Raw genomic sequence first — 125,617 nt, forward strand, 5'->3', positions numbered from 1 at the left:
TGCCCGCTTCCATCGCTGCAACACCTGTTGGTTTGACCTGATAACTGCTCTCATATCTGGCAAACCGAGGGGCGTAAAACCGCCTACCGTCTCTGGTCCAAACAAATCCAGAGCATTCAGGACCAAAATCTAAAGTTAGGAGGAGGACATACTGGCTGCTGCATTGTTGTCAGAGAAGTCAGCACTTCAACATAGCATGTTTCCTTAATGTCTGATCATATAGTAAGCTCACTTTATCATTTCACTCACTACACATCTCACTGATTGGACCTTTAAAGGTGGAAACAGCTGGACATTTATTCCACCACCAGGGGGCTACAATAATATCTGTAATGTTATTGATGTGTTTTTTTTGAACAAGAGTTTACAAAGTTTTGTGCTGGCTAGCCCTGATGTTTTGTTTGATTCAGTGTTGTGAAAAGGAACGTTTTATTTAAAATGGTTAGGGTTCGCAATCATCAAAATGACTTATTTCAAGTTAAATGATGAAAAAATAATATTGCCTACTGCAGCTTTAACAATTAAAACATTTAGAAGTTGATATTATTTTTGACCTCATAAAAGATAAAGAGTAAATGAGGTTAGATTTGGATCCTAGACCTATTTGATATATGTTTCTGTTATTGGGTTTAAAGACCTATGTCGTGTTCAGACTGTTTGTGCACAGATGAGGAGGCTGTGATGGATCTGTTTGTCTCACGCCACATCCTATGTTTCACTCTTTGACCTGTAATATCCCCACCCCAAAAATGTGAAATCCAATAAAGGATTTGTTCAGTTCATCTGAATGTGTCGGCTTTGTTTGGTCTCTCAAAAAGTAATTCTTTGGCCTTATTTTACTGGAGTATCCGCAAGAAATACTGAAGTGTGAGATACTTTAGTTAATGCATTCACACTGTTCTACTTTCATATTTTCAGTTCAGTTACATTAAGAAGAGTTTGGCTGTTTTTACTTAATTTAAATGTTTTTGATTAGTTGTACTTATCAAACAGGAACAAAGAAAGCAGCAAAGAAAACCTGAGAGAAGCTGCCTCTTCAGGACCAGAGGGCTAAAACGCTAACATATAAGGATATGATTTGAGGCGGGACTTAAAAGAGTCAACAGAGGGGGCAGACCTGGTGGAAGGGGGGAGGCTGTTCCCCAGTTCAGAGGCACGACCACCTTTGAGCTCGAGCCGGGAGCGCCAGGAGGTCCATGTCTGATAATCAAAAGCCCTGTTTCCACCAAGCGGTCCGGTTCAGTTCAGTTCGGTATGGTACCCATTTATTGGCGTTTCCAGCGTCAAAAGTTGGGAATGGTACCTAAATAAGGGAACTGTACCGTCCTACTTTTTTGGACAGAGGGGCTCCTTTCACACAGGGATTCAAACCAGGAATGTCTTTACTATGAGGCAGATGATAACAAACATTAAATGTTAATATAGTAATGTTAAAAAAAAAAGATTGACAAATACATACTAAATACTCCAAAATTATGAAATGATGATGAGGTAATACAATGGGATAACAGTTTGATAATTATGATAAATAAATATAATAGTAAATATCATAACTGAACTGACTCTCCCTCTATTGCAGTACATCAGACTGGTCGATAGGGGGTCGATGTCGGCTATATATTTTAGAAGCAGGTCATTACTTCTGACTGAACGACAGTTTAATTGTTTTTTATTTCGTTAACAATATTAATTTCTCCCAGTTTGTAAGAGTTATCTACTAACCTATTCTCTTTTTTGATACAAACTCTTAAGGACCCCACTTGAAGGCGGCTCCTTTGAAGGCTTATCGTTTTACGTGTTTCCTCACATGTCTGGCAACCCAGACCCAAAGGCTGAACCAGCTGATCTCCGTAAACAGCTCCTGACGGGCTGCTGTGGCTGTTTCAGACTGCCATGCCCGAAGCCTGGATGACCTGAGGCACTCACTGATAACAGGTAATGCCCCTAATGTTACCACTCATCGCTTCTGTGTACTGGTTTTGATGGTGGGGGTAACTGGTTGACGAGTTAACCCACTATCGGTTATTTCCTCACAGTCGTTGAGGGCTAATGCTAGTTAGCTCTCAGGTGCTCCCTTTATTGTTGTTAGCTGCTTTAAAGGAGGGTGTTGTTTGTAGCTTCGAGGCTCATTTTAATAACTTCCGCTCCTCTTCTCTGAGGGTCCAAAACCTGGACAACTAATTTATAAAACAGTTAGAGTTCGTTAGCAGTTAATTTATCAAAAATAAAATAGCCCTAAATCTTTTCTGAAGCATGTGATGTTAGAAAGCTGCTAAAGCCATACCATCATCTACACAGCTAATCCCCAAAACCTTTGAGTCAAACGCCTTTTAAAAAATGTGACATTTAATTTAATGTCCTTACTTTTTTAGGGCATGATAAAGACTTAACAGGTCCTCAAATATCTATCAGACATCTGGATCTACACAAACATCTGTTTCCCCTTTACTTCCAGTTTAATAAATACAGGACTTGAGATGTTTTAAAGTAGAATCAGATTGTATTATTTTTTACCTCTAAATTTGAAGAATCATTTGTGGGACGAATCAATAAGAAGACCTTAAAGATTCATGAAACGTCCTCTTGTTGATTGTACCTGTGTCTATAACAAGTGCAGCACTAAAGTGACAGTTTTTTGAATGAGAAGAATATTTTCTACAAAAGACAGCTGCTGCTCTGCGTATTTAGTCTGCAGAGATTAAACCTGGAAGCTTGTTCAGTGTCTTTTATATGCAGCATGTACTTCCGTGGTTTGTATCATAATAATAAATACACAATGACATCTTTTAGTGTGGCATGAAGCTCGAGCAGAATACTTTTTACTAAAGAAAATGCAAAAAGGCACCTGGTTCTTCAACCACGTCCAGTTGCATTTTGGAGGCAAGTTTCACATTTTTTTATCCTGGCTATGTATTGTGGGCTCATGTTTTTTGTATGGGTGGGATATGTATGCATATATATATTGTCTTGTGTGTATGTATGTATGTATGCTGGCTGCTGGAACACCTAAATTTCCCTGCTGGGATGAACAAAGTATATCTTATCTTATCTTTATCTTAAATTGACCATAAATCAGGTTTTCTTGACGGGCTTGTTTGGTCTCAAAGATCAGAAGTTTCATTGATTAAAGTGTTGCATTGTGCTTGATTGAAAGCCTCATAGGTTTTTATGTTGACCTTTAAAGGTTAACTGTGGGTTGTTTACTTCTTGGTTTCTTGTTTCCTTTGTGTAATCAGTCCTGAGGAGAGGTCTGGAGGTACAAGTGTGTGTCTGTGTGAGTGTGTGAGAGTTTTTGTGTTCACCCTGCATCATGTGTTCAGCCCTGAGGAGAACGATGTGATGGTCACGTTCAGGCTGTGAAACCTCTTTGTGTGGGTTTTAGCTCTTTCAGCTCCTGAATATTTGTATTGATCCAGAAAAAGGAAGGAAGTGTTTCCTTTGATTCCATATGCTCGCTGTGTCGTTGCATTTTTAGAAACAGTAGAAACTGATCCATTCATACACATTTATACGCAGACATGTAGCTGGGGATCGAACCCCCAACCTTCCGGTTAAGAGATGAGTGACTCTACCACTGAGCCACAGCCGCCCTAGTTAAAAAACACAACTTCTTTACTCATCCTCTAGGCAAACGCAATCCCATTCATACACTGCTAAAGCAGTGGGAGCAACTTGGGGTTAAGTGTCTTTCCCGCAAGGACACATTGGACATGTTGCCGCAGGAGCTGGGGATCGAACCCCTGTCCTTTGGGTTGAGAAACAATTGACTCTACCACTGAGCCACAGCCGCCCCACAAACAGAAGGTCACTTGTGTGTTTTGGCCCTAAACCATTCAGCACTTTATAAACCAGCAGCAGTATTTTAAAATCTGTTCTCTGACAGACTGGGAGCCAGTAAAGACCTCAGAACTGGACTGATATGATCCACTTTCTTGGTCTTGGTGAGAAGTCTAGCAGCAGCGTTCTGGATCAGCTGCAGGTGTCTGTCTGATGTTTTAGGCAGACCTGTAAAGACACTGTTACAGTAATCGAGTCGACTGAAGATAAATGCATGGAGGGGTTTGTCCAGGTCCTGCTGGGACATAAATCCTCTGATTCTTGATATATTCTTCAGGTGAAGGTAAGTCGACATTATAAAATCCAGAGTCCATCACTACAGATTTCTGTCTTGGCCAAACTGTAACGAATGAAACTGCACGCTAACTCATCCATTAGAAGTCAATCCATGATGATCAATATGAATCTTCATCACAACAATTAGATGATACTCCTCCTAGTAAGGTTGTCATGTGACCAGAATTTAAAACTTCATGGGAGTTCCCCCCCTCCGATGAAAACGAACTCCGTCCACACCGTAGTCAAGACGATTGGGCGAAAACGACCTGAGGAAAACCGATAAAAACTCTCATTAAAGGAGTTTGACATGTTATATCGGTGTGTCTCTAGCACTGGGTTTGTCTGTCCGTTTGGATAAGTAAAAATCAAACTGTTGATAGTCTCAGTCTACCTCGAGGGGATCATATCTGACCTTTGCTCTGTCTGCCTGCTGAAGTTTTTCTCCCGCTCACACACTCTTTACACCTGGAGTGACGTGAGTGAACTAACAGCGTGGTGGGCCGGAGGAGGCGGAAATTCCTCCGCCTTGCTGAATACCCTGTTAGCATCAAGCTTGTAAGGTCACGAGGACCACCAGGGTCAGCTGACTCATTCCTGAGTTTCATCCCCGCTAAGCAGCCTGACAGGAGGCCTCCCGGGTGGAGGAGTGTGTTTGTGCTCTGCTGGACTGGTTCCCAGTCTGCACCCGAGCTGAGCGAGGATGAAGCTGGTAACAAAGCAGAGGGATGAGGTGAGTTTTAGGATTTTAAACCTGCAGAGGATAGATTCTGGTCTAGGATTGTGGACTGACAGAGGAGCAGAAAGGTGGAATTGATCAATGGAGAGTGAAGTTGTGCAGCTGTTTGTAGCTGCTTAATGGACATAATAAGAGTTCAGATCTTTTTCATGGTGCTCTATAAGCAGAAATAATTTACCTGTGCCATTAAAGTCATGTGTGGTGCTGTTGTTTGTAAGCAGGATTATGGATAAACTACTGAGCTGATTTTGTTTTAGCTTGGTTGAAGAGTGTAAATATCTGACTACGCTCCGGCTCTGGGGACTTTTTCATTGAATCGCTACTCTGCTGTTTAAGAAGCTGCAAAGTCTGAAAACAGTGTGTGAGATGTAAAGACTCAGAGGAGAGGAGAGCTGTCACTTTAGTGCACTACTGTCAGTGTTTAAGATGGTTATGTGCATATAAATGTTCTTTCTCTGTGAACCCAAAAATAGTGACGATTTTAAGACGTGGACCGGCCAGTTTTGTTCATACCTGCATGTTTTTTATCTGTCTATCAGATATCCGACTTATCGCTTTTACTCAAGGCATAAACCAAGAGTTTTATCACAAGAAGGACTCAGCAAAGAAAACAGTAAGAAGAAAGGCTTGGGAGGACGTTTCTGCTCAATGGATGACAGACAGAGACTAAAGTTTCTTGTTTTGGCATTGGAGACAAAGAGATTGACTCTGGAGGTGGTAGCAGAGGAGTTACAAGGGCGAGATGGGATTGGCTGAGCTCAGCGATGTGTGTGTGCTAGTCTGACTGTGTGTGTATGTGGAGCTCCCACTGTGCTGTGCTCTCTTGTACTCCTGCAACGCCATAACACAATGTGAATTCACAGACTGAGACCCTAATGTCACGCGTTGCAGAATCAATATGAATATCTTCAGGGGTAATGACGGCAGAGCTTTGTTACGGTGGTTTTGCGGAATGACACTCTGAAAATAGCTAGTGATTCCCAATCCCAACCTTTTATTCCTTGGAAAAGTTGTACAATGCTGTCAAATGGTGACAGTTGCCCCTGTGATCTTTGACGCCATCCCTAGGGGGTCCTGGACCCCAGGTTGGAGACCAATGTTCTAAGTCATCTGGTCATTAAGTCTTTGTGCATAAAAAATGGCTGAAGACAATTCTTTGCCCTGGAATCTGATCTGGAATAAAACCTTGAAAAACAAAATAGCCCTTTCTTAATCTGAAAGAGTCTTGTTGTGTCCTAGCATCTATTTATCTGATGATTCAAACAAAGTAGTTTATAGAATTAACTTGAATATTATTCGGCATGTAGTTGGACGTTTGTTTAATGGCTTAATCTGAGAACATGGAGGACTCATGACATTTGTTTTTGAGTTCTGTTTTCTTCTCAACAAAACATGAATAATGGGTTATATTGGGTCAATTTCTGTCAAATATCAAGGCACATAACTCTGATTTGAACTAAGCAGATTTGGCCATAATTAATCTATTACCGTTTATTTATAGTTAGAAATGTTTGTGTTGGTGCTATTAGGCTCGGCCCTGGTCCACCAGACTTTAATAGTCTGTAAATTTTTGGATTGTGCGCCATGAAATTAGATGTCTGTGTCGGTTCTCTCAGTCATCCAGGTCATTGTACACTCAAAGCTTAAAGTCAACCAAGTCCAGTTTCCTTTAGCTCAAGCTTCGAATTTACAATGAACAGAATATGAATGTTTGAAGCCTGAGTGACGTCACCCGTCTGTTCCTGCAGGGGGCGCTGGAGTTCCATCAATGGCGGTCTCCATGCTGGAAATGCTGTCTCAGTCTAACTTTCAGTCAACCTAACGAAAGGCTGAGAGCTGGAGCTGAGGCGGGTTTTAAACCTCCTGACAAACCGTTACACCGCGCCCACCTGTCAATCAGGTCAGCTACACGCCTTATTGTGAATAACTCTTATTCTTCATCAAATCAAAACTGATGAGTCATCAAAACATTCACCCCCCGTACAGTGTGTGTCGATCGAGACATGAGCTAATCAGACCTATTTGTTTTATTGAACCAGGCTGTAAACATGTTAATCTCTGCTGTAAAAACAGGCTTTTTAGAATGGGTGTGTATGTGACTTTCTGTGCTTCTGCAGCCAGCCTCTAGTGGACACTTGAGGAACTGCAGGATTTTTACACTTCCACATAGGCTTCGTTATTCTGGAGGTTGCTGCTTGGTTTGGTATAAATGTGTGCGGATGAGGGTTTGCCTAGGTTGTGGTACCTCAACATCGCAGCGCGTACATGATGTCGTACCCAACACCAGAGATCCATGTTGCACAGTGGCTGCAATAACGTACAGTGTTTCCCCTACCATTATATTGGGGGGGGGGGGGGGGGGGGGGGTCCTGAAGGTCAAGTAAAAAAAAAGAAAGAATTCTTCTTCTTTTTTTCTTTTTCTTTTTAAGATTTATTTTTGGGCTTTTTGTGCCTTTATTGTAGGGATATGATAGTGGATAGAGTCAGAAATCAAGGAAAGAAGTAATTTAAGGATACCTTTCTGACAGAAAAGGACAGCTGTCATTAAAAGTAACACATGAACACCAAGATTCCTTCAAGTGTTTATGTCGGCATGTCGGCTTGTCCCCACCCACCCAACACTGTAAACCTGGGGAAAACACTGACGTATAATAATGCAAAGATTGGGATTCTGTTTGCTTCTATAACATTCAAATTTGTTTTATTTTTTTTCATATTCTCAGTACATTCTGTGCATCCTCTGATCGGGTCAAGTTTTGTTTCATCACTTCTTTCCATCATCTCTCCCTCTCTCTCTCCAGGATCCAGACCTGCAGCTCCTTATGGCTGTGTATGATGAGAACATCCTGAAGAACCCATTCTACGTGGCCTTAGAGAAGCAGAGACCCGACCTCTGCAGCCGAGTGGCAGAGTTCCACGGCATCGTGAGTCACACCTGAGCTCCCCTTTGAGTGTTTAGAACGTGTGTGACGCTCTTACCTGGGGCTGGTTCAGGGCTGGTTCAACATGCAAACTGTCTGAGAACCAGTTTACTTTTCCACAGGCAAGGCCACAAAACAGCCAGGTCAATACGTCACTGAATGCTTCTCTGATTTCCTGGCCACACTTGTCTTCTGTCTTCAATCACGGCAACAACAATGGAGGACTACAGCATCTCGTTATTAGTATAGGTCTTTCTCTTATTTTTAGGGTTGAGCTTCATTTTAAACCACTTCCTAACTTCAAAGCAGGTCAGGGTGTCACACAAACACATTTTCTTTTTGTGGTATTCGCACCACCTCAGCCCACACTTTCCTCCAAAATTCATCTTTCAAGTTTCTGTTCACTTGTTGAAGGAGACAAAACATTTCTTTGCATTTCTTTACTAATTTAAGTCAGCGTTTTATAACACGATTAGATCGATACGTTTTCTCACTCAGTGAGATGAATCTCTAAAAGCCCAGCCTGCCACAGAATGCATCATCTGAGAGAGTCGACAGGTATTAAATGACTGGATAAAAACATGTCTGAGCTCTTCAAGACGCCTGAGAGATGAGCAGACGAGGATCAAATGTTTGAATGCAGATAAGCAGCAGATCTGTCAAATCGTCAGCAGAAAGCAGCAAAAATGCATCTTACTGGATTACAGCGTCTGATACTGATTACACAGCAGGCTGAAAACCTCTTATACAATACACAACATAAAAGACAGTACACATGCACGACTGATAGTACCATACTTCCTGATGTAAAGATTTAAAGGTCACATATTCTGTAAAATCCACATACTAAAATCCTAATATGGGCTGCACGACTGCCTTCGGCTCTAAAAGGAAATTAATAGAAAGGGAACGAGTTGAGCCGGACAGTAACCTGTAACAACCCTAACCCCCCTAACAAAGTTACAAAGTGCTTCCCAAATAACAAAGTAGACCCTGCAGAGAGTTTTCCATTAAACTCTTTTTGTCCCCTGTCTCTGCAGGTTCTGGTGCCTTGTTGTGGAAGTCTGAACGTCAGCAGCTACGCAGACTCTCATTTTGACAGCTATGTGCTGCAGCCTGCGGAGGACGGATACCAGACGGCAGATGGAAAGGTTCGTCTTCTCCCACAAAGAGCTTCTCTTCATAAACACATCAGCTTCATAGCTGGAAACTCTGAGTCCCAGAAAAAAAAACTTCTGGCATAACACGAGACAACAAAGCATTGCAAACACATTTGTATTTTTCTGAGAAGAGAAGACAAAATGTTGCCTTGGCTTACAAGAGTTTTTTTTCTTATACTTTGGCTTCGACTTTGCTGTTTGCATCTTCAGCTATGTAATTAAAGCAAATGAATGATTTAAAGCCCCTTTAAGGAAGTTTTAATTTGTGTAGATTCTTGTTTTAAAGTCAAACATATCACTCTTTATGAATCTTTATCATGAAAAATATAAACAAAGGCTGTTTAGGCAGCATTCACAAATCTTCCCCCGACCTCATGGCAGCAGTTTCTGACGGTATCATGAGTTTTTTATCTTATGAACATGCATAAAGGGTTCAATCTGGTTGATAACCCTTAATAAGTGGTGGTATTTGCTGTGAATCTGAAGGACTAAACTCTGTGCACCTGTTCAGCTGTGGGGTTTATGTTTTGTACTTCAGGAGGTCAGGATCCAGGACAGGCAGGTCCTGCTGGGATCCGGCTTCCCAGCCCTGTTGTCGGTCCCCATCCTGTTCGAGGAAACCTTCTACAATGACCAGGAGCAGAGCTACAGCATCCTGTGCATCTCCAGGCCCGTGGAGGTGAACCCGAGCCCGTCCGAGCTCAGCCCGCCGCCCCCCTACTGCCTGAAGAGCCTGGAGGACGTCAGGGAGTTTCTGGGCCGCCACGCCCAGAAACTGGACAAGTTCATCATCGGCTTCTGTCTGTCCTTCAAGGAGCAGGAGAGGAAAGGACTCCGACATCACATAGTACGACACATTGCTCTTTCTCATCCTTTGCTTTTTTTGTCTTCTTGTCAACAAGTCGTCTTCCCTCCTTCCTCCCCTTCTGCTCCTCCTTCTTGTTTTAAGATTTATTTTGGGGTTTTTAAGCCTCTGTTACTATCTCTGAAGACGGTACAGAGGGGGGATCACTTTGTCCCCACAATACACCTCTGCAACATTCAACATTCAGACTAAAGGCGGAAATAAATGCTTAAAACGGCAGTCTGAAATGGCAGTCTGAACAGGACTCAGCTTTGTGCCTTTCTTCAGATCTGACCTCCCTCTTGTCTTCTCTCCTCTCAGGACTCGGTGAACGGTCTTTACACTAAATGTCTTCAGTGTCTGCTCAGAGACTCTCGCCTGGTGAGTACAACCTGACCTACAAGATAAGATATGACTTTAATACAGTGGAGCTTAAAGGAGCAATCAGTAAGATGTGTAGTGAGTGAAATGATAAAGTGAGCTTACTATATGATCAGACATTAAGGAAACATGCGATGTTGAAGTGCTGGCTCCTCTGACAACACAGGTCATCTGTCAGTTGTCCATCACAAGCTGCAGTTTCCCAACATGCCTTATTGTGTGTGAGGATTTAAACATTTCCCACTTGACCACAGATACTTTGTTACATATTGAGAGACGACCTGGGCATATTAGACCATCCAGGAATACATGTGTCATTGTTTCTGATCTTGTTTCAGACGCTGTTCATAATCTCTTACGGAACGATCTGACTTCTGAACTCAAACACAAACATGTCGCTCGGTAACATAATGAAAGGAGGACGCCTGTTTGTCTCTTTGCAGTCTAATTGAATCACATCTAATCTAATCTGAGTCAGAGCTGTTTTCACGCAGGCCCTGCCTCCTCATCACTGTATCAGGAGGAATCGTATCACTTCATGTGCACTGATTGATGCATTGTTCTGCACTGGCTGCTCTGATGAACCTGGAAACTAACTTTGTTTGTTTTCCTGCAGAAACTTCTGGCAAAGCAGGATCTGCAGATGACTCTCCTCAAACAGGCGGTGGAGGTAACCTCTCTTTGTTCACATGTTCACCTTCTCCTTGAAATCAGTCAGAATTAAGATTCAGGATCAGTCATTGTAATGCTTTCAACTGTGCAGAACTCGGTAGCAGTGCTACTCATCAAAGGTCGTCAAAATGTCCGATACTTTGATATGTTTTAGTTGCCATGTGTTTAAAACAAGACAATCTCTGTATTATTATATATTTTTTGATTTATTTCTGGGCCTTTTTTCATTGGATAGAGTCAGATATCAAACTTCAAAACTTTGACCCCAGGTCGTCCAAAAGGACCTAAAAGGCCTCTAATAAACTAAAACGTTTGTGTTTTTCTTTGCAGATGTATGTCCATCATGGTATCCATGATTTAATTTTTAACTTTGTGGGAACGCTTGAAGCCAGCCAGGTACGTCTGACTCTGCCACACATTCTGTAGTCTTGATGATAAACAATGTTCTCTACTGGAACGACAGATTGATTATTTCAAACATGTTTTTTGTTTTTGTTTTATTTTATTCTTTTGAGGCCGTTTTCACATCAGGCACGATTGTTTCGAACCTTGCTCGACCACGATATCTCCCCCCTCCCCCTCCCCCTCGCTGGTCTGCGTTTACATCAGTAACATCGCTCTATACCCGAGTATTCATGTGTATGTACTCAGTCTGATCCAGGAGGTGGCGATATGCACACAGTTGGTTTGCAAATCTGTTAAGACAGAGAAAGAAGGAGTAACCGTGGCAACCACTCTCAAGTCAATCCTGGTAACTGTGGATGTTTTTGTTATTTCTGAGACGCCAAGAACGACCCTCTTCCTACCTCCACATCTACCGTGCAGCTCAGAGGATGAAACGTTCTTGTGCTGCACAGATACGACGGCTTATGAAGCCACAGGAGCCGTTTAGAATGACGTCATATAGAGGTCCACTTCCTTGTTTGAGCACGGTTACCTTCACATCTCCCACGGACCGTACTCGAGTACACATGAATCGTGCCTGAGACCTCCTCTTCAAGAGGACTCGGGCACGGTACCCGACTACAGTACGTTTGTGTTCACACTGATCAAACGATCCAGACTTTTGAGGTCAAGCGTTCTTAGATCCGTACCCGGGTCCTTAATGTGAAGTCACCTTAAGTGGTTGGGTCCTTGTGTTGCCGGGGCTCTTGTGATGTTTTGGTTAATTATGTTGGTCGTGTTTTTGAAGAGGTTCTTGCGTTGTCTCGTCTGCAGGATGCTGCCTTCAACAAAACCAGCCGCAGTCTTCAGGAGCTGCAGCAGAAAGACCTCGGAGTCAAGCCGGAGTTCAGGTCAGTTCAGCCACACATTGTCATCTTATTGAGCTGCGTGGGATCACAGCAGCTGATTGATATCATGATGATATGCTTTAATTGTTATCATGCGTTAAAGTATGGAATCAGCCCTTGTGGTAAGATGTTTATCAAACTGACATGATCATCCTCTGGATCATTCAGTGACATATCTTTACTTCTCTTTGTTTATTTCTCTGCTGACTGTAAGAACTTCTTTAAATTCATCCTCAACCTAAAGCCTTCTTATGGGTTTTTTATTTCTTGTCTCTCTGCAGTATAAACTTGTCTCGGGCAAAGAGAGAGCTGAGTCAGCTCAACCAGCAGACCTCCCCCCTCCTCAAACTGCTATGCCTCCGCAGAGTCGCCCTGACCGCCACCCAGACCCCCAGACGCACCGGTAAACACGCCCACAGTGAATGTCTCAGAATAACAACCGACAGGCGGTGTATGACGATCAGTGCAGCTCTGAGAGCAGGATTTCAGTCTTTGTTTAGTCAAAGGAGCCAATCAGGATCATTTTAAAGATTTATTTCTGGGTCTGTTTGCATTCAGTTTGAAAGGACAGTGAATAGAATTTGAAATCAGGAGAGAGAGTCGTCCCTGACACTCAGCTCTGAAAGCATTACAGAGAGGATTCCTACAGAGAGAGAGCTTTCTGTTAAAGAGGAAAACAGCTTGTTCTCTTTAAAGCCACCAGACTCCTTTGAGAAAAACATGAATTGTTCCTTGCAGGAGACAAACTGCTGGTTTACCATGAGCTAAGTCAGTACGGTTTCTTTGTGTCATTTGTGATTTAAATGGTTAGATCAGATCCAAAAGAATATTTTTGTACAATGCTCTGAAACAAAAAATAAAGCAATCACGGCAGCAAAAGACAAGACTCACGATTGTTTTGTAAGGTCAAATTTTCATAGGTAGGTTTGATAAGGATAGCGATGTAAAAGCTGTTTCTGGGGGGGTTTTTTAACATATTTTTGTGGGGGGTTTAATGCATTTAGTTTACTGGATTCAAACTAACCATCAAAAATACCAAAGTCAACAGAAACAAACAACGGACCAGCTGAGGCATAAGTGGACCAGCAGCTTTCTGCAAGAAGAATCTGTTTGTCTTTGAAGAGAGAGCGATGTAAGATCTGTTCCTGGTTAAACAAAATAATTTTCCTCTGTAACAATAAGGTTTACATCTGTAGGGATCCTTTCTGTGATGTCGTCAGACACTTAGAATAACAATCCCAGCCTGTCAGGGACAAAAACAACAACTTGTAGTGGTCTTGCTTTCTTTTTGCTTCCTTTAAATCGGTCTGATTGCTGTGAATTAAAGAAATCTTTAGTTATTGAGTCAGTTAGGGACAAGGAATACGGCCCAGGTGTAATTAATAAAAGAGTTCTTCTGGATTCTCCTCATCAGAGAGGAAGTGTGGCTAATACTTGATGTAAGTGAGACGGTAACCTCTGTGGACGAGCAGCCTGAGCTCTACACGATCTCTGAGCGTCCTCTCAATGTGTGTAATCAGATCAGCCCACAGGACAATACGCGCTCTGTCAGCCTCTAATGTGTTTGTCCTGTTTGCTTTGGAAATCTAAACTTATCGGGCCACAACATCCAGCTAACAGTCCTCTGAGTGGTACGATCCGTTCCTGATTACTGTTTGTCAAGCAGCCAGTTGAGTCATTTGGTTCGGACACAGGGAGAGTGTTTTGTGTTTCACCTAACTGTGTGTGTGTGTGTGTGTGTGTGTGTGTGTGTGTGTGTGTGTGTGTGTGTGTGTGTGTGTGTGTGTGTGTGTGTGTGTGTGTGTGTGTGTGTGTGTGTGTGTGTGTGTGTGTGTGTGTGTGTGTGTGTGTGTGTGTGTGTGTGTGTGTGTGTGTGTGTGTGTGTGTGTGTGTGTGTGTGTGTGTGTGTGTGTGTGTGTGTGTGTGTGTGTGTGTGTGTGTGTGTGTGTGTGTGTGTCTTCTTCTGCAGTCAGTATAGAGGCGGTGTGTGCGGACGACCTGCTGTCTGTCATCCTCTATCTGCTGGTGAAGACTGAAATCCCAAACTGGTGAGCTGGGAGGGGGGTTCACTGTGACGTTTGACCCCATGCCTTCTCAAAGGAAACACAAGAAAAAGCTGATCTGTCGTTCTTTTGGAGCCTGCGAAGAGAAGTGTTGTCAGAACTGACCGTATTTAGATGAGAAGGTCAGCACCAAAGAGGTCAGGTCAAGTGTCTGAGTTAACTGATGTGACAGCTAGCTGCTCCCAGCTGTCACTCAAAGAGGCCACACCCCTAATTATACATCACTTTAACCTTTAGAGCAGCTTTACATGATCTGCAGCTCAAAAACCCTCCCTCCCAAGTGCCCACTTTCTTCTGATTGGCCAGCTCTCTGGAAGCCCACCGAGGGGCAGAATGCTGCAGGGCTGCCAGGGCTTTACTTAATTACTGGAATTACTCAAACATACGTTTACCTCATGATCTGAGACTTCACCCACTTTTAGTTTGGACGTCCAGCATTCTAACACTGTGAGATTTTGATCTTAAATTACTTTAATATAACTTAATAATGTGAGTTGTAAAGACTTAAAATATCTTCCAATGAATCAAGCAAATTTAACTGTCTTTTTGTAGGCTCTTTGATGGAGCACGTTGTCTTTCAAGGATTCAGTTGAAGCCATTATAGCCTCTTCAGCGTCTGTTGGATAAGGCTGTCCACTGTAGAGAATTTAAAAAACAAATGTGAACTTTTTAGACATTAAAACTACAAAATATGAGAAATAGGACCCTGATTTTAAAACCGAGGAGTTCCCTTTAGCCTCCATGTGGCCTGTATCGGTCAGTTTAATTTAAAGGAATAATAATATTAGAGGAAATGTTTTCTCTCTGTGTTAATCTCTGATTCATATGCTCTTAATCTTCAGGATGGCCAACCTGAGCTACATCAGGAACTTCTGCTTCAGCCACTCCAGCAAAGACGAGCTCAGTTATTGTCTGAGCACGTTCGAGGCAGCCGTGGAGTACATCAACCTGGGGAAGCTGCAGGACACACACCATGTGAGTCACGGGAGGAAAACTTTGATTCTGCTTCTTCAGAGTTTCATAGTGTTGAGTGTCATCCATGTTTTTATGTGTCCGTCCCCTCAGGGCTCAGGTGAGCTGAATGATAAGGCCATGTTCAAGGAGAGGATGAGTCTGCTGTCTCAGAGCTCTGCCACACCCATCCACTGTCTGTTTGAGGTGAGCTCATTTTAACAAACTGGGGACACTTTCTGATATGTTTCAGACCCTAATTTCTACTGTGGGTGTGTGTGTGTGTGTTGTAGCACATAGCAAATGGGAACGAATCTGAGGTGGAACGTCTGCTGAGTGAGGGAGAGAGCAACGAGGAGGCCAGGATGTGTCATCCCCTCTGCTCCTGTGACCTCTGTGACCTCCAGCTGTCCGGGTCAGCATCAATACACACAAAAACACACATAACATTTTGAGCAGTATACAAATACTCTTTTTTGGGGGGAACTCTGACTTCTAGTTTCATTTCCACTAAAACTCAATTCCCCTTTTTCTCCAGTGTTCAAGTCAGGTAAAAAACAATGTGTGCTCTTTCACTTCCTGCTTTAAGGCCAGCTTGTTCTTCTCTTTCATGGCTGTAAGCGTTTGAAAATAATCTACGCTGGCTCACATGGGACAAAGGAGAATCATGCATTTGAATATGTCGTCATTCTGAGAAAGCTGCTATCAACATGTGACACAGCTCTGCTAATCAAAGAGGATTTATGATGTTTGGTTTTATTCCCCCTCTCATTACTGCAGCAGACTAAAGTGTTTATTTGTGTTTGCTCTGCGCTGCAGGCGGTTAAACGACCCGTCCATCGTCACTCCGTTCTCCAGAGACGACCGCGGTTACACTCCACTGCACGTCGCTGCCATCTGTGGTGAGCGGCTGGTATCACACACACAATGAAATACATAATTCTTGAATAACTAGGCACCTAACATGGTGTGTGCGTGTGCGTGTGCGTGTGTGTGTGGCAGGTCAGTCCCAGCTGATCGACCTGCTGGTGTGTAAAGGAGCGCCGGTAAACGCCACGGACTACCATGCGCTCACGCCGCTGCACCTGGCCTGCCAACGAGGATACCAGGGAGTCACGGTTAATAGAACACACACACACACTTTACAGAAAAATAATTTTAGGCAGCTTAAATATATAAAATCCCGATGCAAAGTCAGCATTGCCTGAGAGTGGTATGGACAAGAACTTTTAGTGGACGTTCTTTGATCGGGCCTATTTGTCTCCAAGGTTACATCGCAGCTTTTACAGCCGGTTACTAATCTTTTACAGCTTTTTAAGCTTGTACACCTGCACAAAACTGCTGAAGTTTTCACGGTGAGCTGCAAGAGCCAAATATTTCTCTCAGTCTTCACCCGGAGTTTCTCCTCCAGCCTCCTCGTATTTCTTCTGCAGAAAGTCAGAGTGAGCTGATGTGAAAACGCAGCAGGATATAATCAGGAGAATTCAGGGGGTGGTGACGTTTATTCTCTGTGATCGCTGCACGCCACCTCTACCATCTCTGTGCTCTAATGGACCTGCTGCACTATGTTTCCTGTTCTCCAGTATGAATGATAAATGAGTTTTTCCGTCCTCTAGCTGCTGCTGCTGCACTACAAGGCGAACACAGAGGCTCAGGACAACAACGGGAACACCCCGCTGCACCTCGCCTGCATGTACGGCCACGAGGACGTACGTCAAACTCTCACTTTGTCTTTATCAAAACCACTTATCCATCACAGATCCTTTAGTATAACAATGATGACCTTTAATAAGAAAGTTTGTTCACAAGTTTTCTGTGCTAAAAACAAAACAAAAGGAACATATTTAAAGATTCACACGAGTTTACCGACCCCATGAAATCATGGAACGGTTTAGAGAGGTGTGAAAATCCCCATGATGTTTGAAAAACTCCACTTTTATCAGATTTCTAAATTAATAAATCAGTTGGAGTAACAGATCAGCAGCAGACTTGAAGCTTCTCCAGATTGGTTTGTTGTGATTCTTCCATGAATCGCTAAGGGAATAAAACTCTCAGGAGAAGATTTTTTTTAGAAGCTGCTGGGCTCTGATGTTGGTCATGCTCCGTGTTGTGTGTCAGTGTGTGAAGGCCTTGGTGTACTACGACCTCCAAACGTGCCGCCTGGACCTGCAGAACGATAAAGGCGACACAGCTCTGCACATGGCGGCGCGCTGGGGCTACGAGGGAATCATCCAGGTGCTGCTGGAGAACGGAGCGAGCACCGACATCCTCAACAAGAACAAAGACTCGCCGCTGCAGTGTGCGCTCAACTCCAAGGTCAGAAAATGTTCTGTGGGTCTCACAAGATCAAACTGTCTCAGAATGTTTGAGACTCAGAAAGAAGTCATGTTCTGATCCTTTCCTGATTGTACCCATCCTAAAAAGCCTCTGCATGTTTCTAATAAGCTCCACGAGCAGAAACGTGCTCAAACTAGGATCAATATTGGAGATGCTTTCGAAAAATGGAGAGAGGTTAGAACGCAGAAAGGTTTACAGACCGATGCAGAGCTGGCTAAACACTGAAGCTTCAGTGTCCACCACATAGTGACCTGCGTGAGCATCAACTTTAGAGAGGAGGGGGCGGGGGGAGACAGCTCTCTACGATGTTTAGAATTTGGACTGCAGTACCCATTTTAAACACTAGGTGTCAGAACAATTTGCTGCAAGCGAATGAGTGAGAGAGCACAGTCCAAGTTGCTCAAATATGTCAGTAATGTTTCAGATTTTACTTTCACTTTGTTGGTAATTGAAAAAAAAAAATATTGGTTATCTGGGATTTCTTTTGCTGTTTCGATGAGAAATCCACAATGTTTGATTTTTAGATTGAAGATTTAAAAATTTGGCATTCTGACAACCATCCGTCAGATCATCAGAAATAATCTGATCCATGTCTTCAACATCTTCCAGAATCCCCCTGCTGTGTGTGTTTTAATATATTTGATGTTTTATTATTTTGCAGATCCTCATGTTGTTGAGGTCGACTCAGAACGGATGTGAGCGCAGCGGCAGCGGACTCGATGTGAGTTTGATCTACTCTCCTGTCTCTACGAAGCAAACTGTAAAAATGAAGCATCAGCGAGAAAGAGAAGTCGAGCCTGCACACTCAGTTAATCACAGAATAGTTTAATAAACGTCAACAAAAAGCCACAGAGGCAGAATTCATATTAGTTCACCTCTCCGTTCTTCAGGAATAAACAGATTATGGATTTTGCAAATCTAGCATGTATAGAAAGACTTGTTGATTTTATGTGTGGAGCCCCTGAGGAAAAAGATCCTGATGCATTTCTCTCTTCCTCCTCTCCTCTCAGTCTCCCTCTCGCTCCCCTCAGGCATCCGACTGCAGCAGCCGCCGCTCCTCCATCTCCAGCACCTCCTCTCTGAGCTCCGAGGTCAAACCAGAGGCAGAGCGTGTCCGACACAGAGAGGTGAAGAAGAAACAGTTCCTAAAAACCTCTACATTCCTCCTCACCTAGTAGCTCAGTGTTGGTATAGTAACAGAAATACCTGAAGAAGTAATCTCCCTAAATGTAGATGTAATTTAAACTGAAGTACAGACCTCCAGAAGAGGCCCCTAAAATAGTTCTTCAGCTTTGATGCAGAAGCAGCTGCTGCTGCCATCCACTGACTGTGTGTGTGTGTGTGTGTGTGTGTGTGTGTGTGTGTGTGTGTGTGTGTGTGTGTGTGTGTGTGTGTGTGTGTGTGTGTGTGTGTGTGTGTGTGTGTGTGTGTGTGTGTGTGTGTGTGTGTGTGTGTGTGTGTGTGTGTGTGTGTGTGTGTGTGTCTCAGGTGGAGAAGCTGCTGCGTGCTGTGGCAGACGGCGACGTGGAGATGGTGAGCACAAAGTCACATTTTCTCTCCATCTAAACAATAAACTGTACTCTGAAGAAGAAGATGTCATTATTTAAACCTGCGATCTACCTCATGGCCAGCAGGGGGCGATTTGAAAAACAACAGATAAAAGTGATGATAAAATGATCCCGCTTATAATTTGATTAGTTCCCTCAGTAAACATTTTCCCAAAGACTTTATGCTCTCAATCTCTAGTGTGAAGTTGTCTTCAAGACAGCATGAAGCTCATTTAGTGAATTATGGCGGTCCGGTGTGGTACTTAATAAGCGGAGTGTAATGGCTGCAGCTGCGTCAGCTACATAACAGCGCGACACAGTGTAGCCCGCAAATAAATTCAACCAAGAAGAAGAACGCAACACAGTCTATAAAGGGCACCAATGGAGAACGTCCAGCACCTCCGAGGTCGTCCATGGGGCGGTGCTACACGCTGACAGCCTTGAAATCACTCTCGAGAAATCCACAAGATTGATCCCAGCTTTTGAAAGTTGAAACGCCAATAAATGCATAGCCTACCAAACCGAGCTGAACCGGACTGCTTGGTGGAAACGGGGCTCAAGAGACCAGAAAGAAAAGGGGTGGGGTTTAGGGCGGGGCTTCCTATGAGTGACAATTCTCTATCCCAGGTCTTTGAGTTAGCTGACCTCTCCAGCTGCACTTCTTGCCCTGCAGACTGAATCGTCCCTGTTTGTTTGTTTTGCTTCAGGTGCGTTACCTGTTGGAGTGGATGGATGAGGAGGAGGAAGACGAAGGAGAGCTGCGGTCCGAGGTTCTTCTCTGCCATCCTCTGTGTCAGTGTCCGAACTGCGCTCCCACTCAGCAGGTCTGTCTCACTGAATTTGGAAAAAGGAAATATTTGATCTTTTAATCTCGATTGCTAACGATAAACTATACCGATAAAACTTTCAAAAGCAGCGATGTATAATCTGTTTCTGTTCTCCGTGCGTGTGTGTTGCAGCTGTGCGTCCTGCAGGCCGGGGCGCTCAGTGTCAACAGCTCTAACGTCGACGGTTTCACGCCGCTCCACGTCGCCACTCTGCACGGCCACGCTGGGCTCACCGGTCTGCTGATCCGACACGGAGCCAACGTCAACGCACGCACCAACCAGAGCGCCACCCCGCTGCACCTGGCCACGCAGAACAGCCACATCCAGGTAGGAGGGGAGCGGCGTGGGCAGGGAATGTGTTTAAGCTTCTCACTACCACCATCTTGTGGCAGAAACACAACAGTGCAGAAAAATGACACCAACCACGACCCTCTGCCTACTTAAACATCTGAACCGTGCAGCTCAGAGGATGAAGCCGCCCCGTGCTGCACGGATACGACGCTTTTGAAGCAACAGGGCTCGTTTAGAATTACGTCATAAAGACGTCCACTCACCAAGCAATTGGCGAGCGGTCTGTACAGTTATTTTTTCAATATGAATCAATTAGTGAAACTCTGCGAGCCCCAGGAAGGTTGTGAGATGGATTTACTCTTTTGGTTTGAGACTTGGGAATTAATGTTCTTGAAGTTTTTGGTGAAAACTTAAAACCTGTCCTGCAGTCGAGAACGTTCTCTGCCTCAGTGATTCATTTTGTGTGTTATTGTGCTTGACTGTGTGTAATCTGGTTCTGTTAAGGTCGTGAGGATTCTGCTGGAGTGTAACGCCAAACTGAACAAGAAGGATCACTATGGCAACACTCCTCTGATACACGCCTGTCTCTGTGGGAACGTGGAGTCGGCCACCATCCTGCTGCAGGTAAAACGCTGCAGGTCATGTTCATCTGAAGCGCCTCGAGCCTGAACAAATGATTCAACACCCTTTAAGTTAAGGGGCCTGGGTTCTTTCTTCACATTCTTTGTGCTGTAGGAGATATTTCATCTTGTTTTTAGTTGTCTTTGTAAACACCAGGGAGCAATAAGCACCTGATGAAGCACTGGGGGGAACCATTTAGAGGTTACAGGTGTGTCACTGTGAGATCACACATCAGGAAGGGGACACCAGGTTTTTTACCAGATCAATGAGATGCAGCATGAAATGTTTGTACGTTTGGATGATCTGAATTAAATGAAGAAAAGTCATTCTCAACTGGACGTCTTTTTGACTTGTTTTGTGGCTTTTATGCCTTTATTTTAAAGACAGGACAGTGGATAGAGTCAGAAATCAGGGACAGAGAGAGTGGTGAATGACGTGCAGGAAAAGAGCCACGGGTCCAATTTGGGGCGTCCTAACCACTTGGCAACTGGAACCCCACATTGAACTTCTTCTTGCCTGTTTTTGTTAACCATAAGATTTCTTTGTTTGCTTGTTTTTGACAAATAGCCAACTCGTGGCATTCAAAAAGTTTGGAAGTTGAGGCTGCAACATTATACCTGCTGGTGAAATCAAAGGACTTCCTCTCAGATTGTTATTTTAGTGCCCGACAACATCACAGAAAGTTTCAGTATCATCACATGTGGAGATGCATGTTTCTTCTCTTAACAGTCTGAGGGTAAAATCTGTCCTCAGTAAAGTAAACGCCGGCTGGTAGACGGATGGTGAGGAGGACAAAGCAGAGTACTGAAGTGTTGTGAAGGAAATCAGGAAGTTACATAAAATAAAAAACGTACTGTGTTTTTGTCCTTTCTGTGCAGAGTAATGCGTTGGTGAACGTGGTGAACCTTCAGGGGAACACAGCCCTCCATGAGGCGGTGCGCGGCGGACACCAGGCACTGGTGGAGCTGCTGCTGAGGGGCGGAGCCTCCCCCAGCATCAGGAACAAGAGACAGAGGACGCCGCTGGACTGTGCCTACGAACTGGGCGGGAAGGTAGAACTCACCGCTCGCCACTCTGACATTCTCACATCTCACAAACCTTCACAAAGCTGTTGAGCCTAACCTGTGATCACACTCAAAAATGACTTTTTGGAGGATGAGGATGCTGAAACTGTGTGACGTGTCAGCAGTGCAGAGCAAGGAGACACATTCTGCTTCATGCAAGAACTCATCCCAAAGGATTTGTCCTTAAAAATATCACTGCAACAACATCCATATGGCTGAAACAAAAAGACGATTGTTTCTGCACTGCAAAATAATTTGCAAATCTGGCTCCAAAAACTCGTGTGAACAAACCTCAAAGGCAGAATTCTGACCGATTTATAAGATAACAATAATAAAGAAATGTTCTTGCATGAAGTTGAGTGTTTGGGGTTTAAATCGAGCTTGAATCTTTGTAAAAACTTCACTTCAGTTTTGGTTAAAGAACACGATATGCTGCGAGTAAGTTAGATTTGTTTGGACACTATTAACCCTTTTCATCATCTGTACAGTATATGTACTTGAGATAGAAAAGAGCTAAAGAAGAAATAAAGAGGATGTGCCGGATGGCCTAGCGGTAATGTTGCGAGCCCCACGTGCAGAGGCAGTGGTCATAGTCGCGGCGACCGTGGGTTTAAATCCAAACGTGGCCCCCATTGCTGCATGTCATCCCCCCACTCTCTCCTCCCAACGTTTCCCGCCTTTCTTCAGCTGTCCTCTCCAATGGAGGCAAAAATGAGCCCAAAAAGATCAGCAGCCGCCATACGAGGAATCCACTCAACCTCTGAACTCTTCTTCTCCTGCAGAACACGGAGATCCTGAGAGCGCTGCAGAAAGCATCCGGACTTTCTCCCGACGCTGAGCCCATCAAACTCCTCTCTGTGCCCAAAGGAGCTCTGGGTAACTATCTGTCCATGTGTCCCAAACTTTCAAACTTTCAAAGTTTTCTCCATTTTTTTTTTTTTTAGCTTTGTTTGAATCCCGTCTCTCATGTTGTCTCTACAGCTCATTCGTTCGTCCAGCGTCTGCGGCTGCAGGATCACGCTAACGGCAGGAGACAGAAGCTGGCTCAGTCCATCAGCAGGTGTCCTCTCAGCCAGCTCCAACTGTCCAAAACGTCAGATATAAGAAGTTGTTTTTTGTTTAAATGATTTGTATTGACTGTGTTTGCTGTGATTCAGGATGCAGCAGATGAAGAAAGGTTCCTCTGGTACTCCTCCCAGGTCTTCCACAAACACAAACCAGGTACAGTTTGTCTGTTCGGGGTAAATGTAGCAGACTTATTGCAAATTGTTGTTGACTATATTTGACTTTTTAATTCTTGAGTCTGCAGTTTGTTACCTGATGTTGATTCTCTTTCTTCTTTAGGTGAATCCAGAGAGGAGGAGGCTGAGGCGAGGGGAGACGGTGGAGGTCAGCAGCCCCTCTGTGAACCTCACTGCAGGACCTCCTCTGAGTCACCTGGGTCGCTGGCACACCCTGGACTCAGGTGAACACGCAGCGGAGCAGAATCGGCCCAAACACCCCCTCAAAACATCCGGAGTACCAACGTACAGACCTAAAAAACAGCCCGACAACGGCGACGCACACTCCTCTGACTCTAACTGCAGCGAGACCTCACCCTCTGCGTCCTCCAACGCTCCGTCACACTCGCCTGAATCCTTCCCCACACACACCTCCGCCAACCACTCCGAGTCCAACGACCCCACAGAGCCGCCTGACACCTACGGCCCGGGTCTGAACGGGAAGTTGGAGTTACCCAAAGACCAGACGGGCACAGAAAACGAGGCGTTTCAGTCGGAGAGCGAGGACGGGGACTCCAGCTCCACGATCCAGACGGACGAAGGCCACCAGAGAGACACCAACCAAACCGGAGAGACGAACTACGGAGGATCCACTGAGATGGAAATGTTGTGAGACGAGAACGGATTATTAATCTGAACTAGTAAAACAAAATGTAGATGTCACCGTCCCTCAGTGTTAGACGTCACTCAAACATCTGAAGAGTTCTGGTGGTAGAGAGAAATAGAAAATGGGGAAAGACTTTTTCATTTTGCATTTCAAGGAGGAAGTGAAACTTTGAGGTCAAAAAATAAATCCAAGACAGCATTTTTTGAAAGTTTACACTTCCCGATATTCAAACATAACTTTTGATAATTTCATCGCTTTTATTTCAGGACATCTCCTAATCCAGACATTTTGACTTTTCTTTTATGATTCTTACTTCATTCTTAATTAATCAAATGTATTAATAAATATTTATTTACATTTCATTCTCCACATTTCCAATTTATTTTCCACTTTATGAACAACATTTTGACTTCCGTTTCAACATTTCAACCAAATTCATAGTTTTCTCTATTTTTCTTCTTAAAGGAGCAGTATGTAACTCTGACACCTAGTGTTTAAAATGGGTACCGCAGTCTGAACTCTAAACATTGTAGAGAGCTGTCTCCCCCCCGCATTGGTCTGTAAACCTTTCTGTGTTCTAACCTCTCTCCATTTTTCAAAAGCATCTCCAATATTGATCCTAGTTTGAGCACGTTTCTGCTCGTGGAGCTTATTAGAAACATGCAGAGGCTTTTTAGGTCGAGTACAATCACTTCTATCTGAACCAGTTCTCTTGCCCGCTTCCATTGCTGGCGGTGGGAGATGGTGCTCTCCAATGTTTTGAATTTGGACTCCAGTAACCATCCTTTAGTTTTTCCCTCCTTCTTGATATCTGGACTCATTTAGATTTGATTTTTGACACATTCTTTCCAACATTTCAGCTTTCGTCTGAACATTTCTACTTTATTCCTGAAATGCAAAATCAAAACCAACCCTTCCCCTCTTGTTAGCTCTTTGTACTTGTCTCAAACACATTTCTGTAAATTCCAGATATGTTCCTGTTGTAGAAAAAAAAGCACACACACGTTTAGATCAGCTCTCTGATGTAGCACTCCAGCTGCAAGTACCGAGCTGATAAACACTGAAGCTACATCTCTGGGAGAAAATACACCTAAAGGTCACAATCACTGGGACTGACGAATCGATTTTAACATTTCAACGACTTCAAACACAAGAAGGCAGGTTCAGAAGCTTGTGAGCGATTCTTTTCTCTTTAAGTAAAACCCACCACCTCAAATTCTACAATCAACACCATCAGTTGAGAGGACGTTGACTCCACTTACAATTGTTCACTCGAGTCGCGTACTTTTAATTTCTAGGTCCATCGTCACACACTGAGATGCAGAAACAGGAGAGTCAGAGCAGACAGATTCAGTGATAGAGACAGATAAAACAGCTGTACGTTAAAAGTCGGTGTTTCCTCACTGATCTTTGGTCGAAACGAGACGTCAGGAGGAGCTGCTGCTAGCTCTTGTTTAGATTCAGCGTCCCTCAGCTTCCTCCATTTCTATAAAACAAAACCATCGTTAAAATCTGTTATATAATTAAAGGAGCAGTATGTAACTCTGACCCCTAGTGTTTAAAATGGGTACTGCAGTCCAAATGCTAAACATTATAGAGAGCTGTCCCCCCCCCCTCTCTAGAGTCCATGCTCATGCAGGTTGTCATGTGGTGGACACTGACGCTTCATTCTTACTGTATCTCACTGATTGGACCTTTAAGGAGGATTGTTTTTAATTTTAGTCTCTCGGAGGGTAGAAGGCTGACCTTTAGCTAACTCTTTCTCCCTGAAGCTGACTTAAATGTTCCCTTTAGATCCTTTTTTTTAAATCAAACAAACAAAATCTGACGGCTGGAAATGTTATGAATGTCTGGCTGATGGAAAGAATCCGATAAAGTGAATCTTTAAAACTTGAGATACACTAAGGCTGTGTCCGAAATCACTCACTCATTCCCTACTCCCTATTCACTATATAGAGAGTTTAATGCAGTGGACTATACAGTGCACTCACTCAGCAAAATTAAAAAACATTTCGGACACTACTCGCTCACTCGCCGGCCGCTGACAGTGACGTCATTGTTGTCACGCAACTGAAACGCGCAGCTTAACAACGGCCGAGGATCAATAACAACGGTAAATAACAGCATGAATTTCCGTGATAACTCATATTATACTGAGTGTATTTTCATGAAACATTTACAAATAATAAGTACTTATATATTGAATAAAAATATAGAATTTTACATAATGAGACATATTTTTGGACCAAAACTAAATTATTTATGCTCACAGACTCTGGTTTCTCGTCTGTCGTCATCATTAGGACAAACTAACATCACTGAAGTTGACGATCTCTTAATCTTTATTAAAACTGATCATAGATTTCAGTAAAACGCTCTGAATATGAAATTTATTGAGTTTCTGTGTTCATGCTGGTCGCTCCTCTCGTCCGTTTGAGAGCAGCCGAGTCAAACGCCACTCTCCGCTCGTAAAAATCTTTTGAACCGCAGTGCATGATGGTATATATTGCTTGCATAGTGACCATCGCTCATACACTACTTTTCAAAATGCATTGTGGGATACATTGAGTGGACTGTATAGGGTATGACCATGCTTACTCAGAATTCGGACAGCACTACAAAATGGCGTGTCCACTATATAGTGGATAGGGAGTGATTTCAGACACAGCCCAAGGCTTTTATTTGGTGCTAAACTGAAAAATGAAGAATGAATTGCTGATGAATTTAAGCAAAACCAAACAGAAACGTCCTTTCGGCTGCTTTGAACCGCTGCAGGGACAAAAGGAAATAAACGTAGATGTTGCAGAAGACCTGCAGAAATATTTAAAATGATTGTCAACTCTATAATTTTGAAGAGCTCTCTGTCCAAACGACAGAAGAGACAGCTTCTGAAGAAGGTGAAATGTGTGACAGCTAGAAGTGAAGATGTGCAGCGGAGCGCTCGAGTCCTTTCATTAAAATGTTCTGATGTCCTTCACACCCCTTTTTTAAAATCAGTCTGAATGCCAAGAAGAAACAAATGTTTGAACCAGCAGTCTGAGAAGTGTCCTCGTCCTGTCGCCTGAGTTTAAAGCACTTTCTTCTTCACAGCTTCACAAGAACAAAAAAGGGATTCAAACTGTTGACCTTTGAGTGAAATGCTGCATGAATGTTTTTGTTTTAAGCTACTAGACTGTAGCTTTGATTTTCAGTTTCTTCTTTGTTTTACTTGAATACTAGAAGTTCATTTTGTGTGTTAAAATATGATTGACACATCTGTTAACATAGATCTGTCAAGCACGGATGATTTTATTTTATTAATGACGGAGGTGATGCCGGTGTGTTGTGTGTTCTCAGAGTTGCAAGAAAGCCTGAGACACCCAAGCCCTTCCAGAGAGGGGCGTGGTCAGACACAGCTCATTTACATTTAAAGGTACAGACACAGAAACAGCCTGTTCTGAGCAGGGCTGAAATAGAGGGGTTTATAGGCATGATCAAATACAGGATCAGAGTGGATTTAGAACAAGAAACTTCACACACATGTTTTGAGGAGCTCTGAGACTTATTTAAACTTGTTGAAGAGGAGGAGGATATGTCAACTTTAATGTCATGTTGAAAACAGATCGAGCCGCTATCACAGGTTTGAAGTCAGGTTGATTTCCTCCTCGTTTGTCTGCAGGTGCATCGATCTATAAACAGTTAGTGTGTTTTTTCAACTTGTCAGCAGTGATGTCAAACAAGAAATGATTTTATGTTCACAAGATAGCAAGCGCAGTCATTTTCGCAATAGAAGACAGTCAGTGTAAACTTAATGAAACAGCTGCAGTACTCATGTCCACACCACTTTCTGTGTGTTTGACTGAAGACAACCTTTCGGTTCCTTTTCTGTGTTTCTGTGAGTTTTGGTCTCTGTCTTAATGTCCGTTTGTTTCTGAACTCCTTTGATTCACGTCGGCGCACAAACACACTCGCGTAGTTTTTAGGAGAGCAGCCTCTTTGTGTCTCAGTGTCTAATTTAAAGCCGATAGAGAAAGATGTCAAACCCCTGATCAGAAGTCTTAATTATTTTTGTACCACTGTTTTTATTTTAGGTTGAATGTGTAACGATGATGTGAATGTGCCTTATTTAATTCTCACCTAAATAACCAATAATAAACCTGTCATTGAGACTAATTCTGAGTCTTCACTGTGCTTCTTTTTTTACACTAAAGAAGCTTCAAAAACATTAATTTGGTTATTTGTGCAGCGCTACGGAAGCCCTAAGAGGACATGCATCCATAGGAAACGCTGCAAGTGCCCTCTTGAATGCTGTTATTTTGTGACTCCTTAAATAAGAGATGAAGACATTTTTTTTTACTTTATTTATACTGACAAGTCATTACATCCAAATACAGAGACAGAAATGACGTAACATGAGTGGCTTCGAACAGGAATCAGGAAAAAAATCAACATCTGTATACAGACAAGCATCAACACATTAAATACAGTTTATAAACAAATACAATTCACAAGAAAGAACAGGTGGAGAGAGAAGAGAGAATAATGTAAAGAGGAGAAGAGACATGGAAAAAAAGAAAATCTACATTTTTTTTAAATGTCAATTTGAGTGCACATTTATCTACTAGATTGGAAAATGTTATACCATTCTTCTTCTTCAGAAAGTGAAGTGTTCTTTAATAGTAAAAATAAAGACTAACTGCTCTGATTTATAAACATTAGTTGCTTATCTTCCTCTCTGTTAGAGATTTTGCCCACAGTTGCTCCCAAAAACTTCCGGACTGATCTCCCACCTGATTGGATGAGACTGAAACACAACACAGGAAATATACCGGAGGAATTTATGATAAAATATCGCATATGGGAATTATTCGTGGTTGTTTTCCATGAGGTGAGTTGAGGAGGTTAAAATACTTAACAAATGCTTTGGGAAAATAAATCGTCAATAGTTCAGCGTTTAAAAATGCTAGGCTATATTTCTGTTTTGTTGCTTTAACGCAGTTTTTTAGATTCTGTTTGTATTAAAAGGGCACGTACAACGTGTGTCGTGTAGCAGCAGTAAACACGAGCATTGTTTACGTATTATTTTCTAAATGTGCACATTAAAATAATTAAAAACATAAGCTGAAGACATGACATTAAATGCTAACCGGTGTACCAGTTTAACGAGTTACCGTGTCAACTGGTGACTTCCGGTGTTGTGCCGATAAACGCATGCCTGCCGAGAATTGCATGCACCTCTCGGAACAGTGTTAAAACCTTCGTATTTCGGGGGGCATGTGATGAATTTAAAGGTATCTAAAGTGAATACTTAGTAAGCGTTAAGTGTCCTTATTGAGCCTCAAGTAGAGGAGGCGTTTACATTGTTCCTGCGTAAATATGAGCTGCAAACAGTGTTTGACTGTGAAGTGTCTGTAGATGAACTTTAAGGGTGGAACATAGATTGTAAATATTTATGGGTAAAAGCAAAATTCAGCAGAGATATTGTGTGTTCCATAATTTGCATTGTCCTGCTAGGTGCATGTAATTTCTCGGAAGGCGTTTATCGACATAACACCGACTGAATGCGTCTGTGGATGACTGAAAATAATCCTCGCCAACGCATCTTTGTTTAGTTTATTAAAAATAATAAAAAATAATAAAAAATAATGTCAAAATATAATGATACGATATGTCTGTAATGAAAAACAAAACTAAGAGAAATTCGCTAAGGCTTCTCCGTTTTTAACGGCTGTTGTTACTACGACAACCACACAGGCGGACTCGCCCGGAAGTCGCCAGGTAACACGGTCACTCTTTAATCCGATACACCTATCCAAGTTAGCTTAGTATGGCTAACTTCAAATGACAAGCTTTATCAACTGAATTGTGTCATTCTATTGTACTTCTTACGTTGTGCCGTCGTTATATATGGAATCATACTTAATTTTAGTTTGAGAAATAGTCTGAAGGGGAAAGCAGTAAAAGCTTTACGTAGGCGTAGTGGGGGCTAGGTTTGTTATGCTAATTTATAGGTTAGCTAGCTTAGTGTGACACACCAACACACAGATGTGAAGTCAGCGTTGCTCCTAAAGTTATCTGTCGTGACTCTTACTAATGACGGTAATCGGTGTCAAAGTCAGGCCAGCAGGCGGTGAGTTTAATGTTTCCATTAGCATCTGTATTATTATCCCAGTCAAACCAGTACTAGACGATACTTGATCTGTCACTTCTAATCGGTGTTTTATTGTCCACACAGTTATGTAACTCAGAGGATCATCACTGAGTTTGAGGATGGAGCCGCTGGAGGAGAGGAGGTGAAGTGAAAGGAATCTTCAGGTGAGTTTTAATCAACCTGACTTCAACTAAGCAGTGACGTAGCGTCCCCTCTTCAGTAGTTTTTAAGCCATGGCTTCACAGTTGATGTGTTTGTTTGTTATAAAACTGAAGACTTGAGTTATACAGCTTGTGTAATTATCCTTTATTCCATCTATGTGAATAAAAGTCCACTGCAGTGTAGTGCTACTTAAAAATACAAACAGGAAACTTTAAACTCTTTGCTCTTCCAGGGTCAAACACCTGATATCAAAAGTAACCTTTCGTCCTTTAAACATGAGCTGTAAAAGCACATTGACCACCACATTACATGCAGGACTTTTAAATAATGGCAGAAGTTACAGATGCATTTTGCTCTTCCTGAGGCACTTTGGAAGTAGCTCAGTCTTAAGGGACTTGGGTTGGCAGCTGGAGGGTCGCCTGTTCAGGTGTCAGTGCAGACCAAGTCTGGAAATTTGTCTGGTATCAGAAGAGGTGTCAGTTCACTTCCTGAGCACTGCTGAGGTGCCCTTGAGCAAGGCACAAAACCTGTGGGATTAATAAAGGGTATATTCTTCTTCATCTTCAGAGACGAAAGATGGCCAAGCAGAGAGCAACAATCCCCCTCTGAGAATCCAGTCTTTAACAAAACATTGGTTGCTGTTTTATATTTTATATATTAAGGACCTTTGTTTTGGTGCAGAATGTCCTCAGGTCACAGGCTGAGAGATGTGGAGCAGCAGCGCCCCCTGCTGGACACAGAGGAGGATGTGGTGGAGAGGTGCTCCCACAGTGGGGCTACAAAGCCCCTCTGGTTCATCCAGGACTGCTGCGGCATGGTGTGCGCCTTCATCACCTGGTCGCTGGTCTTCTACGCTGACTTTGTGGTCACCTTCGTCATGCTGCTGCCCTCCAGGAGCTTCTGGTACGCCGTGGTTAACGGGGTGCTCTTCAACAGCCTGGCTGTGCTGGCGCTGGCCTCTCACATCCGCACCATGCTGACTGACCCGGTGAGGAGGCCGAGGGAGTTAATGGGAGTCTGGAGGGCAGATTTTTCACATAAAGTGGGAAAAACTGCAAATAAGCACAAATATTAATCTTTCCGAATCCTGTTTTTCCTCCCTGCTCTCCTCAGGGAGCTGTCCCGAAAGGAAACGCCACTAAAAAGTACTTGGAGAGTCTGCAGCTGAAGCCGGGCGAGGTGATCTACAAATGTCCAAAATGCTGCAGCATCAAGCCGGAGCGGGCTCATCACTGCAGGTCAGAGAGTTCAAACACAATCTCTGATCAGCTTCAAGCTCAACTGCCTTATCTTAGTTTACTCATGTTGTGTGTTCGTTTACTGCTAGTAGCTACACTGCAAGCTAACGCACCCTAGCACAAGCTAACCGCTGGTGTTTGTCACCTGCCTGTCCAACAGGAAGTAGACCAACTCCACGTCCACGGGTAAAAGACAACACAAGGTTCACTCTCGTTTTAGAGCGAGCTTTATCCCCTTGGTGTTTCTCCTCACTCTGATTATATTGAATTGAATTATCACTGAATTGTATCCACTCCTAAACTCACCTGCTGCGCTCTCATTGGCTGGAGGAAACACACCAGCTCCGCCCAGAAACATCCAGAGTCAACCAGAACAAAGCAGAACAGTAAAATCCAGTCAGAGGACAGAGTCTCTGCAGACACAGTCACCACCACACATGTATGGAGGCCCAGAAGGGACGATGGAGCAGCTTCACTTTAGGAGAAGTCTGTATTTTATTTTGAAGGAGAAAGCTGCTGACTCTGTCTTTAATAAAGCTCCCTCTCTTTCCCCTTATTGTTCTCCTCCTTGTTGTTAGTAGGATTATAATCATGACTTATCTTTTCCTCTTCTTCTTCTTCTTCTTCTTCTTCAGTATCTGTAAGCGCTGCATCCGTAAGATGGACCACCACTGTCCATGGGTCAACAACTGTGTCGGGGAGAAGAACCAGCGCTTCTTCGTCCTCTTCACTGTGAGTTTCTCCTTCAGCGGGATGAAAACCAGAGAAATACACTTTGTAAAAACTAGTTACAGTTAGCTTGTTTTGTTTTACTTGGAAGTGAAGGGGGATGAATTTAATTGTTGGAGATGTGAGAAGCTGTGGTTAGTTTTTGTCTCATAATGAAACAACAGTTTGGGGATTTTCCCGTGTTGTTGAATGACTCTCACATGTTTTCCTCTCTGATGATTCTTCCTAACTCTTGGAAACCTTTCAGTCTCCGTGGGCTGCTGATTGAGGAAGTGAAGATGGTGACTAATCTTTGTGAATAGACTAGACTGTGGCTGTGTCTGAAATCACACAACACTCTCCATATAGTGAAGCATTGTCTTACCCTATATAGTGCATATTGTATCCCACAATGCATTGTGAAAAGTAGTGTAAACGTTTTAGTTGTGCGACAGTAATGACCTCACTGCCGGCGGCCGGTGAGTGAGCGAGTACACTATATAGTCCACTACATATACCTCCCTATAAAGTGAGTATGGAGGAGTGAGTGAGTGATTTCGGACACAACCTTTGTTTTGATGCTCTAATTTTGTCGTTAGAATCTTAGATCTTAGATGCTGAACCACAAGTCTCTGTTAGCTTAACGGTTTTAGATCTAGACTATCCATGTTTCAAAGCTGCGGGCTGAAGAAATTTACTAAAACTTAAAGGAGCAGTATGTAACTCTGACCCCTAGTGTTTAAAATTGGTACTGCAGTCCTTACATGCATCTTAAACTGTTTAATTTCTCCCGTTTGGTATCATAAACGTCTCAAACTGTTTTTTTTTGTTTTTTTTAAGCATTAGCTGAAGGCTATGTGACACTCTCTCTTCTGTCTGCAGATGTACATCTCTATGATCTCCGGTCACGCTCTGGCGCTCTGTGGATACCAGTTCGTCACCTGCATCAGAGTCCAGTGGGGACGTGAGTCCTAACTCAACGTTACTCATGAAGCATGTTTCAAACAGAAAAGCACGCAGCCCAAAGTGCTTCACAAAAAAGATACACAGGAAGTAAAAAAAAAAAAGAAATTTTAAACAATAAACAGAAAAATTATAAAGGCTGCTTTCACATCAGGGATCCGGGTCGGAAACCAGGTACGCTTGACCCCAAAGTCCGGATCATTTGATCAGTGTGAACACAAACGTACCGTACTCGGGTACTGGGCCCGAGTCCTCTTGAAGAGTTGGTCTCAGGCACGATTCGTGTGTCCTCGAGTACGATCCGCTTTAGATGTGAACGCAACCGTGCTCAAACAAGGCAGTGGACCGCTATATGGCGTGAGTCTAAGCAGCATGGCCCGTTTCATCCTCTGAGCTGCACGGTAGATGTGGAGGTAGGAAGAAGGCCGTTGTTGGCTTCCCAGAAATAACACAAACATCCACAGTTATAGTAGTTAGCAGGATGGACTCAGTCGGCGAGTGGTTGCCATGGTTACTTCTTTTACTTCTTGGCAGATTTTCAGACAAACTATGTGCATACGTTATATGTTATTAATGTGAACGCAGACCAGCGGGGGGAGGGGAGCAATCGTGCTCGGGGACAGTATGAAACAATTGTGAAAACGCCCTTTAAATTAAAAGCTAGATTAAAACGGTCTTCTGTTTAATTTCCAAAAGAACCCAGAGAGCAGCGAGTTCCACAGTTCATGGGCATAATAACAGAACGCTGTGTGGTCACTCGAGGGACCTTTAAAGGGGAAGCGTCCGAGGGATCTGTTAAGGAACGCCGTCCGTCTCTAACATAAGAGCAAAGCTTCAAACTTTGTAATGTCTGTGGTTTAAAAAAAGTGTTTGTGTTGTTTTTTGTTTCCGTGCAGAGTGCAGTGATTTCTCTCCCCCGGTGACCATGCTGCTGATGATCTTCCTCTGCATGGAGGCGCTCCTCTTCCTCACCTTCACAGCCGTCATGTTCAGCACGCAGCTCCACTCCATCTGCAACGACGAGACGGTGAGGACTCACACGCACGCTCCCTTTGTTTAGACTATTAACCTGTGTGGTCTGAGGCCGTGTGTGTGACCAGGCCATGTGTCTGTTGCAGGAGATCGAGCGTCTGAAGAACGAGAAACCGACATGGGAGCGTCAGACTCGGTGGGCGGGGCTTAGGTCTGTGTTCGGAGGTCAGCCCTCTCTGCTGTGGATCAGCCCCTTCGCTGGACTCAAACTACCAACCCTTCTACCGAAACGCACCTGGAAGGGCGGGGCTGAGTTCTCCGTGTGAGGAGATGTCACTCAAATCGTCCCACAGTGAGGCGTGCTGCACAGTGACCGTCTCCTCGGCGGTCTCTCTCTCTAAACGGAAGGTTTGATTCTGAGCCGCTGGAGAAACCGAACTCTGCTGCAGTGACCTGGAGCGAGGTGCCAGGTGTTCTTCTCTTCAGGTGTGTTCTGACCAAAGGGGGAGCAAAGAGTTCATACGGAGTGATACCGCTAACAGTCAAAGCAAAGACGACAATCCTCACAGGGGAATACGGATTCAGCAAATCATACAACAGGATTAAAATAAAAGAGCTGGAGCAACAATATCTGAAGAACTTTTAAATCCAGACTTTTTAAAGACTTGTTTAATCATTGGGCTCAGAAATACTTTTATTTTAAACATTATATGACATGGTACTGATCCAAGTCATCAGACTGGGACCTGGCACTGATTCAAGCTAACAGGTCGTCAAACTGGGACCTGGTACTGATCTGAAGGATCTGGAAGCAGCAGGAGAGACTCAGTTCATGGAGGAGGGAGATTAACCCCGCTGTGAGAGAGTCTGGGTCATGACTGAGTCCAGACAACAGGCTTTCTGATTTTCTGACAAGTCCTAACATGCAGGATGATTTTTTTTTTTTTACCATCTTAAAGAAACTCAGAGTCCAGACGCCAAACTACTCCGAGTCACTCCACATAAACATGTCTGTTGTTGAAGCTGTTCAATGCGTAGAAAATCATGAATCAGGGTGACAACAGATCCAGACTCTAAACTCTAAATGTGTTTATATTTGCTCATCAAGATTCTCTAGAGCGGTGTCTGAAATCACAGAAGTCAGAAACATATTTAACATCATATCTTTTGTTTTCTCACACGTCTGGACCCTGCTGCTGTATCTAAATGTGTTCATGTCTGTAGAAGTTGATCTGATTTGACAAGCTGCAACGTCCAAATGAATGTTTGAATAAAAGATTTCTTTCTGACGTTATTTGTTCCAAAGTTTCCTGTGCAAACAAATAAAAGTGTATCTCTTATTTGTGTCAGTCACATATTTCCCTCCTCTTCAACCTTCTTCTAAATCCACCCTGATCCTGTATTTGATCATGCCTATAAACCCCTCTAGTTCAGCTCTGTTCAGAACAGGCTGTTTCTGTGTCTGTACCTTTAAATGTAAATGAGCTGTGTCTGACCACACCCCCTGGCTTTCTCGCTCCATGTCCTATTGTTTATGGTGAGAAGGCAGACTCAGAGGGAAGAACAAAAACCTAGCTGTGGGAGTGTCACCCACCTGGGGGAGGGGCTACTGCCCTTTGTGATGTCATGAAGGGAAAATCTCCAAACGGCCTGTTTGAGCACACATTTTCTGAAAAGTGGAGCAGGCGAAAGACGGAGAGGATGGACTTTTCTCATCATTGGGGGGTTTGTAGACGGAGTAGCGACACATATTAGTGTTAGAACAACTACCTAACATTTTTTAGCTAATTTTTCTATTTAGCTGCAGCAACACTACATATTCAGCCTCAAAGTTGTTGTATGAGCTAGTGTTGTAGTCAGGATTACAGTAACCGAGACCAGAGAGCTCAAGACCATAAATATATCTGACAAATCATCGTCTTGTGTTTAGGGGGCGTGTCCCTCAATTAGACCGTAACACCGGCAAGGTTGCGTCCGTAAAAATCAACCTACAAATGAATTAAAGTTATTTGTTTTTCTAATCACAGTAATGATGTCGAAAAATAGCAAATCAGTGGTGGTCTTGACAGGTCTTGAATAAAAATCTGAAGTCCACCCAGTCTGAGACCGAGACAAGACCGAGTATAAATGCTTTAGACTCTGAGACGAGATCTTCAAAAAGAGGTCCCAAGACCTACAACATGAGTGTGATCCTTTTAACCATCAAACTGACAGATTGGACTCTTCACTTTTAATCCTTCTTTGAGTTGTTTTCTGCGGAGTGAGGTTGTTTCTAGTTATCACAGCGAGTCCACCTGTGAGGACAGACCAGCTTTCCCACAGACTCAGGCGACGTTTTGGAGCCGGTTAATCATTTCTGATTTCTACACAGAAACGACTCCTTTCATTTAGAGAAGCTCTCTGCGTTTGTTCAGACATGTTTTGGAGGAGTGCCTGCTTCTTTCTCATTCTTACTTTGGGGGGTCTGGTTCACGGCGGGCCCCTGACGGACCTCCATCCCAACATCACGGACCAGGAGCTGTTCTGGGGGGCCGACCAGTACGACTTCGCCGTGGTGCTTCCCGCCTCGGGGTTGGAGTGTTTCTGGCACTTTGCTCACCACGGAGAAACTTTCTACCTGAACTTCATGGTGAGGAGAAACCGTCCGGCCGCCACACATGTCATCAAACATCACAACATTTGAGTCTTTATTCAAGATGTCGACGAGGAGAGATTCATATACAGTGAAATCGTTCAATAACCCAATCTTAGTTCAAGCGTTTTTATACTGAAACTTGGCGAGGAGCTGATTGAGAGATTACATCTTGAGCTCTTTGTAGTTCACTTGATGTTCGTCTGGCTGCATTTCACACAGAACTTCATATATTATTATGAGGGCTGTCAAAGGATTACAATCTTTTATCACGATTAATCGCAAAATTTCAACAGTTAAAGGTGTAATATGTAGAATTTTTACACTAAAATATCTAAATAAATTTAAAAAATAAACATATTTGTTGAGTGCTTAAATCACCTCAGGTTGGTTTCACCTGTTCGCCTTGATTAACGGTCAACACATTCATCAAGGGGTGGGGGGTTGGAGTAGCAGAGACAATCACTCCCATTTTTCCCTATCAGGTTGGACGTTGTCTTTTGTTTTTGATTTGATTGGGAGCCCCCTAGTGGCAGAATTTAAATACTGTGCGTTTTAACCGCGATTTAAATTTTTGATCGCATGTTTGAAATTCCATTATTCTGCAGAGTTTGTTAAAGTGAAATGAGACATTCAAATATACAGCAGTGTCCTTCTTTTACATCTCTGAGACTACAGGGAGACACTGAGGACAACTATCTACAGAGAGCCTGAAGGGACAAAATAGCATGAGATTAATGTGATTAACTCGTTAATGCTAACAGCCCTTATAATATTAAAAGTAGAGTTAACATATCATAAAAATCACAAAACACAGACACAGTTCCCACAGGTAAATATAAGGTGTGTTAATATGTTTGGAATTTGAGCTCTCTTTGTCTGTCTGTCTGTCTGTCTGTCTGCAGGTCCAGTGGGTTACCGGAGTCGGCCATGACAGACACTTGTCCGTCAGTGTGAACGCTCCAAGCGGTCTGATGGTGTCCACCGTGGATGATGCAAAGGGTCAGATCAACTTTGAAGCCAAAGAGACAGGTACCTGTCTGTCTGTCTGTCCTTTCTTACCGTCTTTCCGTCCTTCTTTCCTTCCTCCCTTTTCACTCCCAGAAGCTCTCACCAACTGCAGGACGTAGTGTGTACGTTTACTGCTTGTAGCTACACTGCAAGCTAACGCACGCTAGCACAAGCTAACCGCTGGTGTTTGTCACCTGCCTGTCCAACAGGAAGTAGATCAACTCCACGTCCACGGGTAAAAGACAACACAAGGTTCACCCTCGTTTTAGAGCGAGCTTTATCCACTTGGTGTTTCTCCTCACTGTGATTATATTTTCTCTTCTTTGCTGCTACGTCCTCGTCCGTCATATTCACCAGTTTAAATGGCACCCAATCACTGAATTGTATCCACTCCTAAACTCACCTGCTGCGCTCTCATTGGCTGGAGGAAACACACCAGCTCCGCCCAGAAACGTCCCGAGTCAACCAGAGCAAAGCAGAACAGTAAAACCCAGTCAGCCAGTCACCACCACACATGTATGGAGACCCAGAAGGGACGATGGAGCAGCTTTACTTTAGGAGAAGTCTGTATTTTATTTTGAAGGAGAAAAACAAATCCCAACAACTCTCAGCGCTGCAGTTTTAGATTCAAATGCGTGCCGCCTCTTTTATATTAAACGATGTGTCCTGAGTGTTTCTGTCTCGCTGTGCGTCTTTGCAGGTTTCTATCAGATGTGTTTCAGCAACTTCCACAACCGCTTCGGCACCATGCAGGTGTTCCTCAGCTTCGGCGTTTACTACGACGGCTTCCAGGACCCCGCCAAGCAGCAGGAGGAAGAGAAGAAGAAGAAAGAGGAGGGCAGCAAGGAGCTGAACAACACACTGAGCGTTATAGAGGTACACACACAGTCATGTTTCTATCACTTCCGAGGACATAACATTCACTTTAGTTAAATAAAAATGTAAATTTTGTAATCTTAAACCAAACCTTCTCCCTGAACGTCATTGCCTTCTGATGTTGAGAAAAGTTAAAAGGAGAACGAGAGACGGCATGGGAGAACGCAGCAGGATAGGACAGCTGAAGAGAGACAGGAGATTTAGGGAGTGGAGAGCGGGGATATGCAGCAAAGGGCCGAGTGCAGATTTGAACCTGCAGCTGAGGACTGTAGCCTCTGTACACGGGGCAGGTGACATAACCATTAGGCTACCAAGACCCCTTAGAAATTTGTTGAATCTGTCCATGAGTCTGTGGTCTCTCACGTTTTTAAAATCGGTTAAGATTTGGTCGTCGTCTGGTGTGTCTCTAACCTAAATTTTGTTGCATCTGATCAGGAATGACTAAAATGTATCTATCTCTGTGATGTAACCGGCTGCTTAAATAGTAATATTTTAGTAATATTTTAGTAATTACAGTTACAGTAGTACGTGTTGCATCTTTTTTTATTGAAGAAATAACCGCAGTAGGAGCAGTATCTGTGATTGTTAAGATATTTGTGTGTTTTGCTTCTGCAGAGGTCGAGTCACAAAGTGGAGAACTTCGTCTTCCACATGTTTCGCTTCTACAGCTTCGGCCGCATGAGGAAGAGCGCCGACTACTACCTGCTTCAGTCCAACTCGCAGTACATCAGCTGGTGGTCGATGGCCCTCAGCGTCCTCATCGTCACTTCCGGGTACCTGCAGCTCCTCTTCCTCAAGAGACTCTTCATCAATACCAACGGCCAGGAGGAGAAGCCTCGCTGCTGATGGGCTCAGAGTGGTGTGCGGTCAGCGCAGTTAGAGACGACTAATCTGTGAGCACATGTGAGGAACATGATGCTAACGGTCTGTGCTGGACGTTTTCTCTGGGGTTGTATTTGTGTACATGTTTGTCTTTACTCAGAATAAATAAACTGTTCAATAAAAAAGTGTGAAATGTTTTCATCCATTAAAAGAAACCACAGATGTCTAAAATCAAAAATAATTATTTTTGGGCGGCTGTGGCTCAGTTGGTAGAGTTGGTCGTCTCTCAAATGGAGGGTCGGGGGTTCAATCCCCACCTCCTGCAGCCACATGTCAGATGTGTCCTTGGGTAAGACACTTAACCCCAAGTTGCTCCCACTGTTTCATGGCCGGTGTATGAATGTGTATTGAATGGATGAGTTAATACTGATGATCTCTTTACTCAGCAGCCTCTACCATCAGTGTGTGAATGTATAGGTGTGACCTGTGTGAAAGAGATTCCAGCAGTCAAAGACTAGAAAAGAAACGGTGCTGTGAGAAGGAATTTCCCCATGGGGACAATTAAGCCTAAAGTCTAATAATAAAAATCCTTACTATATGTGTTCTTTCAAATAAAAGTCTGTTACTGTAACCATGAACAGGAAAATCAAGTTGAGCTACAGAAGCTGATTGGATTTAGAGTTTTTAGCACCGTGCTGGAACAACACCAGGTGTGAGGAATGTTTCAGGTTAAACGTCTTGACAGGAACGGGGAAGTTAAAGTGAAGATAAAACAACTCACTTGCCGCAGTTTGATTCAGAAAAGGACGCTCATCGACAGGTAAGAAACTTCAGCTAAAGTTTTGCCGGTAAACTCTGAAAAAGATCTTGAATTTGGATTATTACGTCGTTTTTTTAAAGGTTTATTTTGCTGAAGGAGACGATTTTATTTCTTCACACCTTAACAGAATATCTCACCGTGAGGTGTTAGGAAAGGAAACTTTTTTGACATGGGACTTTATTACCTTTTGATTGCACTTATGCTACTGCTCAGTTTTAATTGAGATAAAATAGATCCATTTTGTATTATTGGTTAGTACTGTCCGTACTGTATGACCGTAGTCAATCAGGGCATAACAGAAGCCGCAACGAGTCGTATTATTGCAGCAAATGAAAAACAAGACTTGTTTCTGAAATAAAAACCGAACCCCAACTTCAGCTTTTTTACAAGCTGCTGAATATGAAGCTTGAAAGACAGAGAATCAAGTCGATTAAGAATCCGAGGTATTTATGAGATGATACAGACTCAATCACGTCACCCTGAAATCTGGCAATAAAGGCAATGTTGACAGTTTTTTTAAAACAACAGCGACGTGATCAAAACTTAAATGGGCGTTATTAATATAACATAACTTTAAATTCCTTTCACCCTTTAACAGCTTATCATGCAGAAATCACCGTCAGCCTGAGTCATCGTCAGTTCTTTGAAATACTACTGTTTCTTATAAGTAGGCAGATCAGGTTTCTGCTGAACTTGTTGTGACAGAATAGTTGTGGGGGGAAGGTTAAGGTAGTTACATAAGTATATTAAAATTATATCACTCTCATAGTAAATATCACATGTTCTGTTCTACAGCTTCAGCTGCATGAAAGAAGACGCTGACTACTTTCTTCTTCTCTCTAACTTGCAGTACATCTGCTGTTTGTTTGACGACTCCAGTCATCCTAGTGGTCACCTCTGGATTCCTGAGGTTCCTCTTTGTCAGAGGACTCTTCATCACAAAGACCTGCACCGTGGAGGAGAAACCCTGCTGCTGAGAGTTGAGCCAAGAGGGCTGACATAATGAATGCCGAGGTAAGGGTTGATTTCTTCTTCTACCTGTTCAGGTTTTTTTAGGTAGTTTCCTCCTCATCCAAGCTTTTCAGACAGAGTGTGTTTTTTTGCTGTACAGACTGTTCAGCGATTTGAAGCAAATTTGTAGTTTAAGAAAAAAAAGTAAAAAGTAAAAAAAAAGACTTTGCTTGGCCTCATGGTTGACCTTTGCAAGAGCTGCACAATGAAGCATTTAAAAAGATGGACAACATTACCGCTGCCTAAAAGTGAAGCCAAAACATTTAGAGCTCCACCTACTGACTGGCTGCAAGATAGGTCATAAGCTCCGCCTCCTCTATGTTGACAGATGGGACAAGGTGTAAGTCAGATGATGCGTTCCATTTACATCAGGACTTGGATGTCACAACTGGGAATTACTGGGAATTACGCATAAATACACGTCAAATAATTCCTCAGACATGGTTTCTGTCATTATAGTTCTCATCATTCAGATGTATGTTTAGCACTCGTCACTTTTCCTACAAACTAACGACCTCTATGTCTTCACAGCTTATCCCCACGGTCATCGAGAACGTCTTCTCCTTATTCAAGACCATTTACTGCATGGCTATGAATGTGAAGGCCAACAAGGAGCGCTGCCAAGATATCGCAGAGAGAGTCAGATCGATAGAGAGACTGGTTCTCCAAATTCAACAAGGGGATGGGGGCCAAATCTCGGTCTCTCTAAAGAATGCTCTGATGGATCTCTGCAGCACTCTGGAGTCTGTCCAAGAGTGGATGGCGAAATTCTCCAAAACTAAACGTTTCCAGAGCTTCATGAAGTCCAACAGCCACGAGGAAAAGTTCCAAAATATGGACAAAAAACTCACTCAGAGCTTCGATTTGCTGTCTGGGGCTCTTCTGATCGAGCAGCGGGACACGCTGAACAGGGTATATGACACTCTTTTACGAAGACCCTCTGTTCCTACATTTACTTCCCCAGATCCAACACCTATTCCCACGGCTGCGGTGTCTCCCAGCTCTTCTATGCCTTTACCTGGACCATCCAATCTCCTAATGGACTGGAAACCTGGTTTTCTCAGTGGAAATCCTGTCGTGAACCAAGTCCCCTCCCCATACCTACAGGGAGCCCTGCCGCACATCGGTTTCTCCTACAATGTTCTTTACGGGCCAGTGGCCCAAATCAAAACGGTCTCCACCATGGCCCAAAGAAGCGGCATCAAAACGATTACCCAAATTACTTTTCCCAGTAATACATTTGTTTTCAATGATGTTTGCAACAGCTCTTTTCATTTGTAAAGAAGGAGACGCTGAGATTCAAAGCACAATATTTATTTTATTGTTTTGTGGTTACGGTTTCATTTTGCATTAGTACATAGTAAAAGGGATTGCACATTTGAACACTCTCTTCTTCCCAAACAAGCCTGGGATATATACTCAACTCAGTTAGAGACTAGAGACAGATGTTTTTCACTGTGTGTGCAGTTCTCAGTACGTAGATTGTAACTCAGATGTTGGGGTTTTAAGTTTTGTTTTCTTCCCTGCAGAATAGAGCTAAACTGCTGTTGAAACATCAAATTTCCTGATATGGTCCTTTTTATAATAAAAGTGATCCAACAACATAACAAGAGGAAACATTTATTGTGAAGGATTTGTCAGAAATCAAAATGTGTTTAGCAATGAACAAACTGAGCTTTAACAGCGCTACAACTAGCAGAGATTTTCTATCACACTGTGGGAGTTTCAGTATTTACAGCTGCTCATTTGACCGCAAGTTAGAGCCACAGCTCACTGTTTGAAATTATCTTAGGTAACTAAGACGTCAGTTTAAACACACATTCAGCAGGTAGACCTGTTGTAATGCGGATGCAAATCTGTGCAGAGCTGGGCTCAAATGACACGTAGCCTATATGCTACAGCCCCAAACAGGCTGAAAGAGTCAAAAAGTCAGTACGTTAACTTAGCGTTGCTGTGATTTGCTGAAACTTGGAGAGGATATGAAACAATTTTACCTGATTACTGAGCCACAATTCACTTTCATTGTAAAAACTGACACCCGCTCAGACACAAGGTGTCAAAGCGAAACATGCAGAAGACCAGGGGACTCAATCTGAGCCATCTTCAGTCACAAATCACAAATATGTAACGCTTCGTTTTCCCGCCTCAGTAGCCAACAGGTTGAGGAATGGATGTTGCCTTGTGTGTGTATTACAACCAAACGTGTGTTTAAACCAGTGATGACGGTATATCAAAAAAAAAACTCGATAGCAGAATGTATTACTCGTGCCGATACTGATACCGTTTTACATCCCAGGAAACACTCCATGAATGTCCCGTTATCCAGATGATAATTTATTATACGTATCAATGAAGCAAGATGAAATGGCTCAGTCAATTTTAACAGACGATTGATTGATTGAATGAAAGCCAAGTGGACCATAAAAGAAGGCTCATGGTCAGATATTTACCTAAAAACATTATTTATCGAAAAAAGGCGACAGCCCCAAAATAAATCTTAGAAATTGTCCTTGGGCGGATTATTTTCGATGTAGTTTTTTATGTGATGCTGTTTCGCTGAAGTGTCCTTGTACCTACAATGACAATAAAGTGTTTACAGTCTTATATCAGACACAAACAGGCTCTTTTTCCTGTGCAGGCGTGAGTCCAGACCTTACACAACTCAGATCTTTAATGTAATTGTTTTATTGTCCAATAAAACTTGAAGTCAAGAGTGCATCCACCGAGCTCACATAAAATGTCTGACTGGCTGCCAAACTTTTCAGAAATTAATTTTTAAAACGAAACAAGATGAGTCCTTAACGTCAGCCCTCTATGCAGATTTTGATGTCTTCAGATGCACACATCTCCATCTGATTGGCTACATAATTAAGGGAGACTAAAATGACAGAAACATTGCAGACAGTCTTTCTGTGTTCTAACCTCTCTCCATTTTTCAAAAGCATCTCCAATATTGATCTTAGTTTGAGCACATTTCTGCTCGTGGAGCTTATTAGAAACATGCAGAGGCTTTTTAGGTCGGGTACAATCACTTCTATCTGAACCAGTTCTCTTGCCCGCTTCCATCGCTGCAACACTTGTTGGTTTGACCTGATAACTGCTCTCATATCTGGCAAACCGAGGGGCGTCCAAAACGGCCGTGTGGGGTTGTCTTAAAACCGCCTACCTTCTCTGGTCCAAACAAATCCAGAGCATTCAGGACCAGAATCTAAAGTTAGGAGGAGGACATACTGGCTGCTGCATTGTTGTCAGAGAAGCCAGCACTTCAACATAGCATGTTTCCTTAATGTCTGATCATATAGTAAGCTCACTTTAACATTTCACTCACTACACATCTTACTGATTGGACCTTTATTTAGTCTAATTAGGAATGTGTTTTTTCTGTGCTCTTGGGTTCATTTTGAAATGTTCAGAGCCCCTAAAGTCCCAAAAAGTGAAAATTGTTGCAGAAAATAAAAAAAAATGTTTTCACACTTTGGGACTTCTGTACTCTGTAGAAATGCACAGAAATAAAAATGTATTTGTATCAATGTACTGGGAGCATCTTGTCAAAAAAATCTCTTGGCCTAAAACAATCCAGAGAAACTCCAACATTTTATGAATAATGTTTATCCTCGTAGTGAGCTGTGCAAACTTGACTTAGAGCTTGAAAGAAGATCAACACAACTGTTTGATTCTGTGCGAGAAAAAACAGAAATCAATCAGTGAGAAGTAGAAGTGTTTCCCGTAAAACCCTGTTTGTGTCAGGAAGCTGCTGTGCTGCTGCTCCTCCGCCCTCCTGATGTGACACTTCTCGTTCGAGGTGAAAAGTAATAAATCAAGGCGTGTCACAAAACACAGAGAGAGAGATAGAGAGAGAGAGAGAGAGAGAGAGAGACGGGGGAGGACCTCAGACTGTGAAAGAGGAAAAGGAAGTGTTGAGCAGCAGAGAGAGGAGCGGCCGGCTAAGAGAGAGAGGTCTGTTTCATTTTCACACAGCTGAAAACACACAACGTTCACCTGAGCTGAGACGAGAGCTCTCATCGAGGTCACTTAAAGGTAAATCATCTTTATGATTTCTGTCATCATCTGCTGACTGAGAAGCTTCTAATGTGTCCTGGTGTTAGACGTGAACAGGTGATCAGGAGTGCAAACTGACTGCTATCTTCTCAAAGCTTCATTGTTCTGTTGGTTTGCATTTGTTTTTTAAAGAGAAAGATTTCACAGAGACCCACCCTGAAGTGTGTGAATGTTTGTGTGTGTGTTTGTGTGTTTGTGTGTGTGTGTGTGTGATGAAAGTGAAAATTGGCAAACACACAAAGACGAGTTATTCCCTCCAGGGCGTCAGAGAGAGAAAATACACCTCAGTCATGATAACCCCACCTTGAATATCAGAGATGAGGCTCCTCCTTACCTGCACAGCCTCAATCCAGATTTAATGTTTTGGGTGTTTTGTGCCTATATTGGAGAGACAGGGCAGTGGATAGAGTTGGAAATCAGGGAGAAAGAGTAGGGAATGAGATGTAGGAAAGGAGCCACAGGTCAGATTCAAACCTGGGCCGTACGCCTGGAGGACTACAACCTCCAGACATTGGGGTGCGCACACTAACCACTTCGCCACCAGCGCCCCAAGCCTCAAGTAAGACAAGTTTTCGCCTGCCAAAGTTCAAGAAGCTCAGGATTTAATACCTGATTCAAGTCTTTACAAAAGAAGCAACATAAATTAGGGTTTTTTGGGGTTAAGAAAAGTTGATTTCTTGATTAAAATGTGATTGTTTTTTTAGCAAAAACAAAAGCATGGCAAGTGAAAAAGTCTCAAATTTGCTGCTTAAATTAATCACTAAAAACAGCACTGCAGAAGACAGAGACAACAACAGAACATGCATTGTTATTGTTGTTTACAGTCCATTTTATACAAATTACAATTCATCAAAATTGGAAAAAGAAAGAAAGAAAAGCAGCAATGGTAATGCAGTATCTTTGAGTAGTCAGTAAGCACTGTTATCTTTTTAACTGGACTGGAAAGAGCACACGACACCACACTGTTCATCTCCCGGTTAGTGATTCTGAATCGATCAAATCTTTCTTCGGAGAAACCAAAGAGTTTATATTAGTTATGATATCTCAGTGGTTGTGTGTTTTTTACCTCCAGCAGACGGTCTCAGAAAGCTGTTGTAGGCCCGACATGCGTCGATCAGATTTCCCAGTGGTTCAGGACAGTCGTCAGGGAGCGGCTCCACAAACTTGTCTTTGCACACTTTCTGATAAATGTCCTTACTCGACCAACCTGGAAGAGAAATGGGAAAACATATCAAACAAATGTAAAGAAACTAAAGATCTTAGTACACATCAAATATTCATAGGGGAAAATTCACACACATTAACACCATTCTCAGTTCTCTCTTCTCCCTCTTAAGGCCCACAAAAGTGAAATCTAGATTCCTGTTTCTGAGGTTAAGTTAATGTTATAACCTTCAATCTACCAGAGGTTCTTTATTTTCAATTAACATGTATCAGGTTTGTGGGTGAGGGTAAAGTAAAGGGAGACTGTGGTTCAGTTGGTAGAGTTGTTGTCTCTCAACTGGAAGGTCAAGGGTTCAATCCCCAGCTAAACATGTCCAATGTGTCCTTGGCAAGACCCTTAACCCTGCATTGCAGTGGCAGTGTATGAATTCTGTGTCTGTACCTTTAAATGTAAATGAGCTGTGTCTGACCACGCCCCCTCTCTGGAAGGGCTTGGGTGTCTCAGTCTTTCTGACTCCATGTCCTATTGTTTACGATGAGAAGGCACACTCAGAGGGCAGAACAAACACCTAGCTTTGGGAGTGTCACCCACCTGGGGGAGGGGTTACTGCCCTTTGTGATGTCATGAAGGGAAAATCTCCAAACAGCCTGTTTGAGCACACATTTTCTGAAAAGTGGAGCAGGGAAAAGACGGAGAGGATGGACTTTTCTCATCATTGGGGGGGTTTCTAGACAGAGTAGAGACACATGTTAGTGTTTTACAGTGTTATTACCAAAACTTTTAAAGATTGTTTTGTGTTTAAGTATTTTGATTTAATTTAAACCCGGAGCAGAGGCTAGCACGAGGAGGTGGATGTAAAAAACAGTTTATTAAAGAAAAAGAGGATAAAAAGAGCGGGCAGTGAAGGCTTGGAGCGGCTTGGTCGGTAGAATAACCTGGAGCATGAAAAAACTCAAGACAGACACCGAGACTGGTGAAGCAGTGAGGCACACAGGAATACCTCAGCACAGGTACGAACAAAACAGAAAAGCCACAAATCACTGCAAAATCAGCACTGGATGTCGATACGAGAAACACAAAGAGAGCATGCAGAACTCTACTGAACAAGACGGAGAAGTGGAGTGAAGGCCAGGCTTTTATTGTCAGGTGAATGGAGCCAGTTGAGCCTCGCCTGCAGCCTCGGGGAGAAGCATTCCAAACCCTCTGCCACACACACAAACCTGCAGGAGGAAGAGAACAGAAAGGGGAAGGGGAGAAGGAGAAAGAACACCAAACAAAACCAAAACAGTATCATCACATTAAGCTTTTGAAAGAGCAGACAAGTTTACCTGAAGATGTTTCACCTGGTCTCAGACGTCCAGAGGAAGGCCCTCTCAGATTCCACCATTTTAAATGAGTTATTTTTACTAGTTTTGAAACAACCCTAAGAACATCTCTTTTAATTTGCATATGTTATAAAATGATATTTGGAAAAGGTCACGTGGGTAAACATTCAAAACACTTCACCTCTTCAGATTCGAGTTTCTTCCAGGTGAACAAAGACTGATTCCATCCTCATATTATGTTTATACTTCTCCCACTTTAGATGCAGAGAGCACGGGAGAGTTTGTCTGCTGATGTAAACATAAAGTCTGACGGGATAATGCTTACAACTTCTATGAGATTATCTTCAAAGTTTCACCTTCTGTCATACGTTGTGTTGTGTGGATCAAACAGCAGGTCTGGTTCAGCCTCAGAGTGATGGACGCTGACTCAGCGATATGCTACACCGTCTTAATGTCAATGTGAATTATTGATGGAGCGTCTCCTCGTCTACCTGAAAGCCTCGGCTCAGCGTTGCACACCTTCCTGATTGGATTTGTACAGACGGTCTCATGGGAAATTTTCTCAGCTCGGTTTATTGATTTCATTCCAGCACGGTTCGACACAGAATCTGATACTTAAAGGGAACTTCCTGGTATTTCACATCGTTTGACGCTGTTTGAACCCAGCAGCTGTCGCCTCATGAGAAAGAAGGTTCCAGTGTCAAAGGGGCGTGCCCAGACTTTTTATGACTGGGGTGGCCCAGCTGGGATACTGACTTATGCGGGGATGGCCTTCAGTGTAATGTGTGAACAAACAAACACAATATACACACATATAAATATCCATTATTCACCCTTTCTAATATCACAGTTTGGGATTTTTGGAGTGGCCAATCAGATTTCTAGGGGGGCCAATGCATGACCCCTCTGGCCACGCCCCCTGCAGTGTTACCAGAGTAAAAAGGACTTCCGGCCAAGACTTCCTTTCCTGTGCGTTTGATTGCTTACATACCGACTAAAATGTATTTACAGATTCTATACTGAAATGTAGAAGCAGGCTTTGGGGTTTGCAGGAGAAACATTCTTTATGCATGTCTCTATGACAACGCACCTGCAATCTGTGAAAATCTGAGGATGATTTATTTTATCTCTATAAACAGATATCTAGAAGCGAGTGCAGCTAACAATCTGTTTCTTCTGTAATTGTTTAACGATGGAAACTGAGACAGACTGTGGATTATTTTAGGATTTATTCGACCGAGGTCAGACAGCAACAGAACACAAACTTTTCATGATAACAGTCTCGCCATAGGACGGCGGCAGGATTTTTTTTCTCCCGGTGCTGAGGGGGAACTTGACTTATATGTTGTGGTGCTATTTTTTACAGATTATTTTAAAAGGAAACCGGGGCTAGACAGATTTGTGACAGAGTTATACACCTCGTTGAAGCACCGTGCTTGAGTCTTGCATATATCCTGTTAGAAGTTACAGCCTACAGATTCCTTTGCATTGTGATGCCCTTCTCATAGGCTAGAAAGAAGACATTACCTTCTCTGGTAAAGGTCAAACGTCTACATTATTTAAACCTCAGCAAATCGTATTTCCTTTTCAGCTTTCACCATTCACTTGGCTCCTCTCCAAATAAAGCTCTGCTGCTGTGAGAGTCTGACACATACTGTTACATCTAAACAGACCTAAAGGAAGAGTTACCAACAAGAGACATTTCATTCATTTTGTTCCAAAGCCAATCAGCGTTTAAACGTTAAATTGACTTGAGCTTGTATATTTCTTTTCTGGTCTTCAAAGAGCTTTTACATCACAGGTCATACCTACCAACGAAGCAGGAGCTATTTGGCGTCAAGTGTCTTGCTCAAGGACACAATGTAAGTGTTGCTGCAGGAGCTGGGGATTGAACCCCTGACCTTCCTGTTGAAAGACGATCGACTCTACCACTGAGCCACAGCTGTCCACTGGCTGTTTAGGTTTCCCAACTTCCTTGAATGCATCAGAAACGATCCATCTGACCCCCATTCAGCATAAAACATTTGAAAAAGTTGTTTTCTGCTCCTCATGAGGACAGACCTGTTAAAGGTTACCTTTTTAGTTTTTGTAAATCTGCATCGTGTGATGTTGTTATTTCAGCAAAAGTAAGACCTGTTAGGCTGAATCATGAATATCAAGCATGTTGGATATTTCTGATTCTAGATTGGGCTGCATCCACAATAGCCAATGCGAGCGAGCAGACTGGGCAGCTTCACTAACTGGATGTTGACACAACACACCTGAGGATTAATTGGACCAATAATTGGTTGCGACAAGCCTCGAATCGGGCCACGCCCCCCGATCGTTTGGTATGAAGCCAGCCTTAGAAGGTGAAATGAAGCAGGGGGAGATTTTTAGTTACCATGCACAGGAGGGAATCAGAGATGTTCTGTATGTGAAGTTCCCCTGGCTGCAGCCTGCTGTGGTTCATCAACTGTAGCTGACTTTAATTTGCAATGTGCTCTATTATTTGGTTCTGATGTTTGACAACCTCCTCCCTGTCTCTCCAGCTCATCATGGATTTTGTAGATCCCATCCTGTCCCTGGCCTCAGAGATCTACAAGCTGGTGGAGAACGTGAAGGCCAACAAAAAGCGTTGTCGCCGTGTTTCTGAGCGAGTCCAAGCCCTGGAGGATCTGGTGAAGTCCATCAAACAGAGAGACAAGGGACAAACCTCGGCCGACGTGGAGAAAGCTCTCAAAGAGCTCTGCATCACTCTGACATCAGCCCAGGAGCTCATCAGGAAATACACGGTGGCCAGCTGGATTGACCGCATCGTACACTCGGGCAGCCACGGAGACGAGTTCAACAGCGTGAACGAACGGCTCAATGATGCCTTCCAGATCCTGTTTGGGGCTCAACAGGTGGAGCAGGGGAACATCCTGTACCAGGTGTTTGAACTGAGCTCCAGGGAGAAACAAGACGAGGTGGACGGGAGGGAGGACGACACAGAGCTCAAGAAATGTGAGAAAACAGATTTTGACTTGTTCTGTATGTGGCTAAATCTTAGTTTCAAATGTAGTAATACATTTTAAAAGCTTTTTAATAACCAAAATTAACCATCAGAAATCTAAGCCTGCTGTTTGGTAAATTACTTTGATTATTAAATAACTTCCTCCAGCAAATTAGTATTCTTAAATACAGAAGAAGTTATCGCAACTGCCCATGAATGAATCTTCTTCTCAGGTAATTTATGACCTCAGTTAAGGCCTGTGTCCAAGAGATTTTTGCACTGGCAGCGCCCCTTTTCAACACAAAACCAGTGTAGTTTAGTGCTCACCGTCCTGAGCGCTAAAATGCTCTTGGCCCTCGGCTTTCACTGTGCTCACAGCTGGAAGCGCTGAAGACCTCCGTTTCAGAGCGTTTCTCACCCAATCTTCACCTATTAGAGTGGGTGTGTACAAACACAAAACAAGAGTCCTTCATTCCTTGAAACTTTTGTTCTGATTTGAACAGGAGAAGAAACCATCCGTTTCTGGATGTAAACAAACCTGACTCTGACATCTTGTTTGCTTTGTTGTCTCCAGTGCTCGAGGACTACATGGCCAACCAGACAGAGAACATCAATAAGATGCTGAAAGAATTTGAACAAGTCAAACTCAACGTGGAAAAGGTTATGGAGATGTGTAAGTACCCATCGATATTGATAGTTTGGCCCAAGGGCTGTACATGGGTAACATCAGTAACATGGGGCAGTGCATCAGGATGAAGCAGAAAAAAGTTGCTGATATATTTACCTAATAGGGACTAGTCTTTATGTAACTTTGTAAAGCATGTTGAGAAATGGTCCAGATGCTGATCACACACACAGGGAGTCTGTTCACTTTGGGTTGACGTTTTTTCGTTCTCTGTTTTGTATCGTTACAACCCCGGGATAAAAAAGTCCTTACTGTAGCGTTAAAGGAAGAATGTACAACATGTTCCATTCTTTATTCATATGTTTTGGGATCTAAACAGCTGTTAAAGGAAGCGCAACATTTGACCCATAAATATATCATAAATCCAGTCTATCCTGTGTAAATGTGTCTCTGAGTCATGACTGTCTACAATGAGTGAGAAGCTCGAGTCCCGCTGGCTGTGGTGTTGTCAGAGCCGTGTTTACATGGACTGCCGTTTTAGTCAAGGACTAGAGAGAAGAAGAAGAACATACTCACTGATTATTTGGATGTTAGTAAGAGTTTTTAGATCATGCTCATTCTGTGTAAATTTACATGCAATGTGAAGCTACGAGCTAACTAAAGAGCGCTAACATTAGTCCTCTGCTTGCCCTTTATGGTGCTTAATTATGGTGCGTTCTAATTCATAACTCCTCTGTAAGAACGTGAGTGGAGAGGGGTTGGAGATGTGTCGCTGGAGGAGAGTTTTAGCGCTCAGGACTTCAGTATGGAGGAGGTGTGGCCAACAGAAGTTTGTTTTGGTTTGATGATGGTTCTCAAGGGCGACATCTACTGGATCAAAAAGTCTCACATTCTTCATTTAAGCATGCAGATGTTAGCTAACAAGAAAAGTGTTGATGTGTGCTCTTGTTTTTGCTGCCCCCATGTGGCCAAAAATCGATTTCAGGAAGTTTGAGAAGTAAAAAACCTCTCATTTTGAATAACGGTTTGTCAAACATTTGGTCTATATCCTTAAACTGTCACTCAGTACCCAAACCAAAGAATAACTTGTGACTGTGTGTGTATGTTTTTTACAGTGAACAAACCCAGCGCCACTGATGAAGTCATCCGAATGATCAAACCAGAAGAGATAAAGTATGAATATCCCAAAGAGCCCTTCATGAAGACGTCAACCTCGGAGGTGTACAGAGGAGAGTACCACGGCTTCAAGGTGGCCATCAAGAGATACACCGAACCTTTGAACACCAGCCCCAGGTCTGTGGCACATAATAATAATAATAATGATAAATACCGCGTTAAATACACGTCAGCCCTTTTTCATTTGTTTTCTTACCATCGTTTCTGCATGCACAAGTCTTGATGTGCTACTAAAAGGAGCCCTGTCAGGGAGAGGGGTCCTGTCTCTGTTGCTCTTCTGAGGTTTCTTCATTTCTCCTGTTAGATTTCATCTTAGGGGAAAGATGTTTTGTAAGTGTGTCTTAAGATAGAGGGTGCATGTTGCATGCTGTAAAAGTTGGTGAACTCTAAATATTTTTGTTAATTAAAAAAAATGGATTTGGGCTGAACTAAACATCTGAACAAAAAAACAAACCAATTCAGCATGAGAACGTTTATTGTCAGGTGCCTGAATGCTTCATCAGAACTGCTTCTTGGATGCTGGAATACCTTCAGAAACAACCCTCCAATCACACCTGCCTGATGCTTGAGAAGGGGAGGAGCTCTGAGGGGAAAATAATGGTGCATTCCATTTGATCTTGGGAGTCGGAAATTCTGAGTTGCCAGTCTGATACGGGATCAGGAACGACCTCCTAAAGTAAGAATTCTGGAACTCGGGAGAACCTTCAGTAGCCTGAATTAAAATCCAACATGGCTGCTACGTGCATCGACAGTAACGTTTAATCTGTAACTATCGTGTTTAGAGCTTAGTCCTCTTTTTGAGTTATTAAATCAATCACACTGAAAGTTTAGTTCAAGTTCTATCATTGGACATGTTGTCATGTTATTTTTCGCCCACAAGCCCGAGACCAGAGTGTTCCAAGACTAAGACAAGACCGAGTAAACATGATTTAGATTTCGAGACGAGACCAAGACCTTCAAAAAGTGGACCGGCCTTGAGACCAAAATTTATTTTGAGTACTACAACACAATCGCCTGGTATTAGCTTACCAAACAACGATACTCCTGGAGGCGTCTATGATGCTTGCGAGTTCCCAGCTCAAGGATCTATGTTCGGAGGTAGATGGAATGCACCATTATGACGAGAACCAGCCCTCCCAGAGAACCATTTAAAAACATTATACAAGTCTGTAAATCGTAAATCCATTTGGAGGTGTAAATCTATTTGGAGGTGACCTCCATGACTGTTAGTACTGCTGGTTGCAACTTTGATGAGCTGAGCATGGAAGTCCTTATTCCTCCTAAGAAGCGGTTCTGGTGGAGCATAGCGTGTGATAGCAGCTTGTGCCCATCAATGTTTGTAACTTTCCAGAACCGACAGCACAACAGTCACCGATTCTTCATGCAGCAATGTGTCCGCTCTGCAGAGGTGAGAAACTCAGTGGGGTTAAGTCAATTAAATGAGCTCCATCATTACAGCTGCAACATGAGCATATTAGTGCATCAATAATTACATTCCAACAGTAAACATCATTTTGAAATGGGCCAACATGAACAGACTGAGTATACCTTGGTTAAAGTAAAATTTTAAATTCCAGACTTTTATTTCAGTATTTCTACACTGCCTTATTGCTACTATTACTTTGATTCAATAAATACGTACTAGAATACAAAACAGACACAGCTGATTTTTGTAATTTTGACTCAAATCTGGAGTCCCCTGGAGTGGGACACGACTTGCCATCTACCCTAGTTCGTGGCAGGAGGAGAAAAGGTCAACAGGGCTCACAGCGATGTCCAGATTCGATTGGTTGCCTTCCTGCTGGACCTCGCCATTTAATCAGACAGCTCCAGAAAGTATCCTAAACCAAAGCAGCCGGTGTGCCAGCCCAAGCTTCTACCTCAGCAACTGGTGTGCCAGCCAAAGCCTGCCAGCTTTCTAGAGCCTCAGCCACCCTGTGCCCCAGTCCCAGCAGAGCGCCATCTGTTTCCGTCTCGGCAGAGCTCCGTCTTCACCCTGGTTCTTTTGAGTTCCTCCAGCCCCCTATTCCTGCTGAGCACCTCCGGCCCCCTGTTGCAGAGTGGGGCCGATTGACCCATAGTTCCAGTGGTTCCCGGTTGGAGTTCCCCCAGATTACTTTGTCCCCTGCCCACTCCTGCTTCTCTGTGGGAGGCCCAGCCTACTTATGTGTCCCCATCAGAGGCACCGACATTCCTGTGGCTACCTACCCGTGTTTCTGGCTCTTCCATGTATTTCCCCTGAGTGTTTAATCAGTTCTATAGTTTCGTTCCTGGGTTTTTTTCCTCTACCTTTTTTGTTTAAACTCTGTGACTCAGAAGTCCAACAGTCAGAAGTTAAGCTTGGCTGCTGGATTTAATTTTTGGGGTATTATCTTCTTCACTAGCTCCATGTGCCCTCTAGTGACCTGTTTGAGTATCACACTAACATTGTAACGATTAAAAACACTGGTCTCTTTTAAGCACATAAAGATATTTTTAAAGCATTGAACTGTATTTTAGTCATATCATGAACTTTGTCCCAGTGACTATTTAATATTAATTTTCAGCCTTACACGTTATGCATTTTTATGAATTATGTACACATTTTTAACCTTTTACATGTGCATGGAAACGTACTGAGGCAATCAGTAGAGAGCAAAAAGAAGCACATCGACTCACCCTGACCTCACACAGACTGGTTTACAGCGTGCTGCAGGAAAATGTCTGGACAAAGTCAGGGTGGACAGATGAGGATGTTTTGCAGCCTTCCTGAATAAGGATGGTTGGTTTTCAGGGGTTGCAGAGCATGTGTGAAGAGGGCTCAAGAAGCAAAACTCTTGTCTTGACACTTCCTGTCCCAATGGGCGGTATATGGTGAAAATGGATGTTTAAGTGAAGCAGCATCAGCCATAGAACGTCTTTTTTCTATACATCCAGTGATAATAACCTGGAATCTGAGCTCAGTAATTGCGTAGCACAAACCCTTCTATGTAGTATGTATTATATAGTATGTAATTACTGTGTGTGCTGTAAACATTTTAACATTCATTACCAAAGACGACATCTTCTCCCTCTCCAGTGAGGTGCGGTCTGTTTTTAATAAGGAGGTTGAAACCATGAGGCGGTTTGAGTCCCCTAACATCCTGCGAATGTTTGGTATCTGCGACCAGGACAAGGACGGTGAGTGAACTGTGTTCAAATCACCCAACATCTGGCTCATGGTATTTAAAAAAAAAATCATAATTAAGGAGTTGTGACATTGTGGCAGGGCCAGAGCCTCAGTTCCTCATCATCATGGAGTACTGTGAGAAGGGGAGTCTCCGACAGGTCCTGGACTCCCCCTGCAAACTGTCCTGGACAAGGAAAGCGCGCATGTGTCTGGACGCAGCACAAGGACTCTACAGGTCAGTCTGTTATTAAAGATCCCATGTTCATGCATGAGTTAGCAACTCAAGTTAGAAACTATTGTTGTTGTTTTTCAGACTGCACCAGACAGAAAAAAAATCAAAGGTTCACGGATGCATCAACAGCAGCAAGTTCCTCGTGGCTGAAGGCTATACGGTCAAGGTATACTGAGCGCAGTGCATGCTGGGAATACTGATCGGAAGGAGGGATTTAAGGGTTTTGGGGGGAAGCGATTGAAGTCTTGATGTTGTAGTCGTTGTTGTGTTTTTTTTCCAGCTGGGAGGTTTTGAGCTGACAAAAACGGAGACCTCTCTGAAAAAAGCATCAAAGGACAAAGAGATCCGTTCGGTGTGTTACTCGTCTCCTGAGACGCTTGACAACATCAACTACCTCTACAGCAAAGGGTGTGAGATGTACAGGTCGGGAAGCAGCCGTCACCCAACACACTTCCTTATTTATTGATACTTTATTTTAGCAGAGAGAACCTGCTGAGAACAAGGTTTACAGGAGTGCAAGTCCTCAGTTGGAAATGTTAGAAAACATTTGGGTACTTTTGAAGGTAGACTCCATTCTTTATTCATATGTTTTGGGATCTAAACAGCTGTTAAAGGAAGAGCAACATTTGACCCATAAATATATCATAAATCAAGTCTATCCTGTGGAAATGTCTCGACTGTCTACAATGAGTGAGAAGCTCGAGTCCCGCTGGCTGTGGTGTTGTCAGAGCTGTGTTTACATGGACGGGATGGCCAGCTCCTCCCCTTGTGTATAAAAGCTGTTTTGGTCAAGGACTAGAGAGAAGAAGAAGTGTTTTTTAGATCACCGTCATTCTGTGACGGGGCAACATCTACTGGATCAAAAAGTCACACATTCTTCCTTTAAGTTAGAGAAATACATTTTGAAATTGCTTAGTAAACAGTATATTTTTAGAATGTTTGCAGCAGCATCCCTGTATCCCTGTACGTCGAAGTGAAATTGAAGTTTTATGCAGATAAATAATAGATATAAGAATAGCTGTGATGGTGGGATCATGCACAATGAAGCTCAAAACATCAAACAAGGCAACTAAAAGGTTAACACATTTCTAAAGGACATGAAAGTCAAGAAAATATTTAAAAAATGTTCTTTCTATTTTGTCGTTGTCTTTCAGTTTTGGAATCGTCCTGTGGGAGGTGGCAACCCGCAAGAGACCTTTTGATGGTGTGTATCATCTATGTATCTTTTATGGTCATTCCTTTAATTTAAATGGTAAATGGACTTGTTTAGTGCTTTTCTAGTCTTCTGACTATTCAAAGCGAAACAGAAACTTCACACACATGTTTTGGGGAGCTCTGAGGTTTATTTACACTGGTTGAATAGGAGGAGTAGTGACCTTTAAATATGCAAATTAAGGTAAGAGGACTATGTTCAGACCTTTTTTTGTATTTGTCCAAAAGTATGATATCTTTGAAGTTCTGCCACCTACAGATCGTGTCTTGTACCCAAATCCTCTCTGCTCCGTGTCTGATCGGGAAATAAACTATAATCTAAAATAAAGAAACATGCAGTTTAAAGTAACGGAGCACTCCAGAGCGCACAGCCAGCGCTTTTCTGCCCGGAAAAAACGTTAGGTGGACACAAGGGGCCTTAAGCTAGGGCTACTTAACTTACTGGTTGGATACAAACCTGAAATTAAGGAACCTCTGGTAGATTGAAAGTTATATCATTAACTTAACCTCAGAAACAGGAACACAAATCTAGATTTTACTTTTGGTATGGTGGCCTTAAGAGGGAGAAGAGAGAACTGAGAATGGTGTTAATGTGTGTTACTTTTCATATATGAATGTTTGATGTGTGTATGTCTTTACATTTGTTTGATATGTTTTCCCATTTCTCTTCCAGGTTGGTTGAGTAAGGACATTTATCAAAAAGTGTGCAAAGACAAGTTTGTGGAGCCGCTCCCTGACGACTGTCCTGAACCACTGGGAAATCTGATCGACGCATGTCGGGCCTACGACAGCTTTCTGAGACCGTCTGCTGGAGGTAAAAAACACACAACCACTGAGATATCATAACTAATATAAACTCTTTGGTTTCTACCAACAGAGATTTGATTGATTCAGAACAAAACGGCTTTTTGAGCAAATCCTTATAAGTGTATTTCTGCTGTAAAAATTGAGGGGGGGGGGGGGGGGGGGGGCACAGAGGAGAAGAGTCTAGTTAGGGACTGACCTTAGGGCTCCACTGCTTCAGGCGAGGACACTAGGGATCAAGTCGGAGCACTCAACTCCCTGCTTGATGGACGTATGTCCACTGAAAAGTGAGCTTGTTTCCGATTGTCTCCTGGACCTCTCTAGCCAACATTGATAGTCAAGTTTTTCACTGTAGGTTACGCAATAGCTAACGTAGCCTCAATGAATGAACCTGATTTGATAAATGCGTGTTGAATCCGGGCAGACCATGGAATCATTTGTGTGAAAAGAACTCTGGTCTATTTATGTCCGGTGGAGCCCCTCCGGAAACTCGTTGCAACAATCCCAATATGCCCTGTGCCACTGCCTCTCTGGCTCTCCATAGGAAATTAATGGAAAGTCGCTATCCGCTGTCTGAAACAATGAGCTGTAGTGGGCGGGAGGAAGTACAGACCTGACTGAGAGAGTGTAAATTTCTAAATTTGTTCTAAATTTGATGTGAGCAGGGAGATGAACAGTGTGGTGTCGTGTGCTCTTTCCAGTCCAGTTAAAAAGATAACAGTGCTTACTGACTACTGAAAGATACTGCATTACCATTGCTGCTTTTCTTTCTTTCTTTTTCCAATTTTGATGATATTGTAATTTGTAGAAAACGGACTGTAAACAATAATAACAATGCATGTTCTGTTGTTGTCTCTGTCTTCTGCAGTGCTGGTGGATAAACTACGCTGCGTGGTGGCGCAGTTAGAGGAGCAGTAAAACTGTCAGTGAGCGATACTCAGGGTTTGTGATCGTCCTCAGGAGGAGTCATCGAGTCATCACATTGTGTGTTATGTGCTGAAAATCACACAAGAAGAGTTTACACGGCACTGAAGGCCAGATAAGATTGTGTTTATGATTACTTATAGGTTCTCAAACCAAGGATTAATCTCGAATATGCAACAGTTTTTACATGTTGATCAAAACTAATGCAAAGAAAAAGATCTGGATGTGCTTTGGTAGATTGCTTCAGCCTGCAGCATCAAACAGGCTGTAATGAAATGAATCTGTATGAAGTACCGTACTGTTCCATACTTTACCGGCCTACATCCCCCCCTGTTTACAGCCAAATCAACAAAATAGGCTAGGTTTACAAATATCAGAATACCTATCTTCTATACCTATACTCTATCTCTCTCTCTCTCTCTGTGATTCTGCTCTCTTTTGTTGTCTTAACACTCCGCAGGAGTCGAGAGGGATTTTTTTTTTTAAAGGCAGTTTTGCTATGTTGAATGCAGAGACTTATAATACAGAGGCTCTGGTGTCACAGAGCCTGTGGAGCTCTGTGACACCAGAGAGAGCGGGGGGAGAGACTCTCTCCCCCCGCTCTCTCTCTCCCCCCTCCCTCCCTCTCTCTCAGGCACGCAGCAAGTTTATGAATAAATGAAAAATTAAATAAGAACAGGTCGGAAATACACATGGGCCCAGGTATCGTGTTTGTGTGGGAAACACTGGAGATTAAATATTCTAAAACAGGTTGTTGGTATAAAGTTGTGATTTTTATTGTTTTGCACTTTTTTTTGATTTGGTCAAATGTTGAGTTGTGTTAGTTTAAGTGCCAGTTCTAGCGCTAGCCCTTAGTAGGCCTACAGTGTGGCTGCCAACAGTCAATATTAAATAATATTCTGTTTATGAATAAATTTGCCTCTTGCGTGACATGTGTGTTGAAATAGGCCTACAGTGTATTTTAACATCTACCATAATGGTGGTACTTGGAGAGCCAAATATTTTCGGAGGTGGTGCACAGTCTAAAAAGTTTGAGAAACACTGTTTTAGAGCATATTCTGCAGGCTGTTGTGTCAAATTTGGTGTCAAATACCATCATTAAATGTCATGTAAAGTCACGTTTGATGTTTGAGTTTAGCCTTTTTGTTACCATGTTGACATTTTCAGCCTGTGTGTTGTATTATCACTGATGATGTTTACATGCAAAAATATGCAGGAAAAAAAAAAAATAAACATGCCTTTACATTTCTTCTTCCTTTACTGAAAATCACAAGGCGGAAATCCTTTTCAACATTTCAAAAATATTGATTCAACGTTGTCTTCTGCTCGAGAACTTTCCAAGTGTTTATGGTCCATTCTTTTTTACCACAACATTTTTATTCTGGCTTTAACTGTCTACAGAACAATTAATTGACATTTTCTGATGATATAAGGATAAAAGAAGGCAAAGCAGGATAAAAACATGTCGATGAAATATGGCAAATAAGACAAGGACTTTCTTTTATTTGATCGTGTAGAAATGCACCTGGTGTAAAAGTGGCATATGGTATGCCACTTGGGGAACAGTGAAGTGCAACGTGACTTCACAGCTTGTGCCTTGGCTGATGGCATGCCGCCAGGGGGCCAGCTCCATGCACCACCCATGTACCACTCATCTGTCATACCAGTACTGCTCCCCTTCTACCACCTTGCTGCATATGTAAATTTAAACTGGGTCCTGCTTACCTCTTACTGCCCTTAATGTTGTCTTTACTGACAAGTGAGTGCAGCATAGAGATGACATCATTAAATATTCATTAACATTTGTATGGAAAGAAATTATGAGGGCACTACAAATAGGCTTACTTGTGTATTATGACCAAACAGGAAAGATGAAAAGCATGGCAGGACATATTTCAACCTAGCCTTAATATAGGGAGGAGATAGACATGATGTAGGAATCCTGAGGACTCTTAAAATTACCACTTTTTGTCTTTTGCTTTACTCAGGTCATCATGCACGATCTCATAGTAGCAGACATTCCCCTTAGGTTAATGTTGATTCAAGACTTTAGGCTGCATGTGATCCATCCTCCCAACAAACGATCTTCGGCTGTGACGTCACGGCAGGATGGGGGCGGGGCAGAGTGAACTGGCGCCGGGAGATTCGAGCCTCGACCCTGATCCGGACTGCTTTAACACTCCTCTGTGAGCCCTGGAAGTAACCCGCACACCTACCACAACCGGAGCCGTTTCACGTGCATATTTGTAGCCATGGCGTTACGTCGTTTGATCTTCCGGAGCGGGATCACCTGTCGTTAAACCGTTCAGGTAGGATTTCTCAACCGCGCGCGCTGCTTGTTGCTGCAGGGCAGAGCTAAGCTAGCTGTGCTGACGAGCTAACCAAGATGGCTCATTTACGGCATTTAATTACAACCCTGGCTAATATCAGCGTGAGCTCAACACGTCTGACCTTGTATTAATCAGTAATTTAACTCATTACACTGAATGTGAGTCGCTGAAGCTTCTTTTAGCTCACGAGTCGGTGGTTACCAAGGGATCAACAACCAAATCATAACATGTTTGATATTTAGACATTTATATTTATGTTGGTCTGTACCGTTTTTAGCACACTGACAAGCATAAATAGCGGTCATTGAAGTTTGAATTGATTTCATGCAGCTAGATTACAGACGGCTCTGTTGTTGCCTGGAGGCCTCGTTTACCTCCTCGGTCTCGAGTTCGGTTCTTATCCGATGAACGCGCCGACTGGCAGCGGAGTAAGTGACGGGTCATTCAGACTCAGTGGCGACTCTGCAGTCTGTTGGGGCCGTAGGCAAAAGGTAATTCGGGGGGCTCTCCCACCAGCGTTAAGAAGTGCAATGAGAGTGAATGCAGTCAGATGGGGCCCCCTTTAGGGAGGTTTCCTACTGCCACTGCAAAATTTGCACATTTGGGTTGCTGCTTTGTTTTTCAGCCCTCTGGGGCCCCCAAACATTTGCGTGCCTTGCCTGTTGACAAGCAGTGACCCTGGGCAGATTCACCCATAACAACCAAGTGATTAAATAGCAGCATGGGTAAAGTTTTAATATGCTAAGACAATAATAACAACCTTCAAAAACTACATTTTATACCACAAAATCGTGTGTGTGTGTGTGTGTGTGTGTGTGTGTGTGTGTGTGTGTGTGTGTGTGTGTGTGTGTGTGTGTGTGTGTGTGTGTGTGTGTGTGTGTGTGTGTGTGTGTGTGTGTGTGTGTGTGTGTGTGTGTGTGTGTGTGTGTGTGTGTGTGTGTGTGTGTGTGTGTGTGTGTGTGTGTGTGTGTGTGTTCTCTTTTTTTTTGATGTACCTCTTATAATTTTTTGTAGAGCTGACTCTGAAGTAAATGCACAACAATTCCAATGTACCTGTGCAAACATTTAGTCTAATGCAACATATGAAAATGTATGCTTTGGGGTCATTATTTGCTGTTTTTTTATCTTTGTCAAACTGTGGTTTCAACTGATGATGATGCCCAAGAGTTTTGCCAAAATATTTTTTTAAAGGCAAACTAGATACTGTCAGGCTTTCAAGAACAAAACTGAGATGGGGGTGGGACTTTGGTATAAAAATGTACAATGTACAAAAATGTAGCCTGATTTATACAACTGTGTCGAATCCATGACCTAGGTTCTCGTAGCCCCTCAAAAATGTAACTATGCCTAGAAATGACGCAGACTGTAAGCCCTGTGATTGGTCTGCTGGGTTGAATCCTCTACAAGCATATTGTGTGTACGCTGGTGTGAGATAAATGGCTGCAGAAGACGAACCAATTCGTCAAATCTACTTGCCGACATCAAACAAAGTGTTTCTCTGCTGTACAGATGGAGGCCATGGAGGTAGACTTCCCCGTGGAGCTGCAGGGAGGAGGTGGTCAGCAGCCAGTTGTTGCAGCAGCTGTGGAAGCCAACGTGCCTTACGTCATCACAGACTCTGGCAGCAGTACAGAGGTGGACGAGGATGACGATGAAGACGGTGAAGGAGGACCGCCTGCAGGTGCTCCGCCCCGGCTTCCAGCCACCTGGGCGTTTAGTCAGAGAGCTGTGGGCGGAGCTGCAGCCACATCTTCAGCAGCTCGGGGCGTGCCTATACGGAGGAGGCTCAGGTACTTAAAACATATCTTTGTTTGGTTGTGTTTTATCAGGAAGGTAACTCACTTCCTGCGATGTTAAAGCTGTGTGCTCCTTCAGGCAGGGCCTCAGGGTGCACTACCCGAGCCAGACTGCAGCGCCCTCCAGAGGCTTCCCCGACTTCCTGCTCCGAGTGCCTGCTGCCACTGTGGCGGAGCCGGAGTCTGGCAGCACCACCGAGGTCAGCGAGTCTGACGAGGAAGAGGGGGCTGAGCGGGGTGAAGCAGGAGCACCTTCTGCTGCAGAGCCTGTGAACCCTGTGCCACCTGCTAGTCCTCGCCTCAGTGCCTCCTTCCACAACACGCAACCACAGGAGGCTTCTACAAACAGTGAGTCTGAAAAAACTGCCAAACAGAGCTACTCCTTTGAGATCCTATCTGTTCATTGTGCTTATTAACATCCTGGTTGTAGAGCCGGGGGAGCAGGCTCATTTACTGGAGCTAAAGCCCGGGCTAGCGGCAGACGGCTGCGTCGCAGTTTTTAACATAACATTTGACCAACATCGAAGCCAAAATATCAAAAATGTATTTATCTGATAAGGGTGTCTTTGAAAACACTGAAGGAGATATTTTTCAGGTCACCATGGTTGCAGCTTGTCAATCACAGTTAGCCCCGCTGTTACGAGGGCTTCACAGCCCCACAGCTAAATGCTACCCTAGCACCTAACGCTAAGGCCATTGAGCCCGTAACTTAATGCCTCTCCCTACGTGTTGCGTAAACGTGAAGGTGTATCCTGCCTTACCTGAATGTGTGTGCAACTGTCCTGTCTGTTTGAGGGGTGCGTGTAGGTGACTCACCCCAAAGATCCTCGTACGTGCCGCGACCAGCTCACTCGGACAGCCCGATCCACAGAGCCACTTGGGTACGATCTCCTCCGCCAGCCCTCTCTTTCATATCAGTTTAGTTCATGTGTAAAAAGAACATGTGAAGTGTTGAAACAAACGTTACTTCAGATTCAGTCTCTCAGGTGTCTTGCGTCCTCGCGTCTCCCTCGTGGCGTCTCTTCGACTCGAAACCAATTTCCGCCGGCTCCTCCGCAGGTGCTGCTAATGAAGGTTACAGAGCCACCACACCCGCCTCAGGTGTGACATCAGTACTGACCCTGCGTCTCCTCCTACCAAACACGGCTACCGCTAAAGACACTGAAGTGAATCCCCCTAACGCATTATCATAACACCCGCCCTTAAACTAACCCCTCGTTTCTGGTCTCCTCTTCTCTAAATGGGACCATTTACTAACTGAGCATCGACTTGAAACTAGAGATTGAAACTCATTAAAATGAGATGTAGGACCATTTAACAAAAGACTTCTATACAGACAGACTACTGGAGTTTCCCCCTGCTGGTCATCGAAGAGAATGCAGATTTTGACATTTCCACATTGATGTGTTTCTTTTGTCTGTTCAGACTCGGGTCCAGCTACAGCGACTGAGAGAACAGAAGCTCCAAATCAGAACGTCCAGGTAACATCCAGACCTTTTCCTCACTCTTTCTGATATGCTTCGCTGCATGTGAGAAAACTTTACAGTTTAACCAATGAGCATCAAGACAGAAGAGAGTCACACATTTTTTTTGTGTGTGTGTTGTTAAAGTCTTTACAGCTAACAGTTTTATTTTCACTCACTTTGTTTGAAACCTGTGATTTCTGTTATTCGTCTTTTTTAAATGACGCTCTCTCATCATGTTCATCTGTAGCCGGTCTCTGTGGCGTCGGCGTCTGTCCAGCCGCCCCAAACCGAGGAGATGGGCGAGGGTGACACCTGCTCCATCTGCTTTGAGGCGTGGACGACGGCGGGTGATCATAGACTGTCCGCTCTGCGCTGTGGACACGTCTTCGGCTTCACCTGCATCCAGCGCTGGCTGAAGGCTCAGGGCCCGGCCGGGAAATGTCCCCAGGTCAGTGAAGACACATAGAGGTGAATTAATCCGGATTACTGGTGTCATTTCCTGCATCTTACCTCTGTCTCTCTTGTTTGTCTTCAGTGCAACAAGAAAGCGAAGCGATCAGACATCTTCCTGCTGTACACGCCGAAGCTGAGAGCGCTCGACAACTCTGAGCAGGAGAGCTTAAAGAAGTGAGTGATCTCCTCCGCAACACAGCAAAGACTCCAAAACAAGCAAATCAAGAGCGTTCTGCAGGGCTTGATTAAATAATAATAGGCCGGCTGATATTTCCTGCCGAAGTTTCCTGCGTGATTGGACGGGGGAGACAGATTAAACAGACACGCCTGCTGTTGCCATGGTGATTTTGGATGCTGTCTATCAGTTTGTACAGGTACTTTACATTCTGGGAAAAAAAAGTCCCTAAGTTGGGGAATTGGCTCCTGGCTCTGCTCTCACTGTGCGAGTGCGTGTAGTCGTACATACAAAATATCAAACATGCCAGAGAATCGCCCGATCCGCCATCATGTCTGAGTGTTCACTGCACGACTGACAGCGCGTGATCCGGCTGAAAATCAGTCGTATGTCTCAATCTGCCTGAAGTCTTACAGTGTACGTATAGCCTCACCGGTAAGGTCGAGGAGTTTACATTTTCAGTTGTACCTGGAGCAACAGAACCCAAAGTGACCTTTAGGAGTTTATCGTTCAGGAGGTAATTATTCCCAGATGTTTCCTCATCTCCAAACAAACACACCTGATGATGAGAAACACAGAATAAAGTAGTTCCACATTTAAATAAGAGTTTATGCCACAGCGGGTCACATCGAGCATTGAATGTTTGTTCTCCCAGTAATATTGTGATCATAGGTGCTTATAATACCTTATTGTGTGTGTGTGTGTGCAGGTCCCTGGAGCAGGAGCAGTCTCTGAGGAGAAAAGCTGAACTGGAGTCGGCTCAGTACAAACTGAAACTTCAAGTCGTCACCAACCAATACGGACAAGCCCAACAAGAGCTGCAGGTACAAGAAACGACTTCATCAGACTTCAGGAAACGTTTTGTTTAATGGTCTTAAAAGTCCGGGTCATAGCTCTGTCTTTTTTTTTTTTTTTTTTTTTTTTTAAATGGATCCCAGGGGTCTTAAAGAGGACATAATATCCCCCTTCTCCACCTTTTCAAACAGTCCCCTGTGGTCTAAATGAAACATCTGTGCTGTGCTTTGGTCAAAATATAACATGAATCAAGCACCAGAGGAGGTTTGTGAGTCTGTATAAACCAGCTCTCTCAGAACGCTCCGTTTTGGTGTGTGTGTCTCTTTAAATGCAATGAGCCCCCCCCCCCTCAGTTTTCCCGTAGACATCATTCCTCTGTAGTGAGAATAAAAATGGCGGACCTGCTCAAAAGTTTTGTCCTAGGCTGTGGGTGGAGATACCAGGGGAGGTGAGGGGATTTTTTTTCCCCCAGAATCCCACTGTGACATCACAAGGAGAGCACATTTTCACATTTTGTGGGTCGGTAGACACTCAGGTTACCCAAATATATGTTCAAAAACACTGTAGAAGTTTCCCCTTTAAACGTCTTACAAGTCTAAAATTTTATATTTTCAAATGAAGGCCTTTAAAGTCTTGAATGTGGTTTAAATCTTATTTATACGTCCATCCATTATCTCTCTCTCTCTCTCGCTCTCTCTCTCTCACACACACACCCCCGATCAGCATCACAGATAAATGCTAGCTAGCAGCTAAATCATCACAAATATTCCCTGTCAGCTGGAGGTCTGCAGATATTTCCTGCTAACAGTTCTTTGACATGCTTATTCAGAGAATTCAGATACATCCTGGTTAAATTGTCCCTCCTCTCTCGCCGTCTGTGCAGGAGCTGAGGGCTCTGATGGCTAAGGCCGGTAGGAGCTCCCTCGCCTCCTCGGTGTCGTCCTCGCTCCGCCTTACTCAGTCCCAGCTGGCGGATGGCCTCAGGACGGGTCAGTACAGCTTCTCCAAGGCGGTGCTGGTGTCTCAGTCTGGAGGATCCAGAGTGTTATCGTACTGTGAACCTCTGAGCTGCCTGCTCGCCTCGCAGCTCTCCCAGCACGCCACGCTGATGCCCGGTGAGACCCCGCCTTTCTTCACTTTGTTTTTCAGCAGCTGGGAGTGAAGGGAAAAGTTCCCTCTCTGTCTCTGCTCACTGTCTGTCCATGTCTCCTCCTCCAGGTTACGGAGTGAAGAAGGTGAGCGTGGTGAACATGAAGGCGAGTCAGTACGTCCCCATCCACAGCAAACAGATCCGAGGTCTGTCCTTCAACAGGCAGAACGACAGTCTGCTGCTGTCTGCTGCTCTGGACAACACCATCAAACTGACCAGGTGAACACACACTCACACTCACACACACACACCTGTACCCTGGAACACAATACACACGTTTAATAGAAAGGTACAAATCATCAGTTTACAACAACTCAGACTCTGAGAGAGACACAGAATAGATCAAATATGTTTTCATGTGATCTGTTGTCTGACCCTGTGTGTGTGTGTGCGCTGCAGTCTGCTGACCAACACGGTGGTTCAGACCTACAACGCAGGTAAACCTGTGTGGAGCTGCTGCTGGTGTTTGGACAACAGTAACTATGTCTACGCAGGTCTGATCAACGGCTCTGTGCTCGTCTACGACACCAGAGACACCAGCACACACGTGCAGGAGCTGCAGCCACTGCGCTCAAGGTAACACACACACACAGACGCACACACACACGTTTGACATTTTTAACTTTTAGGGATCTAAATGACAAACAGCAGAACCCCTGGTCGCCGTGAAGATACCAGGAAACCACCTTTCTCTGCTTTCAGTCTTTAACCCGTTGAACTCCTGATGTTTCCAGGTGTCCGGTTGCGTCTCTGAGCTACGTCCCGCGGGCCGCCTCCAGCTCGTTCCCCTGTGGCGGGCTGATCGCCGGCTCTCTGGAGGGCGCGTGTTTCTGGGAGCAGGTTAATGAGACCACGTACAGGCCGCACATCCTGCCGCTGGAGAACTCTGGCTGCATCGACATCCAGGTGGAGACGGAGAGCAGACACTGTCTGGTCACCTACAGGCCAGGTGAGACAACCGACTCTGCTCCGCATGACAACATGGTGGTAACGTGGTGGTGATTGTTTTCCTGCACAGACTTCAACTAAAGCCTCAGTGATAGAAATACTCACACCAATCATCACGCTGAGACGTTTGTGTAGCACGCCAACTGCTGAGTCATCATCTGTGTGGAGTGAATATCAGTGCTCACTCACTCTGTGAACACCATGCAGCGTGTTCCTCAGGTTTCCTCTCAAACGTCAGTCAGTACATTTAAGATGTAAACAGGAGTGGATTTATATTGTTAGTCCGACGAAAACTGGATATCCAAATACATGTCAGTGTTTCCCACAGGATGACGCTGTACCTGTGCAGTGGAAGGGCGGAAGGGATTTCAGTTTTTGCATGAGATGTCTCACCTCAGTCCGTGCGTTTATGGGAGGAATGTACCTGCAAAACACTCGAGCTCATTGCCAAGATATTTGCCAATATTAAGACGTGTCACCTCCTCCGCTCTGTCTGTTTAAATATCTCTGAGAGGCCGGTGTGCTGACCTGTGAATTTGAACTACAGCTCCTCTCTCTTTCTTTTACTCAGCAGCTTTCGGTTAAAAACATGAACGAGTAATTTTTTTTGTTTTCTAAAGTTTTAAACAGTTGAGTACTATCGAATGTAATAATACCAGAGACTGTTTTATTTTAAAACCTGTTGTATGGGAAAGGAAGTTTTGAATGCCAGACATCCTCAGTGTGATCTGTGGCGCGTGTGTTCTCTCCTGCAGGACGCTCCAATCCGTCTCTGCGCTGCGTCCTGATGGCTCTGAACCGGACGCCTCAGCAGGACTCCAGTCAGCTTCCCAGCTGCTCCTGCTCTCCGGTGCAGACGTTCAGCGCCGGACCGTCCTGCAAACTGCTCACCAAGAACGCCATTTTCAAGAGTCCAGACGGAAGTGGGACCCTGGTCTGTGCTGGGGACGAAGCCTCCAACTCCACCATCGTAAGTCCTGCTTGTGTGTTTGCTGTTATTTAAAGGTAGAGTCAGCAGAAATGTTCACTGCAGTTTGTAAACACAACATTTTCAAACCGGGCCCCTCCTCCTCCTGGGTTCATCGCCCCCTGCAGGTCACACTCATTGCAGGTTTTTAAAAAAGAATTCAGGCGCCCAAAGCAGCCTTTTTATTTTTATGTAAATATATTTTATTCACGTTTCGTTTTATCTCATTAGATATCTCATATCTCTTTCTAATCTTGCATGTGTTGTTCTTCTTTTTCTCTCCCTTCTCATGTCGTCTCCTCCTCTTCCTCCTTCTCCTCTCTCTCCTCTGCTCCTTCCACTCCTCCCCGTCGTCTCCCTCCTCCTCTTCCTCCTCCTCAGGTGTGGGACGCAGGAAGCGGCTCCATGCTGCAGAAGCTCCCCGCCGACCTGCCGGTGTTGGACATCAGTCCGTTCTCGGTGAACGGCGAGCACTACCTGGCCTCGCTCACGGAGAAGATGCTGAAGCTCTACAAGTGGGAGTGAAGGAGAAGGACTCATCTCTCTCTCATTTTCAAACCAGAGACTCGAAACAAAAATGTCGTCTCCTTGAGCACAAGGAGAGGAAAGAGGCTCGGTGTGGAGCCAAGGGAATTCAAATGCTGCTCAACTTTTATTGCATCAGAAATGCAAAAAAGCAAAAACTGATGAAGAGGAGTGATGCTTGAAGAACCACTTCAGTTTTTTTATACTGATTTTTGAGGCCTTTATCGGATAGGACGTCTGAAGAGAGACAGGAAGTGTTAAGAGGAGAGAGTGAGGGACAGCATGCAGCAAAGGGCTGAGGTCGGATTCTAACCTTCCGTCCGCTGTGACGAGGACTACAGCCTCCGTACACAGGACATAGGACATAACCACCAAGCCATCCGGTGCCCCAGTTGTGGTTTTGTGAACAGAGACATGAGCTGGCGTTCAGCACATCGGTTCCCTCCAGTCATACGATTGTCATAATGTAAGCCTCGCAACATTTCAGAAAGGTTTCTCTACATAGAAAGACGTTTTGTTGAAGAGATTTTATTCAAACAGAAACTGCAGTCACGTCTCTGTTCAAAGCCAACAGACTCCATTGACTAAAACGGCAGCACACGAGATGTTTGTTGACCTCTACCTCCGTCAGTGAGCTCGCTCATTTATCGTCTGTTACACAAACGTTTTTAATGGATCTGAACGAGGTATTTAAAAGGTGTAAATCAGACGATGACACAAACAAACTAAGCAGTTGAGTTAGGCCCCGTGTCCACCTGGCGTTTCTTTCTGAGCGCCAGCGTCTTCTTTCAATGGTTTCATTGAGTAGAAAGCAGCTGACCAGACAGAGCGCAGCACACAGCGTCTTTTTTTCCCGACCGCTCTGCCTTTTTTTGTGCGGCCACTCGAAGCGCTCAAGTTGATAAACTTTAAACTTTTCAGAAAGGCGCTGTTGAAGTCTTGGGCGCTCTTTTCCAAATATTTGATAATCCCCGAAGTTTTGTCTCCTACTGATCGTGTCTTGAACTCACATCCTCCTCGCTCCGTGTCTGATCGGGAAATAAACGATCTTAAAATATAAAGCATGCAGTAAAAAGTAACGGAGCAGTATCGGTCATACAGCGGCTGTTGTCGACAGACTGTTGTCATGGAGACAGGACACACGTGCAGCACTTTTTTTCTCTGCACAAACGCTTCATGTAAGAGCTCCTGAGCGCACAGCCAGCGCTTATCTTCCCCAGAAAAAATGGCTAGGTGGACACAAGGGGCCTTAGGTGCTTTGCAAAGTAAAATACTTTAAAACCCTCAAATAAAAGCTCATCATGATTTAAGGTGCAGTCGCTTTTTTGATAAATAAATTCAGCTCTCGGTTAGAGGTCACGGTGCATTGAAGGATGCATTTTAATTTTCAGATCAAAAACATCAAAAAGGATTTTTCTCCCCCCCCCCCCCCCCAGGTTATAATGAAGGGGCTGTGATACAAAGAAGATTTAAATATTCTTTCTGGTGTGAGTAGTCTTCCCCGTCATTGCCCTGCACCCGTATTGTTAGAAGGCGCGTCTCGTTTTGACGACTAAATGAAGGCCGGCTCCTCTTTTCATAGACTGAAGGAAATAAAAGCCGGCTCTGTTAACTGGAGTTTGGCGGTAACCGTTTCTATCACTGGAGGTTGTTGGCTTTGAGATCCATGTTTTATGCTTTGGTTATTCTTCTGAACGTGTCTTTGTTTTAATTCATATAATTTTAACCTCTCCTCCCTCTGAACCCTGAAACATTAAGTGCCAAAAGAAACCGCTCTGTACTGACTGTATATTTCACTCTCCTTGTTCTCGTTCTCAAGGAAGTTGTATATATATGTATATTTGCTACCAGCTGTTTGTGTACGACCTCAAAGTTAATAAAAATTATGTTATTTTTACCTAAACGCTTGTCAAGTGGACTCCTCGTTGTTGTCGTTCTTTTTGGAATAATCTGCTTCAAGTTTTTTTAAGATCTGATGGGGAGAGATTTTTGTTCAGTCTGTCCTTTTTTTGAGCTCATCGGTTTCCATCAAGGTGTCGGGAGAGTGTTCAGAACAGGGAGAGGTATGCATATTTTTGGGGGCTTGACACGGGGGAAAATGTAGCACAACACCAGAGCTGTGATTAAATTCTCTTCTGGGTCTGCTTACACTTCATTTGTATAATTTACAGAATGTGTTGGAACCAGACATCAGATAATAAAACGCCACAGAGACTCAGTTTGGGCTCGATTTTGATTGTATTACACTAGTAGTTCTCTGTCACCAGCAGAGGGCGCTATATGGATTATAACAAACATCACTCTAGAGTGTGGAGCGGTGATGCATGTACAAGCTCAGTTACTTTCCTGTTGAGTGACCATCTTGTCTTCATTAGAAATCTTTTCCACAAGTGCTTGATAACTGCATTTAAGGGATCAAAACAATTAATGTGTATATCTATCTACAGATCGAATATAGATCTAAGAATATATATATATATATATATATATATATATCGGTATCCCTAATATTGATATCAGTACCTCCCCCCACCAAAAAAAGGTAATCTTTACGCTGTATGTCAAGACATGATGACAATAAAAAGTATCTAAAATATGTTGAGCTAATTTAAAATGACATAAATATATATGACGGGTTTATAATAGTTTAATTTTCATTCCACAATTTGAATTTTGTTTCTCAACATGTTGACTTTCTTCTAGACATTTTTACTTTTTCCCCCCCGCAATATTTAATTATTTTTTTCTTGATATTTAAACTTTTTAAAGACTGTTACGACGTGACAACCTAAAATTATACGAAACACTGTAATTACAGGTTGATAGGTGAAGTAAGAGAAAGCTGTGAGAGTTATCTGGGCTGGCCAAGACAAAATTGATTTAGGTTTTATTCTTTACATGTCGACCTTTATATTGACATTTTGATATTTTCCAGAAAATTTCAACTTTATCATTGGAATAAAGTAAAATGTTTAACCTTAATCCCAACATTTCTAAAAAAAAAAAAAAGAAGACATTTTGGCTTTTTTTCTAACATTTCGCCCCTTTTCTCTACATTTCTTTTGTTTCCTCTAAGGACGAAATTGAAAAAAAAAAAAATCCTGCTATCTTATATTTATTGTGTGGCCCTGATTGTCCTCCGTACATTAGGAAACCTAATTAAAATGTGCTGTTTTAAGGTGTTGGTTGTGAAAGTCTATAGAGATTAATTGAATACTTTTAGTCATTAAATAATAAGGACCACCGGGGAAAAAAACGTTTCCATGGTGATTGTGTGATTTGATGACTCAGAGCGTGAATCTACATGCGTTCATTAATTATTCATGAGGGAGAAAAAAAATCCGCCTGCAACTTTACTTCGAGTCCCCATATTTCCGAGAGCTCCTGAATGCAGCAGCAGCAGCAGGCTGACTGGCTCGGTGAAGATGGCGGACTGTATACGTGTTCCTCTGCCCCTGCTCCTGCTTTTGATGTGCATCTTGTCGTCTTTGCATCCAATTGAAGGAGACATCAACGGTGTCGCTAAACTCGCTGCGAAATCCGATAACTTACCGAACCCGGCTGGAGGTCTGGGGCCAGCTGCGGTGAACCCGGGAGCCGCTGAGAGGAACCCGGGGGCCGGGGCCTCGCTGCCTCGGCGGCGCTCTGCCGGCTGGAAGTTGGCTGAGGAGGCGGTGTGTAGGGAGGACCTGACCCGGCTTTGCCCCAAACACTCCTGGAACAACAACCTGGCGGTGTTGGAGTGTCTACAGGACAGAAAGGAGGTAAATTAAGCGGGATGTTTTCCTGTTTTCTGGGAAAGAAGCTGGGTGTGCCTGATTAACAGTAAAGCTAACGTTAGCTACCTCAGCTAGCCAGCCGCTAGCCGTCGTTTTGAGAGAACGTCACGCCAAATGCCGCTTTTTTAAAAAACAAGTATTTATCACATAATGTGTTTTCTCAAGTAAAGCACTAATTTCAGAACATCTTTTGACACATAACCCGAGTCATAGAGGTCCACTCTTCAGTCGGGCATGTTGTATACCTTCTTTACGATCAGCTAGTGTTGTCAGGATACCAAAATATCGCGATACAGACACTGAAACGATATGACGTCAAACACCTGCCAAAGTAATGAAATAAGGTATCAGATGAGAGTCCTGACATGACACAAGTAAAGGACTTAAAGGGGACACCAGAGGATTGGTAGTCACACTACGTTTAGGCTGTTTTAACCTTATTGTCATATAAACTAACTTTTGATTTGGACTTTTACTGCTGTGTTCTTTCTTTTTGCATCTTTTGAGTCTCTGTCAGACTTTCTGTGGGTTTCAAACAGCCCAAAGCGAAGGCTGCTTCATTGGGTGGTTGCAGATTTTGCTGGCGTGTGTTTGTGTGCCTTGGGCGGCTGGAGAGATATGGTAATGTTAGTTTTAATAGTTTAATCGTTCTGTTTAATAGCCTATAAAAACAATATCCACAAATGACATGACTGTAAGTCTTTGTTAATATGAAAGCTCAAACCCAGGTTTATTATCCTGCACACTACAGCGATGCACCTCATTATACTCAACACAAACCACAAAATACAACTCTTTGTTAACGGATGTCCCTGCTCTGTATGTACGCATGGGGGCATGTAATCATGTTATTTATCAACCTGTCAACCTCACAAAGTGTCAGGATTAAGAAAAGATGACATCATTTTGATTTTAAAATTGTGTCAGAACATATGTACATCAAATTATAACAACATTACGTCGATTACCGGGGGGAAACAACTTGATGACGGTGAAAATGCTAAAGGTGCTGAATTTACCAGGATATATTTTCGTTACGCTTAAAATAGAAATGCCGGTCGTCAACAAACTAAACTATTCTCAGTATTATTGCAGAATGGAGTAAACAGGACGTCTTGCATTGCATCTGTAGCGGCTATATCTTCAGTTTTAAAAAAATTGCAGAGGAGATACACGGACACCTATACCACTGGGCTAAAAAGCTAAAAAAAAGAAAAGAAGTCCACAGGCTGAGAAAGATGCAAAAATAGTCTCAGGTGAACAAAAACAGAAGCTATAATTTCAGTCCTAGACGATCATCAGAGCTGCAACTAACTTTTTTTCATACCCTGAGCAGGCTCAGTCTCACACCTCCTGACATAAATGTTTAATTTGCTAAATATTTGCCGACTTACGGGGGAAACAGTTCGGTGCTACCAATCAACCCAAGATGTTTTGGATAGTTCTTTAACTAGGTAACTGAAAAACCCAGGTACTAACATTTAATGATCATTTATTCAGATATTAATACAGGTGCTACTCTGATACCAGCCCAGATAACTCTCACAGCCTACTCGTTTCTTCTTCAATTGTTTCGTCTATCACCGGTAATTACAGTGTTTTGTATAATTTTAGGTTGTGACACGGTAACAGGCTTTAAGTACTTATCACTGAAAGCTAACAGAAGTGTTTGTTGACTGTGTGTTGGTTTAACCTGATCTCTCACGTTAATGAGAGGCAGTCGGAACAGTTCAAATGCATTTGGTCTCCTTTCCCCTGGGAAAGGTTGGTGGTGACCTCCCACACAGCCCTGGGGGCGAGCACCAGGAGGAGCAGTCAATGAGGTTTTAGGGCCGCTGAATGTTGTCCTGACATGTTCAGGCAACACATTACTAGGAAATGATAAGATATGAATGTCTTAATCTGCTTATTACACAATATCTTGATTGGCTGACTATTTTCTGCAAGGTGATGATAAACTTTGGACCGTGGTTAGAGTTGCAAATCAGAGAGAGAGAGAGAGGAGGGACATGTGGGAAAAGGAGCCACAGGTCGGATTCAAACCCTGGTCACCCGCATCGAGGACTACAGCCTCTGTACATGGAGCACACAAACTAACCACTTAAAATAATAAATATCGGCATCTCTTAAAGTCTCTTCAGCAGACACAGGATGGCGGGCTCTAACCTGAGCTGCTGCTAAAGTTAGCTCAGCTTGTTTCTGAGTTACAGCCCCCCTCCCACACACACACTGTTTACCACTTCTTTTCTTCTTCTGGTAGTCGTATAATTCAGAGGTCTTCTCCCCTCCAGGACAAACAGACCTGGTAATTAACGATGGTAAACAAAGCAGGTTAGAGATTAGTGTCACCCAGACGTTCTTTAGTGGTCAACGGATATCTGCTCAAGGGACCTGTTGCCGAGCTGCTGCTCACATCTATGAAGTCGACGTCATTTTGTAAAAACGTGCAAGTTGAAAAACTGCAAACTAACTGACTGTTGTTGCTATTTCTGCTAACAGGCTGTCGGCTCGATCCAAATCAAATTGAATGGTCCAGAGTTTATCATCATTTTGGAGTTGAATCTTTTTAGAAATCATTTCAGCGCCCAGCCTCATGTCATGGCTCTTCACTCATTTCTAGACTTCACTTGAGCATGATGAAGTTGAGGAACAGAAGCTGTTTGTGTTTTTGGTGCTGTTTACGTTTAGATCTAGACACAGTTTCACACTCTTAAGAGATTTGAATTCCTTCCTGTAGTAAACATGGGTAGTTTTGCAGCATCTGAATCAACTAAGGTTGTGGAAATGTTCCAGACTTCTGTACTTTTTGATGCTTTTTGTTTTGATACCATGTGTTTTGAAATGATACAGTCTGTTATTGCACATCATGTGGGTCCCGGGCGATACAAAAACAGCAGAGAGAAGAAAAAGAAATATCCGCACATTTGCTTGAGTGCCACAAGAAGTATTTTTTTAAATAACAAGGGTTCAACCAGAGGTCTTCAAGTGATAATGATCTTTTTGTGGCGTTTGAACAAGTGTGCGATCTACTTCTCAATGAGCACTAAGTACACAGAAAATCTATTTTATAAGACAGGAGTTTACCTGGGGTGTGATAGGTGGAAACAATAAATGACTAAATGCTGGGTGTAGTGGCTTGGTCTTGCCTATCAAAAGTTTGAGCCACTGAGGGGCTGATAGCCTACCGTACTTAATTGACGCGCTGTTTCCGTGTTTCATGGCAATAATTCAATCAACTCCGTGCCGTCACACTGCCGTGGAAAAAAGGATGCAGAAGTAGCGGACAAAACTACTAGTCAACTTCCCCTTCCATTGGCTTGAGGTGAATTCTCACATCAGCTCACTCAGACTTGCTGCAGAAAATTCTGCTGTTTGCATTCACACATGCAGCTGCTCCTGGAAATAGAGTTTATCAGGCATTTTCTGCAGGTGTGAATGCCCTCTACGCCTTCTATATTTGATGCAGTCGTATCGAATCAGGTTTCTAAATCTTTTTATTTTCTGAGTATCATAACTAAGTTTAAAATTCTGGTAATCCTAAACTCAACAGACGGCTGTTTGAGAGGGTGGAAGGTTATTCGTTCTTTATTCACACACGCTCAGCTCCGTGAAATAAACTTTTTCCAGGCTGGTTGGTCAGTTAGTAGTCGATCTTGTGATTCTCAGGTCACCGGGTTCCTGCAGTGACCTTTAGGCTCACTCAGTTGCGTCCTGTCTGAGCAGGACCTTGGCTGCTCTCTGGCTGGGTGGTGGCGGCTGACTGCTCACTCACTTCTTTTAAGCTCATTAGCTGCTTTGGCAGAAGCAGGACTGCAGCAGACTGAGAGATCTCTATACGCTACAACAGGAGCTTACAGCAGCTAAGACAATCCTCAGTTTGTGCCCATTATCAGCTTACTGGAAATCACAAGACTGCCCCCTCTCTGGTGGCAGACAGAGCTGCTGGAAAAAGGCCGATAGATTTAAAAAAAAAAAGAAACATTGGAGGTGTGATAGTCAGTGAAAGATTAAATTATGAACTGCATGACCTATTTTAAGTCATAAACCATTGAAGAACTGAACCCAAAATCACCCACATGGCAGTGTGGTCACAGCTTTCTGGTTTCTTCAGGTCGCTTATGAAGGGGGGAAGATTACAGAGCTTTAATGATTACTGGAATTAAGAAATCAGTAACATTATTTGGTAAATATTAAGCCAAATGTTCAACTTTCTAACATGCGAGGTTTGCTGCTTTTCTATTTATCGTTTAAAACTTCGACCTCCAACAATTTATTCGTTTGTTGTTGACTAAACGGGTTGCTGAACTTCCAACAGTTGCTATAAATACTTTGATCATTTATTTAACTATTTGAGTCATTCTTAAACCCCCCAAAAAGTCTGAGATGGTTTGCTCTGTCTGGGTGCGGAGAGAGTCTCTGCCTCAAGTGAAGGAGTTCAAGTATCTCAGGGTCTTGTTCACGAGTGAGCCTAAAATTAGGGTGTTGTACCGGACCGTCATGGTGAAGGGGGAGCTGACCCTGAAGGCAAAGCTTTTAATTTACTGGTCAATCTTCGTCCCAGCCCTCACCTGACCGAAAGAAATGAGAATGTGGTTACAAGCGGCTGAGATGAGTTTCCTCTTGAGGGTCTTAGCCTTAGAGATGGAGTGAGAAGATCAGACATCCAGAGGCAGTTTGGAATAGAGCTGCTGCTCCTTCAAATCGAAAGGAGCTAGTTGAGGTGGTTTGGGCATCTTATTAGGATCCTCCTGGTCCTGGTCTCCTCCCTTTGGAGCTCTGCCGGGTACGTCCAACTGGGAGGAGACTCAGGGGTAGACCCAGAGCTTGCTGGAGGGATTATATATCCCATCTGGTCTGGTAATACCTCGGGATCCCCCGGAGGAGCTAGAAAGCGTTGCTGTTGAGAGGGACGTCTAGGGCAACTTGCTTAGCCTGCCGCCACTGCGACCCGACCTCGGATAAGCAGAAGATAATGGATGGCTTTCCATGGTTTCTTTGACCTTTCATAGACCAAACAACCTACCACCATTTGAAATCATCCTGCTAATGTAACAAACGTACACACCTTCATTACTTATTAGTAATAATAATAGGCAGGTTGTTCCTCTCAGGAAGTGTTGGCCTTAATGGTCACTTTCCCTCGATCTGATTTGTGTTATTGGGGGAAATGTTGTTTAATTCTCTTGGCTTTGAATCCCACCTTTGTGTGGGAACTAACAGTGGAAAGCATGTATTTGCATGTTACTGCGAAATGTCCAAACGAAAAGTGCTCAGACTGAATAACATCAACCCACTGCAGCATGTTATCAAAAAGCTGTAGTTAGCTGTAAAGATCTGTGCTCACTTGGAAGACGTTTGTATCCCCCACCACGGTAAGAGGAAGGCACAAAATACCTTCCCCCACTGCCGGGGACCGGGCCACCACCACTAACTGATAAACCTAGAGGAAACACTGTATTCTTAAAGAGTCCACTCCTTTTCTTATCCTGTTCCTCTTTGGCCCATTTTCCAGCTTTCCACCAAGTTTCATGGACATCTGGCCGTTAGTTTTCCCATAATACTGCTGAGACTCAGACACACTCTGATAATATGACCTCCATGGCAGACTAACCAGAGTTGGTTGAAGGGCATAGACAAAGCACTAAATGTCACTTTTTTTTTTTTTTTTTTTTTTAGATTTTTTTCTTGGGCTTTTGTGCCTTTAATGCAGAGATAGGACAGTGGATAGAGTCGGAAACCAGGGAGAGAGAGAGTGGGGAACGACATGCGGAAAAAGGCCACAGGTGGAAGCGAACCTCCCGCTCGAGACGACAGCCTCAATACATGGGGCGAGCGCCCTAACCGTTGCGCCACCAGCGCACCCCCCTAAATGTCACATTTGAATGCAAAGGTGTGACCTGTGATTGTCTGGCATTTAACAATCAGGAGTTAACAATCTGTTCACCAGTCTGTCCTCATTCCTGTCATATCATAGCTGCTGGTTTGTGTTGTCTGCAAACTGGCATCTCATTTTTTGTTTTTTCTGCCAGATGTTTATCTAGACCTTTTCAAAGCCTCCACAGGTGACGTTTAAGGTCACCGCTGACTTAAACTGGCAATGTAGACACCTTTCACATCATCAGATATTTTTTATTTCTTCCACTGTGGCCTCGTCAGAATCTCTAGAGATGTTTATCCCGTCTTATAACTACTTAGCCTATATCCAACAAGCTTCCTGAAGTTGTTTTGGTTGTCATGTATAAAAATAATGCTGAGTATGAGGCGTGTTTGATGTAGCTACAGATGTTATCTGCAGATGCATCACTACACGGGCTCGCTGAGACACACCAACATTTCTGCACACACACACACACAAACCGGAACACCAGCCACAATGAAGTGTGACTTAAATCTGAGTTTCGATTCAACGGAACATAACACTTTTATTAACTCGATTACAATCTACTGTAACAAAGGTGAAACGATAACATATTTGTTTCACACATGCACGCCTGAAAATATCTGGATAATTTCAGGAAGTGGAAGACAAAGCAACATAGTCCTCTACACGACGCTATAATGAGAATATTTGTCTTTCAATCAATGCTCTGTGTATTTGAACAGAATCTCAATCTGAACTAAAGAGTGGAGAAGAACATACTGGAGAACAAGAAACATAATGCAGCAGGTTCATTAGAGTACGGAGATCGTAGAGGTGGCATGCAGCAGACCCAGTGTATAAACGTCACTCCCTCTCTTATTGGCTCGAGATGAATTCTCGGGAGAATATCCTGCTGCGTTCTCACACCAGCCCACTCTGACTTTCTGCAGTAAAAGGACTAGGGGGCTGGAACAAAAAAAATCTGCTGTTTTTCAGGAGTTTTCTGCAAGTGTGAAAGCCCTAATAGTTTCTTATTTTGGCCGGTAAAAAATATGCTTGACCAGCTATTATTTTTTTCGTCTTTTGTCGACTTTTGCAGTTGAGTCAAAAAGTTAACTTCGGCCCTGATGTAATTTTTTTTTAAATGTATTATTTCTGTACACCCCAAACGTTCATGACTTTTTGTAAACAGGAACAAAAACCTGCAACACGCATGGAAACAAAGAAGGCCTTTAAAAAATGGACCATATGACGCAAAAATAACTTTTAGTTTTACTGAAGAAGTTCCGAAACATGAGATGATCAACCTTTTGATTTGATTGATCTTTTTTAGATTATGTCCTTCAGCGAAACCTTCTTTAGAGCTCTTATTTCTCAGCAGTGTTCTCAAACTGAAATATTTTCTAGTCATTATTTTTCAAATATGTGTATAGATGTGGTTGTCCTGTTTTTGAGGTTCTGTTCTGGAGGTTTACTTTGATCCAAAAAGGGAAACTACTCTTCATTAAGTGTTGTTTTTTCTCACAAAAATCTCCTTTCCTCTGATGTAATCTTGTGACATGTCTGCAGCTTCAGGCGAAATGCAGAGAGTTTTTTTTCCTCTCAGAGCAGCGACAGTCGAGCTCCTCCACCTTCTGCTTTGGAGGCCCCCGAGCTGCCCTGCTGGCACTCTGCTGCTGCTGTTTTCTGGTTCGTGGGTGACATTAAGGGCCGTTTTTAGTCTCTGAACATTTTTGTGCGTCTCCGGCCCGCCCGCTGTCAGTCCTGCTGGTGGCTGTGGTTTTGTGTACGTGGTGCACAGCCTGAGAGTCCAGAGGGAGGAGGCTCTAAGATTGAAGGTTTCCCTTTGGTCTGTTGGCTACATGAAGCCTCCTTGTGTCCATTTCTGTCTCCCAGAAGTACCAAGTTTGATAAATGTCGATGAGTTATACTCGGCTTTCTCCACCTGTTGAGCAACACAAGGAATCAAACTGAACCAAGGCAGCGTGAAAGCCTTTCCCAAAACAACAATGTCTGCCTGACAGAGATCAAGCTTTTGACCATGTTCAAACAAAATCAAGCAAAGATGACTTTGCTTGGCCATGAAAGATGTGACTAAACACTTTTGACTTGTGCAAATTCTTGTGACACTGTGTTGTATAAGTGTCAGTGTTGATTCTTCTGACTTCCTGAGATTGCAACAGAAGTGGTGGCTCCACCCTGTTTTAAAAAAAAAACTAAACATTTTAAAGGTCGTTTGCATGTGATCGTGCAGACAGATCTGAAAAATCATGAACTCAAACTTTTTACAAATCTGCATCATGATTTTTTTCAGCCTGTTTCTTGTCTCAATCTGTTTATTTTGGTTCATAGCGCTGCACTGAGACAGAGTTCAACTGATGTATGACTTGTTAGATACAGTAACGACATCAAAGAAATCCTGCTACTGATCCTAGCTAACAGGTCATCAAACTGGGACCTGGTACTGATCCTAGCTAACAGGTCATCAAACTGGGACCTGGTACTGATCCTAGCTAACAGGTCATCAAACTGGGACCTGGTACTGATCCTAGCTAACAGGTCATCAAACTGATCCTTGGTCAGCCTCAAGGATCTAAAAGCAGAATGAGAGTTCATCCAGACCTGTTTCATGGAGGAGGAGAGATTGACCCAGCTGTGTGAGACTTCAGGTATGATCTCAGACACGTCTTCACGATGTGCTGTCCCGTCAGTGTGTTAGCTCTACTGCTAATGAAGATGCAGGATTAAGTTTCCTGCTTCCCGATGCTAAACAAATCAATAGAAACATCATGAGTTAGCGTTTGCGCTTGCAGGCTAATCTTACAGTGTGCTGAACAAAGAGAGGAGCTTTAAGATGTTTTTGATGAATTTACTCTGACATGCTCTGCCATTAAAATAAAATAAAAATCAGAAGTGTTCCCGGCTGCTTAGCAACCTCCCTTTGTATCCTCTCAGCAGCCAGCGTTTGTCTGACGCTTCATTCAGGCTCGTAGTTGACATTTACCTGAAAGTGTTCATGTTGCTCTGAGGCTGCATACACGTATACAACATACTCGGCTCCTGTGGCTCATTCTTTGGTCTTGGATGTTTTGTTTCTCTCAGGTTTGAGCCTTTTAGTCAGACTGAAGGCTCATATTTATAATGTTAGGGAAATGCAGTTTCCTTCACGTTTCAAAAGTTCTTATTTTTATTCTGCACTTTATTTTACTCATCAGACTCTGTCATGCCCCCCTCTATCTGAATCTCTATCTACCTGAGACGCCTTCAATATTTACAATTTTTCAAACCGTGTTCTTCTGTTTGTATTTCATAATTAGTTTCATTAAAGGCAAGGTTGGTAATTTCCTCCAGATCCACTTTTTAAGATTTGGTTGAAATTGTCTTTAGGTCCTGAGGAGCACTGAGGGAATGCTACTTTCAAAATCATGCTAGTTTTAGAAAGTTACCAACCCTGCCTTTAAGGTTATAATCGACCTGCAGAGGATTGTTGCTCTGTCGTTTCTTTGTCACAGCATCGGCCCAAATGCTCTCATAACATGCAATTCTATTTTTCTGTTTTTGTCCGTCCTTAAGTTAAATTTCGGCAGCACACTACTTGATACCGAATGATTTTAAAAAGAAGATTTACCTTATTAATCCCACGAGGGGAAATTATTTTAACTCTGTTATTGAGACATGCAACACACACACACACAGGCTTAAAGGGATACTTCACCCGTTGAAACATTAATCTGTATTGACATTGGGTCATACATGTAGTAGAAATTAATTTTGAAGTTGGTGCCTTCTTGGCCGAGAAAAGGCAGAAAGTGTCTTTTTGGCTCATGTGGATGAAAGACACCAAATCCCAGAATGCACAACACCGCAGGCCACTCCCACTAAGGTCCTCTAGATCAGAATCAGAAATACTCCCAGAGGGAAAGTCGATCGTTACAATTTCTCCAAAATATACAGTATAGCAGTAGAAATATAGTAATAAAAACATTTACAGACATATTTACTTCAACACATACGGCCATTTCCTCAACTGATTCTGAAATTTCTTCCAGAATTAATCTTGGAAATTCCTAGCAGAAAACAGACTCTATGTTTGTGTCCAAACAGTGAGAGCACCGACACTACCAGTCTGCCCCAGCTCGAGCCAGCCCCGGCTACTCGTCCTCACCGCCACCGACAGGCAGGCCTTATGTCTCGGCTGCTGAGCTGGCGTCAAGCAATATAGCAATATAGCGGCGAGACGGTTGCTGCCAACAGGCTGGTCTTGTCGCGGCGGCCAGGCTAGCAGTCAAACGCCCGGCGGTCAGCTAGCGCCAGCCCCGCAGCCAAAACACAAGACCGGCCTGTTGGCAGCAGCAATTATCAGCCATTATCAGCTTTCTCCATAGAGCCTCTTAGCATAGCTTCCAAGCAATATGGCAGATGTTAAGTTTTGATTCTGGGAGTGAGTTCCCATCCACTGATCTATGATTGATCTGTAGCTTCAGTGGTCGAAAATATGAGGAACTAGCGTTGTAGTTTCACCACGCTAACCGCAACAGCTTCCAGTGACGCAAAAATCGTCATTTGCATTTTTCATTTCTAAGCCTTTTCAGACTTAGAAATTTCTCATCTCAGGGGAAAATGAGGGCGGGATGCACGACCATTCAAAAATACTACCAGGTTTCTAATGATACGAAGCTTAATGCAAATGGGTGAAGTATCCCTTTAAACACACACAAACAGGATCCTGTGGACATGCACTGATGGAGACATGTCAGTGAGGTGCGCTGCACATGACAGAGCCCCCTGAGCTGCGGTGCAGGGCTCCTCCACAGTGCTCAGGAAGTGACCTGGCACCTCTCAGCTGCCACTGACTGATTTTTACTTATTGTGTATATTTGCATATTCAGGAATCTTTGTCTTCATCTTGATTATTCAGGAATCAAAACTTCTAGAATTCATATTTCACACCCACGCTGAAATAGGACAGCCACCTTTGACATGATTGGTCAAATCCAAATAGCCTGAAAAACCACTCAGTAATGTCTGCAGCACATCTTCATTTAAAGTCTTACAAATGATCTATTACATGATCCTGGATTGTTTGACCTGTGCAAACTGTGAGGACTTTAATAACCAGGCTGGTGCATAAACCAAAGAGGTAAATAAAATGTGGTTAAAGGATAATAAATCCGCTTTCAGAGCAAACATGCTGAAATGACGCACACGCCCATGTAGCTGCTGTGCCAACCTCTCTCTGCCAGGTGGATTTCAGGTGAACAGAAGCACTTTATTCTTAAGAGACTGTAAGGTCGGCATCATGTTCCTTCATACTTAATACAGTCTCTTTTTAATGATCAATGCTATTAAAAGTACCTGAAGCTCGATGATATCTTCAAATCTTTGATCAAACCAAAAGCTGCCAGGAGCTAAAGAAAGACAGACGGCAACCTATTTGTGCAAATTAGTCTGCGTGCAGGAGTTCATAGGGGTGGCTGTGGCTCAGTTGGTAGAGTCGGTAGTCTCCCAACCAGAAGATCATGGTTTGATCCCCGGTTCCTGCTGCCACTTTCTGATGTGTCCTTGGGCAAGACACTTAACTCCAAGTGTCTCCCACTGCTTTGTGGGCGGTGTATGAATGTGTATGAATGGATTAGTTACTTCTGATGGTCTCTTTACTCAGCAGTCTCTACCATCATTGTGTGAATGTGTTCCCTTCACAGTTTGATGCGACGTCCACGTCACAAGCTGCTTGCACTCTTTTCTGTGTGTCGTAAGCATTTGTGAAAACATCTGGCCCACACCTGACCCGAGATCTGGCCTGCCAGCTGTTTGCTCAGAAAAAAAAAGCACACATGCTGTCTGGGTGCGGAGTTTAAATAAAACAAACAGTGTGCAGGGAACCAGCTCAAGTACAAACACTGACCTGAGTCCAGACACTGTGGTCCAAGAGCCATTCTTTGGTGATGTTTTTTAAGATGAGTCTGTGATTGGTTGATTGACATTACAGCATGCAGATGAATCTACGTCCGGTTGTGTGTTTTGTCACGGCTGTGCCTTACTCTTTTATTGCAGGTGTGCACTGGAGTTTTTCTCATCTGTGTCTCTCTCTGTGCTGTTGACTTTGTCTGAAATACAAAAATAAGGAAGTGTGTAGTAATTATGAAGGTGAAGTGCAATGGGACAATCCTAATCCTGGCTGGACATATTTCACATATTCTGCCATTTCGTACCCCTAAGAGTGAAAATTTGTTAATTATGAAACGGTTTGTGGATGCTTTAAGACTAAATTCAAGCAGGAAGAAAAAAACAAAGCTCAGATGGCAGTGAGGCTGTTCAGCATTTCAATCAGCTTGTCCTAATTATTTTCCCGTGAAATTAACTTTTAATTCAGATGTTGTTTATTGGATTTGGTTTTAACTGGTTCATTACTTTGGTCAGCTTCAGGAAGTCGTCTCAGAACACGATGATAAACCCAAACAGCCAGCTGCTGTGCTCCATGACTCCATAGGTGTTGTTAATCGAGCGGCTTCCCTCTCCCCTCCTTCTCTCACTTCGTGTGTCATTTTCTCACTCCATCTCTTCTTCTCACCCACATCCAATTATAGCTCAGCCTCACTCCGGCTTCCCCCAAGACACAGCGAGGAGAGCTGATTAAGTTTAATTTAGCTGCAGCTATTAACTGAGATGGAGGTTCTTCACAGTTTTTTCTCTTGTCAGTGAGCAGAGCAGAAACAGTTGCACAAAGAGCCTGCATGTTACTGTCCAACCAAAGTATGTGGATGGGTGTGTCGGCCGTGTTGGGTTTATTCCCTGCTGTTGTGTTAGATTACTCCACACAGACGGACTATTCCGCTCTCAGTGAGACTGCCATGCATGCAAACTTAGTCCGTTTAATCCAGCAGTTTCACCTGATTTCACCTGAGGACTTCAAACTGTGTGGGCTCTATAAAGCCTTTGATAAAGAGGAGTTTTGGTATTTTTAAACATGGGTTCTGTTTTTTACTCTTGCTGCAGCAGAATGTGACCTATCAAAGCATGTAACCTAAAAGTGCTTTTTGGTGCCATACAGGCACAAATTGTTGGATTTATTGTGTGAAACATTATAGAAAGGATGCTGCTGATAAAGGACCTTTTTATGAAAGATGTTCCCTTTTTTAAAGGAGAAATCAGTGAGATCTGTAGTGAGTGAGATGATAAAGTGAGCTTACTATATGATCAGACATTAAGGAAACATGCTATGTTGAAGTGCTGGCTTCTCTGACAACAATGCAGCAGCCAGTATGTCCTCCTCCTAACTTTAGAGTCTGGTCCTGAATGATTTGGATTTGTTTGAACCAGAGAAGGTAGCTGGTTTTAAGGCACCCCCACACGGCTGTTTTGGACGCCCCTCAGTTTGCCAGATATGAGAGCAGTTATCAGACACCTAGTGTTTAAAATGGGTAGTGCAGTCCAAATTCTAAACATTGTAGAGAGCTGTCTCTCCCCCCTCCTCTCTCGAGTCGATGCTCACGCAGGTTGCCATGTGGTGGACACTGAAGCTTCAGTGTTTAGCCAGCTCTGCATCGGTCTGTAAACCTTTCTGCGTTCTAACCTCTCTCCATTTTTCAAAAGCTTCTCCAATATTGATCCTAGTTTGAGCACGTTTCTGCTCGTGGAGCTTATTAGAAACATGCAGAGGCTTTTTAGGTCGGGTACAATCACTTCTATCTGAACCAGTTCTCTGGCAAACCGAGGGGCGTCCAAAACAGCCGTATCGGGTTGCCTTAAAACCGCCTACCTTCTCTGGTCCAAACAAATCCAGAGCATTCAGGACCAGAATCTAAAGTTAGAAGGAGGACATACTGGCTGCTGCATTGTTGTCAGAGAAGCCAGCACTTCACCATAGCATGTTTCCTTAATGTCTGATCATATAGTAAGCTCACTTTATCATTTCACTTTTATTTATGCAACAAAAAGCAGAATTCACCTGATGAGAAAACACAAAGATGCTGTTATATGTTCCAGAGATTCTCCTGAAATGTTACAAGATGCATCAATTAGTAACAAATAAATAAAAGACGATGAGAGGCCCTGTGTGAACTGCATTGTTGTTCTGGTGTCAGCTGTGATTGGTTAGTCTGCGTCACATTTCCACGACCGTTTATTTTTCTTCACCTCCCAACGAGTCAGCACGGAGCTGTTTATAACATCAGAAACGTCAGATCTCTTCTTCAACCCCCTCTCCACATATCACATTGCATTTTACGTCTGTGTACAGAGCATTGTGACACTTGTGTGTAAAGTAAATGTAAATAGCGCACACACAGACACAGTGTCATTCCTCCATTGGGAAAAGAGCAGTGATTGGGGTTTCTCTGGTTGAAGGGGAGGGGGAGGCTGATCGTGTGGTGTGCAGGCATTTGGCTGCTTGTCGAGGCAGGAAGTCAGGCGGGTCACTTCAGGTCAGCGCAGCAAGGAAAATAGCTCAGTGGCCACACGTCGGCCCCAGCCCTCGGTGTCCCTGAGTCGGGGGCCGCCTTGCTGGAAGGAGGCCACCTATGAAGGTGTGTCCTACTGAGAGCTAGCGGGCCAAAGAACTGCATCATCTCCTTATATAACAGTCCACAGAGGGTTAAAGGGCGATTCTGCAGCTTTTTAAAGTATTTCTTTGGTACTAAGGTTTTAACTATTTCTATACCACGTGTTTAAAAATGATCCAATGATCTCTAACCTCTTCTTTCTCTCCTCGTCTTCCAGGAAACAGAGATTGCTGCAGAATGCAACCATGTAAGTCTTTGCACTTATTCCTTTAAACTTCACTACCCAGCATGCACTGTGTTCTCTTATAATCATATGTAATGTTTACTGCATTTAGACAATAGACAGGAGAAGTTATTGGTGTTTTTGGAAAATTGGAATATGCAACAAAAAGATGAAATCAAAGTTTAAAAAAAACAAAGACCTAATGTAGAGATAAATAAATACACTGTGTCGGAGCCAATTTAGTGTGTAGAATAATGTCTTGTATTTCAATGGTTTTGGTCTATTTGACACATAATAGGTCATTGGAACAGTGAATCTGAACAGTGTTTGTTAACCTGTGTTTTCTGTATCTTCTCTCCTCCAGCTGCTGTGGAACTACAAGCTGAACCTGACCACCGACCCAAAGTTTGAGTCTGTAGCCGTGGAGGTCTGCAAGAACACCATCTCAGAGGTCAGTCTTTGACTCCAAACCTCTCCAGCTTTAGACTCCCTGTCTCACCAAAGTGTCCTTTCTGGAGTTGGATCTGGAGCTTTTAAGCTGAATTTTTTTTTTTGATCTGTGAGAATCTGCGGAGTAGCCTTTAAATTCCTCTTAGAGAAAACCTTGCTCGGAGTTGTAAAGGAATGCTCTCTAATCTGGTCCGTGATTTCTCAGCTCACTCTGCTTGCAGCCTCTGTGTTTGTTGTCCGTTCACTCACAGCTGCTGAAGCAGTTTAACAAAAACAGTCCTGCTTCTCTTTATTAAAACTCCCAGTCGCACGTTTGGATTCCTTGAAGAAAAAAACAACATACAAAGGGACAAACAGTCGTGATGAACGGAGTATTTTTATTTTGTACTCTGCTCATTTTATTTATGTTTGTCAAACATGTGAACATTTCTAAATGGATATATGTGGACAGGATTCTACAGCGCACACAGTCACTGTGACAGCTTTTAAAGATCCTTTTTGTGCTGTCAGAAATAGGCTAAAAAATGTTTTGAATGAACTGTAGATGATGGTGTGTTGAGCTGCAAACAGAAGCCCTCTTATTGACTGAGAAAAATAGTTATTTGATTGAAAGAGAGACATTATTTGTGCTGGGGCTCCGGTAGAGTAGTGGTTCGTGTGCATGCCCCATGTACAGAGGATGTAGTCCTCATGCAGGCGGACCAGGTTTGAATCTGATCTGTACCTCCTTTCCTCCATGTCACCCCCCCCCCCCCCCCCCCTTTCTCATCGATTTCCAACTCTATCCACTGACCTGTCACTACAATAAAGGCACAAAAAGCCCCCCCCCCAAATAATCTTAAAAAAACATGCAAAATACTTATTTGTACTTCTGCATTTGTGTTTGCACTAAAAAAAGGAAGAAGTTAATAAAAAGAAATGTCTGTCAGTTAATGAAACTGTCTTTCAAAATTGTCATCACAGCTTTGCAGCCGTATCGATCCTGTACCATCTGCATCAATGTGTATTTGCATGGAGCACATGACGATATATTGCTGTAATGATTTGAGTGAAGTACAGCCCTGCTTGTCCCTGGTTAGGCTTTTAGAAAATGTCACACATGATACAACAACCTGAAATAGACATAAAGGATGACGATCACAGCAGGCGTACAAGGGAGGGAACATACTGTAGATGCATAAAAACTAAGAGTGAAGCAGACACAAACAGACAGACTGAAGATGATGAAGAATTCAAATCAGCAACGCCAAAACTAAGAACAAACAAAAGGAGAAGAGGCGTCAAAAGTTATTTTCAATATTAGAAGTGTAACTGAACTAAAGATGTGACTGTGCTCTTCTTTCAGATCAAAGAATGTGCGGCAGAGGAGTTGGGGAAAGGCTACCTGGTGTCCTGTCTGGTAGATCACCGTGGAAACATCAGCGACTACCAGTGCAACCAGTACATCACCAAGATGACCACCATCGTCTTCAGCGACTACCGGCTAATCTGCGGCTTCATGGACAAGTGCAGAGAGGACATCAACACCTTGCGCTGCGGCAGCATCAGCACCGGAGAGAAGGTAGAGGACTCAAACCGTTTGCTGCTTTTACTATCATGCTGTCATAAGGGTTACATCCTAAACGGGCCTGACTTCCTGTTGATCAGAGGGTCGGACTAAGATAGATTAGAGGGTTAGACGGAGATGAAGGTTCAGGGTCATGAAGCAGACTCTTTTTAAAGACGAACGACACACCATTTTCCTGTCTGCATCTGCATCGCCACGGTGACGGCTGATATGACCCTTAAATGGCGTAAGCATTGTATTTCCTCCATCGCATGAACACTCAGTAATGCTTGTATGTCATTGTTGGTCCGTGTTTAAAAAAAATGATTTTAAGAGCTTTTACCGACTTTTATTTACTGCTATTTGCTAATGTTTACAGTTGGATTTAAATCCCACTGTTGATGGTACTGGATTGGCTCTAGTGTTCGACCAGTCATAGCACACTTACATCACCCATAGTCCCTTTTGTGCTGGGAGAGTACCTAATCTGAAGCAGGAGCTTAAAAGGATCCTCTAGACGGGGTTTTAGGAACTAGAATAGTTCATAGTTCCTGCTGTGTGGAATAAGTCAAAAAGGGGGAGGGTACCAACAGTTCCTAGAACTGTAAATCCTTAAATGCTGGCTAGATCACCTTGGAGACTTACTCTGCAAAGCTCACCTGTTCAGGACCGGGTTTTGAGTGGCACGCTGTGATTGGATGTTTTTGGACCGCAGAAACTTCTTCAAAGAAAGAAAGGGTCATTGGTGAGAAAGAATAATCTGAACCTGTCGGTCGCAAAAAAAAAAAGCACTTAGTGGACATACTATTAATTTCAAGAGTTCCCAGCTGCCAGATAAAGTGCCCGTTCCTTATTAAGATTCTCTTTACCTAGGACGGCTGTAGTGAGTGTGAAATGTTTTGGATTTTGTTCTTATTTTGGGCGTCATAGTAACGGGAACGTAATCTATTAAGAACTGAGCTCAGAGTCTGACTCAGCTGGAATGAGAAGAGAGAAGTTTGACGGCAGTTGTCAGCCAGCAGAGCGAATCGATCTGCTCTGAACTGAGGTCTTCCTGCTGCTGAGCCAAGCCCAAAAACTCATAAACCCGTTAGACACGTGGTTATTATGGGATGTTCAGTGCCACATTTAGAACTCAGAGCTAATAATTTATCCGGCAGTAGGGAGGGAAAGTCTGTTTCATTATCAGGAATTTGTCACGGCAGCTCATTTCCCTGTGTGGATTGGACTGACCATATTTACTCAGGCGCAGCTCGTCACCCTGACAGAATGATTTCTGGAGAGAAAGAAAGTGTCATTGTGTGTGGGATTAGTGGTCGTCATTACCCTAAAACTGGGGAACATTTGCATTTGAGATATTTAAAAGCTGATTTTGTTTTTCATCAACACAAGTTTTTAACATTTCCATTCACCTCTCCATCTACCTGAATGTGGAGCGATGACTCAAGTGTTTGACTCAAGTGTTTGTAAAAGCTTTGCAGCATTAGTCCTGAGCTTCTATTGTAAGAGGACTGAAATGTGAAAAAAACATTTTGTTGGAGAGAGAATGATTTGACAGCAGAGAGAGTCCGTCTCTCAGTCTGTCCTTGCTGGGAATCTAACAGAAGCCGTGTTGGTTGATGAACTGAGTGGACACAAACGTTGTCATCATTAATACGTGGAGAATGATTGAAAAGTAGAATGAAACGCTCGCTGTGAATAGAAGGAAAACGCCTCTTTCAACTGAACATGTAACTTTAATTCATTTGACCTTTAATTTTTATCCCCCGGTTTTGGCCACAACCTTCCCAGTATTACAGTCAAAGTGAGTGACACGCCTCCTGCAAACAAGATATTTATGGTCTTGTCTCGGTCTCGTCCAGCCTTGGTCTTGGTCTTGACTCGACCTTGTCCTGCCTTGGTCTTGACTCGGTCTCGTCCTGCCTTGGTCTTGGTCTTGACTCGGTCTCGATCCCTAAATGTCGTCTTGGTCTCGGAGTACTCTGGTCTTGGGAATGTCTTGGTCGTGGTTAATGTGGTCTTGACTATAACACTACTTTAGACATTCAAGAAATGGACTCCTTCTCTCAGGCAGGATCCTAAGAAAGTCCAGGAGCATACAAATCACTTCAGGGACATTTATTTAGGACCCACTGTCTTCTTCTGGGTCAAAACGTTACTCCTTTGCACCTAAATAAATACGAGGAGGCTGCAGGAGAAACTCTAACATGTGAACACTTTGATAACTGTTTAAAAATGTCTCTTTAAAATCTGTTTATATAATTTTAGTAGAAAATGTAGAACTGTTGATCTGAAAGTCTCCGTCTGTGCGACCTGCCTGATATTTGCTGCTCTCCCTGTGTGACTCTGTTCTTTCTGTGCAGGACATCCACTCGCAGGGCGAGGTGATCGCCTGTCTGGAGAAAGCTTTGGTGAGAGAAGCCGAGGAGCAGCCGGGGGCTCACCCCATCAAAGACGAGTGTAAGAAGTCCATCATGAGAGTGGCGGAGCTCTCCTCAGACGACTTCCACCTGGACCGTTACCTGTACTTCGCCTGCCGCGAGGACCGAGAGCGCTTCTGTGAAAACGTGAGGACTTTACGCCTCACAGTCTGAATACTCTGCAGATGAAAATGAAGAATGAGATAGAGAGACTTTTCCAGTTTTGCTGCTGATTAAGTGTATTTTGATTTTGTTTTTAGACTCTGGCCGGAGAAGGACGAGTTTACAAATGTCTCTTCAATCACAAGTTTGAGGAAGCGATGAATGAGAGGGTGAGTGCCATTCACTCTGTTCATGTCCTGTCTTTCTATCGTGCTTCTGTGGTGACGACAGGTTGGCTGTTTAGGCGAAAACTGCAGTTTGTCATTTACTTGAGAGTCCAGAGAAGTCTTGATTATCACCTGATTTTTTAAATTAATTTATGGACGTGTCTCAAAAACGCTGTAGCTCTGTTTGCATTTTTTTATATCTCATGTTTGTGTTTGAAAATGAACTGATGTGACAAAGATGAAGGTCATACTCATCCTGGGAGTGAATCTGGTCTGTCCACCTGTGTTATTCTGCCCCTGTGGATCTGATCTGACCTTTATACTTCTTACCTCACACATATTTTTTGACTCTGTGTATGTTTGTGCGTCCTCAGTGCCGCGAGGCGTTGACCACCCGGCAGAAACTCATCGCTCAGGACTACAAGGTGAGCTACTCGCTGGCCAAAGCCTGCAAGTCCGACCTGAGGAAATACCGCTGCAGCGCCGACTCCAATATGCCGCGAGCCCGAGAAGCTCGCCTGTCGTACCTGCTGCTGTGTCTGGAGTCTGCAGTCCACAGAGGTGAGCCGCTCCACCTCATCCACCAATCTATGTCCTGAGCTGTCAGTCAGACCTGGCTATAAACTGGATTATCTGTGACTCAGCTCTTCCCATGAGTCATCAATTGACAATTTAACACAATGAACCTGTCAATCAGCCAGCTTTAGTTCAGCACAGAGTCACAGTTTGAGCCAACGCTGTCGCTGCAGTTAGTTAGAGGAGGAAAGAAATAAAAAAAATATCCAACTTTAAATAATAAGAATACATTTTATTTGTCATCACAATAAAAACATCCTATAGAATGTCTGTTATTTCTCATACAAGTAAAACTGCAGGATTAACTCATCCAAGTTGTTTCCTCAGAGGTTTTAAAGGAAATACAATATCATTAAATATTATCGTAGAACTGGGAGAGCTTTATTTCCATTTAAAGATGTTGATTCAACCCTAAGAAAATACAGTTTCTCTTTGGCATACTCCGCTTCAGTTGAATCTAAAATATAAAAAAACGAGGTCGTTCTTTTTGCACACTCTATCCACTGAACACTATTCATGGCTTTTAGGTTTAAGTTGAAGTCGTATTGCATTAAATATTGTGTGATTTTTATACGTCATGTGTGTCGTCCAGGCCGCGTGGTGAACGGCGAGTGTCAGGGCGAGATGATGGATTACAGGCGGATGCTGATGGAGGATTTCTCTCTGAGTCCGGAGATCGTGCTGCACTGCCGCAGCGAGATCGAGGGTCACTGCTCCGGCCTGCACCGAAAAGGACGCACGCTGCACTGCCTGATGAGGGTCGGACGAGGAGACATGGGAGCCATCGACCCCAATTGTCAGAAAGCGGTGAGTCAGCATTAATGCAGACTGAACAGAGATTCAAGCAGAAGCTGTCAGCAGATGTTCATGTTCATTTGATGTAAGTGAGGAGATGTTTGAAGAAAGGAAAGATTAGCTTACTGTGCAGAAGATAAATGTTTCTACTAGTTTCTTTATTCTGAAGCTTTGAGTGTCTGACTCCTGTAGAAGGAAGTGCTCGTCAAAAAAACATATTAACCATCAAACTTCAAATGAAAGGGACTCAGTTCAAGATCAGCTGTTGTCTGAAGTGTTAGAATTTGCTGTGACATTTCCAGCCTTTTTGAATCTTGAGACCTACTCCTGATCTCCGTTGCTGTTTGTTCTTCCATCCTCAGCTCCAGACTCTGATCCAGGAAGCCGACCCCGGAGCAGACTACCGCATCGACCGAGCGCTCAACGAGGCCTGCGAGTCAGTCATCCAGACTGCCTGCAAACACATCCGTAATGGAGACCCCATGTCAGTCCTCCCCCTGATTTCTGTCTTTCATTGTAGAACAGGTTTATTTGAGCTTTGTGGTGCAGCTCATGGATTTTGTAGTTTAAAATGTATTACAGATTTTAGACAAAATAACACAAATGCATCAATCCCAAACAGACTTTAATAAATAGGGTTTTAATTTGACTCATTTTGGGCAGGATCCTGTCGTGTCTGATGGAGCATCTGTACACGGAGAAGATGGTGGAGGACTGTGAGCACAGGCTGCTGGAGCTGCAGTACTTCATCGCCAGAGACTGGAAGTAAGTCCAGCTGAACATAGACCGGAAGTTTCCCTCGAATAAACAGAAATATTTTAGAAGATGTAAACAAAGCAGACAAATTCTTTAACCTACAAGGCCTCACTTAATCCGACTCTCTGGCCTGGTTTATACTTCTGTGTCGACTGTTGGTCTACACTGTAGTGAGCACTACACACTTAGTGTGCGTTAGTGTATCTGTTCATGAAACCACTGCGACTGAAACCGAGCGTCTCATGTTGGAGCTGGAGCGGATGAATGTCGAGCAGCAGTGGATTATTCTGGCCTGTTGCGGTCTTCATTGTGCAGAATTTTGAAATTGGCTGCCATACCAGAAAGGTTGTAAAAACTTCCTCCGGTGTTGAAAAAGGAAGCCAATGCAGTACCTGGAGTGTCCACTAGAGACTGGCTGTTGAAGCACAGGAAGTCTCATACGCACCCATTCTAAAAAGCCTGTTTTTACAGCAGAGATTAACATGTTTACAGCCTGGTTCAAAAAAACAAATAGGTCTGATTAGCTCATGTCTCGATCGACACACACTGTACGGGGGGTGAATGTTTTGATGACTCATCAGTTTTGATTTGATGAAGGATAAGAGTTATTCACAATAAGGCGTGTAGCTGACCTGATTGACAGGCGGGTGCGGTGTAATGGTTTGTCAGGAGTCTTCAAACCCGCCTCAGCTCCAGCTCTCAGCCTGTCGTTAGGTTGACTGAAAGTTAGACTGAGACAGCATTTCCAGCATGGAGACCGCCATCGATGGGACTCCAGCGCCCCCTGCAGAAACAGATGGGTGACGTTACTCTTCGGCTTCGTTTACTTATATTTACAGTCTTTGGTAAATTCACAGACAGGGACAGCGATATCTCGCCGTCAAGGAATCAATCTAAATGAGAAGTGATGAGAGAGGAGCTTGGTTACAGCTCACGGTTTGACAGGAACCTCTGATGAGTCTCAGAAAGTAGTAAACATCCGGTTGTTAACCAGTGCATGTGTTGTTCAGGTTGGATCCCATCTTGTATAAAAAATGTCAGGGGGACGCCGCTCGCCTCTGCCACACTCCCGGCTGGAACGTGACGAGTGAGATGATGCCGCCTGGCGCCATTTTCTCCTGCCTGTACCGCCACGCCTACCGCTCTGTGGAGCAGGGACGGAGGGTGAGTGTCTGCAACGCCTCTGTCCTCTAACACTTGTACATGTTTGATCCGATCTGTGTTAAAGGTTTACTTCACTCACATGACAGAAACGCATCTCACGGCTAAACGAGAGTCTATCAATTCATTTATTGTCCTTTGAACCAGCAGACCTTGTACAGTATCTCAGTTCACAGTGGCTCTCACTTATCAATCTGGTGTAGAAACCAGCGCAGATTTGGGTGTAGAAATCATCGTACGACAGGGTCCATGTGGGACCTATGAAACGTGCGTATCTGGCTGGTCACAGCGTACGCAAGACCAGGTGTTGATAAGTGTGGCGGCTGGAAACGATCGTCATTCAAATACCACGCCCCTATTTATTCACGGTTTAGCTGTCCTTGCCCCCAGAGATTACGGCATGGAGATACGTAATACGGCAAAGAAGAGAAACAAGATGTGACATGAGTGACACCATAACAGAGAAAAGAGGAATAACATTGTGTTGTCTGGCAGCCTGAAATGTAGGATTAAAGAGCTTCAGAAGAAATGCGCCTTCATGGAAATCTCAACAGCGTTGGTTTGGATAACTGAACTCCAGCAGAGTTTTTAATATTTAATTTAACATCCGTGTAATGTACATAATCTTGGCTATAATACACAAATCACAATTTTTTACTTTTACGTTTAAAAAAACCTGGTCAGACTTTAAGATCGCTACAATATAGGCTAGTTTTGCGGGTTTTAAAAGAAGCAGTGACCGGAGGACGGCAGTCGTACCCCACCTGAAATAATCCCAGATCCAGGAGCGAGTGGCTTCTTTCATCAGTACAGCCTCAATATCAGGCACAAGTGGTACAGGCGAACCTGCATCTGTGTCGAATAACTTTGGCTGCACTAACGGGCTCTGTGCTCGCCATTAATGAGACTTTAAAAGAGAAGAGAAACCTGAAACGTCCTACATCACATGAATAAAGTGTTTGATCAAACGCTGTGCAATCTGCACTTCTCATCCGATTAGCCTACTTTCCAAACATAAGAATTTAACACTTACATACAAGAAGGTCCTGACTGTGTTTTACAGCCCCCAGATTTCTTTATTCGTTATTATGTCACATGTAGTCTCTGGCCTATGTGCGTCTGCTGTGCGCAATTACACACGTGGCACATCAGCGTATTTGTTATTTTAATCTCCGGACATACCGTTTAGTTATGATCTAACGTTAATGTTCTGTATTCTTAAATATTTCAGAGGCTAAAAGTTGTATTTAGTATCTCTGGAAGTTTTTATGTCCTTTTCAAGTAACTGTTTGTAGTTTTTCTGTTTTAATTTGTCTCAGTATTTTCTGCAGCGATATTCCTGTGTGCATGAACGTGTAACATGTAAGCCTAATTACCGAAAGCAGCCTCTACTTTACTTTACTTTACTTAATCTTTAAAGTAAATCGATTAAACAAACATTAAATCATCAAATATAACACACAACTAAAGAAATCACCTGACAGCTCGTGATGCTCAACATTATTTAAAAAGCAATGTAGTCTACAGAGATCGTTAGAGGTGGAGCGTGATATAAAATACATTTTAGATATCTTACCTGACAGTAAATCTGTGAACCTCTATTTGCCTTTCTTAGCAAGCAGATTCGCTGCAGCGCAAGTCCACACTGAGTTGAAAACGTGCGTACACGAGCTGAGACCTGGCGTGGGATTTGAGCGTACCCTCCGCTCACGTCCAAATTGATAAGTGCCGAACTTTGCGTGGAAATGAGCGTACACCCATTTTTCTGCCGTACGTACGTTGATAAGTGAGGGCCATTGTGAGAAACCTGATCATTGCAGAAGTCCTGACACACCAGTCAAATCATTGTTTTTTTAAAGATGTGCTAAAGTCTCCAGTCAATATACAGTCACGGCTGTATTCTGTTTTTTTCTTAAAGGTCACATATTATACAAAATCCATTATACACTAATATGTGTCTCTAGTCTGTCTACAAACCCCCCAATGACGAGAAAAGTCCATCCTCTGCGTATTTAGCCTGCTCCACTTTTCAGAAAATGTGTGCTCAAACAGGCCGTATGGAGATTTCCCTTCATGACATCACAAAAGGCAGTAACCCCTCCCCCAGGTGGGTGACACTCCCACAGCTAGGTGTTTGTTCTGCCCTCTGAGTCTGCCTTCTCAACGTAAACAATAGGACATGGAGCTGGAAAGCCAGTGACACCCAAGCCCTTCCAGAGAGGGGGCGTGGTCAGACACAGCTCATTTACATTTAAAGGTACAGACACAAAAACAGCCTGTTCTGAGCAGGGCTGAAATAGAGGGGTTTATAGGCATGATCAAATACAGGATCAGAGTGGATTTAGAACAAGAAACTTCACACACATGTTGTGAGGAGCTCTGAGACTTATTTATACTGATTGAAGAGGAGGAGAATATGTGACCTTTAACTCATAACTACTGGGGACTAAAATGTCGACTGAGCAGTAATAAAGCAGTCATCTGGAAGTGATTTCATGTCCACCAAACAAACTGAAAGCAGCACAATACAGCACAGCCACAATATGACGATAGCTGAAGATGTGATGACTAATGTAGAAAGCCTGTAAACGTTGTCACTGACCAGAGAATATCGTCGTAGCTCCCCGATGGAGCATCTGAAGCAGAAACCAAGGGAGTGACTGTGAGTACGTCCTGCTGCTGAACCAATGATGATCACTATAAATCACAGGGAACTCAACACGCCTGTCACTGTGACTGGTGGTCTGAGGGAGTCAGTGATTGTGTTCCTTTAATTTCAATCTGGTATTGATGCATGTGGGGAGATGATTTAAAGAGTAATTGTTGGAGTGAAATGAGCCGCTGAGCTTCAATGTGATGAATCGATGTGAATAATGAAAAACATTTTTGTTTGTGGATCAAATTTAAGTTTCTTTAAAATCAGAATCTATGTGTGTTCTCTGTCCTTAAAGCGATGCTCCACAGACATATTGTTATTGTAAGTTTCAGAGTTAGCTTGATTAGCATGGCGTATCCCTAATGTATAGATATTTTGATTTAAATTTTTGCTTGCGGCCGCCCCCCTAATATAATGGTAGGGGAAACACTGATGTAAACCGGTGGACTCCTGCGTTGTGTTGAGATGTTGTTCTGAATGATGCTGCACGGTACAGGACAACTTTGCCTTGTGTGAGTGCATCCTAAGATCCTTTGGCTATGTTCACTTTTAAGATACAGCCCCATCTTCTACTCTGGCCAGCATGTTAGCCTTTATATATTTTAATCAGCCTTTAAAGTCAGATTCTTCGGGACAGAATCGGTTAAAGTTGGAGTATCACTTAAAGGATTGTTTTGAAACATTAAAAGTCAAAGTGAGATATTCTACTTTTCTCTAACCTGCCATGGCGTCTCCTGTGCAGCTCTCCAGGGACTGTAAGGTGGAGGTGCAGCGGATTCTCCACCAGAGGGCGCTGGACGTGAAGCTGGACCCTGAGCTGCAGAAGCGCTGCATGACTGACCTGGGGAAGTGGTGCAGCGAGAAGACAGAGGCCGGCCAGGAGCTGGAGTGTCTGCAGGATCACCTGGAGGATCTGGTGTCCGACTGCAGAGACGTGGTGGGGAACCTGACGGAGATGGAGTCAGAGGTAACTCCACACCTGCTGCTGATGCTACCCATAATGCAACACTCTTAACTTGTTTCTCTTGGTGTTTTACATCCAGCCAATTCCTGAGAGTTTCAACGTTTCTAACCAATGTGTTGTCTGCTCCCGATGGTGATCTTAGCAGGTTTTAGAAGAACTGACTGAATTCTTTGTCCTCTGTTTGTTCCTTGTTCAGGATATTCAGATTGAGGCGCTGCTGATGAGAGCCTGTGACCCCATCATCCAGGCCCACTGCCACGTAAGTCCACACCCAGACTATCTCATCCAGTTTGAGCTCGAGTAACAGAATACTTTTTTAAACATTTCTCAACATGTCTGCTGCTCTTAAAAAATGTCATCAAAGAATGAAATTTCAAAAAGAAACACGCAAACGTCCGATGTGACGTCGCATCCCGCATGTTTGCATGCTCGCTGTCCACACTGCAGCCGTTAAATATTTACTTCTCTGCCGCTCACTGGATTTAAGTTTCCTCTTGCTAACAGTTTGACATCTAGTGGACAAACTGAAGTATGGTGCTTTGTGTTGTTGATTCAAAATCACAACACTTGATACGAGTGAAAGCTCAACATTTTAATCATGATGAGGATATTGTTAATGCACCACTTTTGTGTTAGGACTGTTAAGACAGTCTATGAGAAGCAGAAATGTTGTGTGGAAGACGAGTTGGAGGTTTATCCAACTTTTCTTGTCATTTGATGTCCATTGTTAAAAATAATGGATCAAAAACAGACACACAGGATGTTGTTTTCAATTATTAAAAAGCTCTATGTTTTTTAACCCTTTTCTCTCTCTCCGTCTCTCTCTCCTCTCTGTGTGTGTCTCTCTCTCTCTCTCTGTCTCTCTGTCTCTCTGTCTTTCTCTCTCTTTCTCGTCTTGTGTTTTTCAGGAGTTGGCTGATAATCAGATCGACACCGGGGATCTGATGGAGTGTTTGGTTCAGAACAAACATCAGAAGGAGATGAACGAGAAGTGTGCGGTGGGAGTGACGCACTTCCAGCTGGTGAGCAAACAGACACATGTTTGTTTTTAACTGACCAGGGTTACTGGCTATGGAAGCAGGACACGATGGTTTTCATCTTTCATTAATGGATTTGGTAGCTTGGTCTCCAACACTTCAGGAAGTGGTGGAAAATGTGGAACAGTGTTTTTAATGATGTCACACTTAAACGTGTCATCGTGTCCACTCTCCAAAAATGTTCAGTTTAACGTCATGAAGAAGAGAAACAGGAAGTGACCTCTTTATGAAGTTGGAAACTGACTCGTTTTCTACACTCAGAATGATTATTGGATTATCAAAATAGTGGGTGATTTTTTGGAATGGTTGCAACTAATCAATTTAGTGTTCCAGTGATTTACAAAATAAGAGCGTGTGAATGGTTTTTATCTCTAGTGAGAAATTCTTAAATATTAGGGCTGTCAAACTTTTCATTCAATTTTAACCTGATTCATCACATTTTAATCAGTTTAAAAATATAAGTTGTTAGGCTTTTATTTTGAAATTTGTGTACTGTCTTAAGCTGAGAATCGATACTTCAGAATCAGAATCGGGTTTTTATTGCCAAGTACATTTACACATGCAAGGAATTTGACTTGGTGTATTGGTGCTAAACAATTAACAAGGAAATAAAGCAGAACTAGCAACAAATTAAATAATACAGTATAAGAAGCTATTACAATATATAAAATAGAAAATGTTAAAAATGTAAAATATAAAAAAATGATATAAAACACAAAATGTACAAAAGGTGCAATGTAAGAGCTGGGCAGTGGACAATGAGAAAAAATCTTGTTGTGTGCTTTTATTTTGAAATACAGTAAGTAGCTTTGGGTAGATGTGCGGTTAGGACATGAAATTAAGCACAGAAACAGGAAGTGGTTAGCGATCCTCTGTAATAAACGCACACTAACCAGCTGCTCTGTGTTCCCGTCCGTCTTTCTGTCCACAGATTCAGATCAAGGATTTCCGTTTCTCCTACAAGTTCAAGACGGCGTGTAAGGAGGACGTCCTCAAACTGTGTCCCAACATCAAGAAGAAGTAAGCGACATGTAAACATAGTCAGAGATTACAGAGTGATCGATTACCTGTGTCACATATGATGATGATAGCAGCGCCTTTTATAACAAGACAGAAGAGCGAGCAGGACACTCTGACGGAAACCGTCCAATGGGTGATTGCCGTTCTAGAGGCTCAGGAGGCAGAATGTTGTCGCTGAATTTATTCAATGATCGTACAGTAACAAAGAAACCACATTTCTGTTTCATGTCCTTGTCTTATCGCAGCGTATTTAACTCCTCATCGTCTTTCTGTCGCTCAGGGTCGACGTGGTGATCTGCCTCAGCACCACGGTGAGGAACGACACCCTGCAGGACGCCAAGGAGCAGCGCGTGTCCGTCAAGTGTCGCAAACAGCTGCGGGTGGAGGAGGTGGAGATGGTACGCTGTGACACGAAGCTACAAGATCAGAAAACATTCTGTTTATGTCTGGGTGTTTACAAGAAGTCAGCGGATTTGATGTGTTGTTTTTCAAACCGCAGAATAACTCAAACATTGTAAATCTTCAGAAACAGCAAACAGATGGTTTCTAAAGCTTCTACTCTTCTTATCTGAGCTCTGATGGTTGTTATCTGTCTCCAGTCGCTCTGAGTTTCTTATTCCTCGCCGGCACGGATCAGAAGTTTCCGTGCAGGCGAGTTTTCTCTAAATCCACTAAATCCTTCCTGAATGTCTGCAGTCTGAGGATATCCGCCTGGAGCCCGAGCTGTACGACTCCTGCAAGCAGGACATCACCAGACTGTGTCAGAACATCGCCTTTGGAAACGCACAGGTCAGCAGCTCCACAATCAATCCTTCACTAGTCAAAGCTGCAACACGTTTGTTAATCAAGTCTGTGTGATCTGAGAAATACTTTGAGGTTTAAGAAGAGGCGGTGATCGTCTCGTGCATTTCATGATCAACTCTCATCCTCACTTTCTCTGCAGGTAATCGAGTGTCTGAAGGAGAACAAACTTCAGCTGACTCAGCGCTGCCACCAGCGGATCTTTAAGCTGCAGGAGACGGAGATGGTCGATCCTGAGCTGGACTACCAGCTGATGAGAGTCTGCAAGCACATGATCAGGGTAGGCCAATAAAACCAGATCAGATTGATCTTAATGGTGACAAAACAGCGTCATAAAAAGTCTCCAAGTTGTGACATTTTGCCGACACGAGTTAGACCACTTGTTCCGGTCTATGACGTCGTTTGATGTGTGTTCGTTTCAGCGTTTCTGCACGGAGTCGGAGGGAAAGAATGTCCTTCAGTGTCTGAAACAGAACAAGAACAGCGAGCTGATGGACCCCAAATGTAAACAGACGATCACCAAGAGACAGATCACCCAGAACACAGGTACACACACACACACACACACACACACACACACACACACACACACACACACACACACACACACACACACACACACACACACACACACACACACTAACAGACACACACACAGAGACACACACAGACAAACACGCACAGACACACACACACACACACACACACACACACACACACACACTCAGACTCACACACAGACAGTAACGCACAGACACACATGCAAAAAATATAAATATGACATCACTGCTACAAGTATACCTGCTTTAGTGTGTGTGTGCGTGCGTGTCCAGACTACAGGCTGAACCCGGTCCTCAGGAAGGCGTGTAAAGCCGACATCCCCAAGTTCTGTCAGCCGATCCTGAACAAGGCGACGGCGGACAGCGAGCTGGAGGGTCAGGTCATCTCCTGCCTGAAACTGAAATATGCCGACCAGGTTAGCGACACACACACAGAGCAGCTACACTGTAAAGCTCACACTGTGTATAACTTTATAGCGTTACATATTATTTGCAGAAAAATCCCCCTCTTGGTGAGCCGGGAATCTGGCCGAATATTTCTGCCTTTTAATAAGGCAGTTTTGTCTTACCACTGTAACTTTTGCTGCTTTGCTAAAGTGCTCATGATGGATAGGCCGGGTCTTTGTAATATAGCAATAAGTAAGGTCTTTTTACCTGCTTTTTGTGAGGCAGGTAAAGTGTCTCGAGATAACACTTGTTATGAGTTTACGCTATACAAATAAAGATTGATTGATTGATGAATACAGGTTTTATTTAAAGGGTGGCTCATTAAATGACGAGCTACTTCATCCGTCTGATGCCTCGCAGTCAGTCGGCCTCTGATGAAGAACCTTGAGTGTGGAAAGTTTTTGAAGTCAATATTCAGGCCTTTTATTTGTTTGTGTTGTGACAGCGTTTGTCTCCAGACTGTGAGGACCAGATCCGGGTCATCCTGCAGGAGTCAGCACTCGACTACAGACTGGACCCTCAGCTGCAGCTGCACTGCACTCAAGAGGTGCACACCTTTCTGCTCTCTTACGCACATACAGCTTCATACGTACTGCAGAAAATATACCGCAAATAAGGAAGATACAGAGGTTATAATTCAAGAAGTAAGACGACTGGGTTTAAAGGTTTTGGATAAAGGACTGTGAGGAACTGAAATCTTTTCACTTGAATTGCAGTGTGTCCTTCTTGCTAGCAGGGGGCGATAGTTAACTGTTTTATTGACTGATGAGGGGAACAAACTGCAGCTTTCATTGGTAGTTCAGGTGAAAAGCAGCGTAAAGTTTTATATTTTTAACTTTTAGTCTACAAATAGAGAAGATAATGATCATGTTTAAACTCTCTCACATCATCTTTAGACTCCTTCCTTTTTTTGGAAACAATGGTTTTAGTTTTAGATCTTAAATTCATCAGATTAAATCTTTTTTGATTTAAGAATATATTTAAAAGGGAGTCATGTAAAGATTAAAAGTGCTGTCTGTTCTTAAATTAATTTGTTCAGACATCAGAAGATAGTTAGATTAATGCAACGATCATTAAAGAGCATGACAAGTAAAATATTATCCAGTTAAGGTCACTGAGGTTTAAATATCCCAACATATCGGCGAGTTTTCAGAACAAAGATCAAATCAAGCCGAGGAGTTCAGTTTGTTGAATTCTTTAATTTGTGTGTCAGAAGTTTACATGAAAAAACATCCGGACAAAAACAAATTATTTCCACCGCAGTCCTTTAAACTTTCAAGATTGAATAATGTGTGCACAAAGGGAATAAAATGATGTCACTGGCATAGTTTCGAGAAAATAAATCAAAGAGGTAGCCTGGTGGTGAGTCGGTTAGTTTGCATGCCCATGTAGGCTACAGTCCTCAAAGCCGACAGCCAAGGTACGATTCTGACCTCCTATCGGCATGTCACTCCCTGGTTTCTGACTCTCTCCGTGTGTTTGTGTGTGTTTGTGTGTGTTTGTGTGTGTTTGTGTGTGTTTGTGTGCGTGTTCAGATTTCCACGCTGTGTCCCGAGGAGGCGGCAGCTCAGGAGCAGACGGGGCAGGTGGAGGAGTGTCTGAAGGTGAACCTGCTGAAGATCAAACAGGAAGGATGCAAGAAGGTAAATAAACTCACCGCTGCCTTCAGTGACCAACGAGGGGGAAAGTAAATCCCAGCTTTGTGATGTAACATCTGCACAGAAGCTACTTTATTTTCATTTTTCTCCACTGGCATGAGAAGACAACTACTCATATTTTAAAGAATTTCAGTTTTTTAACACCGATCTCGTTAAATTTTTTCTGGCATCAAAGTATTAAATATCTTTCTCTGCCTCATCCTTCTTTTCCTACTCCTCTCTCCAACCTTTAAATATTTCATCCTTTTCTTCCCCCTCCCCCTCCTCCTCCTTCCCCCTCCTCCTCCTCCTCTTTCCCCCTCCTCCTCCTCGTCCTCCTCCTCTCCCTCCTCATCCTCATCCTCCTGCTCGTCCTCCTCTTCCTTCTCCTCCTCCTTCTCTTCTTCCTCTTCCTCCTCCTCCTCCTCTCCCTCCTCGTCCTCCCCTCGTCCTCTTCCTCCTCCTCCTCCTCTTCCTCCTTGTCCCCCTCCTCCTCCTCCTCCTCCTCCTCCTCCTCCTTGTCCTCCTCCTGTAGGAGGTGTTGAACATGTTGAAGGAGAGTAAAGCGGACATCTTCGTCGACCCTGTCCTCCACACGGCCTGCGCTCTGGACATCAAACATCAGTGTGCAGCCATCCCACCTGGCAGGGGGCGCCGTGAGTACCTCTAGATGGTTAGAGAGGATAGAGGATAGGTTGGGGTTTCATGTGTTTAATGTGGCACATTATTCCTTTTATACAGAGAATAAATAAGAAAATTTTAGTTAGCGCCTTGATTCTCCTGCAGCTGAAAGATAAGTCTTTCCTCTTTGTGTGTTTGTTTCTGACGTTATGATATAAGTTGTAGAAAATGTGGCGTCCAGGCAGCAGCAGTGGTGGCGGAGGCTTCTTTACACAAACCCCTGAAAACAAGTTGACGTGTTGTGTTGTTTCCTCAGAGATGTCGTGTCTGATGGAGGCGCTGCAGGACAAACGTGTTCGTCTGCAGCCCGAGTGCAAGAAGAGACTTCAGGATCGCATTGACATGTGGAGCTACGCTGCCAAGGTACACTGACCGCAGTGTCCTCACCTGTCAGAGAAAAACCCTCTGAACACTGTGAAAACACACGCAGGGGATGTGACACACACACACACACACACACACACACACACACACACACACACAGGCATGTAGCAGACAAGTTTCCTCCCATTCTGTAGGGTTGGCTGCACATTATCAACTGATTTTTAGGATGAATGACATTTATAAACTTCTTCCTCCATCTGGTCCTTTGTCCTGTCATTATTTACTGGTCTTCCTTTAAGCTTTTCGATGATGTCATGAAAGCGTGCACAGTTTCTTTAATGAACGGTTTATGACACAAGCTCCCTGAAATCAAACATTAAAAAAAATATATACATATTTTTAAATTAGGTTAACAAGCTCAGTTGGTAGAGTCAGTGGTCTCTCAACCTGAAGGTCGAGGGTTCGATCCCCAGCTCCTGCAGCCATATCTGATGTGTCCTTGGGCGAGACACTAAACCCCAAGTTGCTCCCGCTGCTTCGTGGTCAGCGTGTCAGACGCCCCTAAAAGTGTTTGAGTAATCAGAAGACTAGAAAAGAACGATACAAGCTCTAGTCTGTTTAGTTTATTTGAATACTTATGAGCTGAGCTGCATGTAGCAGAGCAGCACCGTCACCCGTGGTCTCACACTCTCCTGTCTCCACCTCCTGTCAGGTGGCTCCCGCTGAGGGTTTCTCAGACCTCGCCATGCAGGTGATGACATCACCATCCAAGAACTACATCCTGACTGTGATTGGTGCGGGCGTGGCGGTGCTCTTCCTGATGGGGCTCCTCTGCGGCAGAATCACCAAACGCGTCACTCAGGAGCTGAAGGACAGGTAGACCCCGCCCACTCCGGGGTCAGGACACGCCCATGGGAGAAACAACCACAGCTGAAAAAAAAAAACAAGAAAACCTCCCCCCCTCCTCGTCAAAACACTCCCACCCTGGGCTCTTTTTTTTCTGCAATCGCCGGAATGACATTACCCACAATCCTGCAGGAGGAGGTGGGCTTTATCAGCGACTCATCTGCTCTTCCTGTCTATAAGCCCCACCCACTTTTCTTCTTTTTTTATTTCCTCTCTTCCTGAACAGTCCTCCTGCAGTTTAACAGCACACTCACTCATCAGTGCAGATGCAGTATGTTTCCTCTTCTGTTTGTTCTCCTGTCGGGAGGAGGGGGAGGGGGAGGGGTGGCGGGGGGTGTATGGTTTTGGGGGTGACAGATAAATAAAGGGGGGAGGAGAGGGAGGCAAATTCAACCGTTTAAAGTGTAAATGTGTAGAAATTGGGATGGGAAATGCTCATGTATAGAGCTGTTTAATGACTCCATATTTGCGTGACTACAGAGCGAGTGTTTGTGAGCGAGCAAGTGTGTGAGAGTGCGAGAAAAAGCGAGTGTGTGTGTGATCTAAATTGTCTTTCTACGGTCATATTGTTCTCGTTTGTGCTCCTGCTTAAATGGTTTTTGAGGGTTCGTTTGACTCTGGAATTTTTTTTTTTTTTTTTTTTGGCTGATGTGTGTTCGTTTGATTTTATCGCCATGGGACTGCCAGGCAGGCGGTGCCAACCAGCCAGCCCTCCGCATCACAAAACCCAAAACACTCCACTGCAGCTCGCTTCAAGCTCCTCCCACGTCAGGAATGATTTGATTAACTTTTCACACGGCAAATCTCCTTTTATGCAGTCTGATTATCTTTTTTCTTTTTTCCCAGCCCAACCTGTGCCATAAACGCATCACGTTGTTGGATATCACACCTTACGATGTTTCCATCACACCGTCTACTTTTCTAGAGGGGCTGTTTACGCGCTGGTTGGTACTTTAAAGCTCAAAACAATGCAGGAGAGAGAGAGAGAGAGACAAATAAAAGAAATGAAAAGATTCTAGATTATTATAGAGATGTGAACATTTTTGTGTAAAGATGATACTGGAATCATTGCACATTTTTCATTAATTTTTTTTTATATCTATAAATATATATATATTGTTTTGTCATAGCCTTATTTATTTGTTTACTAATGGTCAAAGTTTTTTTTTTCTATGATTTGAATGTTCTCTGGTTGCCTTTTTTTCTTCAGCGAGCGATCCAGCGTCCCTCCTTCCTGCAGGAGGATTAGAAATGGGGGGGGGGGGGGGGGGGGGGGGGGTATGGGGGAGGATGCATGTGGAGGAAGTTTGGCGTCCTCCGGGCATCAACCTGCTTCAGAAGCTAAATGATGTTTTTTTTTTTTATGCATGGATGTGGATGCCTCTCGGGGTTTTCAGACCAAAAGTGAAGCCAACATTTTGTACACACGGATACAAAGCAAACGTAACGATGCTAGTTCATGTAAATGTAACACATTCACACCAGGCGACCATTTTTAACTCCAGCTAAGATTTATTTAAAGCTCTGTTGGATGAGTTTTGAGATTCTCCTGACATCCAGCAGAAGACGGTCCATCCAAACCCTGTTCAAAAAAACATGCGATTTTTGTTTGTAATATGTCAGATGGATCCGGCAAAGAGGTTGGGTTGTCACGACACCAGAATGTTAAACTCAGATACGATGCTTTTTAAAATCGATATCCATACCCGTTCTGATGCCACAATTGGATCGTTTCTCATTTTCAATGATCAAAAAGTTGCAGGCCGACTACTACAGATTCATTCCTCTCGTACGCAACTGTCGTATGAAATGGAGGAAATGTTTTCTCCACTGTGTGTAACTAGGTGTGTGTGTCTGTATTAACTGAAACACACACGGAGGGCTCGCTGATCTGGGGTTTGCAAATCCAGAAAAAGACGTTTGCAACATTTTTTTCTGTCTTCTACTTCGCGCGTCTTTTTCATCCTTCTCTTTCCCGATTCTTCTCTGACTTGAATTTCGGTTTTATAAAACGCAGCGAGCTGTCACTGTTACCTACTTGTGTGCGAAAATCACGCGGCCTTTTGTGCTGTTGAAGAGTCCGCCTCGTCTGCTACTCGATCAAGATGAGGTCGAGAAATGTTCAGATTGTCTTTGTACTTGAAGTGTCCTGCATTTCGCCTTATTGTCAGCGTGGATGCACTTAACATGGCTGATATGGGAGAAGTCGAGATGATTCTGGCTTCCTGTGGTCTCTGGTTAGTTTGTGGTCGGAGGTGATTCTGTTCGGCTGCAGGTTTGCACTCAAGGTTTTCTGTTGTACCGTGAATCGGAGAATCGGGATCTTTATGTTCTCTGTGTGAATCCAGAAGCCTTCTCGTGTGCCCTGGAACACAAAAGAGCGCCCCCCCCCCCTCTCCCGGCCCCGCCCCCCCCAGCTCGATCATGTGTACATGTGTACTATACTGAGTGATGACATACTGTAAACTACGTACGTGCAGTTTTTTGTTTTCTAACTGTGGAAGCTTGCTGTGGTGAGCACTGCCCTCCTGCTTGTAAATGAGACGTCCTGATTCGTTGAAAATGCCTTTAATTTTTCTTTCTCCATCTGACGTCATCAAAGCGTGCCTACTCGCCGTCCCACCGAGGGATCCCGCTGTACAGAACACCCCAGCAGAGGAGCACGTGGGCCTGTGTGTGTGTGTGTGTGTGAGACTGAGATCATGAGTGCATCTGTTTGTGTGTGTGTGTCGCCCACCGATGCTGTGCGATCTCCGCTCGGTTCCTCGCTGTTCTCGTCGTCCCGAGCGATGCTGACTTGAACATCTTGTTTTAAAGTTTGTGCTGATTTAAAGATGTTTTTGTAAACAATGTTTTGTGTCTGAATCCGCGGAGCTCCTGATCATCTGATTTTTTTTTTTCTTCCCTCTGTCCACTTTTCTTTTTTTGGTTTCTTTTTGTTGTCGTTCTGTACAGATGAAAATTGGACAGTTTGTTAATAATAATAAAGTCTGCAAGGTTTCTATCCTGTTGTCCCAGCTCTTCATTTCAACAGAGCATGTTGCCTGAAGTGTCTTGGTACTTCCTGACTTTTGATAAATCCAATGTATAAACCCGAGTGTGTGTGTGTGTGAGATCTATATGTAGACATACATCTGTGTGTTTTCTCTCTTGTACGTGTGTGAGACATACTGTGTAAATGTACATTGCTATACGTCTGTGTGCGTGTATATACTCTATGTGTGTGTGTGTGTTCTGTCTGCTCTTTGGAGGCCTCAGGCCGTCTGACAGATGTGTGTAAAATTCTTCAGTCCAAAACACCTCGACTTCGCTGCGTTCTCTTCAGTTTATGACTCGAATGTCTCAAAACATACAAACGTTTTCTCCTGGGTGATTTAAAGCTTGGAGCAGAGCAGACCGGGGTAAAATCTTTGTGTTGAAGAAATGAAATAGAACACTGCAGTACAAGTTCAGAAACAGAATCACTGAAAGTCTTCCACTTTTCACAGAAAGAAAAACAGAATATACTAATACTATGTGTGTCTGTATGCATTCATATCAGAATAATGATAAAAAAACAGCATCCATTTTTTGTAAACAAACATTTTCTATTTTCTAGACGCCTCAAAGACAAATGTTTCAAATCTAAACTATTAAAAGACAAATCCATTCTGCCAAATCACAGAGCTCTTATTTGCCTCCTAAATTGCTACTTAAAGGAGCAATATGTAAAATGGGTACTGCAGTCCAAATTCGAAACATTGTAGAGCGCGGTCTCCCCCCGCCCCCTCCTCTCTAGAGTGGCTGTTCATGCAGGTTGTCATGTCGCGGACACTGAAGCTTCAGTGTTTAGCCAGCTCTGCATCGGTCTGTAAACATTTCTGCGTTCATCCTCTCTGTCTTTAGCCTGCTCCACTTTTCAGAAAATGTTTGCTCAAACAAGCCGTTTGGAGATTTCCCTTCATGACATCACAAAGGGCAGTAAGCCCTCCCCCAAGTGGGTGACACTCCCACAGCAAGGTGTTTATTCTGCCCTTTGAGTCTGCCTTCTCACCGTAAACAATAGGACATGGAGCGAGAAAGCCAGGGGGTGTGGTCAGACACAGCTCATTTACATTTAAAGGTACAGACACAGAAACAGCCTGTTCTGAGCAGGGCTGAAATAAAGGGGTTTATAGACATGATCAAATACAGGATCAGAGTGGATTTAGAAGAAGAAACTTCACACACATGTTTTGAGGAGCTCTGTGACTTATTTAAACTGGTTGAAGAGGAGGAGAATATGTGACCTTTAAAAACTTATACTGAAAATATCAAATATTTCACACAACAAATACAAAGACAAGAAGTTGTAAGTTACAAAATAAATCACCAAAAAAGAAGCCAACAACTGTCAGTGGTTTCACACCCCTCTGTAGCCCCCGGAAGGATTTGTTGAGACTCAATTCACTTTAATTCAGTTCTGCCTTCAGCTCTCAAGCTTTACACACAAACATCAAATATTCCTCTTAAGTTCAGTCAGCCTTACAACCTTCTTTATCCAATATTTTACACTTACTTTTACTTTTAAAAACAACAAAACACAAAAATCACATCTTGTTATTTTGCCCTCATAGATAAAGAAAAAAAGTCTGAAATGGTGTAAATGATAAAATACTAAGATTTCATCTTTTGGCACCACTATCGTAAATATATTTTAAAAAATTACACCGGAGTCCAGAACTACAGTTCCTCGAGTTTCCACTAGAGGCTGGCTTCATAAGTGAGTCAGTCCCCACAGAGCCCCATGTTAAAATGTAAAATTTTACAGCAGAAACAAAACATGTTTACAGCCTGGTACAGAAACAGTTTTGGCTCTCTAGAGCTCATTTCTCTCTTCAACTGTATGGGCTGAATGTTTATATTAGGGTTCAAATTGATGCAGAATTAGGGGGCGTGACCTCTTTGAGTTACAGGTGGGAACTGCTAGCTGTCTGCTAGGTGTCACCTCAGCTAATTCAGTCACTGACCTTTAACTTCTGGGCACGACTAAGCTCAACGTTTTACAACCAGCCAAATTCTAACATTGTTTAATTTATATTTTAGCACTAATTAGCAGATATTTGTACCCTCATGATACCTGACTTATTACAGGCAGATTCCACAGGATCCATGTGTGCCCACGCAAGGGCAGACAATCCCCAGGGCCTGCCAGAAGCGCCACTGCGCTCCAAATATGCACTGAGTCTATCTCTAACACTGCCCACTGCAAGTACGTGTCAAGCTGAACAGAGCAGATCGAGTCTGGCAAGGGAACGCACGGAGTGCTCAAGTCAATTTCAAAATAAAACCAAAGACTCTCAATTGTTTATATCCCACTGTTCTCAAAATTAACAACAGCAAATCAACAGCAGAAAGACAAAGTAGCCCGTTGTTTGCATGTTGTTCTTATTATTCCCGTGTAATCCTATATTTTTTTCTGTGGTCAGGCTTCATAAATGTAACCATTGGGTTAAAACGAGCGCCATCAGACGGAGCAAAACAACCAGAGACAGGGAACTACACACATGGATCCTGGGAAATCTGCCTGTTAGCCCCCTTGCTCCTCCTCAGCTCCAAATATGGTCTCTTTAGGCTACAAAAAAAAGCTAAATTGCTAAATTCATGACGTCACTCACAAACAGTACAAACGCGGGCTGTTCTTAAACATATATCGAGCATTTACTGCCTTTACATATTCATTTATATTTATTGCTTTTATTGTACTTTACACCTTTAACCACTTGTTTTGTCCTTCAGGCAACCATTTTGTGATTTGGTGTTCAAGCGCTGTGGAAATTCTTAACTTAAAGTTGCTATATAAAAAGAGCAGTTGTAATTTTTACACTACCCTTTGAGAGGCTCAAAGTCTAAGACTGAGGTTATGATGTGTTAACAATGATCAACTTCTTACTTCTTTAAGAAAAATACTAAGAATATATTTTAAAAACAGTTAAAACCTTTTAATAGGACAGTTTATGTTCCAGTTGGCCTGTAAATGTGTTCTGGACTCATGTTAAGGTCTACTGGGGTATAAATGAGTCATATATTGGACGACCATGGTGGACCTGTGGAGCTTTTTACCCCTCAGCCATCAGTCCTCTCCCTAAAACTCATACGGTGACACGAACAGGGTGACCTTGGTGAGGTAGCGTCCCAGCAAGGAGTTTCGCTCCAGCTCGCTCATCTCCACCTCGGCCTCCACAGTGGCCGGACCTTTGATGGGCGTCACCAGGAGGAGGGTGCCCGTCTGCCGTCCGGAGCGCTGCACGCTGAAGTGACCCCGTCCACGACCCCCTGCCAGGCCGAATCTCAATGTGTCCCCGAGCACACGAGCCGCCGACACCCTGAAGAGGACGCGGGGGGCTGACATGTTGGACACTATTGAGAGGAAGTGGAAGGAGATGGAGCTGGGAGCCTGGGTGCAGCTTTTGTCTCCCAGCATGCACGGGTTCCTCTCACAGCGCCTGGGGAGACAAAAGGTGCGTTCATATTAAATTTACTTTCATTTATGGACATCTTTGCTGAGGCTCAGTCACTTTCTGTCTGCCCTATAAACCATAAAGTTCACATATTCTCCTCCTATTCAACCAGTTTAAATAAGTCTCTGATCCTGTATTTGATCGTGCCTATAAACCCCTCTATTTCAGCCCTGCTCAGAACAGGCTGTTTCTGTGTCTGTACCTTTAAATGTGTCTGATTTAAGGCCTGATTTCCCCTCCCGAACAAAGCAAGACAAGTCCTGATTTATTAATGGTTCTAAAGATCATCCTCGTCAGTTGTTCCTGTGGTGTGAGGCGTGTTAAGAGTGATCTGCTCTGAAGAATGTCATGGTAACACCGATTTACAAACACTCATCCAAATTGCACTTGGTAGTTAGGTTTTGTGGTTGTGGTCTAAGTGAATATTTCCCCCTCCTCTTTTGTCTTTCATCCTCCCTCCTCTAGATTTGAATAGATTGTTTTCTGCAAGCTGTGAATCTCTGTTGCTCTCCAGAGACTCCATACTTGTTTGTTTTTGTCATGAACACAATGGATACATCAAACTAAATCAAATCCCAGAGTGACTCTGAACAAATCTCTGTCACCTCCTTAAATATGAAATTTTATGACCTGTAATTCTCTATAACAATCACTGTGAGCGGATGTGCACATTATGTTTATCTTAAGACTGCATGGTACGAAACCATTTTTTTTGGCTGCATTTTAAACTACACCCTAACCTTTGTGCACATAGACAGTACACAGTAGAGTTCTTAAAATTAAGATGATGTTTCCAATGAACCAAGAAAGAGGCAGGTTTAACTATATCACTGTACAAAGATGATATTCCGATCTATTTTTCTACTATATCACTGTACACTGATGATACTCTGATCGTTTTCCCCTTCTATATCACTGTAAGCTGATGATACTCCGATCTGTTTCTCTTAGGGCTGTTGAAATTAATAATTTAATCGATGCATCGCGATGCAGATTAGAAGATTAATACATCGATGCAGGGACAGGACGTAATTGATGCTGACGAGGGTTAGAAAAAAGCATCTGCCAACCGCTAAATAAGGTTGTTTTGCGTAGCGTTGAGTGAGTTTGTTTCTCCTAAACACACACGGTGGTGTGTTATGAAAGTAACGTAGGCTAACAGAGGGATTTGTGAGAGAAAACAATGTTAATTGAGTCCTGGTCCTGTGCTTGCTGACTTTATGAGCAGAGTCAGTTGGTCCTGCACGCTCAGACCACAGTGTTCCGCTGCAGGCTGAAACGGCTTGACTCGGTGTCTCTTTAGCCAACCGCAGCACGGATTAGCATTTTCATTACAGCTAAAGGTGTGTTTAAACTGATGCCTCGCTGTCTTAAGTCCAGGATAACTAAAAGAAGGGGGCTGTGGCGGTGACTCGTGATAAAGTGAGCAGCTGTAAACACAGTAGACTCCCGACAGTATCACCGCTAAGTGCACCCCCGCTAAAAGCTGTGTTCGTTCGATGATAAACACATTCTACTTCTGACAAGTTCTTAACAATAAAAGTCCCCGGCCTATCTGTAGTTGAAGTGATTTTATTGTGAAACACTCGTATCAGGAAATGGGGTGTTTACAGCAGTAGCGACTTAACACAACTCTGAAATAAAAAGGACAGAAACAAAACTAACCCTGAACAAAGCTCACAGCTAAAGGCTACAACGTCCTGAGAAGAGAACACACAGTGACTTAAAAACATAATACTGTCATCTAATAAACTAAACACACAAAAACGTAAACTTATTACCTATACTGTAGGCTACCGCTATAATGTATTAATTTTAGCATACAATGTAAAGATATTGATAATGACATTGCTGTCTGAAGCACTTTTTAAATTATACAAAAGGAGTTCATATTTATAAGACTGTTTGTCTCTGTTTATGAAAAAGTAGCCATGTGCAGTAATATAGAAAATTGAGGATGAATCGTGATGCATCGATATCGAATCGAATCGTTGACTGGATAATCGTAATTGAATCGAATCATAAGACCAGTGAAGATGCACAGCTCTAGTTTCTCTACTATATCACTGTACGCTGCTGATACTCCGATCGTTTTCCCATTCTATATCACTGTATGCTGATTATACTCAGACCTATTTCTCTACTATATCACTGTACACTGATGATCCTCCAATCTACTTCTCCACTATATCACTGTACGCTGATGATATTCCGATCTTTTTCTCTACAATATCACTGTACACTGATGATACTCTGATCTATTTCTCTACTATATCACTGTACTCTGATGATACTCTGATCTAGTATTTCTCTACTATATCACTGTACGCTGATGATACTCTGATCTATTTCTCTACTATATCGCTGTACACTGATGATACTCCAATCTATTTCTTTACTATGTTACTGCACGCTGATGATACTCCGATCGTTTTCCCCTTCTATATCACTGTATGCTGATTATACTCAGACCTATTTCTCTACTATATCACTGTACACTGATGATACTCAGATCTACTTCTCTACTATATCACTGTACGCTGATGATACTCAGATCTATTTCTCTACTATATCACTGTACGCTGATGATACTCTGATCTATTTCTCTACTATATCGCTGTACACTGATGATACTCCAATCTATTTCTTTACTATGTTACTGCACGCTGATGATACTCTGTTCTATTTCTCTAGTATATCACTGCACGCTGATGATAATTGTTCTTTCTGTGACCCCACCTAAATCACATGAGCCCAAAGCTTTAACCCTGCATGTGGTAAAACAAGTTTCCTTTCCCCTGCTGAGTTTGGACTACATGACGTTTTCTTCCATACACTTCTTAGACATGCGATTATAATTCAGCTGCAGCAATAAATTAAACCTCTAGAAATGTTCATAAACAAGCTTCACGCCCCTGAATCAGCATCAGCTGCTTCCTGGAGCCAGAAAACCTACACGGGCATCTGAAGCCAAACCTCAGCCTGACTCTGATCGCGGCTGCTGCAGAGGAGGGGCGCTAACTGTCGGGTGGAGAGAGGAAGTGGGACACATGGATGTAAAAGTCATTGTTTTCTATTCTCTCTCCTCTCTCATCTCTGTCCCTGTCATTTAAAATCTGAGAGTCTGTCTCTGGAGGTGAGAAGGACTGTGGTTTTTCTTTGTCTCCTCTGCACAGTTTTCATTTCCTCCCCTTCTTGCTTTGTTTGCACTTTCATTGTTATCTCACTCTCAGAATAAGGCAGTGAGTCAGTTAGCCACTAGCTGGTTATCTTTCTTACAATGACTTCGGGCTACTGTAAGTGTTCAGCTGAAATAAATGCTACTAATGAAACAGTGAAAGTGCTCCAGTGAACAAAGACTAAACCTTTTTTATATTTATTTATTTTGGCTTTCTGTAGAAACATCTTTTTTGTTTCTTTTTAGCAGAGGAAGGTAGCCTCATACAACAGTTCAAAAACGTTGCTTGTATAAATTAAGTGGAATTTTTCATGCAAAATCCATGGCAGGTTGTCAAACATGGGCACTTTTAACAGCCCCACTTGTTTGTTTATTGTGTTTGTTTTTCTTCTGTTTTAAGGTATATTTTAATGCGCCTTTGATATGTGCTTAAATAAATGTAAAGGTCAAACTTTGAATCTGTCAGAAAGTCAGTTTCTTTCCCTGCTGAAACATGGACACGTCTGTTTTAAGGTACCCTTAATACTCTACTTTAAGGTTTGTTTAGAATCTGTTTGAGGTGAGAGGTTACGTCTGTTTTCAGGTACCCTGAAGAATCTGTTTTACGCTGTTTTACGCTGTTTTACGCTGTTTTACGCTGTTTTTTTGTAATGTCTGAGACCGAGGATGTTGGTGCACTCTTACATTGGAGACGTCTTGATGTATGTGGCGTTTTTCATGAGAGGACACTCCACAGACACACACTGGAAGCCTCCGTAGGTGTTCACACACGCCTGCTCTTCTGTGCAGTTGTGCATCAGGTTTTCACACTCGTCCATGTCTGAACACAAAGAGAGACGGACAGAGGTGAGAGTCAGTGACACGTCTCTAAATATTCCCCCTCACCAGAGAAGATGAGCTCTGACCTGTGCAGCTGCGGCCGTCTCTGGCGAGGTTGTATCCGGGGGGGCAGAAGCAGTGGAAGCTTCCGGGAGTGTTGACGCACTGATGGATGCAGAGCCGGCCGGGCTGACCCAGAGGGAACAGAAGACACTCATCGATGTCTGAAACCAGCACAGAGAAGAGATTGTAGTTAAAGGGGGAGTTCAGGGACTCTTTGAAGTGGGGATGTATGAAGTACAGTCAGCGCCATCCCTACATGAAGCAACAGAGTCCAATCTCAATCTGAACTAAAGAGTGGAGTAGAACATACTGGAGAACAGGAAACATAATGCAGCAGGTTCATTAGAGCACGAAGATCGTAGAGGTGGCGTGCAGACAGTCTATGGTCGTGCAGCGATCACAGGGAATAAACGTCACCACCCCCTCCCACTCGCTCCCAATTCTCCTGATTATATCCTGCTGCGTTCTCACATCAGCTCACTCTGACTTTCTGCAGAATAAATACAAGGAGGCTGGAGGAGAAACTCCGGATAAAGTCTGAGTGAAAAACTCAGGTGTTAGCATTCACACATGCAGCTCCTTCCTTTTTTGGAAGTTGGAGTTTTGTGCAGGTGTGAACTAGGCTTATGTTAGCCTTCTGAGTCAGGAAGGCGAGCTCACACTGAAGTCAAACTTCCCTTTTCTGAAGATGTCATAGCTGATCTGATACTCTCACTGCATGCTAGAAATACAAGAGCGTTGTGAAGATGAAAACAGTGCAAAGAGTATTTTGTATCAAGGTGAAGCAGTGCAACCAAAACTGTGATTTGTGTATGATGTAGAACTTTTTTGAGTGGCTTAAGTTTGTGAATCTCATGAACCTGTCTGCAGCAGAACATATATTAACCTCAGTGTAGGTTGTGTAAGCCGGCTCCTTAGTGTATAGCACACTTACTAATGATACCTCATACAACCTTACTTCTAAACAAACTGTCCCTTTAACTTTATTTATGATTGATTAGTAATACTTCTCACCTGTGCAGATGTTGTTGTCACGGCCTGAGATGGTGAAGCCCACGTCACAGGTGCATCGGGTTGAGCCCAGGAAGTGAGTGCAGTGAGACGGCCGGACCGAGGAGGAGGGGTAGGAGGATGTGGGTGACAAAGAGGAGAGAGACGGAGCTGAAGATGACAAAGAGGATGAAGAGGAGGGAGCTGACAGAGCGGCCGAGCCCGGGAAGGAGGAGGAAGGAGCGGCGGGGGAGAAGGAGGCGAGGGAGTTTCCGGTTTCATTGAGGCCTGTGAGGAAGAAAAACATGATGTTAGAAATCTGCCGGGACTGAACCAGGATCAGTTTGTGTTCTGGTTTGGTCTCATCTCTCACGTCGGCACATCGGCTGCTGGCCGCTCCACCTCAGAGAGTCCAAACACACACGGGTCCGTGGGCCAATCAGCTCAAAGCCGGGTTTACACAGGAAGTGAACCTCGTGCCCGACGGCAAACACCCGGCCCAGTCTCCGGCCGTGAGGGGGGGGCTCCAGTTTGGGACATGTGGCTGGGTGCACAGAGAAACACATTTTAACGTCTCAGATTAAAGTAATAAACCCCCCTGACCCTGAGAATACCTTCATCTTTTTTATGTTACATTCCCAAGAAAAACATTCCCCAAATCTTCCCATGGATTTTTTTGGGCCTTTATTTACAGACAGGACAGTGGATAGAGTCAGAGGTCAGGGAGAGAGAGTAAGTGGGGAAAGGAGCCACATGTGGGATTCTAAACCCAGGCTGCCGCTTGGAGGACTGTAGTCTCTGTAAATGGGGCACGCCCACTAACCACTGGGCTACTGGCGTCCCCGTCCCATGGATTACACTGCAGCCAAAACGTCTTGTTTCATGGCTGCAGGATGAGGCGATCTATTGGAGCAACCCCCAAACTTGTTTGAACTCTAGCCCTGCACGATGTGAGAAGAATTTTGCGATTTGTGATAACATTGTATCGCGATAACGATATGAAATGGGATTAACGAAATTAAATCTGTCTGTTTGCTGTTTTACAGAACACCTGTGTTTGCTACACGTCCCTCCAGAATCCAAAATCCAAAAATCAAAGTTTTTCTTCTCCACTGATTAATCTGAGAGTAGCTGATAGCTAGATTTAGCTTCTTCTGACTGCATCAAAAGGGGGTGAAGCATTTCTTTATTTCTTTACAACTATGCAGTCTGACTTTCCTCTCCGTTTCTGCCACTAAGATGTTGCCAGGTAAGGAAATAAACTCCACCATTCTACGCCTGTATAATAAACCGCCATTTGTCACCTCCGGTCTTGAAGATGGCCATGGTGCTGTTGTGCAGAGCGCTCATCTTCTTCTTCAGGGAGCGAATTCCCTGCTGGTACGACGCCTCGTGCACCGCCAACATTTTCTCCACCTGACGCAGAGAGTTCAGCAGGTCGTGGGTGGAGGGACACTCCTGTGGACGGAGCGAGGAGGGACATGTAAGAGGACACACAGTGAACCCACTGAGCCTCCTCGAGTAGGACGGCTCACACGGTCCAGATCAAATAGATCAAATAATTCAAATAGTTCTGCATTCAAAACTCAAACTGCATCAGTCAGATTTTCACTTACTCAGCATTTTGCTTTTTCTTCTTCAACTGAAATCTGAACCATACTCATGCATACTATAATAAAGGTCGCCTGCAGGGTGTTGCACAGACTTTTTTTTTTGAGGGTTGTACAGAAGAGAGAGATTAAACTCAATTTGCTGTGGAGAAGATTTGACACAAGATAATCCTTTAAAGCTTCTCTAACACAAAGAAACCATTGAATCCAGCGTCTTTGTGCAGGAGAATATTTTAACCCCCTCTCTCCTTGTTTGTCCAGCCATGCAGAAGATGTCTGAGTGAGTGTCAGGTGTGAGGTCTATACATAGAGGTGAGGTTTTCAGAGCGCCGGCTCGCTGCAGTGACACCCCAGTGAGAATTGGACCTGAGCCCGCTGCTGACCTCACACCGTCGGCTAAAACATGACACACCAAACAAGACGCTGGTGCCACATAATGAAGCTGCGGGTTTAGAGGCGTCTCTCTGAGGTTAGAGACACGGGCGAGGGTGAACTTCAGTTCAACATGTCAGAGTGCAAAAAAACATGAAAAACATCCGCTTACACAAAGTGTTTATTACCTCACAGGATAACAACGAGCAGCTGAAGACTGCAGGAAATCATTTTCATTTAAGTACAAATTAAGTTCAGTGTTCAGTTTAATCGTAGACCTCTCAGTCTGTGGGGACTTGGGTTGGGAACTGAAGGGTCACCGGTTTAAGTCCCAGTGCGGACCAAATCTGTAAATTGTTCTGGTAGCTGGAGAGGTGCCAGTTGAGAGGTTGAGGTTTCCCTGAGCAAGGCAGATAACAACAAGTAGGAGCGCTCGCTGTTTGCAGCCACCTCACTCTGACATCTCTCCATCAGTTCATGTCCAAAGGATCCTGTTTGTGTGTGTGTGTGTGTGTGTGTGTGTGTGTGTGTGTGTGTGTGTGTGTGTGTGTGTGTGTGTGTGTGTGTGTGTGTGTTTTATGTTGAACTACCAAGTGTAAAATTTAATTTCCACTCGTGGGATTACTAAGGTATATCTTCTTCTAAAACCAATCGCAGGAAACCAAGAGGACGTTTCAATTAAAATCTTAAAATCCCCCTAAACTAAAAAAAAATGAATATGAAAAATTTCAGAACCATCCCTCCTTATGAAGGTATAAAACACACTTTATGCATTTTATAAATGTAAACATACACTGTATCTATTTGCAATAGATTTAGAACTTCTCTTTTTCTAATATTGCAACGATTCAAAATTCAAACACTGTAAATTGCAGATTTCGTTTAAAGGTTAAGGTCGTCACAATCCCTGACATGTGATGGTAACTTGTGCCTCTAACACACACCACTTAAGAATTGTAATGACACAATATGTCTGTTTATAACATTTTAGAAAATATAAAGAACCAATGTGACTCCAAAAAGCTCCTCAGCAGGTTCCCAGAGAGAAGTAAACGACAGTAACAGGAATTCAAAATGTGGTTAGAGTACTCACCTGAGCAGAAGTAAAGGCCGCCTGATGGAGCCACAGCATCGACATCGCGACCAAGACGATCCTCATCCTGAACAAAACCTCCAAACTCATCATCACTAACTCCTGATGAAGTCTCAGCTCCGTCTCCTCAGCGTGCTTCTCCACAACTGAGTCATCTCCTCGACTCCGCTGTCCCTTTTTTTTTAAAGGGAACATGCCAAATTTCTCCCTCTGCTACGTCACAACCCTCCTCCTCTTCCTCCTCCTCCTCCTCGTCCTCCTCTTCTTCCTCTTCCTCCCCTTTCTCCTCTTCCTCCTCCTCCTCTTCCTCCTCTTCCTATTTCTCCTTCTCCTCCTCCTCCTCCTCTCTCCTCTTCTTCCTCCTCCTCCTCCTCTTTCTATTCTTCCTTCTCCTCTTCCTCCTCCTCCCCCTCCTCTTCATCCTCCTCCTCTTCCTCCTCCTCCTCCTCCCACATCTGGAACACACTTTCACTTTTTTGATCCATCAGCATCCTCCAGAAATAGAGCCTGAAATTAGAAGGAACAGTCAGCTGGCTGTGGCATCTTTTAATCATCCTCTGAGGAACAACAAAGCGGCGGCGCTCCCCCGCCTCAGGAATGTGACTTCTGTCCCAGTCTCACCGATCATAAAGCCTCATTTTGAGTGTTTCTGTTTGAAACTCTAAACCTGCTGCACGCTCTGAGGAGAGTGTGGTGTGGCTGCTAAATGACAGGGCGGGTATCTGCTGATAGCATGGCCTACATCCCCCAACCCCCATCAGAGAGAGCTGCAGGGACCCTCAAAGCCCAGAAAAGACCCTAAAGAGCTGCTTTAAGTATAAACGTCGACTCATATAGACTCGTATCGAAAAGTATGATAATGTCAGAGTGTAAACACACACACTATAATCTCCGATAAGAGGTCTGCTTGAAATCAAAAGACACAAGTGGTGGCTTTGGATGTACAGAAACCGCTGATTCAAACACGACCTTGGATGTCATTGAATGCTCCTTGAATTGAATGCACAGTGTGTGAAGTTGGCCCTAATCCTCCGGGGTAGGGGTGGGGAGGGGGGGACGTTATAGTTTGGGTTTGTTAAACTGTAGGCCTTCTCTTTGTTTCATTTGTTTCAAGCTTCATTGTCTTTATTTGAGGATCAATTTTTTGCTGTTTAGTGTTAGCAATTGAAGTACAACTCTCTGCAACACACTGACGGCTGTGGCTCAGTTGTTAGAGTCGGTCATCTCTCAACAAGAAGGTCGACCAGGGTTCTATCCCCAGCTCCTGCAGCCACATGTAGGATGTGTCCCAAGACACTTAAAACCAAGTTGCTCCCACTGCTTCGTCTTCGGCATATGAATGTGTGTGAATGGATGAGTAAACACTGACGGAACTTTACCCAGCAGCCTCTACCGTCAGTGTGTGAATGTGTAGGTGTGACCTGCGGTGTGAAAGGACTTTGAATAGTCAGAAGACTAGAAAAGAAATATACAAGCTGAAGTCCATTTCCCATTTAGTGACAAATGCTGGCGATGATCGGATGAAACGTGACGGCTGTAAAACACTAAAATGAAACGAAACTGGTCGTTGGGTGTGCCCAGTAAACCTCCAAAGGGAGGTGTCCAGGAGGATCAGATGTCTGAACCACCTCAACTGGCTCCTTTCAATTTGAAGGAGCAGCGGCTCTACTCCGAGCTCCCCACTGAGTGTCTGAGCTCCTCACCCTATCTATACGGCTCTCCACAGGGAACTAATTTAAGCCACTTGACTTGACCTTACTCTTGCGGTCACTACTCAAAGCTCATGACCACAGGTGAGGGTTTGGACGAAGAGAAAAGTCCACAAGTTGATGACAATAAAATAGAAATAAAGAAGACATCATATCACAGGTAGGCCTAATAAAAACAGAAATGAGAATAAAAAAGGGGCAATAAAGAGACAGCTGGTAAATATATAAAAGAAGAGGACGGAGGAGTCAAACATTAGAAGAAGAATTAAGAAAATAATGGATAAAAACGATTAAGAGCGATAAAATTAGTTACAGGAAGTGACTGAACAATATGTTTTTTACATTTTCTAAACAGTATTTTGATGAAGTGGAAACATTTTGTCACAAAAGATTAATTTACTGACTGATCTTTTTTTTGGTTTAGTGCACCAGGTGTCCACTAGATGGAGCTGCTCCTCTTTTAGACGTTTGAAACAGAACCCTAAAGAGATGAGCTCACGTACATGTTTCTCTCTTGTGAGCTGAGCTGTGGATAAAGTTTACCTATGACGTCACAGGTTACATTACAAAGCTGTGATCGCTTCATTTGCTTTTATGAATGAAAGTGAACCTGTAACCATCCTGTCACTCGATGCTGAAAGTTGGCATTGTCCTTTACTTTCCAGTCGATAGAAAGAGGATGAGTGTGTGGGTGCGCGACATGCAAATACTGTCGTGTGCAGTGGGTGACGTCGCACACACAGGTGGGATTAAGTTGGTATAATGCTCCTGACCCGAGGTAGATGGTCACAAGGTTACAGGTTCACTGAAATCAACATGAGTCTAACATGAAACAAAGAAAAATCTGAAGGCAGTCTGCAGGCCAGGGAGGACAGACAGTGAGAAGTCTGAGCAGGTCTCCCGAAACCAGCCTGCTCAGACTCCACCCACATCAAGTCTATCCTGTATAAATGTTTCTCTGAGTCATGACTGTCTATAAGGAGTGAGAAGCTCGAGTCCCGCTGGCTGTGTTGTTGTCAGAGTCGTGTTTACATGGACGGGACGGCCGGCTCCTCCCCTTGTGTATAAAAGCTGTTTTAGTCAAGGACAAGAGAGAAGAAGAAGAACATACTCACTGATTATTTGGATGTTAGTAAGAGATTTTAGATCTCTGTCATTCTGTGTTAATTTACATGCAATTTGAAGCTATGAGCTAACTAAAGAGCGCTAACATTAGCATTCTAACAAAACAATGAAGGACAGGTGATTGCAGCTCGAGCAGAGGTCAACTCTGTCTGCCGGCTTAACTCCTTCACGCAAACACAAGTGCAGGGGGGTTGGAGGTGTGTCTCTGGAAGAGAGCGGAGGCTTCAGTATGGAGGAGGTGTGGCCAAACAGCAGTTTGTTTTGGTTTCATGCTGGTGCTGAAGGGCGACATCTACTGGATCAAAAAGTCGCACACTCTACCTTTAAAGAAGAAAATTAAATATGGGTGTATTTGTACGTTTGTGTTAATAGAGATCGTAATTAAATAAGAATATCCGACGAATCTTAAAATCTGAAGCAGAAATAAGTGAGTCAGAGTTTGAAACCTCAGTGTGTGTGTGTGTGTGTGTGTGTGTGTGTGTGTGTGTGTTTACTCTGACCCTGTGGTCTGACGTTAAACGCTCATGCTGGGGTAATGCATGCTGGGAGTCCGTTGGCCAGCTGCTGATGGAGGTTAATTCAGAGATAAACAGAGAAGCCCGGGAGACGCCCCCGCTCTCCTCATCATCACATCTTAATTAGATAGGACAGCTTTAATCAAAGTGAAATCATTTAATGGATTTTGTAATTAAAACAGAGAGAGATGACGGCCGGTTGATCGAGGAGCCCCCCCTCTCTTTGACCCAGGTCGATTTCTAAACCCTGATTAAACTATTTTTAATCGACCAATCAAAGCTCTGCGAGTGCTGGATGTTTACATCCTATTCAATCTTTCAGCTGTGAATTAATATCTGAAAATGTAAAAATGATATATTTAAACGAGCTGATATTTTTGTTTTCACATATTTTTCTCTCAGATTTCTGCCTCCGAATAATCACAATTAAGACTGAGGGATGTTTGTTCTTCTTGCACAGAGACATTTAAAGGTCCAATCAGTGAGATGTGTAGTGAGTGAAATTATAAAGTGAGCTTACTACATGATCAGACATTAAGGAAACATGCTATGTTGAAGTGCTGGCTTCTCTGACAACAATGCAGCAGCCAGTATGTCCTCCTTCTAACTTTAGATTCTGGTCCTGAATGCTCTGGATTTGTTTGGACCAGAGAAGGTAGGCGCTTTTAAGGCAACCCGATACGGCCATTTTGGACGCCCCTCGGTTTGCCAGATATGAGAGCAGTTATCAGGTCAAACCAACAGGTGTTGCAGTGATGGAAGCGGGCAAGAGAACTGGTTCAGATAGAAGTGATTGTACCCGACCTAAAAAGCCTCTGCATGTTTCTAATAAGCTCCACGAGCAGAAACGTGCTCAAACTAGGATCAATATTGGAGATGCTTTTGAAAAATGGAGAGAGGTTAGAACACAGAAAGGTTTACAGACCGATGC

The 125,617-nt window shown here is 43.4% G+C and overlaps 7 protein-coding genes and 1 long non-coding RNA gene across 12 annotated transcripts; 7 read left to right on the forward strand and 1 right to left on the reverse strand.

Annotated features, from left to right (window-relative positions):
* The first annotated feature begins 1,811 nt into the window (after nt 1-1,811).
* Nucleotides 1,812-27,862, forward strand: ankrd27 (ankyrin repeat domain 27 (VPS9 domain)). 2 transcript variants are annotated; one of them, XM_065956810.1, is made up of 29 exons: nt 1,830-1,935; nt 6,601-6,752; nt 7,654-7,776; nt 8,814-8,924; nt 9,472-9,780; nt 10,099-10,158; nt 10,775-10,828; nt 11,161-11,226; nt 12,049-12,125; nt 12,404-12,525; nt 14,092-14,170; nt 15,028-15,160; nt 15,251-15,343; nt 15,430-15,551; nt 15,956-16,038; nt 16,139-16,254; nt 16,753-16,845; nt 17,255-17,452; nt 18,135-18,194; nt 18,484-18,600; nt 18,962-19,006; nt 19,728-19,844; nt 19,980-20,174; nt 20,643-20,762; nt 21,638-21,811; nt 22,606-22,699; nt 22,805-22,883; nt 22,981-23,044; nt 23,168-27,862. In XM_065956810.1, exons 3-29 carry the CDS (start codon nt 7,675-7,677, stop codon nt 23,714-23,716), a joined length of 3,432 nt encoding a protein of 1,143 aa, XP_065812882.1. In that variant the 5' UTR covers nt 1,830-1,935; nt 6,601-6,752; nt 7,654-7,674; the 3' UTR covers nt 23,717-27,862. The 2 variants fall into 2 exon arrangements, with proteins under 2 accessions (XP_029133391.2, XP_065812882.1); XM_029277558.2 differs by lacking the exon at nt 6,601-6,752 and having other exon boundaries at nt 1,812-1,935.
* A 559-nt stretch (nt 27,863-28,421) lies between these two features.
* LOC109984852 (palmitoyltransferase ZDHHC7) lies at nt 28,422-35,223 on the forward strand. 2 transcript variants are annotated; one of them, XM_020635001.3, is made up of 8 exons: nt 28,422-28,577; nt 29,925-30,004; nt 30,684-30,990; nt 31,116-31,240; nt 31,876-31,972; nt 32,831-32,912; nt 33,808-33,938; nt 34,030-35,223. In XM_020635001.3, the coding sequence occupies exons 3-8, from the start codon at nt 30,685-30,687 to the stop codon at nt 34,207-34,209; spliced, it is 921 nt and encodes a 306-aa protein (XP_020490657.2). In that variant the 5' UTR covers nt 28,422-28,577; nt 29,925-30,004; nt 30,684; the 3' UTR covers nt 34,210-35,223. The 2 variants fall into 2 exon arrangements, with proteins under 2 accessions (XP_020490657.2, XP_020490658.2); XM_020635002.3 differs by lacking the exon at nt 28,422-28,577 and adding an exon at nt 29,453-29,819.
* Nucleotides 35,224-36,258: 1,035 nt separating this feature from the next.
* Nucleotides 36,259-39,413, forward strand: tmed6 (transmembrane p24 trafficking protein 6). Its single transcript, XM_020635014.3, has 4 exons — nt 36,259-36,512; nt 37,421-37,547; nt 38,227-38,402; nt 39,018-39,413. Exons 1-4 carry the CDS (start codon nt 36,300-36,302, stop codon nt 39,246-39,248), a joined length of 747 nt encoding a protein of 248 aa, XP_020490670.2. The 5' UTR covers nt 36,259-36,299; the 3' UTR covers nt 39,249-39,413.
* Nucleotides 39,414-39,946: 533 nt separating this feature from the next.
* On the forward strand, nt 39,947-43,056 carry LOC136179695 (uncharacterized). The gene is made up of 3 exons (XR_010666655.1): nt 39,947-40,044; nt 40,895-41,058; nt 41,587-43,056. It is a non-coding gene; the product is annotated as an uncharacterized lncRNA (long non-coding RNA).
* Nucleotides 43,057-44,938: 1,882 nt separating this feature from the next.
* On the forward strand, nt 44,939-59,947 carry LOC109984797 (mixed lineage kinase domain-like protein). 2 transcript variants are annotated; one of them, XM_020634925.3, is made up of 12 exons: nt 44,939-45,093; nt 50,136-50,589; nt 51,153-51,251; nt 52,319-52,496; nt 53,731-53,787; nt 55,438-55,538; nt 55,627-55,762; nt 55,841-55,925; nt 56,040-56,182; nt 56,914-56,963; nt 57,645-57,785; nt 58,644-59,947. In XM_020634925.3, exons 2-12 carry the CDS (start codon nt 50,142-50,144, stop codon nt 58,691-58,693), a joined length of 1,488 nt encoding a protein of 495 aa, XP_020490581.2. In that variant the 5' UTR covers nt 44,939-45,093; nt 50,136-50,141; the 3' UTR covers nt 58,694-59,947. The 2 variants fall into 2 exon arrangements, with proteins under 2 accessions (XP_020490581.2, XP_065812884.1); XM_065956812.1 differs by lacking the exon at nt 53,731-53,787.
* An 853-nt stretch (nt 59,948-60,800) lies between these two features.
* rfwd3 (ring finger and WD repeat domain 3) lies at nt 60,801-71,222 on the forward strand. The gene is made up of 13 exons (XM_020634923.3): nt 60,801-61,008; nt 62,539-62,819; nt 62,905-63,173; nt 64,251-64,306; nt 64,539-64,739; nt 64,827-64,918; nt 65,629-65,743; nt 66,598-66,829; nt 66,933-67,083; nt 67,264-67,440; nt 67,599-67,813; nt 68,568-68,782; nt 69,161-71,222. The coding sequence occupies exons 2-13, from the start codon at nt 62,539-62,541 to the stop codon at nt 69,302-69,304; spliced, it is 2,148 nt and encodes a 715-aa protein (XP_020490579.2). The 5' UTR covers nt 60,801-61,008; the 3' UTR covers nt 69,305-71,222.
* A 1,457-nt stretch (nt 71,223-72,679) lies between these two features.
* Nucleotides 72,680-109,737, forward strand: glg1a (golgi glycoprotein 1a). 2 transcript variants are annotated; one of them, XM_065956813.1, is made up of 26 exons: nt 72,680-73,068; nt 87,662-87,691; nt 88,032-88,118; nt 89,463-89,678; nt 92,027-92,230; nt 92,344-92,415; nt 92,787-92,973; nt 93,581-93,795; nt 94,146-94,267; nt 94,447-94,548; nt 95,550-95,703; nt 98,321-98,362; nt 99,099-99,323; nt 99,517-99,579; nt 100,229-100,342; nt 101,289-101,377; nt 101,658-101,775; nt 102,074-102,166; nt 102,321-102,458; nt 102,601-102,724; nt 103,012-103,154; nt 103,631-103,732; nt 104,721-104,828; nt 105,358-105,478; nt 105,760-105,866; nt 106,540-109,737. In XM_065956813.1, exons 1-26 carry the CDS (start codon nt 72,730-72,732, stop codon nt 106,705-106,707), a joined length of 3,483 nt encoding a protein of 1,160 aa, XP_065812885.1. In that variant the 5' UTR covers nt 72,680-72,729; the 3' UTR covers nt 106,708-109,737. The 2 variants fall into 2 exon arrangements, with proteins under 2 accessions (XP_065812885.1, XP_065812886.1); XM_065956814.1 differs by lacking the exon at nt 98,321-98,362.
* Nucleotides 109,738-111,108: 1,371 nt separating this feature from the next.
* si:dkey-234i14.3 (fibulin-7-like) lies at nt 111,109-121,516 on the reverse strand. Its single transcript, XM_020635004.2, has 7 exons — nt 121,338-121,516; nt 119,567-119,720; nt 118,636-118,806; nt 118,287-118,550; nt 117,296-117,433; nt 117,075-117,210; nt 111,109-113,197 (listed from the first exon to the last, which is right to left on the reverse strand). The coding sequence occupies exons 1-7, from the start codon at nt 121,428-121,430 to the stop codon at nt 112,837-112,839; spliced, it is 1,317 nt and encodes a 438-aa protein (XP_020490660.1). The 5' UTR covers nt 121,431-121,516; the 3' UTR covers nt 111,109-112,836.
* Between the last annotated feature and the right edge of the window lie 4,101 nt (nt 121,517-125,617).

This window comes from Labrus bergylta, chromosome 7, assembly GCF_963930695.1.
Source record: "Labrus bergylta chromosome 7, fLabBer1.1, whole genome shotgun sequence".
In the NCBI taxonomy this organism is placed as follows: domain Eukaryota; kingdom Metazoa; phylum Chordata; class Actinopteri; order Labriformes; family Labridae; genus Labrus; species Labrus bergylta.

What these genes read in the sequence shown, in the direction of transcription:
- ankrd27 (XM_029277558.2), top strand. Translation starts at nt 7,675, where the DNA reads ATGGCTGTGTATGATGAGAACATCCTGAAGAACCCATTCTACGTGGCC. An exon ending in TGCTCAGAGACTCTCGCCTG is followed by an intron (nt 10,159 to 10,774) that starts GTGAGTACAACC and finishes GTTTTCCTGCAG; the next exon opens with AAACTTCTGGCAAAGCAGGA. An exon ending in ACTGCGCTCCCACTCAGCAG is followed by an intron (nt 19,845 to 19,979) that starts GTCTGTCTCACT and finishes TGTGTGTTGCAG; the next exon opens with CTGTGCGTCCTGCAGGCCGG.
- LOC109984852 (XM_020635001.3), top strand. Translation starts at nt 30,685, where the DNA reads ATGTCCTCAGGTCACAGGCTGAGAGATGTGGAGCAGCAGCGCCCCCTG. An exon ending in GCACCATGCTGACTGACCCG is followed by an intron (nt 30,991 to 31,115) that starts GTGAGGAGGCCG and finishes TGCTCTCCTCAG; the next exon opens with GGAGCTGTCCCGAAAGGAAA. An exon ending in CATCAGAGTCCAGTGGGGAC is followed by an intron (nt 32,913 to 33,807) that starts GTGAGTCCTAAC and finishes GTTTCCGTGCAG; the next exon opens with AGTGCAGTGATTTCTCTCCC.
- tmed6 (XM_020635014.3), top strand. Translation starts at nt 36,300, where the DNA reads ATGTTTTGGAGGAGTGCCTGCTTCTTTCTCATTCTTACTTTGGGGGGT. An exon ending in CTTTCTACCTGAACTTCATG is followed by an intron (nt 36,513 to 37,420) that starts GTGAGGAGAAAC and finishes GTCTGTCTGCAG; the next exon opens with GTCCAGTGGGTTACCGGAGT. An exon ending in ACACACTGAGCGTTATAGAG is followed by an intron (nt 38,403 to 39,017) that starts GTACACACACAG and finishes TTGCTTCTGCAG; the next exon opens with AGGTCGAGTCACAAAGTGGA.
- LOC109984797 (XM_020634925.3), top strand. Translation starts at nt 50,142, where the DNA reads ATGGATTTTGTAGATCCCATCCTGTCCCTGGCCTCAGAGATCTACAAG. An exon ending in GGAAAAGGTTATGGAGATGT is followed by an intron (nt 51,252 to 52,318) that starts GTAAGTACCCAT and finishes TGTTTTTTACAG; the next exon opens with TGAACAAACCCAGCGCCACT. An exon ending in GCAGCACAAGGACTCTACAG is followed by an intron (nt 55,763 to 55,840) that starts GTCAGTCTGTTA and finishes GTTGTTTTTCAG; the next exon opens with ACTGCACCAGACAGAAAAAA.
- rfwd3 (XM_020634923.3), top strand. Translation starts at nt 62,539, where the DNA reads ATGGAGGCCATGGAGGTAGACTTCCCCGTGGAGCTGCAGGGAGGAGGT. An exon ending in ACAGGAGGCTTCTACAAACA is followed by an intron (nt 63,174 to 64,250) that starts GTGAGTCTGAAA and finishes TTGTCTGTTCAG; the next exon opens with ACTCGGGTCCAGCTACAGCG. An exon ending in AAGCCCAACAAGAGCTGCAG is followed by an intron (nt 65,744 to 66,597) that starts GTACAAGAAACG and finishes CCGTCTGTGCAG; the next exon opens with GAGCTGAGGGCTCTGATGGC.
- glg1a (XM_065956813.1), top strand. Translation starts at nt 72,730, where the DNA reads ATGGCGGACTGTATACGTGTTCCTCTGCCCCTGCTCCTGCTTTTGATG. An exon ending in TCATCCAGGCCCACTGCCAC is followed by an intron (nt 99,580 to 100,228) that starts GTAAGTCCACAC and finishes TGTGTTTTTCAG; the next exon opens with GAGTTGGCTGATAATCAGAT. An exon ending in AGCTGCACTGCACTCAAGAG is followed by an intron (nt 103,733 to 104,720) that starts GTGCACACCTTT and finishes GTGCGTGTTCAG; the next exon opens with ATTTCCACGCTGTGTCCCGA.
- si:dkey-234i14.3 (XM_020635004.2), bottom strand. Translation starts at nt 121,430, where the DNA reads ATGATGAGTTTGGAGGTTTTGTTCAGGATGAGGATCGTCTTGGTCGCG. An exon ending in TGACAACAACATCTGCACAG is followed by an intron (nt 117,434 to 118,286) that starts GTGAGAAGTATT and finishes TGCTGGTTTCAG; the next exon opens with ACATCGATGAGTGTCTTCTG. An exon ending in TACATCAAGACGTCTCCAAT is followed by an intron (nt 113,198 to 117,074) that starts GTAAGAGTGCAC and finishes TTGTCTCCCCAG; the next exon opens with GCGCTGTGAGAGGAACCCGT.